This window comes from Schistocerca americana, chromosome 7, assembly GCF_021461395.2.
Source record: "Schistocerca americana isolate TAMUIC-IGC-003095 chromosome 7, iqSchAmer2.1, whole genome shotgun sequence".
Classification (NCBI taxonomy): domain Eukaryota; kingdom Metazoa; phylum Arthropoda; class Insecta; order Orthoptera; family Acrididae; genus Schistocerca; species Schistocerca americana.
This window is the reverse complement of record NC_060125.1, coordinates 45,578,263-45,703,877: the sequence shown is the minus strand read 5'-3', so window position 1 is coordinate 45,703,877 and position 125,615 is coordinate 45,578,263. Positions and strand designations below refer to the sequence as shown.

The following is a 125,615-nucleotide window of genomic DNA, read 5'->3' as shown; positions in this document are numbered from 1 at the left end:
CTAAGTATTGTAAAGTGAAGGACGACAGTTTGAGCCTCACGGGAAGTATTTCATTGGCTTCCCACGAGTGCGTAATGCACAGCGTGGCTGTTGCTAGGAAACGGCCTTCTTTGCCGTTGGCTAATATCTAGTTTTCTTTGCATCATTGTGAAAATGTTCCTATTACTAAATACAGTTTTGCTAGTTACAGTTCAAACTGGAAACGACGGAAGAATGCGGTCCAACGCGCCACATTGGTTCCCGAAAGGGAGGGTGCATTTCCTACGCCACGTCTGACATTGCGTCTTAAATTTTCTAAAACTGACATAATTCCATCCTACCGAAAAAAGAAACAGGTTTCGCAGCGAGGTTCTTTGAGATATTGTTAGAGATTGAAGTCTCTGGAGCTCTTTCCTCGCACGTCAGATTGGCCGAGCGGTCTAAGGCGCCAGATTTAAGCTCTGGTTCCCGTAAGGGAGCGTGGGTGCGAACCACACATCTGACAATGCATTTTAAACATTCTGAAACTAACATACTCCCTTGATCTTTCAGAACAAGTAAATTATGCAGAAACACGCCATGCAGATTTAACTAGAGACGACAGTGACAGCCCGAGCGGTCGAAAAGAAATAGCGGAACATACTTTTCCTGCGTCGAGGTGTAGCTCTTCTCACGGACGTCTCCGTTGTTGTTGTGCTGTGGCCCTGGGTTCCAAGCGACAGCGAGAAAACCTCAACAGCAACGCATACGTGTTTAAATGAATCGAAAGGCCTTAATAAAGATAGATGAAACGGTGGCTCAGGTGCTGGAGTTCTGAAGCGGCCGTATAGCTTGGGCAGTAAGCTCACTAAGTTAGTGTGTCATGCTAACAACGGGAAGGCTATGGGTTAGATCCCACCAAGGGCTATTCCATATTGCTTCCCTAAAAGGCAGCGCGAGAGACTGCCAGGCAAATCCCAAGTGATCTGTACAAGGACTAGGATGTCCGCACGTCTGGAAACGTTCTCGCCGACTTGTGTGCCACGCTGACGACACGGGTTCTCGTCCGATCACCGAAGTTAAGCAGCGTTTTTACGTGCTTAGTACACGGCTCGGTGGCTAACTAGGAAGTCTGCGTGCTGTTGGATTCTTTAATTTTGCCTTTTCCCTTAGTTTTCGGTGTTGCTGCGAGGTAATGATACGGTCCAGCACGCTGACCCCTCTCTTGCCTCTCGGGACGCAAATTCGCGAACCTGCGGCCACAGTCAAATGAAAGGGTCCGTTGTGCGTTTGTCGAGTTGGTCTCTCCCAGTCGTTTCTAGCGCCTGTCCTCTACATATACGCCCATTTGCAAGCGTCACCTTTCGCGTCAGCCGAGCAAAGTCGAGACAAGTCGACACATGGGGACACACGATGCTGTGAATTGCAATCCGTACTAGCCTACGCGGAGCGGGACGAGTGGCGAAGGAAAACCATTCGTAACACGACAATTCGGAAATTCGACGATCGCGAGCGTTGGAAACACTCTCCTGAGTAAAGAAGACAACTTCCGTGCGGTGTCCGGGTTTCGAACCCGGGTCAGCTACTTGGGAAGCAATCATGCTGACCGACACACCACCACCGCCTTCTGCTACGCGCTGCTTGCGCCGTGATGTGTCGCCTTCCCTCCTGGCGCCAGAGGCCGAAGGCAATCTCGCTGTAGGCGCTCAACGCCGAGTGGAAGGCGAGCACATCTGAACCCGTTTTCCTGGTGCTGCTAGGGCCATATACTGAAACTGAGCGCAGAACTAACTTTTACTGAAGAATCTGCCCTTTAATCCACATCAGGGCGAACACGAAATTTCTAATATGAAGTACTCACTGACGATCCAAAGACGTTTCAGTATGTACGCGTCGGTACCACCGGGGCAGTGCCTAAGTATTGTAAAGTGAAGGACGACAGTTTGAGCCTCACGGGAAGTATTTCATTGGCTTCCCACGAGTGCGTAATGCACAGCGTGGCTGTTGCTAGGAAACGGCCTTATTTGCCGTTGGCTAATATCTAGTTTTCTTTGCATCATTGTGAAAATGTTCCTATTACTAAATACAGTTTTGCTAGTTACAGTTCAAACTGGAAACGACGGAAGAATGCGGTCCAACGCGCCACATTGGTTCCCGAAAGGGAGGGTGCATTTCCTACGCCACGTCTGACATTGCGTCTTAAATTTTCTAAAACTGACATAATTCCATCCTACCGAAAAAAGAAACAGGTTTCGCAGCGAGGTTCTTTGAGATATTGCTAGAGATTGAAGTCTCTGGAGCTCTTTCCTCGCACGTCAGCTTGGCCGAGCGGTCTAAGGCGCCAGATTTAAGCTCTGGTTCCCGTAAGGGAGCGTGGGTGCGAACCACACATCTGACAATGCATTTTAAACATTCTGAAACTAACATACTCCCTTGATCTTTCAGAACAAGTAAATTATGCAGAAACACGCCATGCAGATTTAATTAGAGACGACAGTGACAGCCCGAGCGGTCGAAAAGAAATAGCGGAACATACTTTTCCTGCGTCGAGGTGTAGCTCTTCTCACGGACGTCTCCGTTGTTGTTGTGCTGTGGCCCTGGGTTCCAAGCGACAGCGAGAAAACCTCAACAGCAACGCATACGTGTTTAAATGAATCGAAAGGCCTTAATAAAGATAGATGAAACGGTGGCTCAGGTGCTGGAGTTCTGAAGCGGCCGTATAGCTTGGGCAGTAAGCTCACTAAGTTAGTGTGTCATGCTAACAACGGGAAGGCTATGGGTTAGATCCCACCAAGGGCTATTCCATATTGCTTCCCTAAAAGGCAGCGCGAGAGACTGCCAGGCAAATCCCAAGTGATCTGTACAAGGACTAGGATGTCCGCACGTCTGGAAACGTTCTCGCCGACTTGTGTGCCACGCTGACGACACGGGTTCTCGTCCGATCACCGAAGTTAAGCAGCGTTTTTACGTGCTTAGTACACGGCTCGGTGGCTAACTAGGAAGTCTGCGTGCTGTTGGATTCTTTAATTTTGCCTTTTCCCTTAGTTTTCGGTGTTGCTGCGAGGTAATGATACGGTCCAGCACGCTGACCCCTCTCTTGCCTCTCGGGACGCAAATTCGCGAACCTGCGGCCACAGTCAAATGAAAGGGTCCGTTGTGCGTTTGTCGAGTTGGTCTCTCCCAGTCGTTTCTAGCGCCTGTCCTCTACATATACGCCCATTTGCAAGCGTCACCTTTCGCGTCAGCCGAGCAAAGTCGAGACAAGTCGACACATGGGGACACACGATGCTGTGAATTGCAATCCGTACTAGCCTACGCGGAGCGGGACGAGTGGCGAAGGAAAACCATTCGTAACACGACAATTCGGAAATTCGACGATCGCGAGCGTTGGAAACACTCTCCTGAGTAAAGAAGACAACTTCCGTGCGGTGTCCGGGTTTCGAACCCGGGTCAGCTACTTGGGAAGCAATCATGCTGACCGACACACCACCACCGCCTTCTGCTACGCGCTGCTTGCGCCGTGATGTGTCGCCTTCCCTCCTGGCGCCAGAGGCCGAAGCCAATCTCGCTGTAGGCGCTCAACGCCGAGTGGAAGGCGAGCACATCTGAACCCGTTTTCCTGGTGCTGCTAGGGCCATATACTGAAACTGAGCGCAGAACTAACTTTTACTGAAGAATCTGCCCTTTAATGCACATCAGGGCGAACACGAAATTTCTAATATGAAGTACTCACTGACGATCCAAAGACGTTTCAGTATGTACGCGTCGGTACCACCGGGGCAGTGCCTAAGTATTGTAAAGTGAAGGACGACAGTTTGAGCCTCACGGGAAGTATTTCATTGGCTTCCCACGAGTGCGTAATGCACAGCGTGGCTGTTGCTAGGAAACGGCCTTATTTGCCGTTGGCTAATATCTAGTTTTCTTTGCATCATTGTGAAAATGTTCCTATTACTAAATACAGTTTTGCTAGTTACAGTTCAAACTGGAAACGACGGAAGAATGCGGTCCAACGCGCCACATTGGTTCCCGAAAGGGAGGGTGCATTTCCTACGCCACGTCTGACATTGCGTCTTAAATTTTCTAAAACTGACATAATTCCATCCTACCGAAAAAAGAAACAGGTTTCGCAGCGAGGTTCTTTGAGATATTGCTAGAGATTGAAGTCTCTGGAGCTCTTTCCTCGCACGTCAGATTGGGCGAGCGGTCTAAGGCGCCAGATTTAAGCTCTGGTTCCCGTAAGGGAGCGTGGGTGCGAACCACACATCTGACAATGCATTTTAAACATTCTGAAACTAACATACTCCCTTGATCTTTCAGAACAAGTAAATTATGCAGAAACACGCCATGCAGATTTAACTCGAGACGACAGTGACAGCCCGAGCGGTCGAAAAGAAATAGCGGAACATACTTTTCCTGCGTCGAGGTGTAGCTCTTCTCACGGACGTCTCCGTTGTTGTTGTGCTGTGGCCCTGGGTTCCAAGCGACAGCGAGAAAACCTCAACAGCAACGCATACGTGTTTAAATGAATCGAAAGGCCTTAATAAAGATAGATGAAACGGTGGCTCAGGTGCTGGAGTTCTGAAGCGGCCGTATAGCTTGGGCAGTAAGCTCACTAAGTTAGTGTGTCATGCTAACAACGGGAAGGCTATGGGTTAGATATCACCAAGGGCTATTCCATATTGCTTCCCTAAAAGGCAGCGCGAGAGACTGCCAGGCAAATCCCAAGTGATCTGTACAAGGACTAGGATGTCCGCACGTCTGGAAACGTTCTCGCCGACTTGTGTGCCACGCTGACGACACGGGTTCTCGTCCGATCACCGAAGTTAAGCAGCGTTTTTACGTGCTTAGTACACGGCTCGGTGGCTAACTAGGAAGTCTGCGTGCTGTTGGATTCTTTAATTTTGCCTTTTCCCTTAGTTTTCGGTGTTGCTGCGAGGTAATGATACGGTCCAGCACGCTGACCCCTCTCTTGCCTCTCGGGACGCAAATTCGCGAACCTGCGGCCACAGTCAAATGAAAGGGTCCGTTGTGCGTTTGTCGAGTTGGTCTCTCCCAGTCGTTTCTAGCGCCTGTCCTCTACATATACGCCCATTTGCAAGCGTCAGCTTTCGCGTCAGCCGAGCAAAGTCGAGACAAGTCGACACATGGGGACACACGATGCTGTGAATTGCAATCCGTACTAGCCTACGCGGAGCGGGACGAGTGGCGAAGGAAAACCATTCGTAACACGACAATTCGGAAATTCGACGATCGCGAGCGTTGGAAACACTCTCCTGAGTAAAGAAGACAACTTCCGTGCGGTGTCCGGGTTTCGAACCCGGGTCAGCTACTTGGGAAGCAATCATGCTGACCGACACACCACCACCGCCTTCTGCTACGCGCTGCTTGCGCCGTGATGTGTCGCCTTCCCTCCTGGCGCCAGAGGCCGAAGGCAATCTCGCTGTAGGCGCTCAACGCCGAGTGGAAGGCGAGCACATCTGAACCCGTTTTCCTGGTGCTGCTAGGGCCATATACTGAAACTGAGCGCAGAACTAACTTTTACTGAAGAATCTGCCCTTTAATGCACATCAGGGCGAACACGAAATTTCTAATATGAAGTACTCACTGACGATCCAAAGACGTTTCAGTATGTACGCGTCGGTACCACCGGGGCAGTGCCTAAGTATTGTAAAGTGAAGGACGACAGTTTGAGCCTCACGGGAAGTATTTCATTGGCTTCCCACGAGTGCGTAATGCACAGCGTGGCTGTTGCTAGGAAACGGCCTTCTTTGCCGTTGGCTAATATCTAGTTTTCTTTGCATCATTGTGAAAATGTTCCTATTACTAAATACAGTTTTGCTAGTTACAGTTCAAACTGGAAACGACGGAAGAATGCGGTCCAACGCGCCACATTGGTTCCCGAAAGGGAGGGTGCATTTCCTACGCCACGTCTGACATTGCGTCTTAAATTTTCTAAAACTGACATAATTCCATCCTACCGAAAAAAGAAACAGGTTTCGCAGCGAGGTTCTTTGAGATATTGTTAGAGATTGAAGTCTCTGGAGCTCTTTCCTCGCACGTCAGATTGGCCGAGCGGTCTAAGGCGCCAGATTTAAGCTCTGGTTCCCGTAAGGGAGCGTGGGTGCGAACCACACATCTGACAATGCATTTTAAACATTCTGAAACTAACATACTCCCTTGATCTTTCAGAACAAGTAAATTATGCAGAAACACGCCATGCAGATTTAACTAGAGACGACAGTGACAGCCCGAGCGGTCGAAAAGAAATAGCGGAACATACTTTTCCTGCGTCGAGGTGTAGCTCTTCTCACGGACGTCTCCGTTGTTGTTGTGCTGTGGCCCTGGGTTCCAAGCGACAGCGAGAAAACCTCAACAGCAACGCATACGTGTTTAAATGAATCGAAAGGCCTTAATAAAGATAGATGAAACGGTGGCTCAGGTGCTGGAGTTCTGAAGCGGCCGTATAGCTTGGGCAGTAAGCTCACTAAGTTAGTGTGTCATGCTAACAACGGGAAGGCTATGGGTTAGATCCCACCAAGGGCTATTCCATATTGCTTCCCTAAAAGGCAGCGCGAGAGACTGCCAGGCAAATCCCAAGTGATCTGTACAAGGACTAGGATGTCCGCACGTCTGGAAACGTTCTCGCCGACTTGTGTGCCACGCTGACGACACGGGTTCTCGTCCGATCACCGAAGTTAAGCAGCGTTTTTACGTGCTTAGTACACGGCTCGGTGGCTAACTAGGAAGTCTGCGTGCTGTTGGATTCTTTAATTTTGCCTTTTCCCTTAGTTTTCGGTGTTGCTGCGAGGTAATGATACGGTCCAGCACGCTGACCCCTCTCTTGCCTCTCGGGACGCAAATTCGCGAACCTGCGGCCACAGTCAAATGAAAGGGTCCGTTGTGCGTTTGTCGAGTTGGTCTCTCCCAGTCGTTTCTAGCGCCTGTCCTCTACATATACGCCCATTTGCAAGCGTCACCTTTCGCGTCAGCCGAGCAAAGTCGAGACAAGTCGACACATGGGGACACACGATGCTGTGAATTGCAATCCGTACTAGCCTACGCGGAGCGGGACGAGTGGCGAAGGAAAACCATTCGTAACACGACAATTCGGAAATTCGACGATCGCGAGCGTTGGAAACACTCTCCTGAGTAAAGAAGACAACTTCCGTGCGGTGTCCGGGTTTCGAACCCGGGTCAGCTACTTGGGAAGCAATCATGCTGACCGACACACCACCACCGCCTTCTGCTACGCGCTGCTTGCGCCGTGATGTGTCGCCTTCCCTCCTGGCGCCAGAGGCCGAAGGCAATCTCGCTGTAGGCGCTCAACGCCGAGTGGAAGGCGAGCACATCTGAACCCGTTTTCCTGGTGCTGCTAGGGCCATATACTGAAACTGAGCGCAGAACTAACTTTTACTGAAGAATCTGCCCTTTAATCCACATCAGGGCGAACACGAAATTTCTAATATGAAGTACTCACTGACGATCCAAAGACGTTTCAGTATGTACGCGTCGGTACCACCGGGGCAGTGCCTAAGTATTGTAAAGTGAAGGACGACAGTTTGAGCCTCACGGGAAGTATTTCATTGGCTTCCCACGAGTGCGTAATGCACAGCGTGGCTGTTGCTAGGAAACGGCCTTATTTGCCGTTGGCTAATATCTAGTTTTCTTTGCATCATTGTGAAAATGTTCCTATTACTAAATACAGTTTTGCTAGTTACAGTTCAAACTGGAAACGACGGAAGAATGCGGTCCAACGCGCCACATTGGTTCCCGAAAGGGAGGGTGCATTTCCTACGCCACGTCTGACATTGCGTCTTAAATTTTCTAAAACTGACATAATTCCATCCTACCGAAAAAAGAAACAGGTTTCGCAGCGAGGTTCTTTGAGATATTGCTAGAGATTGAAGTCTCTGGAGCTCTTTCCTCGCACGTCAGCTTGGCCGAGCGGTCTAAGGCGCCAGATTTAAGCTCTGGTTCCCGTAAGGGAGCGTGGGTGCGAACCACACATCTGACAATGCATTTTAAACATTCTGAAACTAACATACTCCCTTGATCTTTCAGAACAAGTAAATTATGCAGAAACACGCCATGCAGATTTAATTAGAGACGACAGTGACAGCCCGAGCGGTCGAAAAGAAATAGCGGAACATACTTTTCCTGCGTCGAGGTGTAGCTCTTCTCACGGACGTCTCCGTTGTTGTTGTGCTGTGGCCCTGGGTTCCAAGCGACAGCGAGAAAACCTCAACAGCAACGCATACGTGTTTAAATGAATCGAAAGGCCTTAATAAAGATAGATGAAACGGTGGCTCAGGTGCTGGAGTTCTGAAGCGGCCGTATAGCTTGGGCAGTAAGCTCACTAAGTTAGTGTGTCATGCTAACAACGGGAAGGCTATGGGTTAGATCCCACCAAGGGCTATTCCATATTGCTTCCCTAAAAGGCAGCGCGAGAGACTGCCAGGCAAATCCCAAGTGATCTGTACAAGGACTAGGATGTCCGCACGTCTGGAAACGTTCTCGCCGACTTGTGTGCCACGCTGACGACACGGGTTCTCGTCCGATCACCGAAGTTAAGCAGCGTTTTTACGTGCTTAGTACACGGCTCGGTGGCTAACTAGGAAGTCTGCGTGCTGTTGGATTCTTTAATTTTGCCTTTTCCCTTAGTTTTCGGTGTTGCTGCGAGGTAATGATACGGTCCAGCACGCTGACCCCTCTCTTGCCTCTCGGGACGCAAATTCGCGAACCTGCGGCCACAGTCAAATGAAAGGGTCCGTTGTGCGTTTGTCGAGTTGGTCTCTCCCAGTCGTTTCTAGCGCCTGTCCTCTACATATACGCCCATTTGCAAGCGTCACCTTTCGCGTCAGCCGAGCAAAGTCGAGACAAGTCGACACATGGGGACACACGATGCTGTGAATTGCAATCCGTACTAGCCTACGCGGAGCGGGACGAGTGGCGAAGGAAAACCATTCGTAACACGACAATTCGGAAATTCGACGATCGCGAGCGTTGGAAACACTCTCCTGAGTAAAGAAGACAACTTCCGTGCGGTGTCCGGGTTTCGAACCCGGGTCAGCTACTTGGGAAGCAATCATGCTGACCGACACACCACCACCGCCTTCTGCTACGCGCTGCTTGCGCCGTGATGTGTCGCCTTCCCTCCTGGCGCCAGAGGCCGAAGGCAATCTCGCTGTAGGCGCTCAACGCCGAGTGGAAGGCGAGCACATCTGAACCCGTTTTCCTGGTGCTGCTAGGGCCATATACTGAAACTGAGCGCAGAACTAACTTTTACTGAAGAATCTGCCCTTTAATCCACATCAGGGCGAACACGAAATTTCTAATATGAAGTACTCACTGACGATCCAAAGACGTTTCAGTATGTACGCGTCGGTACCACCGGGGCAGTGCCTAAGTATTGTAAAGTGAAGGACGACAGTTTGAGCCTCACGGGAAGTATATCATTGGCTTCCCACGAGTGCGTAATGCACAGCGTGGCTGTTGCTAGGAAACGGCCTTATTTGCCGTTGGCTAATATCTAGTTTTCTTTGCATCATTGTGAAAATGTTCCTATTACTAAATACAGTTTTGCTAGTTACAGTTCAAACTGGAAACGACGGAAGAATGCGGTCCAACGCGCCACATTGGTTCCCGAAAGGGAGGGTGCATTTCCTACGCCACGTCTGACATTGCGTCTTAAATTTTCTAAAACTGACATAATTCCATCCTACCGAAAAAAGAAACAGGTTTCGCAGCGAGGTTCTTTGAGATATTGCTAGAGATTGAAGTCTCTGGAGCTCTTTCCTCGCACGTCAGATTGGCCGAGCGGTCTAGGGCGCCAGATTTAAGCTCTGGTTCCCGTAAGGCAGCGTGGGTGCGAACCACACATCTGACAATGCATTTTAAACATTCTGAAACTAACATACTCCCTTGATCTTTCAGAACAAGTAAATTATGCAGAAACACGCCATGCAGATTTAACTAGAGACGACAGTGACAGCCCGAGCGGTCGAAAAGAAATAGCGGAACATACTTTTCCTGCGTCGAGGTGTAGCTCTTCTCACGGACGTCTCCGTTGTTGTTGTGCTGTGGCCCTGGGTTCCAAGCGACAGCGAGAAAACCTCAACAGCAACGCATACGTGTTTAAATGAATCGAAAGGCCTTAATAAAGATAGATGAAACGGTGGCTCAGGTGCTGGAGTTCTGAAGCGGCCGTATAGCTTGGGCAGTAAGCTCACTAAGTTAGTGTGTCATGCTAACAACGGGAAGGCTATGGGTTAGATCCCACCAAGGGCTATTCCATATTGCTTCCCTAAAAGGCAGCGCGAGAGACTGCCAGGCAAATCCCAAGTGATCTGTACAAGGACTAGGATGTCCGCACGTCTGGAAACGTTCTCGCCGACTTGTGTGCCACGCTGACGACACGGGTTCTCGTCCGATCACCGAAGTTAAGCAGCGTTTTTACGTGCTTAGTACACGGCTCGGTGGCTAACTAGGAAGTCTGCGTGCTGTTGGATTCTTTAATTTTCCTTTTCCCTTAGTTTTCAGTGTTGCTGCGAGGTAATGATACGGTCCAGCACGCTGACCCCTCTCTTGCCTCTCGGGACGCAAATTCGCGAACCTGCGGCCGCAGTCAAATGAAAGGGTCCGTTGTGCGTTTGTCGAGTTGGTCTCTCCCAGTCGTTTCTAGCGCCTGTCCTCTACATATACGCCCATTTGCAAGCGTCAGCTTTCGCGTCAGCCGAGCAAAGTCGAGACAAGTCGACACATGGGGACACACGATGCTGTGAATTGCAATCTGCACTAGCCTATGCGGAGCGGGACGAGTGGCGAAGGAAAACCATTCGTAACACGACAGTTGGGAAATTCGACGATCGCGAGCGTTGGAAACACTCTCCTGAGTAAAGAAGACAACTTCCGTGCGGTGTCCGGGTTTCGAACCCGGACCAGCCACTTGGGAAGCAACCATGCTGACCGACACACCACCACCGCCTTCTGCTACGCGCTGCTTGCGCCGTGATGTGTCGCCTTCCCTCCTGGCGCCAGAGGCCGAAGGCAATCTCGCTGTAGGCGCTCAACGCCGAGTGGAAGGCGAGCACATCTGAACCCGTTTTCCTGGTGCTGCTAGGGCCATATACTGAAACTGAGCGCAGAACTAACTTTTACTGAAGAATCTGCCCTTTAATGCACATCAGGGCGAACACGAAATTTCTAATATCAAGTACTCACTGACGATCCAAAGACGTTTCAGTATGTACGCGTCGGTACCACCGGGGCAGTGCCTAAGTATTGTAAATTGAAGGACGACAGTTTGAGCCTCACGGGAAGTATTTCATTGGCTTCCCACGAGTGCGTAATGAACAGCGTGGCTGTTGCTAGGAAACGGCCTTATTTGCCGTTGGCTAATATCTAGTTTTCTTTGCATCATTGTGAAAATGCTCCTATTACTAAATACAGTTTTGCTAGTTACAGTTCAAACTGGAAACGACGGAAGAATGCGGTCCAACGCGCCACAATGGTTCCCGAAAGGGAGGGTGCATTTCCTGCGCCACGTCTGACATTGCGTCTTAAATTTTCTAAAACTGACATAATTCCAACCTACCGAAAAAAGAAACAGGTTTCGCAGCGAGGTTCTTTGAGATATTGCTAGAGATTGAAGTCTCTGGAGCTCTTTCCTCGCACGTCAGATTGGCCGAGCGGTCTAAGGCGCCAGACGTAAGCTCTGGTTCCCGTAAGGGAGCGTGGGTTCGAACCACACATCTGACAATGCATTTTAAACATTCTGAAACTAACATACTCCCTTGATCTTTCAGAACATGTAAATTATGCAGAAACACGCCATGCAGATTTAACTAGAGACGACAGTGACAGCCCGAGCGGTCGAAAAGATTTAGCGGAACATACTTTTCCTGCGTCGAGGTGTAGCTCTTCTCACGGACGTCTCTGTTGTTGTTGTGCTGTGGCCCTGAGTTCCAAGCGACAGCGAGAAAACCTCAACAGCAACGCATACGTGTTTAAATGAATCGAAATTCCTTACTAAAGATAGATGAAACGGTGGCTCAGGTGCTGGAGTTCTGAAGCGGCCGTATTGCGTGGGCAGTAAGCTCACTAAGTTAGTGTGTCATGCTAACAACGGGAAGGCTATGGGTTAGATCCCACCAAGGGCTATTCCATATTGCTTCCCAAAAAGGCAGCGCGAGAGACTGCCAGGCAAATCCCAAGTGATCTGTACAAGGACTAAGATGTCCACACGTCTGGAAACGTTCTCGCCGACTTGTGTGCCACGCTGACGACACGGGTTCTCGTCCGATCACCGAAGTTAAGGAGCGATCTTACGTGCTTAGTACACGGCTCGGTGGCTAACTAGGAAGTCTGCGTGCTGTTGGATTCTTTAATTTTCCTTTTCCCTTAGTTTTCGGTGTTGCTGCGAGGTAATGATACGGTCCAGCACGCTGACCCCTCTCTTGCCTCTCGGGACGCAAATTCGCGAACCTGCGGCCACAGTCAAATGAAAGGGTCCGTTGTGCGTTTGTCGAGTTGGTCTCTCCCAGTCGTTTCTAGCGCCTGTCCTCTACATATACGCCCATTTGCAAGCGTCAGCTTTCGCGTCAGCCGAGCAAAGTCGAGACAAGTCGACACATGGGGACACACGATGCTGTGAATTGCAATCTGCACTAGCCTATGCGGAGCGGGACGAGTGGCGAAGGAAAACCATTCGTAACACGACAGTTGGGAAATTCGACGATCGCGAGCGTTGGAAACACTCTCCTGAGTAAAGAAGACAACTTCCGTGCGGTGTCCGGGTTTCGAACCCGGACCAGCCACTTGGGAAGCAACCATGCTGACCGACACACCACCACCGCCTTCTGCTACGCGCTGCTTGCGCCGTGATGTGTCGCCTTCCCTCCTGGCGCCAGAGGCCGAAGGCAATCTCGCTGTAGGCGCTCAACGCCGAGTGGAAGGCGAGCACATCTGAACCCGTTTTCCTGGTGCTGCTAGGGCCATATACTGAAACTGAGCGCAGAACTAACTTTTACTGAAGAATCTGCCCTTTAATGCACATCAGGGCGAACACGAAATTTCTAATATCAAGTACTCACTGACGATCCAAAGACGTTTCAGTATGTACGCGTCGGTACCACCGGGGCAGTGCCTAAGTATTGTAAATTGAAGGACGACAGTTTGAGCCTCACGGGAAGTATTTCATTGGCTTCCCACGAGTGCGTAATGAACAGCGTGGCTGTTGCTAGGAAACGGCCTTATTTGCCGTTGGCTAATATCTAGTTTTCTTTGCATCATTGTGAAAATGCTCCTATTACTAAATACAGTTTTGCTAGTTACAGTTCAAACTGGAAACGACGGAAGAATGCGGTCCAACGCGCCACAATGGTTCCCGAAAGGGAGGGTGCATTTCCTGCGCCACGTCTGACATTGCGTCTTAAATTTTCTAAAACTGACATAATTCCATCCTACCGAAAAAAGAAACAGGTTTCGCAGCGAGGTTCTTTGAGATATTGCTAGAGATTGAAGTCTCTGGAGCTCTTTCCTCGCACGTCAGATTGGCCGAGCGGTCTAAAGCGCCAGACGTAAGCTCTGGTTCCCGTAAGGGAGCGTGGGTTCGAACCACACATCTGACAATGCATTTTAAACATTCTGAAACTAACATACTCCCTTGATCTTTCAGAACATGTAAATTATGCAGAAACACGCCATGCAGATTTAACTAGAGACGACAGTGACAGCCCGAGCGGTCGAAAAGATTTAGCGGAACATACTTTTCCTGCGTCGAGGTGTAGCTCTTCTCACGGACGTCTCTGTTGTTGTTGTGCTGTGGCCCTGAGTTCCAAGCGACAGCGAGAAAACCTCAACAGCAACGCATACGTGTTTAAATGAATCGAAATTCCTTACTAAAGATAGATGAAACGGTGGCTCAGGTGCTGGAGTTCTGAAGCGGCCGTATTGCGTGGGCAGTAAGCTCACTAAGTTAGTGTGTCATGCTAACAACGGGAAGGCTATGGGTTAGATCCCACCAAGGGCTATTCCATATTGCTTCCCAAAAAGGCAGCGCGAGAGACTGCCAGGCAAATCCCAAGTGATCTGTACAAGGACTAAGATGTCCACACGCCTGGAAACGTTCTCGCCGACTTGTGTGCCACGCTGACGACACGGGTTCTCGTCCGATCACCGAAGTTAAGGAGCGATCTTACGTGCTTAGTACACGGCTCGGTGGCTAACTAGGAAGTCTGCGTGCTGTTGGATTCTTTAATTTTCCTTTTCCCTTAGTTTTCGGTGTTGCTGCGAGGTAATGATACGGTCCAGCACGCTGACCCCTCTCTTGCCTCTCGGGACGCAAATTCGCGAACCTGCGGCCACAGTCGAATGAAAGGGTCCGTTGTGCGGTGCGTTTGTCGAGTTGGTCTCTCCCAGTCGTTTCTAGCGCCTGTCCTCTACATATACGCCCATTTGCAAGCGTCAGCTTTCGCGTCAGCCGAGCAAAGTCGAGACAAGTCGACACATGGGGACACACGATGCTGTGAATTGCAATCTGCACTAGCCTATGCGGAGCGGGACGAGTGGCGAAGGAAAACCGTTCGTAACACGACAGTTGGGAAATTCGACGATCGCGAGCGTTGGAAACACTCTCCGGAGTAAAGAAGACAACTTCCGTGCGGTGTCCGGGTTTCGAACCCGGACCAGCTACTTGGGAAGCAACCATGCTGACCGACACACCACCACCGCCTTCTGCTACGCGCTGCTTGCGCCGTGATGTGTCGCCTTCCCTCCTGGCGCCAGAGGCCGAAGGCAATCTCGCTGTAGACGCTCAACGCCGAGTGGAAGGCGAGCACATCTGAACCCGTTTTCCTGGTGCTGCTAGGGCCATATACTGAAACTGAGCGCAGAACTAACTTTTACTGAAGAATCTGCCCTTTAATGCACATCAGGGCGAACACGAAATTTCTAATATCAAGTACTCACTGACGATCCAAAGACGTTTCAGTATGTACGCGTCGGTACCACCGGGGCAGTGCCTAAGTATTGTAAATTGAAGGACGACAGTTTGAGCCTCACGGGAAGTATTTCATTGGCTTCCCACGAGTGCGTAATGAACAGCGTGGCTGTTGCTAGGAAACGGCCTTATTTGCCGTTGGCTAATATCTAGTTTTCTTTGCATCATTGTGAAAATGCTCCTATTACTAAATACAGTTTTGCTAGTTACAGTTGAAACTGGAAACGACGGAAGAATGCGGTCCAACGCGCCACAATGGTTCCCGAAAGGGAGGGTGCATTTCCTGCGCCACGTCTGACATTGCGTCTTAAATTTTCTAAAACTGACATAATTCCATCCTACCGAAAAAAGAAACAGGTTTCGCAGCGAGGTTCTTTGAGATATTGCTAGAGATTGAAGTCTCTGGAGCTCTTTCCTCGCACGTCAGATTGGCCGAGCGGTCTAAGGCGCCAGACGTAAGCTCTGGTTCCCGTAAGGGAGCGTGGGTTCGAACCACACATCTGACAATGCATTTTAAACATTCTGAAACTAACATACTCCCTTGATCTTTCAGAACATGTAAATTATGCAGAAACACGCCATGCAGATTTAACTAGAGACGACAGTGACAGCCCGAGCGGTCGAAAAGATTTAGCGGAACATACTTTTCCTGCGTCGAGGTGTAGCTCTTCTCACGGACGTCTCTGTTGTTGTTGTGCTGTGGCCCTGAGTTCCAAGCGACAGCGAGAAAACCTCAACAGCAACGCATACGTGTTTAAATGAATCGAAATTCCTTACTAAAGATAGATGAAACGGTGGCTCAGGTGCTGGAGTTCTGAAGCGGCCGTATTGCGTGGGCAGTAAGCTCACTAAGTTAGTGTGTCATGCTAACAACGGGAAGGCTATGGGTTAGATCCCACCAAGGGCTATTCCATATTGCTTCCCAAAAAGGCAGCGCGAGAGACTGCCAGGCAAATCCCAAGTGATCTGTACAAGGACTAAGATGTCCACACGTCTGGAAACGTTCTCGCCGACTTGTGTGCCACGCTGACGACACGGGTTCTCGTCCGATCACCGAAGTTAAGGAGCGATCTTACGTGCTTAGTACACGGCTCGGTGGCTAACTAGGAAGTCTGCGTGCTGTTGGATTCTTTAATTTTCCTTTTCCCTTAGTTTTCGGTGTTGCTGCGAGGTAATGATACGGTCCAGCACGCTGACCCCTCTCTTGCCTCTCGGGACGCAAATTCGCGAACCTGCGGCCACAGTCAAATGAAAGGGTCCGTTGTGCGTTTGTCGAGTTGGTCTCTCCCAGTCGTTTCTAGCGCCTGTCCTCTACATATACGCCCATTTGCAAGCGTCAGCTTTCGCGTCAGCCGAGCAAGGTCGAGACAAGTCGACACATGGGGACACACGATGCTGTGAATTGCAATCTGCACTAGCCTATGCGGAGCGGGACGAGTGGCGAAGGAAAACCGTTCGTAACACGACAGTTGGGAAATTCGACGATCGCGAGCGTTGGAAACACTCTCCGGAGTAAAGAAGACAACTTCCGTGCGGTGTCCGGGTTTCGAACCCGGACCAGCTACTTGGGAAGCAACCATGCTGACCGACACACCACCACCGCCTTCTGCTACGCGCTGCTTGCGCCGTGATGTGTCGCCTTCCCTCCTGGCGCCAGAGGCCGAAGGCAATCTCGCTGTAGACGCTCAACGCCGAGTGGAAGGCGAGCACATCTGAACCCGTTTTCCTGGTGCTGCTAGGGCCATATACTGAAACTGAGCGCAGAACTAACTTTTACTGAAGAATCTGCCCTTTAATGCACATCAGGGCGAACACGAAATTTCTAATATCAAGTACTCACTGACGATCCAAAGACGTTTCAGTATGTACGCGTCGGTACCACCGGGGCAGTGCCTAAGTATTGTAAATTGAAGGACGACAGTTTGAGCCTCACGGGAAGTATTTCATTGGCTTCCCACGAGTGCGTAATGAACAGCGTGGCTGTTGCTAGGAAACGGCCTTATTTGCCGTTGGCTAATATCTAGTTTTCTTTGCATCATTGTGAAAATGCTCCTATTACTAAATACAGTTTTGCTAGTTACAGTTCAAACTGGAAACGACGGAAGAATGCGGTCCAACGCGCCACAATGGTTCCCGAAAGGGAGGGTGCATTTCCTGCGCCACGTCTGACATTGCGTCTTAAATTTTCTAAAACTGACATAATTCCAACCTACCGAAAAAAGAAACAGGTTTCGCAGCGAGGTTCTTTGAGATATTGCTAGAGATTGAAGTCTCTGGAGCTCTTTCCTCGCACGTCAGATTGGCCGAGCGGTCTAAGGCGCCAGACGTAAGCTCTGGTTCCCGTAAGGGAGCGTGGGTTCGAACCACACATCTGACAATGCATTTTAAACATTCTGAAACTAACATACTCCCTTGATCTTTCAGAACATGTAAATTATGCAGAAACACGCCATGCAGATTTAACTAGAGACGACAGTGACAGCCCGAGCGGTCGAAAAGATTTAGCGGAACATACTTTTCCTGCGTCGAGGTGTAGCTCTTCTCACGGACGTCTCTGTTGTTGTTGTGCTGTGGCCCTGAGTTCCAAGCGACAGCGAGAAAACCTCAACAGCAACGCATACGTGTTTAAATGAATCGAAATTCCTTACTAAAGATAGATGAAACGGTGGCTCAGGTGCTGGAGTTCTGAAGCGGCCGTATTGCGTGGGCAGTAAGCTCACTAAGTTAGTGTGTCATGCTAACAACGGGAAGGCTATGGGTTAGATCCCACCAAGGGCTATTCCATATTGCTTCCCAAAAAGGCAGCGCGAGAGACTGCCAGGCAAATCCCAAGTGATCTGTACAAGGACTAAGATGTCCACACGCCTGGAAACGTTCTCGCCGACTTGTGTGCCACGCTGACGACACGGGTTCTCGTCCGATCACCGAAGTTAAGGAGCGATCTTACGTGCTTAGTACACGGCTCGGTGGCTAACTAGGAAGTCTGCGTGCTGTTGGATTCTTTAATTTTCCTTTTCCCTTAGTTTTCGGTGTTGCTGCGAGGTAATGATACGGTCCAGCACGCTGACCCCTCTCTTGCCTCTCGGGACGCAAATTCGCGAACCTGCGGCCACAGTCGAATGAAAGGGTCCGTTGTGCGGTGCGTTTGTCGAGTTGGTCTCTCCCAGTCGTTTCTAGCGCCTGTCCTCTACATATACGCCCATTTGCAAGCGTCAGCTTTCGCGTCAGCCGAGCAAAGTCGAGACAAGTCGACACATGGGGACACACGATGCTGTGAATTGCAATCTGCACTAGCCTATGCGGAGCGGGACGAGTGGCGAAGGAAAACCGTTCGTAACACGACAGTTGGGAAATTCGACGATCGCGAGCGTTGGAAACACTCTCCGGAGTAAAGAAGACAACTTCCGTGCGGTGTCCGGGTTTCGAACCCGGACCAGCTACTTGGGAAGCAACCATGCTGACCGACACACCACCACCGCCTTCTGCTACGCGCTGCTTGCGCCGTGATGTGTCGCCTTCCCTCCTGGCGCCAGAGGCCGAAGGCAATCTCGCTGTAGACGCTCAACGCCGAGTGGAAGGCGAGCACATCTGAACCCGTTTTCCTGGTGCTGCTAGGGCCATATACTGAAACTGAGCGCAGAACTAACTTTTACTGAAGAATCTGCCCTTTAATGCACATCAGGGCGAACACGAAATTTCTAATATCAAGTACTCACTGACGATCCAAAGACGTTTCAGTATGTACGCGTCGGTACCACCGGGGCAGTGCCTAAGTATTGTAAATTGAAGGACGACAGTTTGAGCCTCACGGGAAGTATTTCATTGGCTTCCCACGAGTGCGTAATGAACAGCGTGGCTGTTGCTAGGAAACGGCCTTATTTGCCGTTGGCTAATATCTAGTTTTCTTTGCATCATTGTGAAAATGCTCCTATTACTAAATACAGTTTTGCTAGTTACAGTTGAAACTGGAAACGACGGAAGAATGCGGTCCAACGCGCCACAATGGTTCCCGAAAGGGAGGGTGCATTTCCTGCGCCACGTCTGACATTGCGTCTTAAATTTTCTAAAACTGACATAATTCCATCCTACCGAAAAAAGAAACAGGTTTCGCAGCGAGGTTCTTTGAGATATTGCTAGAGATTGAAGTCTCTGGAGCTCTTTCCTCGCACGTCAGATTGGCCGAGCGGTCTAAGGCGCCAGACGTAAGCTCTGGTTCCCGTAAGGGAGCGTGGGTTCGAACCACACATCTGACAATGCATTTTAAACATTCTGAAACTAACATACTCCCTTGATCTTTCAGAACATGTAAATTATGCAGAAACACGCCATGCAGATTTAACTAGAGACGACAGTGACAGCCCGAGCGGTCGAAAAGATTTAGCGGAACATACTTTTCCTGCGTCGAGGTGTAGCTCTTCTCACGGACGTCTCTGTTGTTGTTGTGCTGTGGCCCTGAGTTCCAAGCGACAGCGAGAAAACCTCAACAGCAACGCATACGTGTTTAAATGAATCGAAATTCCTTACTAAAGATAGATGAAACGGTGGCTCAGGTGCTGGAGTTCTGAAGCGGCCGTATTGCGTGGGCAGTAAGCTCACTAAGTTAGTGTGTCATGCTAACAACGGGAAGGCTATGGGTTAGATCCCACCAAGGGCTATTCCATATTGCTTCCCAAAAAGGCAGCGCGAGAGACTGCCAGGCAAATCCCAAGTGATCTGTACAAGGACTAAGATGTCCACACGTCTGGAAACGTTCTCGCCGACTTGTGTGCCACGCTGACGACACGGGTTCTCGTCCGATCACCGAAGTTAAGGAGCGATCTTACGTGCTTAGTACACGGCTCGGTGGCTAACTAGGAAGTCTGCGTGCTGTTGGATTCTTTAATTTTCCTTTTCCCTTAGTTTTCGGTGTTGCTGCGAGGTAATGATACGGTCCAGCACGCTGACCCCTCTCTTGCCTCTCGGGACGCAAATTCGCGAACCTGCGGCCACAGTCAAATGAAAGGGTCCGTTGTGCGTTTGTCGAGTTGGTCTCTCCCAGTCGTTTCTAGCGCCTGTCCTCTACATATACGCCCATTTGCAAGCGTCAGCTTTCGCGTCAGCCGAGCAAGGTCGAGACAAGTCGACACATGGGGACACACGATGCTGTGAATTGCAATCTGCACTAGCCTATGCGGAGCGGGACGAGTGGCGAAGGAAAACCGTTCGTAACACGACAGTTGGGAAATTCGACGATCGCGAGCGTTGGAAACACTCTCCGGAGTAAAGAAGACAACTTCCGTGCGGTGTCCGGGTTTCGAACCCGGACCAGCTACTTGGGAAGCAACCATGCTGACCGACACACCACCACCGCCTTCTGCTACGCGCTGCTTGCGCCGTGATGTGTCGCCTTCCCTCCTGGCGCCAGAGGCCGAAGGCAATCTCGCTGTAGACGCTCAACGCCGAGTGGAAGGCGAGCACATCTGAACCCGTTTTCCTGGTGCTGCTAGGGCCATATACTGAAACTGAGCGCAGAACTAACTTTTACTGAAGAATCTGCCCTTTAATGCACATCAGGGCGAACACGAAATTTCTAATATCAAGTACTCACTGACGATCCAAAGACGTTTCAGTATGTACGCGTCGGTACCACCGGGGCAGTGCCTAAGTATTGTAAATTGAAGGACGACAGTTTGAGCCTCACGGGAAGTATTTCATTGGCTTCCCACGAGTGCGTAATGAACAGCGTGGCTGTTGCTAGGAAACGGCCTTATTTGCCGTTGGCTAATATCTAGTTTTCTTTGCATCATTGTGAAAATGCTCCTATTACTAAATACAGTTTTGCTAGTTACAGTTCAAACTGGAAACGACGGAAGAATGCGGTCCAACGCGCCACAATGGTTCCCGAAAGGGAGGGTGCATTTCCTGCGCCACGTCTGACATTGCGTCTTAAATTTTCTAAAACTGACATAATTCCAACCTACCGAAAAAAGAAACAGGTTTCGCAGCGAGGTTCTTTGAGATATTGCTAGAGATTGAAGTCTCTGGAGCTCTTTCCTCGCACGTCAGATTGGCCGAGCGGTCTAAGGCGCCAGACGTAAGCTCTGGTTCCCGTAAGGGAGCGTGGGTTCGAACCACACATCTGACAATGCATTTTAAACATTCTGAAACTAACATACTCCCTTGATCTTTCAGAACATGTAAATTATGCAGAAACACGCCATGCAGATTTAACTAGAGACGACAGTGACAGCCCGAGCGGTCGAAAAGATTTAGCGGAACATACTTTTCCTGCGTCGAGGTGTAGCTCTTCTCACGGACGTCTCTGTTGTTGTTGTGCTGTGGCCCTGAGTTCCAAGCGACAGCGAGAAAACCTCAACAGCAACGCATACGTGTTTAAATGAATCGAAATTCCTTACTAAAGATAGATGAAACGGTGGCTCAGGTGCTGGAGTTCTGAAGCGGCCGTATTGCGTGGGCAGTAAGCTCACTAAGTTAGTGTGTCATGCTAACAACGGGAAGGCTATGGGTTAGATCCCACCAAGGGCTATTCCATATTGCTTCCCAAAAAGGCAGCGCGAGAGACTGCCAGGCAAATCCCAAGTGATCTGTACAAGGACTAAGATGTCCACACGTCTGGAAACGTTCTCGCCGACTTGTGTGCCACGCTGACGACACGGGTTCTCGTCCGATCACCGAAGTTAAGGAGCGATCTTACGTGCTTAGTACACGGCTCGGTGGCTAACTAGGAAGTCTGCGTGCTGTTGGATTCTTTAATTTTCCTTTTCCCTTAGTTTTCGGTGTTGCTGCGAGGTAATGATACGGTCCAGCACGCTGACCCCTCTCTTGCCTCTCGGGACGCAAATTCGCGAACCTGCGGCCACAGTCAAATGAAAGGGTCCGTTGTGCGTTTGTCGAGTTGGTCTCTCCCAGTCGTTTCTAGCGCCTGTCCTCTACATATACGCCCATTTGCAAGCGTCAGCTTTCGCGTCAGCCGAGCAAAGTCGAGACAAGTCGACACATGGGGACACACGATGCTGTGAATTGCAATCTGCACTAGCCTATGCGGAGCGGGACGAGTGGCGAAGGAAAACCATTCGTAACACGACAGTTGGGAAATTCGACGATCGCGAGCGTTGGAAACACTCTCCTGAGTAAAGAAGACAACTTCCGTGCGGTGTCCGGGTTTCGAACCCGGACCAGCCACTTGGGAAGCAACCATGCTGACCGACACACCACCACCGCCTTCTGCTACGCGCTGCTTGCGCCGTGATGTGTCGCCTTCCCTCCTGGCGCCAGAGGCCGAAGGCAATCTCGCTGTAGGCGCTCAACGCCGAGTGGAAGGCGAGCACATCTGAACCCGTTTTCCTGGTGCTGCTAGGGCCATATACTGAAACTGAGCGCAGAACTAACTTTTACTGAAGAATCTGCCCTTTAATGCACATCAGGGCGAACACGAAATTTCTAATATCAAGTACTCACTGACGATCCAAAGACGTTTCAGTATGTACGCGTCGGTACCACCGGGGCAGTGCCTAAGTATTGTAAATTGAAGGACGACAGTTTGAGCCTCACGGGAAGTATTTCATTGGCTTCCCACGAGTGCGTAATGAACAGCGTGGCTGTTGCTAGGAAACGGCCTTATTTGCCGTTGGCTAATATCTAGTTTTCTTTGCATCATTGTGAAAATGCTCCTATTACTAAATACAGTTTTGCTAGTTACAGTTCAAACTGGAAACGACGGAAGAATGCGGTCCAACGCGCCACAATGGTTCCCGAAAGGGAGGGTGCATTTCCTGCGCCACGTCTGACATTGCGTCTTAAATTTTCTAAAACTGACATAATTCCATCCTACCGAAAAAAGAAACAGGTTTCGCAGCGAGGTTCTTTGAGATATTGCTAGAGATTGAAGTCTCTGGAGCTCTTTCCTCGCACGTCAGATTGGCCGAGCGGTCTAAGGCGCCAGACGTAAGCTCTGGTTCCCGTAAGGGAGCGTGGGTTCGAACCACACATCTGACAATGCATTTTAAACATTCTGAAACTAACATACTCCCTTGATCTTTCAGAACATGTAAATTATGCAGAAACACGCCATGCAGATTTAACTAGAGACGACAGTGACAGCCCGAGCGGTCGAAAAGATTTAGCGGAACATACTTTTCCTGCGTCGAGGTGTAGCTCTTCTCACGGACGTCTCTGTTGTTGTTGTGCTGTGGCCCTGAGTTCCAAGCGACAGCGAGAAAACCTCAACAGCAACGCATACGTGTTTAAATGAATCGAAATTCCTTACTAAAGATAGATGAAACGGTGGCTCAGGTGCTGGAGTTCTGAAGCGGCCGTATTGCGTGGGCAGTAAGCTCACTAAGTTAGTGTGTCATGCTAACAACGGGAAGGCTATGGGTTAGATCCCACCAAGGGCTATTCCATATTGCTTCCCAAAAAGGCAGCGCGAGAGACTGCCAGGCAAATCCCAAGTGATCTGTACAAGGACTAAGATGTCCACACGCCTGGAAACGTTCTCGCCGACTTGTGTGCCACGCTGACGACACGGGTTCTCGTCCGATCACCGAAGTTAAGGAGCGATCTTACGTGCTTAGTACACGGCTCGGTGGCTAACTAGGAAGTCTGCGTGCTGTTGGATTCTTTAATTTTCCTTTTCCCTTAGTTTTCGGTGTTGCTGCGAGGTAATGATACGGTCCAGCACGCTGACCCCTCTCTTGCCTCTCGGGACGCAAATTCGCGAACCTGCGGCCACAGTCAAATGAAAGGGTCCGTTGTGCGTTTGTCGAGTTGGTCTCTCCCAGTCGTTTCTAGCGCCTGTCCTCTACATATACGCCCATTTGCAAGCGTCAGCTTTCGCGTCAGCCGAGCAAAGTCGAGACAAGTCGACACATGGGGACACACGATGCTGTGAATTGCAATCTGCACTAGCCTATGCGGAGCGGGACGAGTGGCGAAGGAAAACCGTTCGTAACACGACAGTTGGGAAATTCGACGATCGCGAGCGTTGGAAACACTCTCCGGAGTAAAGAAGACAACTTCCGTGCGGTGTCCGGGTTTCGAACCCGGACCAGCTACTTGGGAAGCAACCATGCTGACCGACACACCACCACCGCCTTCTGCTACGCGCTGCTTGCGCCGTGATGTGTCGCCTTCCCTCCTGGCGCCAGAGGCCGAAGGCAATCTCGCTGTAGACGCTCAACGCCGAGTGGAAGGCGAGCACATCTGAACCCGTTTTCCTGGTGCTGCTAGGGCCATATACTGAAACTGAGCGCAGAACTAACTTTTACTGAAGAATCTGCCCTTTAATGCACATCAGGGCGAACACGAAATTTCTAATACCAAGTACTCACTGACAATCCAAAGACGTTTCAGTATGTACGCGTCGGTACCACCGGGGCAGTGCCTAAGTATTGTAAATTGAAGGACGACAGTTTGAGCCTCACGGGAAGTATTTCATTGGCTTCCCACGAGTGCGTAATGAACAGCGTGGCTGTTGCTAGGAAACGGCCTTATTTGCCGTTGGCTAATATCTAGTTTTCTTTGCATCATTGTGAAAATGCTCCTATTACTAAATACAGTTTTGCTAGTTACAGTTGAAACTGGAAACGACGGAAGAATGCGGTCCAACGCGCCACAATGGTTCCCGAAAGGGAGGGTGCATTTCCTGCGCCACGTCTGACATTGCGTCTTAAATTTTCTAAAACTGACATAATTCCATCCTACCGAAAAAAGAAACAGGTTTCGCAGCGAGGTTCTTTGAGATATTGCTAGAGATTGAAGTCTCTGGAGCTCTTTCCTCGCACGTCAGATTGGCCGAGCGGTCTAAGGCGCCAGACGTAAGCTCTGGTTCCCGTAAGGGAGCGTGGGTTCGAACCACACATCTGACAATGCATTTTAAACATTCTGAAACTAACATACTCCCTTGATCTTTCAGAACATGTAAATTATGCAGAAACACGCCATGCAGATTTAACTAGAGACGACAGTGACAGCCCGAGCGGTCGAAAAGATTTAGCGGAACATACTTTTCCTGCGTCGAGGTGTAGCTCTTCTCACGGACGTCTCTGTTGTTGTTGTGCTGTGGCCCTGAGTTCCAAGCGACAGCGAGAAAACCTCAACAGCAACGCATACGTGTTTAAATGAATCGAAATTCCTTACTAAAGATAGATGAAACGGTGGCTCAGGTGCTGGAGTTCTGAAGCGGCCGTATTGCGTGGGCAGTAAGCTCACTAAGTTAGTGTGTCATGCTAACAACGGGAAGGCTATGGGTTAGATCCCACCAAGGGCTATTCCATATTGCTTCCCAAAAAGGCAGCGCGAGAGACTGCCAGGCAAATCCCAAGTGATCTGTACAAGGACTAAGATGTCCACATGTCTGGAAACGTTCTCGCCGACTTGTGTGCCACGCTGACGACACGGGTTCTCGTCCGATCACCGAAGTTAAGGAGCGATCTTACGTGCTTAGTACACGGCTCGGTGGCTAACTAGGAAGTCTGCGTGCTGTTGGATTCTTTAATTTTCCTTTTCCCTTAGTTTTCGGTGTTGCTGCGAGGTAATGATACGGTCCAGCACGCTGACCCCTCTCTTGCCTCTCGGGACGCAAATTCGCGAACCTGCGGCCACAGTCAAATGAAAGGGTCCGTTGTGCGTTTGTCGAGTTGGTCTCTCCCAGTCGTTTCTAGCGCCTGTCCTCTACATATACGCCCATTTGCAAGCGTCAGCTTTCGCGTCAGCCGAGCAAGGTCGAGACAAGTCGACACATGGGGACACACGATGCTGTGAATTGCAATCTGCACTAGCCTATGCGGAGCGGGACGAGTGGCGAAGGAAAACCGTTCGTAACACGACAGTTGGGAAATTCGACGATCGCGAGCGTTGGAAACACTCTCCGGAGTAAAGAAGACAACTTCCGTGCGGTGTCCGGGTTTCGAACCCGGACCAGCTACTTGGGAAGCAACCATGCTGACCGACACACCACCACCGCCTTCTGCTACGCGCTGCTTGCGCCGTGATGTGTCGCCTTCCCTCCTGGCGCCAGAGGCCGAAGGCAATCTCGCTGTAGACGCTCAACGCCGAGTGGAAGGCGAGCACATCTGAACCCGTTTTCCTGGTGCTGCTAGGGCCATATACTGAAACTGAGCGCAGAACTAACTTTTACTGAAGAATCTGCCCTTTAATGCACATCAGGGCGAACACGAAATTTCTAATACCAAGTACTCACTGACAATCCAAAGACGTTTCAGTATGTACGCGTCGGTACCACCGGGGCAGTGCCTAAGTATTGTAAATTGAAGGACGACAGTTTGAGCCTCACGGGAAGTATTTCATTGGCTTCCCACGAGTGCGTAATGAACAGCGTGGCTGTTGCTAGGAAACGGCCTTATTTGCCGTTGGCTAATATCTAGTTTTCTTTGCATCATTGTGAAAATGCTCCTATTACTAAATACAGTTTTGCTAGTTACAGTTGAAACTGGAAACGACGGAAGAATGCGGTCCAACGCGCCACAATGGTTCCCGAAAGGGAGGGTGCATTTCCTGCGCCACGTCTGACATTGCGTCTTAAATTTTCTAAAACTGACATAATTCCATCCTACCGAAAAAAGAAACAGGTTTCGCAGCGAGGTTCTTTGAGATATTGCTAGAGATTGAAGTCTCTGGAGCTCTTTCCTCGCACGTCAGATTGGCCGAGCGGTCTAAGGCGCCAGACGTAAGCTCTGGTTCCCGTAAGGGAGCGTGGGTTCGAACCACACATCTGACAATGCATTTTAAACATTCTGAAACTAACATACTCCCTTGATCTTTCAGAACATGTAAATTATGCAGAAACACGCCATGCAGATTTAACTAGAGACGACAGTGACAGCCCGAGCGGTCGAAAAGATTTAGCGGAACATACTTTTCCTGCGTCGAGGTGTAGCTCTTCTCACGGACGTCTCTGTTGTTGTTGTGCTGTGGCCCTGAGTTCCAAGCGACAGCGAGAAAACCTCAACAGCAACGCATACGTGTTTAAATGAATCGAAATTCCTTACTAAAGATAGATGAAACGGTGGCTCAGGTGCTGGAGTTCTGAAGCGGCCGTATTGCGTGGGCAGTAAGCTCACTAAGTTAGTGTGTCATGCTAACAACGGGAAGGCTATGGGTTAGATCCCACCAAGGGCTATTCCATATTGCTTCCCAAAAAGGCAGCGCGAGAGACTGCCAGGCAAATCCCAAGTGATCTGTACAAGGACTAAGATGTCCACACGTCTGGAAACGTTCTCGCCGACTTGTGTGCCACGCTGACGACACGGGTTCTCGTCCGATCACCGAAGTTAAGGAGCGATCTTACGTGCTTAGTACACGGCTCGGTGGCTAACTAGGAAGTCTGCGTGCTGTTGGATTCTTTAATTTTCCTTTTCCCTTAGTTTTCGGTGTTGCTGCGAGGTAATGATACGGTCCAGCACGCTGACCCCTCTCTTGCCTCTCGGGACGCAAATTCGCGAACCTGCGGCCACAGTCAAATGAAAGGGTCCGTTGTGCGTTTGTCGAGTTGGTCTCTCCCAGTCGTTTCTAGCGCCTGTCCTCTACATATACGCCCATTTGCAAGCGTCAGCTTTCGCGTCAGCCGAGCAAAGTCGAGACAAGTCGACACATGGGGACACACGATGCTGTGAATTGCAATCTGCACTAGCCTATGCGGAGCGGGACGAGTGGCGAAGGAAAACCATTCGTAACACGACAGTTGGGAAATTCGACGATCGCGAGCGTTGGAAACACTCTCCTGAGTAAAGAAGACAACTTCCGTGCGGTGTCCGGGTTTCGAACCCGGACCAGCCACTTGGGAAGCAACCATGCTGACCGACACACCACCACCGCCTTCTGCTACGCGCTGCTTGCGCCGTGATGTGTCGCCTTCCCTCCTGGCGCCAGAGGCCGAAGGCAATCTCGCTGTAGGCGCTCAACGCCGAGTGGAAGGCGAGCACATCTGAACCCGTTTTCCTGGTGCTGCTAGGGCCATATACTGAAACTGAGCGCAGAACTAACTTTTACTGAAGAATCTGCCCTTTAATGCACATCAGGGCGAACACGAAATTTCTAATATGAAGTACTCACTGACGATCCAAAGACGTTTCAGTATGTACGCGTCGGTACCACCGGGGCAGTGCCTAAGTATTGTAAATTGAAGGACGACAGTTTGAGCCTCACGGGAAGTATTTCATTGGCTTCCCACGAGTGCGTAATGAACAGCGTGGCTGTTGCTAGGAAACGGCCTTATTTGCCGTTGGCTAATATCTAGTTTTCTTTGCATCATTGTGAAAATGCTCCTATTACTAAATACAGTTTTGCTAGTTACAGTTCAAACTGGAAACGACGGAAGAATGCGGTCCAACGCGCCACAATGGTTCCCGAAAGGGAGGGTGCATTTCCTGCGCCACGTCTGACATTGCGTCTTAAATTTTCTAAAACTGACATAATTCCATCCTACCGAAAAAAGAAACAGGTTTCGCAGCGAGGTTCTTTGAGATATTGCTAGAGATTGAAGTCTCTGGAGCTCTTTCCTCACACGTCAGATTGGCCGAGCGGTCTAAGGCGCCAGACGTAAGCTCTGGTTCCCGTAAGGGAGCGTGGGTTCGAACCACACATCTGACAATGCATTTTAAACATTCTGAAACTAACATACTCCCTTGATCTTTCAGAACATGTAAATTATGCAGAAACACGCCATGCAGATTTAACTAGAGACGACAGTGACAGCCCGAGCGGTCGAAAAGATTTAGCGGAACATACTTTTCCTGCGTCGAGGTGTAGCTCTTCTCACGGACGTCTCTGTTGTTGTTGTGCTGTGGCCCTGAGTTCCAAGCGACAGCGAGAAAACCTCAACAGCAACGCATACGTGTTTAAATGAATCGAAATTCCTTACTAAAGATAGATGAAACGGTGGCTCAGGTGCTGGAGTTCTGAAGCGGCCGTATTGCGTGGGCAGTAAGCTCACTAAGTTAGTGTGTCATGCTAACAACGGGAAGGCTATGGGTTAGATCCCACCAAGGGCTATTCCATATTGCTTCCCAAAAAGGCAGCGCGAGAGACTGCCAGGCAAATCCCAAGTGATCTGTACAAGGACTAAGATGTCCACACGTCTGGAAACGTTCTCGCCGACTTGTGTGCCACGCTGACGACACGGGTTCTCGTCCGATCACCGAAGTTAAGGAGCGATCTTACGTGCTTAGTACACGGCTCGGTGGCTAACTAGGAAGTCTGCGTGCTGTTGGATTCTTTAATTTTCCTTTTCCCTTAGTTTTCGGTGTTGCTGCGAGGTAATGATACGGTCCAGCACGCTGACCCCTCTCTTGCCTCTCGGGACGCAAATTCGCGAACCTGCGGCCACAGTCAAATGAAAGGGTCCGTTGTGCGTTTGGCGAGTTGGTCTCTCCCAGTCGTTTCTAGCGCCTGTCCTCTACATATACGCCCATTTGCAAGCGTCAGCTTTCGCGTCAGCCGAGCAAAGTCGAGACAAGTCGACACATGGGGACACACGATGCTGTGAATTGCAATCTGCACTAGCCTATGCGGAGCGGGACGAGTGGCGAAGGAAAACCGTTCGTAACACGACAGTTGGGAAATTCGACGATCGCGAGCGTTGGAAACACTCTCCGGAGTAAAGAAGACAACTTCCGTGCGGTGTCCGGGTTTCGAACCCGGACCAGCTACTTGGGAAGCAACCATGCTGACCGACACACCACCACCGCCTTCTGCTACGCGCTGCTTGCGCCGTGATGTGTCGCCTTCCCTCCTGGCGCCAGAGGCCGAAGGCAATCTCGCTGTAGACGCTCAACGCCGAGTGGAAGGCGAGCACATCTGAACCCGTTTTCCTGGTGCTGCTAGGGCCATATACTGAAACTGAGCGCAGAACTAACTTTTACTGAAGAATCTGCCCTTTAATGCACATCAGGGCGAACACGAAATTTCTAATATCAAGTACTCACTGACGATCCAAAGACGTTTCAGTATGTACGCGTCGGTACCACCGGGGCAGTGCCTAAGTATTGTAAATTGAAGGACGACAGTTTGAGCCTCACGGGAAGTATTTCATTGGCTTCCCACGAGTGCGTAATGAACAGCGTGGCTGTTGCTAGGAAACGGCCTTATTTGCCGTTGGCTAATATCTAGTTTTCTTTGCATCATTGTGAAAATGCTCCTATTACTAAATACAGTTTTGCTAGTTACAGTTCAAACTGGAAACGACGGAAGAATGCGGTCCAACGCGCCACAATGGTTCCCGAAAGGGAGGGTGCATTTCCTGCGCCACGTCTGACATTGCGTCTTAAATTTTCTAAAACTGACATAATTCCATCCTACCGAAAAAAGAAACAGGTTTCGCAGCGAGGTTCTTTGAGATATTGCTAGAGATTGAAGTCTCTGGAGCTCTTTCCTCGCACGTCAGATTGGCCGAGCGGTCTAAGGCGCCAGACGTAAGCTCTGGTTCCCGTAAGGGAGCGTGGGTTCGAACCACACATCTGACAATGCATTTTAAACATTCTGAAACTAACATACTCCCTTGATCTTTCAGAACATGTAAATTATGCAGAAACACGCCATGCAGATTTAACTAGAGACGACAGTGACAGCCCGAGCGGTCGAAAAGATTTAGCGGAACATACTTTTCCTGCGTCGAGGTGTAGCTCTTCTCACGGACGTCTCTGTTGTTGTTGTGCTGTGGCCCTGAGTTCCAAGCGACAGCGAGAAAACCTCAACAGCAACGCATACGTGTTTAAATGAATCGAAATTCCTTACTAAAGATAGATGAAACGGTGGCTCAGGTGCTGGAGTTCTGAAGCGGCCGTATTGCGTGGGCAGTAAGCTCACTAAGTTAGTGTGTCATGCTAACAACGGGAAGGCTATGGGTTAGATCCCACCAAGGGCTATTCCATATTGCTTCCCAAAAAGGCAGCGCGAGAGACTGCCAGGCAAATCCCAAGTGATCTGTACAAGGACTAAGATGTCCACACGTCTGGAAACGTTCTCGCCGACTTGTGTGCCACGCTGACGACACGGGTTCTCGTCCGATCACCGAAGTTAAGGAGCGATCTTACGTGCTTAGTACACGGCTCGGTGGCTAACTAGGAAGTCTGCGTGCTGTTGGATTCTTTAATTGTGCCTTTTGCCTTAGTTTTCGGTGTTGCTGCGCGGTAATGGTACGGTCCAGCACGCTGACCCCTCTCTTGTCTCTCGGGACGCAAATTCGCGAGCCTGCGGCCAGAGTCAAATGAAAGGGTCCGTTGTGCGTTTGGCGAGTTGGTCTCTCCCAGTCGTTTCTAGCGCCTGTCTTCTACATATACGTCCATTTGCAAGCGTCAGCTTTCGCGTCAGCCGAGCAAAGTCGAGACAAGTCGACACATGGGGACACACGATGCTGTGAATCGCAAGCCGCACTAGCCTACGCGAAGCGGGACGAGGGGCGAAGGAAAACCATTCGTAACACGACAGTTCGCAAATTGGACGATCGCGAGCGTTGGAAACACTCTCCTGAGTAAAGAAGACAACTTCCGTGCGGCGTCCGGGTTTCGAACCCGGATCAGCTACTGGGGAAGCAACCATGCTGACCGACACACCACCACCGGCTTCTGCTACGCACTGCTTGCGCCGTGATGTGTCGCCTTCCCTCCTGGCGCCAGAGGCCGAAGGCAATCTCGCTGTAGGCGCTCTACGCAGAGAGGAAGGCGAGCACATCTGAACCCGTTTTCCTGGTGCTGCTAGGGCCAAATACTGAAACTGAGCGCAGAACTAACTTTTACTGAAGAATCTGCCCTTTAATGCACATCAGGGCGAACACGAAATTTCTAATATGAAGTACTCACTGACGATCCAAAGACGTTGCAGTATGTACGCGTCGGTACCACCTGGGCAGTGCCTAAGTATTGTAAAGTGAAGGTCGACAGTTTGAGCCTCACAGGAAGTATATCATTGGCCTCCCACGAGTGCGTAAGGCACAGCGTGGCTGTTGCTAGGAAACGGCCTTATTTGCCGTATGTTCATATCTAGTTTTCTTTGCATCAATGTGAAAATGTCCCTATTACTAAATACGGTTTTGCTAGTTACAGTTCAAACTGGAAACGACGGAAGAAAGCGGTCCAACGCGCCACATTGGATCCCGAAAGGGAGGGTGCATTTCCTACGCCACGTCTGACATTGCGTTATGAATATTCTAAAACTGACATAATTCCATCCTACCGAAAAAAGAAACAGATTTCGCAGTGAGGTTCTATGAGATATTGCTTGAGATGGAAGTCTCTGGCGCCCTTGCCTCGCACGTCAGATTGGCCGAGCGGTGTAAGGCGCCAGATTTAACCTCTGGTTCCCGTAAGGGAGCGTGGGTTCGACCCCACATCTGACAATGCATTTTAAACGTTCTGAAACTAACATACTCCCTTGATCTTACAGAACAAGTAAATTATGCAGAAACACGCCATGCAGATTTTACTAGAGACGACAGTGACAGCCCGAGCGGTCGAAAAGAAATAGCGGAACATACTTTTCCTGCGTCGAGGTTTAGCTCTTCTCACGAACGTTTCCGTTGTTGTTGTGCTGTGGCTCTGGGTTCCAACCGACAGCGAGGAAACCTCAACAGCAACGCATACATGTTTAAATGAATCGTAAGGCCTTAATAAAGATAGATGAAACGGTGGCTCACGTGCTGGAGTTCTGAAGCGGCCGTATTGCGTGGGCAGTAAGCTCACTAAGTTAGTGTGTCATGCTAACAACGGGAAGGCTATGGGTTAGATCCCACCAAGGGCTATTCCATATTGCTTCCCTAAAAAGCAGCGCGAGAGACTGCCAGGCAAATCCCAAGTCATCTGTACAAGGACTAAGATGTCCGCACGTCTGGAAACGTTCTCGCCGACTTGTGTGCCACCCTGACGACACGGGTTCTCGTCCGATCACCGAAGTTAAGCAGCGTTTTTACGTGCTTAGTACACGGCTCGGTGGCTAACTAGGAAGTCTGCGTGCTGTTGGATTCTTTAATTGTGCCTTTTGCCTTAGTTTTCGGTGTTGCTGCGCGGTAATGGTACGGTCCAGCACGCTGACCCCTCTCTTGCCTCTCGGGACGCAAATTCGCGAGCCTGCGGCCAGAGTCAAATGAAAGGGTCCGTTGTGCGTTTGGCGAGTTGGTCTCTCCCAGTCGTTTCTAGCGCCTGTCTTCTACATATACGCCCATTTGCAAGCGTCAGCTTTCGCGTCAGCCGAGCAAAGTCGAGACAAGTCGACACATGGGGACACACGATGCTGTGAATCGCAAGCCGCACTAGCCTACGCGAAGCGGGACGAGGGGCGAAGGAAAACCATTCGTAACACGACAGTTCGCAAATTGGACGATCGCGAGCGTTGGAAACACTCTCCTGAGTAAAGAAGACAACTTCCGTGCGGCGTCCGGGTTTCGAACCCGGATCAGCTACTGGGGAAGCAACCATGCTGACCGACACACCACCACCGGCTTCTGCTACGCACTGCTTGCGCCGTGATGTGTCGCCTTCCCTCCTGGCGCCAGAGGCCGAAGGCAATCTCGCTGTAGGCGCTCTACGCAGAGAGGAAGGCGAGCACATCTGAACCCGTTTTCCTGGTGCTGCTAGGGCCAAATACTGAAACTGAGCGCAGAACTAACTTTTACTGAAGAATCTGCCCTTTAATGCACATCAGGGCGAACACGAAATTTCTAATATGAAGTACTCACTGACGATCCAAAGACGTTGCAGTATGTACGCGTCGGTACCACCTGGGCAGTGCCTAAGTATTGTAAAGTGAAGGTCGACAGTTTGAGCCTCACAGGAAGTATATCATTGGCCTCCCACGAGTGCGTAAGGCACAGCGTGGCTGTTGCTAGGAAACGGCCTTATTTGCCGTATGTTCATATCTAGTTTTCTTTGCATCAATGTGAAAATGTCCCTATTACTAAATACGGTTTTGCTAGTTACAGTTCAAACTGGAAACGACGGAAGAAAGCGGTCCAACGCGCCACATTGGATCCCGAAAGGGAGGGTGCATTTCCTACGCCACGTCTGACATTGCGTTATGAATATTCTAAAACTGACATAATTCCATCCTACCGAAAAAAGAAACAGATTTCGCAGTGAGGTTCTATGAGATATTGCTTGAGATGGAAGTCTCTGGCGCCCTTGCCTCGCACGTCAGATTGGCCGAGCGGTGTAAGGCGCCAGATTTAACCTCTGGTTCCCGTAAGGGAGCGTGGGTTCGACCCCACATCTGACAATGCATTTTAAACGTTCTGAAACTAACATACTCCCTTGATCTTACAGAACAAGTAAATTATGCAGAAACACGCCATGCAGATTTTACTAGAGACGACAGTGACAGCCCGAGCGGTCGAAAAGAAATAGCGGAACATACTTTTCCTGCGTCGAGGTTTAGCTCTTCTCACGAACGTTTCCGTTGTTGTTGTGCTGTGGCTCTGGGTTCCAACCGACAGCGAGGAAACCTCAACAGCAACGCATACATGTTTAAATGAATCGTAAGGCCTTAATAAAGATAGATGAAACGGTGGCTCACGTGCTGGAGTTCTGAAGCGGCCGTATTGCGTGGGCAGTAAGCTCACTAAGTTAGTGTGTCATGCTAACAACGGGAAGGCTATGGGTTAGATCCCACCAAGGGCTATTCCATATTGCTTCCCTAAAAAGCAGCGCGAGAGACTGCCAGGCAAATCCCAAGTCATCTGTACAAGGACTAAGATGTCCGCACGTCTGGAAACGTTCTCGCCGACTTGTGTGCCACCCTGACGACACGGGTTCTCGTCCGATCACCGAAGTTAAGCAGCGTTTTTACGTGCTTAGTACACGGCTCGGTGGCTAACTAGGAAGTCTGCGTGCTGTTGGATTCTTTAATTGTGCCTTTTGCCTTAGTTTTCGGTGTTGCTGCGCGGTAATGGTACGGTCCAGCACGCTGACCCCTCTCTTGCCTCTCGGGACGCAAATTCGCGAGCCTGCGGCCAGAGTCAAATGAAAGGGTCCGTTGTGCGTTTGGCGAGTTGGTCTCTCCCAGTCGTTTCTAGCGCCTGTCTTCTACATATACGCCCATTTGCAAGCGTCAGCTTTCGCGTCAGCCGAGCAAAGTCGAGACAAGTCGACACATGGGGACACACGATGCTGTGAATCGCAAGCCGCACTAGCCTACGCGAAGCGGGACGAGGGGCGAAGGAAAACCATTCGTAACACGACAGTTCGCAAATTGGACGATCGCGAGCGTTGGAAACACTCTCCTGAGTAAAGAAGACAACTTCCGTGCGGCGTCCGGGTTTCGAACCCGGATCAGCTACTGGGGAAGCAACCATGCTGACCGACACACCACCACCGGCTTCTGCTACGCACTGCTTGCGCCGTGATGTGTCGCCTTCCCTCCTGGCGCCAGAGGCCGAAGGCAATCTCGCTGTAGGCGCTCTACGCAGAGAGGAAGGCGAGCACATCTGAACCCGTTTTCCTGGTGCTGCTAGGGCCAAATACTGAAACTGAGCGCAGAACTAACTTTTACTGAAGAATCTGCCCTTTAATGCACATCAGGGCGAACACGAAATTTCTAATATGAAGTACTCACTGACGATCCAAAGACGTTGCAGTATGTACGCGTCGGTACCACCTGGGCAGTGCCTAAGTATTGTAAAGTGAAGGTCGACAGTTTGAGCCTCACAGGAAGTATATCATTGGCCTCCCACGAGTGCGTAAGGCACAGCGTGGCTGTTGCTAGGAAACGGCCTTATTTGCCGTATGTTCATATCTAGTTTTCTTTGCATCAATGTGAAAATGTCCCTATTACTAAATACGGTTTTGCTAGTTACAGTTCAAACTGGAAACGACGGAAGAAAGCGGTCCAACGCGCCACATTGGATCCCGAAAGGGAGGGTGCATTTCCTACGCCACGTCTGACATTGCGTTATGAATATTCTAAAACTGACATAATTCCATCCTACCGAAAAAAGAAACAGATTTCGCAGTGAGGTTCTATGAGATATTGCTTGAGATGGAAGTCTCTGGCGCCCTTGCCTCGCACGTCAGATTGGCCGAGCGGTGTAAGGCGCCAGATTTAACCTCTGGTTCCCGTAAGGGAGCGTGGGTTCGACCCCACATCTGACAATGCATTTTAAACGTTCTGAAACTAACATACTCCCTTGATCTTACAGAACAAGTAAATTACGCAGAAACACGCCATGCAGATTTTACTAGAGACGACAGTGACAGCCCGAGCGGTCGAAAAGAAATAGCGGAACATACTTTTCCTGCGTCGAGGTTTAGCTCTTCTCACGAACGTTTCCGTTGTTGTTGTGCTGTGGCTCTGGGTTCCAACCGACAGCGAGGAAACCTCAACAGCAACGCATACGTGTTTAAATGAATCGTAAGGCCTTAATAAAGGTAGATGAAACGGTGGCTCACGTGCTGGAGTTCTGAAGCGGCCGTATTGCGTGGGCAGTAAGCTCACTAAGTTAGTGTGTCATGCTAACAACGGGAAGGCTATGGGTTAGATCCCACCAAGGGCTATTCCATATTGCTTCCCTAAAAAGCAGCGCGAGAGACTGCCAGGCAAATCCCAAGTCATCTGTACAAGGACTAAGATATCCGCACGTCTGGAAACGTTCTCGCCGACTTGTGTGCCACCCTGACGACACGGGTTCTCGTCCGATCACCGAAGTTAAGCAGCGTTTTTACGTGCTTAGTACACGGCTCGGTGGCTAACTAGGAAGTCTGCGTGCTGTTGGATTCTTTAATTGTGCCTTTTGCCTTAGTTTTCGGTGTTGCTGCGCGGTAATGGTACGGTCCAGCACGCTGACCCCTCTCTTGTCTCTCGGGACGCAAATTCGCGAGCCTGCGGCCAGAGTCAAATGAAAGGGTCCGTTGTGCGTTTGGCGAGTTGGTCTCTCCCAGTCGTTTCTAGCGCCTGTCTTCTACATATACGTCCATTTGCAAGCGTCAGCTTTCGCGTCAGCCGAGCAAAGTCGAGACAAGTCGACACATGGGGACACACGATGCTGTGAATCGCAAGCCGCACTAGCCTACGCGAAGCGGGACGAGGGGCGAAGGAAAACCATTCGTAACACGACAGTTCGCAAATTGGACGATCGCGAGCGTTGGAAACACTCTCCTGAGTAAAGAAGACAACTTCCGTGCGGCGTCCGGGTTTCGAACCCGGATCAGCTACTGGGGAAGCAACCATGCTGACCGACACACCACCACCGGCTTCTGCTACGCACTGCTTGCGCCGTGATGTGTCGCCTTCCCTCCTGGCGCCAGAGGCCGAAGGCAATCTCGCTGTAGGCGCTCTACGCAGAGAGGAAGGCGAGCACATCTGAACCCGTTTTCCTGGTGCTGCTAGGGCCAAATACTGAAACTGAGCGCAGAACTAACTTTTACTGAAGAATCTGCCCTTTAATGCACATCAGGGCGAACACGAAATTTCTAATATGAAGTACTCACTGACGATCCAAAGACGTTGCAGTATGTACGCGTCGGTACCACCTGGGCAGTGCCTAAGTATTGTAAAGTGAAGGTCGACAGTTTGAGCCTCACAGGAAGTATATCATTGGCCTCCCACGAGTGCGTAAGGCACAGCGTGGCTGTTGCTAGGAAACGGCCTTATTTGCCGTATGTTCATATCTAGTTTTCTTTGCATCAATGTGAAAATGTCCCTATTACTAAATACGGTTTTGCTAGTTACAGTTCAAACTGGAAACGACGGAAGAAAGCGGTCCAACGCGCCACATTGGATCCCGAAAGGGAGGGTGCATTTCCTACGCCACGTCTGACATTGCGTTATGAATATTCTAAAACTGACATAATTCCATCCTACCGAAAAAAGAAACAGATTTCGCAGTGAGGTTCTATGAGATATTGCTTGAGATGGAAGTCTCTGGCGCCCTTGCCTCGCACGTCAGATTGGCCGAGCGGTGTAAGGCGCCAGATTTAACCTCTGGTTCCCGTAAGGGAGCGTGGGTTCGACCCCACATCTGACAATGCATTTTAAACGTTCTGAAACTAACATACTCCCTTGATCTTACAGAACAAGTAAATTATGCAGAAACACGCCATGCAGATTTTACTAGAGACGACAGTGACAGCCCGAGCGGTCGAAAAGAAATAGCGGAACATACTTTTCCTGCGTCGAGGTTTAGCTCTTCTCACGAACGTTTCCGTTGTTGTTGTGCTGTGGCTCTGGGTTCCAACCGACAGCGAGGAAACCTCAACAGCAACGCATACGTGTTTAAATGAATCGTAAGGCCTTAATAAAGATAGATGAAACGGTGGCTCACGTGCTGGAGTTCTGAAGCGGCCGTATTGCGTGGGCAGTAAGCTCACTAAGTTAGTGTGTCATGCTAACAACGGGAAGGCTATGGGTTAGATCCCACCAAGGGCTATTCCATATTGCTTCCCTAAAAAGCAGCGCGAGAGACTGCCAGGCAAATCCCAAGTCATCTGTACAAGGACTAAGATGTCCGCACGTCTGGAAACGTTCTCGCCGACTTGTGTGCCACCCTGACGACACGGGTTCTCGTCCGATCACCGAAGTTAAGCAGCGTTTTTACGTGCTTAGTACACGGCTCGGTGGCTAACTAGGAAGTCTGCGTGCTGTTGGATTCTTTAATTGTGCCTTTTGCCTTAGTTTTCGGTGTTGCTGCGCGGTAATGGTACGGTCCAGCACGCTGACCCCTCTCTTGCCTCTCGGGACGCAAATTCGCGAGCCTGCGGCCAGAGTCAAATGAAAGGGTCCGTTGTGCGTTTGGCGAGTTGGTCTCTCCCAGTCGTTTCTAGCGCCTGTCTTCTACATATACGCCCATTTGCAAGCGTCAGCTTTCGCGTCAGCCGAGCAAAGTCGAGACAAGTCGACACATGGGGACACACGATGCTGTGAATCGCAAGCCGCACTAGCCTACGCGAAGCGGGACGAGGGGCGAAGGAAAACCATTCGTAACACGACAGTTCGCAAATTGGACGATCGCGAGCGTTGGAAACACTCTCCTGAGTAAAGAAGACAACTTCCGTGCGGCGTCCGGGTTTCGAACCCGGATCAGCTACTGGGGAAGCAACCATGCTGACCGACACACCACCACCGGCTTCTGCTACGCACTGCTTGCGCCGTGATGTGTCGCCTTCCCTCCTGGCGCCAGAGGCCGAAGGCAATCTCGCTGTAGGCGCTCTACGCAGAGAGGAAGGCGAGCACATCTGAACCCGTTTTCCTGGTGCTGCTAGGGCCAAATACTGAAACTGAGCGCAGAACTAACTTTTACTGAAGAATCTGCCCTTTAATGCACATCAGGGCGAACACGAAATTTCTAATATGAAGTACTCACTGACGATCCAAAGACGTTGCAGTATGTACGCGTCGGTACCACCTGGGCAGTGCCTAAGTATTGTAAAGTGAAGGTCGACAGTTTGAGCCTCACAGGAAGTATATCATTGGCCTCCCACGAGTGCGTAAGGCACAGCGTGGCTGTTGCTAGGAAACGGCCTTATTTGCCGTATGTTCATATCTAGTTTTCTTTGCATCAATGTGAAAATGTCCCTATTACTAAATACGGTTTTGCTAGTTACAGTTCAAACTGGAAACGACGGAAGAAAGCGGTCCAACGCGCCACATTGGATCCCGAAAGGGAGGGTGCATTTCCTACGCCACGTCTGACATTGCGTTATGAATATTCTAAAACTGACATAATTCCATCCTACCGAAAAAAGAAACAGATTTCGCAGTGAGGTTCTATGAGATATTGCTTGAGATGGAAGTCTCTGGCGCTCTTGCCTCGCACGTCAGATTGGCCGAGCGGTGTAAGGCGCCAGATTTAACCTCTGGTTCCCGTAAGGGAGCGTGGGTTCGAACCCCACATCTGACAATGCATTTTAAACGTTCTGAAACTAACATACTCCCTTGATCTTACAGAACAAGTAAATTATGCAGAAACACGCCATGCAGATTTTACTAGAGACGACAGTGACAGCCCGAGCGGTCGAAAAGAAATAGCGGAACATACTTTTCCTGCGTCGAGGTTTAGCTCTTCTCACGAACGTTTCCGTTGTTGTTGTGCTGTGGCTCTGGGTTCCAACCGACAGCGAGGAAACCTCAACAGCAACGCATACGTGTTTAAATGAATCGTAAGGCCTTAATAAAGATAGATGAAACGGTGGCTCAGGTGCTGGAGTTCTGAAGCGGCCGTATTGCGTGGGCAGTAAGCTCACTAAGTTAGTGTGTCATGCTAACAACGGGAAGGCTATGGGTTAGATCCCACCAAGGGCTATTCCATATTGCTTCCCTAAAAAGCAGCGCGAGAGACTGCCAGGCAAATCCCAAGTCATCTGTACAAGGACTAAGATATCCGCACGTCTGGAAACGTTCTCGCCGACTTGTGTGCCACCCTGACGACACGGGTTCTCGTCCGATCACCGAAGTTAAGCAGCGTTTTTACGTGCTTAGTACACGGCTCGGTGGCTAACTAGGAAGTCTGCGTGCTGTTGGATTCTTTAATTGTGCCTTTTGCCTTAGTTTTCGGTGTTGCTGCGCGGTAATGGTACGGTCCAGCACGCTGACCCCTCTCTTACCTCTCGGGACGCAAATTCGCGAGCCTGCGGCCAGAGTCAAATGAAAGGGTCCGTTGTGCGTTTGGCGAGTTGGTCTCTCCCAGTCGTTTCTAGCGCCTGTCTTCTACATATACGCCCATTTGCAAGCGTCAGCTTTCGCGTCAGCCGAGCAAAGTCGAGACAAGTCGACACATGGGGAGACACGATGCTGTGAATCGCAAGCCGCACTAGCCTACGCGAAGCGGGACGAGGGGCGAAGGAAAACCATTCGTAACACGACAGTTCGCAAATTGGACGATCGCGAGCGTTGGAAACACTCTCCTGAGTAAAGAAGACAACTTCCGTGCGGCGTCCGGGTTTCGAACCCGGATCAGCTACTGGGGAAGCAACCATGCTGACCGACACACCACCACCGGCTTCTGCTACGCACTGCTTGCTCCGTGATGTGTCGCCTTCCCTCCTGGCGCCAGAAGCCGAAGGCAATCTCGCTGTAGGCGCTCTACGCAGAGAGGAAGGCGAGCACATCTGAACCCGTTTTCCTGGTGCTGCTAGGGCCAAATACTGAAACTGAGCGCAGAACTAACTTTTACTGAAGAATCTGCCCTTTAATGCACATCAGGGCGAACACGAAATTTCTAATATGAAGTACTCACTGACGATCCAAAGACGTTGCAGTATGTACGCGTCGGTACCACCTGGGCAGTGCCTAAGTATTGTAAAGTGAAGGTCGACAGTTTGAGCCTCACAGGAAGTATATCATTGGCCTCCCACGAGTGCGTAAGGCACAGCGTGGCTGTTGCTAGGAAACGGCCTTATTTGCCGTATGTTCATATCTAGTTTTCTTTGCATCAATGTGAAAATGTCCCTATTACTAAATACGGTTTTGCTAGTTACAGTTCAAACTGGAAACGACGGAAGAAAGCGGTCCAACGCGCCACATTGGATCCCGAAAGGGAGGGTGCATTTCCTACGCCACGTCTGACATTGCGTTATGAATATTCTAAAACTGACATAATTCCATCCTACCGAAAAAAGAAACAGATTTCGCAGTGAGGTTCTATGAGATATTGCTTGAGATGGAAGTCTCTGGCGCCCTTGCCTCGCACGTCAGATTGGCCGAGCGGTGTAAGGCGCCAGATTTAACCTCTGGTTCCCGTAAGGGAGCGTGGGTTCGAACCCCACATCTGACAATGCATTTTAAACGTTCTGAAACTAACATACTCCCTTGACCTTACAGAACAAGTAAATTATGCAGAAACACGCCATGCAGATTTTACTAGAGACGACAGTGACAGCCCAAGCGGTCGAAAAGAAATAGCGGAACATACTTTTCCTGCGTCGAGGTGTAGCTCTTCTCACGGACGTCTCTGTTGTTGTTGTGCTGTGGCCCTGAGTTCCAAGCGACAGCGAGAAAACCTCAACAGCAACGCATACGTGTTTAAATGAATCGAAATTCCTTACTAAAGATAGATGAAACGGTGGCTCAGGTGCTGGAGTTCTGAAGCGGCCGTATTGCGTGGGCAGTAAGCTCACTAAGTTAGTGTGTCATGCTAACAACGGGAAGGCTATGGGTTAGATCCCACCAAGGGCTATTCCATATTGCTTCCCAAAAAGGCAGCGCGAGAGACTGCCAGGCAAATCCCAAGTGATCTGTACAAGGACTAAGATGTCCACACGTCTGGAAACGTTCTCGCCGACTTGTGTGCCACGCTGACGACACGGGTTCTCGTCCGATCACCGAAGTTAAGGAGCGATCTTACGTGCTTAGTACACGGCTCGGTGGCTAACTAGGAAGTCTGCGTGCTGTTGGATTCTTTAATTTTCCTTTTCCCTTAGTTTTCGGTGTTGCTGCGAGGTAATGATACGGTCCAGCACGCTGACCCCTCTCTTGCCTCTCGGGACGCAAATTCGCGAACCTGCGGCCACAGTCAAATGAAAGGGTCCGTTGTGCGTTTGTCGAGTTGGTCTCTCCCAGTCGTTTCTAGCGCCTGTCCTCTACATATACGCCCATTTGCAAGCGTCAGCTTTCGCGTCAGCCGAGCAAAGTCGAGACAAGTCGACACATGGGGACACACGATGCTGTGAATCGCAAGCCGCACTAGCCTACGCGAAGCGGGACGAGGGGCGAAGGAAAACCATTCGTAACACGACAGTTCGCTAATTGGACGATCGCGTGCGTTGGAAACACTCTCCTGAGTAAAGAAGACAACTTCCGTGCGGCGTCCGGGTTTCGAACCCGGATCAGCTACTGGGGAAGCAACCATGCTGACCGACACACCACCACCGGCTTCTGCTACGCACTGCTTGCGCCGTGATGTGTCGCCTTCCCTCCTGGCGCCAGAGGCCGAAGGCAATCTCGCTGTAGGCGCTCTACGCAGAGAGGAAGGCGAGCACATCTGAACCCGTTTTCCTGGTGCTGCTAGGGCCAAATACTGAAACTGAGCGCAGAACTAACTTTTACTGAAGAATCTGCCCTTTAATGCACATCAGGGCGAACACGAAATTTCTAATATGAAGTACTCACTGACGATCCAAAGACGTTTCAGTATGTACGCGTCGGTACCACCTGGGCAGTGCCTAAGTATTGTAAAGTGAAGGTCGACAGTTTGAGCCTCACAGGAAGTATATCATTGGCCTCCCACGAGTGCGTAAGGCACAGCGTGGCTGTTGCTAGGAAACGGCCTTATTTGCCGTATGTTCATATCTAGTTTTCTTTGCATCAATGTGAAAATGTCCCTATTACTAAATACGGTTTTGCTAGTTACAGTTCAAACTGGAAACGACGGAAGAAAGCGGTCCAACGCGCCACATTGGATCCCGAAAGGGAGGGTGCATTTCCTACGCCACGTCTGACATTGCGTTATGAATATTCTAAAACTGACATAATTCCATCCTACCGAAAAAAGAAACAGATTTCGCAGTGAGGTTCTATGAGATATTGCTTGAGATGGAAGTCTCTGGCGCCCTTGCCTCGCACGTCAGATTGGCCGAGCGGTGTAAGGCGCCAGATTTAACCTCTGGTTCCCGTAAGGGAGCGTGGGTTCGACCCCACATCTGACAATGCATTTTAAACGTTCTGAAACTAACATACTCCCTTGATCTTACAGAACAAGTAAATTACGCAGAAACACGCCATGCAGATTTTACTAGAGACGACAGTGACAGCCCGAGCGGTCGAAAAGAAATAGCGGAACATACTTTTCCTGCGTCGAGGTTTAGCTCTTCTCACGAACGTTTCCGTTGTTGTTGTGCTGTGGCTCTGGGTTCCAACCGACAGCGAGGAAACCTCAACAGCAACGCATACGTGTTTAAATGAATCGTAAGGCCTTAATAAAGGTAGATGAAACGGTGGCTCACGTGCTGGAGTTCTGAAGCGGCCGTATTGCGTGGGCAGTAAGCTCACTAAGTTAGTGTGTCATGCTAACAACGGGAAGGCTATGGGTTAGATCCCACCAAGGGCTATTCCATATTGCTTCCCTAAAAAGCAGCGCGAGAGACTGCCAGGCAAATCCCAAGTCATCTGTACAAGGACTAAGATATCCGCACGTCTGGAAACGTTCTCGCCGACTTGTGTGCCACCCTGACGACACGGGTTCTCGTCCGATCACCGAAGTTAAGCAGCGTTTTTACGTGCTTAGTACACGGCTCGGTGGCTAACTAGGAAGTCTGCGTGCTGTTGGATTCTTTAATTGTGCCTTTTGCCTTAGTTTTCGGTGTTGCTGCGCGGTAATGGTACGGTCCAGCACGCTGACCCCTCTCTTGTCTCTCGGGACGCAAATTCGCGAGCCTGCGGCCAGAGTCAAATGAAAGGGTCCGTTGTGCGTTTGGCGAGTTGGTCTCTCCCAGTCGTTTCTAGCGCCTGTCTTCTACATATACGTCCATTTGCAAGCGTCAGCTTTCGCGTCAGCCGAGCAAAGTCGAGACAAGTCGACACATGGGGACACACGATGCTGTGAATCGCAAGCCGCACTAGCCTACGCGAAGCGGGACGAGGGGCGAAGGAAAACCATTCGTAACACGACAGTTCGCAAATTGGACGATCGCGAGCGTTGGAAACACTCTCCTGAGTAAAGAAGACAACTTCCGTGCGGCGTCCGGGTTTCGAACCCGGATCAGCTACTGGGGAAGCAACCATGCTGACCGACACACCACCACCGGCTTCTGCTACGCACTGCTTGCGCCGTGATGTGTCGCCTTCCCTCCTGGCGCCAGAGGCCGAAGGCAATCTCGCTGTAGGCGCTCTACGCAGAGAGGAAGGCGAGCACATCTGAACCCGTTTTCCTGGTGCTGCTAGGGCCAAATACTGAAACTGAGCGCAGAACTAACTTTTACTGAAGAATCTGCCCTTTAATGCACATCAGGGCGAACACGAAATTTCTAATATGAAGTACTCACTGACGATCCAAAGACGTTGCAGTATGTACGCGTCGGTACCACCTGGGCAGTGCCTAAGTATTGTAAAGTGAAGGTCGACAGTTTGAGCCTCACAGGAAGTATATCATTGGCCTCCCACGAGTGCGTAAGGCACAGCGTGGCTGTTGCTAGGAAACGGCCTTATTTGCCGTATGTTCATATCTAGTTTTCTTTGCATCAATGTGAAAATGTCCCTATTACTAAATACGGTTTTGCTAGTTACAGTTCAAACTGGAAACGACGGAAGAAAGCGGTCCAACGCGCCACATTGGATCCCGAAAGGGAGGGTGCATTTCCTACGCCACGTCTGACATTGCGTTATGAATATTCTAAAACTGACATAATTCCATCCTACCGAAAAAAGAAACAGATTTCGCAGTGAGGTTCTATGAGATATTGCTTGAGATGGAAGTCTCTGGCGCCCTTGCCTCGCACGTCAGATTGGCCGAGCGGTGTAAGGCGCCAGATTTAACCTCTGGTTCCCGTAAGGGAGCGTGGGTTCGACCCCACATCTGACAATGCATTTTAAACGTTCTGAAACTAACATACTCCCTTGATCTTACAGAACAAGTAAATTATGCAGAAACACGCCATGCAGATTTTACTAGAGACGACAGTGACAGCCCGAGCGGTCGAAAAGAAATAGCGGAACATACTTTTCCTGCGTCGAGGTTTAGCTCTTCTCACGAACGTTTCCGTTCTTGTTGTGCTGTGGCTCTGGGTTCCAACCGACAGCGAGGAAACCTCAACAGCAACGCATACGTGTTTAAATGAATCGTAAGGCCTTAATAAAGATAGATGAAACGGTGGCTCACGTGCTGGAGTTCTGAAGCGGCCGTATTGCGTGGGCAGTAAGCTCACTAAGTTAGTGTGTCATGCTAACAACGGGAAGGCTATGGGTTAGATCCCACCAAGGGCTATTCCATATTGCTTCCCTAAAAAGCAGCGCGAGAGACTGCCAGGCAAATCCCAAGTCATCTGTACAAGGACTAAGATGTCCGCACGTCTGGAAACGTTCTCGCCGACTTGTGTGCCACCCTGACGACACGGGTTCTCGTCCGATCACCGAAGTTAAGCAGCGTTTTTACGTGCTTAGTACACGGCTCGGTGGCTAACTAGGAAGTCTGCGTGCTGTTGGATTCTTTAATTGTGCCTTTTGCCTTAGTTTTCGGTGTTGCTGCGCGGTAATGGTACGGTCCAGCACGCTGACCCCTCTCTTGTCTCTCGGGACGCAAATTCGCGAGCCTGCGGCCAGAGTCAAATGAAAGGGTCCGTTGTGCGTTTGGCGAGTTGGTCTCTCCCAGTCGTTTCTAGCGCCTGTCTTCTACATATACGTCCATTTGCAAGCGTCAGCTTTCGCGTCAGCCGAGCAAAGTCGAGACAAGTCGACACATGGGGACACACGATGCTGTGAATCGCAAGCCGCACTAGCCTACGCGAAGCGGGACGAGGGGCGAAGGAAAACCATTCGTAACACGACAGTTCGCAAATTGGACGATCGCGAGCGTTGGAAACACTCTCCTGAGTAAAGAAGACAACTTCCGTGCGGCGTCCGGGTTTCGAACCCGGATCAGCTACTGGGGAAGCAACCATGCTGACCGACACACCACCACCGGCTTCTGCTACGCACTGCTTGCGCCGTGATGTGTCGCCTTCCCTCCTGGCGCCAGAGGCCGAAGGCAATCTCGCTGTAGGCGCTCTACGCAGAGAGGAAGGCGAGCACATCTGAACCCGTTTTCCTGGTGCTGCTAGGGCCAAATACTGAAACTGAGCGCAGAACTAACTTTTACTGAAGAATCTGCCCTTTAATGCACATCAGGGCGAACACGAAATTTCTAATATGAAGTACTCACTGACGATCCAAAGACGTTGCAGTATGTACGCGTCGGTACCACCTGGGCAGTGCCTAAGTATTGTAAAGTGAAGGTCGACAGTTTGAGCCTCACAGGAAGTATATCATTGGCCTCCCACGAGTGCGTAAGGCACAGCGTGGCTGTTGCTAGGAAACGGCCTTATTTGCCGTATGTTCATATCTAGTTTTCTTTGCATCAATGTGAAAATGTCCCTATTACTAAATACGGTTTTGCTAGTTACAGTTCAAACTGGAAACGACGGAAGAAAGCGGTCCAACGCGCCACATTGGATCCCGAAAGGGAGGGTGCATTTCCTACGCCACGTCTGACATTGCGTTATGAATATTCTAAAACTGACATAATTCCATCCTACCGAAAAAAGAAACAGATTTCGCAGTGAGGTTCTATGAGATATTGCTTGAGATGGAAGTCTCTGGCGCCCTTGCCTCGCACGTCAGATTGGCCGAGCGGTGTAAGGCGCCAGATTTAACCTCTGGTTCCCGTAAGGGAGCGTGGGTTCGAACCCCACATCTGACAATGCATTTTAAACGTTCTGAAACTAACATACTCCCTTGATCTTACAGAACAAGTAAATTATGCAGAAACACGCCATGCAGATTTTACTAGAGACGACAGTGACAGCCCGAGCGGTCGAAAAGAAATAGCGGAACATACTTTTCCTGCGTCGAGGTTTAGCTCTTCTCACGAACGTTTCCGTTGTTGTTGTGCTGTGGCTCTGGGTTCCAACCGACAGCGAGGAAACCTCAACAGCAACGCATACGTGTTTAAATGAATCGTAAGGCCTTAATAAAGATAGATGAAACGGTGGCTCAGGTGCTGGAGTTCTGAAGCGGCCGTATTGCGTGGGCAGTAAGCTCACTAAGTTAGTGTGTCATGCTAACAACGGGAAGGCTATGGGTTAGATCCCACCAAGGGCTATTCCATATTGCTTCCCTAAAAAGCAGCGCGAGAGACTGCCAGGCAAATCCCAAGTCATCTGTACAAGGACTAAGATATCCGCACGTCTGGAAACGTTCTCGCCGACTTGTGTGCCACCCTGACGACACGGGTTCTCGTCCGATCACCGAAGTTAAGCAGCGTTTTTACGTGCTTAGTACACGGCTCGGTGGCTAACTAGGAAGTCTGCGTGCTGTTGGATTCTTTAATTGTGCCTTTTGCCTTAGTTTTCGGTGTTGCTGCGCGGTAATGGTACGGTCCAGCACGCTGACCCCTCTCTTACCTCTCGGGACGCAAATTCGCGAGCCTGCGGCCAGAGTCAAATGAAAGGGTCCGTTGTGCGTTTGGCGAGTTGGTCTCTCCCAGTCGTTTCTAGCGCCTGTCTTCTACATATACGCCCATTTGCAAGCGTCAGCTTTCGCGTCAGCCGAGCAAAGTCGAGACAAGTCGACACATGGGGAGACACGATGCTGTGAATCGCAAGCCGCACTAGCCTACGCGAAGCGGGACGAGGGGCGAAGGAAAACCATTCGTAACACGACAGTTCGCAAATTGGACCATCGCGAGCGTTGGAAACACTCTCCTGAGTAAAGAAGACAACTTCCGTGCGGCGTCCGGGTTTCGAACCCGGATCAGCTACTGGGGAAGCAACCATGCTGACCGACACACCACCACCGGCTTCTGCTACGCACTGCTTGCTCCGTGATGTGTCGCCTTCCCTCCTGGCGCCAGAGGCCGAAGGCAATCTCGCTGTAGGCGCTCTACGCAGAGAGGAAGGCGAGCACATCTGAACCCGTTTTCCTGGTGCTGCTAGGGCCAAATACTGAAACTGAGCGCAGAACTAACTTTTACTGAAGAATCTGCCCTTTAATGCACATCAGGGCGAACACGAAATTTCTAATATGAAGTACTCACTGACGATCCAAAGACGTTGCAGTATGTACGCGTCGGTACCACCTGGGCAGTGCCTAAGTATTGTAAAGTGAAGGTCGACAGTTTGAGCCTCACAGGAAGTATATCATTGGCCTCCCACGAGTGCGTAAGGCACAGCGTGGCTGTTGCTAGGAAACGGCCTTATTTGCCGTATGTTCATATCTAGTTTTCTTTGCATCAATGTGAAAATGTCCCTATTACTAAATACGGTTTTGCTAGTTACAGTTCAAACTGGAAACGACGGAAGAAAGCGGTCCAACGCGCCACATTGGATCCCGAAAGGGAGGGTGCATTTCCTACGCCACGTCTGACATTGCGTTATGAATATTCTAAAACTGACATAATTCCATCCTACCGAAAAAAGAAACAGATTTCGCAGTGAGGTTCTATGAGATATTGCTTGAGATGGAAGTCTCTGGCGCCCTTGCCTCGCACGTCAGATTGGCCGAGCGGTGTAAGGCGCCAGATTTAACCTCTGGTTCCCGTAAGGGAGCGTGGGTTCGAACCCCACATCTGACAATGCATTTTAAACGTTCTGAAACTAACATACTCCCTTGATCTTACAGAACAAGTAAATTATGCAGAAACACGCCATGCAGATTTTACTAGAGACGACAGTGACAGCCCGAGCGGTCGAAAAGAAATAGCGGAACATACTTTTCCTGCGTCGAGGTGTAGCTCTTCTCACGGACGTCTCTGTTGTTGTTGTGCTGTGGCCCTGAGTTCCAAGCGACAGCGAGAAAACCTCAACAGCAACGCATACGTGTTTAAATGAATCGAAATTCCTTACTAAAGATAGATGAAACGGTGGCTCAGGTGCTGGAGTTCTGAAGCGGCCGTATTGCGTGGGCAGTAAGCTCACTAAGTTAGTGTGTCATGCTAACAACGGGAAGGCTATGGGTTAGATCCCACCAAGGGCTATTCCATATTGCTTCCCAAAAAGGCAGCGCGAGAGACTGCCAGGCAAATCCCAAGTGATCTGTACAAGGACTAAGATGTCCACACGTCTGGAAACGTTCTCGCCGACTTGTGTGCCACGCTGACGACACGGGTTCTCGTCCGATCACCGAAGTTAAGGAGCGATCTTACGTGCTTAGTACACGGCTCGGTGGCTAACTAGGAAGTCTGCGTGCTGTTGGATTCTTTAATTTTCCTTTTCCCTTAGTTTTCGGTGTTGCTGCGAGGTAATGATACGGTCCAGCACGCTGACCCCTCTCTTGCCTCTCGGGACGCAAATTCGCGAACCTGCGGCCACAGTCAAATGAAAGGGTCCGTTGTGCGTTTGTCGAGTTGGTCTCTCCCAGTCGTTTCTAGCGCCTGTCCTCTACATATACGCCCATTTGCAAGCGTCAGCTTTCGCGTCAGCCGAGCAAAGTCGAGACAAGTCGACACATGGGGACACACGATGCTGTGAATCGCAAGCCGCACTAGCCTACGCGAAGCGGGACGAGGGGCGAAGGAAAACCATTCGTAACACGACAGTTCGCTAATTGGACGATCGCGTGCGTTGGAAACACTCTCCTGAGTAAAGAAGACAACTTCCGTGCGGCGTCCGGGTTTCGAACCCGGATCAGCTACTGGGGAAGCAACCATGCTGACCGACACACCACCACCGGCTTCTGCTACGCACTGCTTGCGCCGTGATGTGTCGCCTTCCCTCCTGGCGCCAGAGGCCGAAGGCAATCTCGCTGTAGGCGCTCTACGCAGAGAGGAAGGCGAGCACATCTGAACCCGTTTTCCTGGTGCTGCTAGGGCCAAATACTGAAACTGAGCGCAGAACTAACTTTTACTGAAGAATCTGCCCTTTAATGCACATCAGGGCGAACACGAAATTTCTAATATGAAGTACTCACTGACGATCCAAAGACGTTGCAGTATGTACGCGTCGGTACCACCTGGGCAGTGCCTAAGTATTGTAAAGTGAAGGTCGACAGTTTGAGCCTCACAGGAAGTATATCATTGGCCTCCCACGAGTGCGTAAGGCACAGCGTGGCTGTTGCTAGGAAACGGCCTTATTTGCCGTATGTTCATATCTAGTTTTCTTTGCATCAATGTGAAAATGTCCCTATTACTAAATACGGTTTTGCTAGTTACAGTTCAAACTGGAAACGACGGAAGAAAGCGGTCCAACGCGCCACATTGGATCCCGAAAGGGAGGGTGCATTTCCTACGCCACGTCTGACATTGCGTTATGAATATTCTAAAACTGACATAATTCCATCCTACCGAAAAAAGAAACAGATTTCGCAGTGAGGTTCTATGAGATATTGCTTGAGATGGAAGTCTCTGGCGCCCTTGCCTCGCACGTCAGATTGGCCGAGCGGTGTAAGGCGCCAGATTTAACCTCTGGTTCCCGTAAGGGAGCGTGGGTTCGAACCCCACATCTGACAATGCATTTTAAACGTTCTGAAACTAACATACTCCCTTGATCTTACAGAACAAGTAAATTATGCAGAAACACGCCATGCAGATTTTACTAGAGACGACAGTGACAGCCCGAGCGGTCGAAAAGAAATAGTGGAACATACTTTTCCTGCGTCGAGGTTTAGCTCTTCTCACGAACGTTTCCGTTGTTGTTGTGCTGTGGCTCTGGGTTCCAACCGACAGCGAGGAAACCTCAACAGCAACGCATACGTGTTTAAATGAATCGTAAGGCCTTAATAAAGATAGATGAAACGGTGGCTCAGGTGCTGGAGTTCTGAAGCGGCCGTATTGCGTGGGCAGTAAGCTCACTAAGTTAGTGTGTCATGCTAACAACGGGAAGGCTATGGGTTAGATCCCACCAAGGGCTATTCCATATTGCTTCCCTAAAAAGCAGCGCGAGAGACTGCCAGGCAAATCCCAAGTCATCTGTACAAGGACTAAGATATCCGCACGTCTGGAAACGTTCTCGCCGACTTGTGTGCCACCCTGACGACACGGGTTCTCGTCCGATCACCGAAGTTAAGCAGCGTTTTTACGTGCTTAGTACACGGCTCGGTGGCTAACTAGGAAGTCTGCGTGCTGTTGGATTCTTTAATTGTGCCTTTTGCCTTAGTTTTCGGTGTTGCTGCGCGGTAATGGTACGGTCCAGCACGCTGACCCCTCTCTTACCCCTCGGGACGCAAATTCGCGAGCCTGCGGCCAGAGTCAAATGAAAGGGTCCGTTGTGCGTTTGGCGAGTTGGTCTCTCCCAGTCGTTTCTAGCGCCTGTCTTCTACATATACGCCCATTTGCAAGCGTCAGCTTTCGCGTCAGCCGAGCAAAGTCGAGACAAGTCGACACATGGGGAGACACGATGCTGTGAATCGCAAGCCGCACTAGCCTACGCGAAGCGGGACGAGGGGCGAAGGAAAACCATTCGTAACACGACAGTTCGCAAATTGGACCATCGCGAGCGTTGGAAACACTCTCCTGAGTAAAGAAGACAACTTCCGTGCGGCGTCCGGGTTTCGAACCCGGATCAGCTACTGGGGAAGCAACCATGCTGACCGACACACCACCACCGGCTTCTGCTACGCACTGCTTGCTCCGTGATGTGTCGCCTTCCCTCCTGGCGCCAGAGGCCGAAGGCAATCTCGCTGTAGGCGCTCTACGCAGAGAGGAAGGCGAGCACATCTGAACCCGTTTTCCTGGTGCTGCTAGGGCCAAATACTGAAACTGAGCGCAGAACTAACTTTTACTGAAGAATCTGCCCTTTAATGCACATCAGGGCGAACACGAAATTTCTAATATGAAGTACTCACTGACGCTCCAAAGACGTTGCAGTATGTACGCGTCGGTACCACCTGGGCAGTGCCTAAGTATTGTAAAGTGAAGGTCGACAGTTTGAGCCTCACAGGAAGTATATCATTGGCCTCCCACGAGTGCGTAAGGCACAGCGTGGCTGTTGCTAGGAAACGGCCTTATTTGCCGTATGTTCATATCTAGTTTTCTTTGCATCAATGTGAAAATGTCCCTATTACTAAATACGGTTTTGCTAGTTACAGTTCAAACTGGAAACGACGGAAGAAAGCGGTCCAACGCGCCACATTGGATCCCGAAAGGGAGGGTGCATTTCCTACGCCACGTCTGACATTGCGTTATGAATATTCTAAAACTGACATAATTCCATCCTACCGAAAAAAGAAACAGATTTCGCAGTGAGGTTCTATGAGATATTGCTTGAGATGGAAGTCTCTGGCGCCCTTGCCTCGCACGTCAGATTGGCCGAGCGGTGTAAGGCGCCAGATTTAACCTCTGGTTCCCGTAAGGGAGCGTGGGTTCGAACCCCACATCTGACAATGCATTTTAAACGTTCTGAAACTAACATACTCCCTTGATCTTACAGAACAAGTAAATTATGCAGAAACACGCCATGCAGATTTTACTAGAGACGACAGTGACAGCCCGAGCGGTCGAAAAGAAATAGCGGAACATACTTTTCCTGCGTCGAGGTGTAGCTCTTCTCACGGACGTCTCTGTTGTTGTTGTGCTGTGGCCCTGAGTTCCAAGCGACAGCGAGAAAACCTCAACAGCAACGCATACGTGTTTAAATGAATCGAAATTCCTTACTAAAGATAGATGAAACGGTGGCTCAGGTGCTGGAGTTCTGAAGCGGCCGTATTGCGTGGGCAGTAAGCTCACTAAGTTAGTGTGTCATGCTAACAACGGGAAGGCTATGGGTTAGATCCCACCAAGGGCTATTCCATATTGCTTCCCAAAAAGGCAGCGCGAGAGACTGCCAGGCAAATCCCAAGTGATCTGTACAAGGACTAAGATGTCCACACGTCTGGAAACGTTCTCGCCGACTTGTGTGCCACGCTGACGACACGGGTTCTCGTCCGATCACCGAAGTTAAGGAGCGATCTTACGTGCTTAGTACACGGCTCGGTGGCTAACTAGGAAGTCTGCGTGCTGTTGGATTCTTTAATTTTCCTTTTCCCTTAGTTTTCGGTGTTGCTGCGAGGTAATGATACGGTCCAGCACGCTGACCCCTCTCTTGCCTCTCGGGACGCAAATTCGCGAACCTGCGGCCACAGTCAAATGAAAGGGTCCGTTGTGCGTTTGTCGAGTTGGTCTCTCCCAGTCGTTTCTAGCGCCTGTCCTCTACATATACGCCCATTTGCAAGCGTCAGCTTTCGCGTCAGCCGAGCAAAGTCGAGACAAGTCGACACATGGGGACACACGATGCTGTGAATCGCAAGCCGCACTAGCCTACGCGAAGCGGGACGAGGGGCGAAGGAAAACCATTCGTAACACGACAGTTCGCTAATTGGACGATCGCGTGCGTTGGAAACACTCTCCTGAGTAAAGAAGACAACTTCCGTGCGGCGTCCGGGTTTCGAACCCGGATCAGCTACTGGGGAAGCAACCATGCTGACCGACACACCACCACCGGCTTCTGCTACGCACTGCTTGCGCCGTGATGTGTCGCCTTCCCTCCTGGCGCCAGAGGCCGAAGGCAATCTCGCTGTAGGCGCTCTACGCAGAGAGGAAGGCGAGCACATCTGAACCCGTTTTCCTGGTGCTGCTAGGGCCAAATACTGAAACTGAGCGCAGAACTAACTTTTACTGAAGAATCTGCCCTTTAATGCACATCAGGGCGAACACGAAATTTCTAATACGAAGTACTCACTGACGATCCAAAGACGTTTCAGTATGTACGCGTCGGTACCACCTGGGCAGTGCCTAAGTATTGTAAAGTGAAGGTCGACAGTTTGAGCCTCACAGGAAGTATATCATTGGCCTCCCACGAGTGCGTAAGGCACAGCGTGGCTGTTGCTAGGAAACGGCCTTATTTGCCGTATGTTCATATCTAGTTTTCTTTGCATCAATGTGAAAATGTCCCTATTACTAAATACGGTTTTGCTAGTTACAGTTCAAACTGGAAACGACGGAAGAAAGCGGTCCAACGCGCCACATTGGATCCCGAAAGGGAGGGTGCATTTCCTACGCCACGTCTGACATTGCGTTATGAATATTCTAAAACTGACATAATTCCATCCTACCGAAAAAAGAAACAGATTTCGCAGTGAGGTTCTATGAGATATTGCTTGAGATGGAAGTCTCTGGCGCCCTTGCCTCGCACGTCAGATTGGCCGAGCGGTGTAAGGCGCCAGATTTAACCTCTGGTTCCCGTAAGGGAGCGTGGGTTCGACCCCACATCTGACAATGCATTTTAAACGTTCTGAAACTAACATACTCCCTTGATCTTACAGAACAAGTAAATTACGCAGAAACACGCCATGCAGATTTTACTAGAGACGACAGTGACAGCCCGAGCGGTCGAAAAGAAATAGCGGAACATACTTTTCCTGCGTCGAGGTTTAGCTCTTCTCACGAACGTTTCCGTTGTTGTTGTGCTGTGGCTCTGGGTTCCAACCGACAGCGAGGAAACCTCAACAGCAACGCATACGTGTTTAAATGAATCGTAAGGCCTTAATAAAGGTAGATGAAACGGTGGCTCACGTGCTGGAGTTCTGAAGCGGCCGTATTGCGTGGGCAGTAAGCTCACTAAGTTAGTGTGTCATGCTAACAACGGGAAGGCTATGGGTTAGATCCCACCAAGGGCTATTCCATATTGCTTCCCTAAAAAGCAGCGCGAGAGACTGCCAGGCAAATCCCAAGTCATCTGTACAAGGACTAAGATATCCGCACGTCTGGAAACGTTCTCGCCGACTTGTGTGCCACCCTGACGACACGGGTTCTCGTCCGATCACCGAAGTTAAGCAGCGTTTTTACGTGCTTAGTACACGGCTCGGTGGCTAACTAGGAAGTCTGCGTGCTGTTGGATTCTTTAATTGTGCCTTTTGCCTTAGTTTTCGGTGTTGCTGCGCGGTAATGGTACGGTCCAGCACGCTGACCCCTCTCTTGTCTCTCGGGACGCAAATTCGCGAGCCTGCGGCCAGAGTCAAATGAAAGGGTCCGTTGTGCGTTTGGCGAGTTGGTCTCTCCCAGTCGTTTCTAGCGCCTGTCTTCTACATATACGTCCATTTGCAAGCGTCAGCTTTCGCGTCAGCCGAGCAAAGTCGAGACAAGTCGACACATGGGGACACACGATGCTGTGAATCGCAAGCCGCACTAGCCTACGCGAAGCGGGACGAGGGGCGAAGGAAAACCATTCGTAACACGACAGTTCGCAAATTGGACGATCGCGAGCGTTGGAAACACTCTCCTGAGTAAAGAAGACAACTTCCGTGCGGCGTCCGGGTTTCGAACCCGGATCAGCTACTGGGGAAGCAACCATGCTGACCGACACACCACCACCGGCTTCTGCTACGCACTGCTTGCGCCGTGATGTGTCGCCTTCCCTCCTGGCGCCAGAGGCCGAAGGCAATCTCGCTGTAGGCGCTCTACGCAGAGAGGAAGGCGAGCACATCTGAACCCGTTTTCCTGGTGCTGCTAGGGCCAAATACTGAAACTGAGCGCAGAACTAACTTTTACTGAAGAATCTGCCCTTTAATGCACATCAGGGCGAACACGAAATTTCTAATACGAAGTACTCACTGACGATCCAAAGACGTTTCAGTATGTACGCGTCGGTACCACCTGGGCAGTGCCTAAGTATTGTAAAGTGAAGGTCGACAGTTTGAGCCTCACAGGAAGTATATCATTGGCCTCCCACGAGTGCGTAAGGCACAGCGTGGCTGTTGCTAGGAAACGGCCTTATTTGCCGTATGTTCATATCTAGTTTTCTTTGCATCAATGTGAAAATGTCCCTATTACTAAATACGGTTTTGCTAGTTACAGTTCAAACGGGAAACGACGGAAGAAAGCGGTCCAACGCGCCACATTGGATCCCGAAAGGGAGGGTGCATTTCCTACGCCACGTCTGACATTGCGTTATGAATATTCTAAAACTGACATAATTCCATCCTACCGAAAAAAGAAACAGATTTCGCAGTGAGGTTCTATGAGATATTGCTTGAGATGGAAGTCTCTGGCGCCCTTGCCTCGCACGTCAGATTGGCCGAGCGGTGTAAGGCGCCAGATTTAACCTCTGGTTCCCGTAAGGGAGCGTGGGTTCGACCCCACATCTGACAATGCATTTTAAACGTTCTGAAACTAACATACTCCCTTGATCTTACAGAACAAGTAAATTACGCAGAAACACGCCATGCAGATTTTACTAGAGACGACAGTGACAGCCCGAGCGGTCGAAAAGAAATAGCGGAACATACTTTTCCTGCGTCGAGGTTTAGCTCTTCTCACGAACGTTTCCGTTGTTGTTGTGCTGTGGCTCTGGGTTCCAACCGACAGCGAGGAAACCTCAACAGCAACGCATACGTGTTTAAATGAATCGTAAGGCCTTAATAAAGGTAGATGAAACGGTGGCTCACGTGCTGGAGTTCTGAAGCGGCCGTATTGCGTGGGCAGTAAGCTCACTAAGTTAGTGTGTCATGCTAACAACGGGAAGGCTATGGGTTAGATCCCACCAAGGGCTATTCCATATTGCTTCCCTAAAAAGCAGCGCGAGAGACTGCCAGGCAAATCCCAAGTCATCTGTACAAGGACTAAGATATCCGCACGTCTGGAAACGTTCTCGCCGACTTGTGTGCCACCCTGACGACACGGGTTCTCGTCCGATCACCGAAGTTAAGCAGCGTTTTTACGTGCTTAGTACACGGCTCGGTGGCTAACTAGGAAGTCTGCGTGCTGTTGGATTCTTTAATTGTGCCTTTTGCCTTAGTTTTCGGTGTTGCTGCGCGGTAATGGTACGGTCCAGCACGCTGACCCCTCTCTTGTCTCTCGGGACGCAAATTCGCGAGCCTGCGGCCAGAGTCAAATGAAAGGGTCCGTTGTGCGTTTGGCGAGTTGGTCTCTCCCAGTCGTTTCTAGCGCCTGTCTTCTACATATACGTCCATTTGCAAGCGTCAGCTTTCGCGTCAGCCGAGCAAAGTCGAGACAAGTCGACACATGGGGACACACGATGCTGTGAATCGCAAGCCGCACTAGCCTACGCGAAGCGGGACGAGGGGCGAAGGAAAACCATTCGTAACACGACAGTTCGCAAATTGGACGATCGCGAGCGTTGGAAACACTCTCCTGAGTAAAGAAGACAACTTCCGTGCGGCGTCCGGGTTTCGAACCCGGATCAGCTACTGGGGAAGCAACCATGCTGACCGACACACCACCACCGGCTTCTGCTACGCACTGCTTGCGCCGTGATGTGTCGCCTTCCCTCCTGGCGCCAGAGGCCGAAGGCAATCTCGCTGTAGGCGCTCTACGCAGAGAGGAAGGCGAGCACATCTGAACCCGTTTTCCTGGTGCTGCTAGGGCCAAATACTGAAACTGAGCGCAGAACTAACTTTTACTGAAGAATCTGCCCTTTAATGCACATCAGGGCGAACACGAAATTTCTAATACGAAGTACTCACTGACGATCCAAAGACGTTTCAGTATGTACGCGTCGGTACCACCTGGGCAGTGCCTAAGTATTGTAAAGTGAAGGTCGACAGTTTGAGCCTCACAGGAAGTATATCATTGGCCTCCCACGAGTGCGTAAGGCACAGCGTGGCTGTTGCTAGGAAACGGCCTTATTTGCCGTATGTTCATATCTAGTTTTCTTTGCATCAATGTGAAAATGTCCCTATTACTAAATACGGTTTTGCTAGTTACAGTTCAAACGGGAAACGACGGAAGAAAGCGGTCCAACGCGCCACATTGGATCCCGAAAGGGAGGGTGCATTTCCTACGCCACGTCTGACATTGCGTTATGAATATTCTAAAACTGACATAATTCCATCCTACCGAAAAAAGAAACAGATTTCGCAGTGAGGTTCTATGAGATATTGCTTGAGATGGAAGTCTCTGGCGCCCTTGCCTCGCACGTCAGATTGGCCGAGCGGTGTAAGGCGCCAGATTTAACCTCTGGTTCCCGTAAGGGAGCGTGGGTTCGACCCCACATCTGACAATGCATTTTAAACGTTCTGAAACTAACATACTCCCTTGATCTTACAGAACAAGTAAATTACGCAGAAACACGCCATGCAGATTTTACTAGAGACGACAGTGACAGCCCGAGCGGTCGAAAAGAAATAGCGGAACATACTTTTCCTGCGTCGAGGTTTAGCTCTTCTCACGAACGTTTCCGTTGTTGTTGTGCTGTGGCTCTGGGTTCCAACCGACAGCGAGGAAACCTCAACAGCAACGCATACGTGTTTAAATGAATCGTAAGGCCTTAATAAAGGTAGATGAAACGGTGGCTCACGTGCTGGAGTTCTGAAGCGGCCGTATTGCGTGGGCAGTAAGCTCACTAAGTTAGTGTGTCATGCTAACAACGGGAAGGCTATGGGTTAGATCCCACCAAGGGCTATTCCATATTGCTTCCCTAAAAAGCAGCGCGAGAGACTGCCAGGCAAATCCCAAGTCATCTGTACAAGGACTAAGATATCCGCACGTCTGGAAACGTTCTCGCCGACTTGTGTGCCACCCTGACGACACGGGTTCTCGTCCGATCACCGAAGTTAAGCAGCGTTTTTACGTGCTTAGTACACGGCTCGGTGGCTAACTAGGAAGTCTGCGTGCTGTTGGATTCTTTAATTGTGCCTTTTGCCTTAGTTTTCGGTGTTGCTGCGCGGTAATGGTACGGTCCAGCACGCTGACCCCTCTCTTGTCTCTCGGGACGCAAATTCGCGAGCCTGCGGCCAGAGTCAAATGAAAGGGTCCGTTGTGCGTTTGGCGAGTTGGTCTCTCCCAGTCGTTTCTAGCGCCTGTCTTCTACATATACGTCCATTTGCAAGCGTCAGCTTTCGCGTCAGCCGAGCAAAGTCGAGACAAGTCGACACATGGGGACACACGATGCTGTGAATCGCAAGCCGCACTAGCCTACGCGAAGCGGGACGAGGGGCGAAGGAAAACCATTCGTAACACGACAGTTCGCAAATTGGACGATCGCGAGCGTTGGAAACACTCTCCTGAGTAAAGAAGACAACTTCCGTGCGGCGTCCGGGTTTCGAACCCGGATCAGCTACTGGGGAAGCAACCATGCTGACCGACACACCACCACCGGCTTCTGCTACGCACTGCTTGCGCCGTGATGTGTCGCCTTCCCTCCTGGCGCCAGAGGCCGAAGGCAATCTCGCTGTAGGCGCTCTACGCAGAGAGGAAGGCGAGCACATCTGAACCCGTTTTCCTGGTGCTGCTAGGGCCAAATACTGAAACTGAGCGCAGAACTAACTTTTACTGAAGAATCTGCCCTTTAATGCACATCAGGGCGAACACGAAATTTCTAATACGAAGTACTCACTGACGATCCAAAGACGTTTCAGTATGTACGCGTCGGTACCACCTGGGCAGTGCCTAAGTATTGTAAAGTGAAGGTCGACAGTTTGAGCCTCACAGGAAGTATATCATTGGCCTCCCACGAGTGCGTAAGGCACAGCGTGGCTGTTGCTAGGAAACGGCCTTATTTGCCGTATGTTCATATCTAGTTTTCTTTGCATCAATGTGAAAATGTCCCTATTACTAAATACGGTTTTGCTAGTTACAGTTCAAACTGGAAACGACGGAAGAAAGCGGTCCAACGCGCCACATTGGATCCCGAAAGGGAGGGTGCATTTCCTACGCCACGTCTGACATTGCGTTATGAATATTCTAAAACTGACATAATTCCATCCTACCGAAAAAAGAAACAGATTTCGCAGTGAGGTTCTATGAGATATTGCTTGAGATGGAAGTCTCTGGCGCCCTTGCCTCGCACGTCAGATTGGCCGAGCGGTGTAAGGCGCCAGATTTAACCTCTGGTTCCCGTAAGGGAGCGTGGGTTCGACCCCACATCTGACAATGCATTTTAAACGTTCTGAAACTAACATACTCCCTTGATCTTACAGAACAAGTAAATTACGCAGAAACACGCCATGCAGATTTTACTAGAGACGACAGTGACAGCCCGAGCGGTCGAAAAGAAATAGCGGAACATACTTTTCCTGCGTCGAGGTTTAGCTCTTCTCACGAACGTTTCCGTTGTTGTTGTGCTGTGGCTCTGGGTTCCAACCGACAGCGAGGAAACCTCAACAGCAACGCATACGTGTTTAAATGAATCGTAAGGCCTTAATAAAGGTAGATGAAACGGTGGCTCACGTGCTGGAGTTCTGAAGCGGCCGTATTGCGTGGGCAGTAAGCTCACTAAGTTAGTGTGTCATGCTAACAACGGGAAGGCTATGGGTTAGATCCCACCAAGGGCTATTCCATATTGCTTCCCTAAAAAGCAGCGCGAGAGACTGCCAGGCAAATCCCAAGTCATCTGTACAAGGACTAAGATATCCGCACGTCTGGAAACGTTCTCGCCGACTTGTGTGCCACCCTGACGACACGGGTTCTCGTCCGATCACCGAAGTTAAGCAGCGTTTTTACGTGCTTAGTACACGGCTCGGTGGCTAACTAGGAAGTCTGCGTGCTGTTGGATTCTTTAATTGTGCCTTTTGCCTTAGTTTTCGGTGTTGCTGCGCGGTAATGGTACGGTCCAGCACGCTGACCCCTCTCTTGTCTCTCGGGACGCAAATTCGCGAGCCTGCGGCCAGAGTCAAATGAAAGGGTCCGTTGTGCGTTTGGCGAGTTGGTCTCTCCCAGTCGTTTCTAGCGCCTGTCTTCTACATATACGTCCATTTGCAAGCGTCAGCTTTCGCGTCAGCCGAGCAAAGTCGAGACAAGTCGACACATGGGGACACACGATGCTGTGAATCGCAAGCCGCACTAGCCTACGCGAAGCGGGACGAGGGGCGAAGGAAAACCATTCGTAACACGACAGTTCGCAAATTGGACGATCGCGAGCGTTGGAAACACTCTCCTGAGTAAAGAAGACAACTTCCGTGCGGCGTCCGGGTTTCGAACCCGGATCAGCTACTGGGGAAGCAACCATGCTGACCGACACACCACCACCGGCTTCTGCTACGCACTGCTTGCGCCGTGATGTGTCGCCTTCCCTCCTGGCGCCAGAGGCCGAAGGCAATCTCGCTGTAGGCGCTCTACGCAGAGAGGAAGGCGAGCACATCTGAACCCGTTTTCCTGGTGCTGCTAGGGCCAAATACTGAAACTGAGCGCAGAACTAACTTTTACTGAAGAATCTGCCCTTTAATGCACATCAGGGCGAACACGAAATTTCTAATATGAAGTACTCACTGACGATCCAAAGACGTTGCAGTATGTACGCGTCGGTACCACCTGGGCAGTGCCTAAGTATTGTAAAGTGAAGGTCGACAGTTTGAGCCTCACAGGAAGTATATCATTGGCCTCCCACGAGTGCGTAAGGCACAGCGTGGCTGTTGCTAGGAAACGGCCTTATTTGCCGTATGTTCATATCTAGTTTTCTTTGCATCAATGTGAAAATGTCCCTATTACTAAATACGGTTTTGCTAGTTACAGTTCAAACTGGAAACGACGGAAGAAAGCGGTCCAACGCGCCACATTGGATCCCGAAAGGGAGGGTGCATTTCCTACGCCACGTCTGACATTGCGTTATGAATATTCTAAAACTGACATAATTCCATCCTACCGAAAAAAGAAACAGATTTCGCAGTGAGGTTCTATGAGATATTGCTTGAGATGGAAGTCTCTGGCGCCCTTGCCTCGCACGTCAGATTGGCCGAGCGGTGTAAGGCGCCAGATTTAACCTCTGGTTCCCGTAAGGGAGCGTGGGTTCGACCCCACATCTGACAATGCATTTTAAACGTTCTGAAACTAACATACTCCCTTGATCTTACAGAACAAGTAAATTATGCAGAAACACGCCATGCAGATTTTACTAGAGACGACAGTGACAGCCCGAGCGGTCGAAAAGAAATAGCGGAACATACTTTTCCTGCGTCGAGGTTTAGCTCTTCTCACGAACGTTTCCGTTCTTGTTGTGCTGTGGCTCAGGGGTCCAACCGACAGCGAGGAAACCTCAACAGCAACGCATACGTGTTTAAATGAATCGTAAGGCCTTAATAAAGGTAGATGAAACGGTGGCTCACGTGCTGGAGTTCTGAAGCGGCCGTATTGCGTGGGCAGTAAGCTCACTAAGTTAGTGTGTCATGCTAACAACGGGAAGGCTATGGGTTAGATCCCACCAAGGGCTATTCCATATTGCTTCCCTAAAAAGCAGCGCGAGAGACTGCCAGGCAAATCCCAAGTCATCTGTACAAGGACTAAGATATCCGCACGTCTGGAAACGTTCTCGCCGACTTGTGTGCCACCCTGACGACACGGGTTCTCGTCCGATCACCGAAGTTAAGCAGCGTTTTTACGTGCTTAGTACACGGCTCGGTGGCTAACTAGGAAGTCTGCGTGCTGTTGGATTCTTTAATTGTGCCTTTTGCCTTAGTTTTCGGTGTTGCTGCGCGGTAATGGTACGGTCCAGCACGCTGACCCCTCTCTTGTCTCTCGGGACGCAAATTCGCGAGCCTGCGGCCAGAGTCAAATGAAAGGGTCCGTTGTGCGTTTGGCGAGTTGGTCTCTCCCAGTCGTTTCTAGCGCCTGTCTTCTACATATACGTCCATTTGCAAGCGTCAGCTTTCGCGTCAGCCGAGCAAAGTCGAGACAAGTCGACACATGGGGACACACGATGCTGTGAATCGCAAGCCGCACTAGCCTACGCGAAGCGGGACGAGGGGCGAAGGAAAACCATTCGTAACACGACAGTTCGCAAATTGGACGATCGCGAGCGTTGGAAACACTCTCCTGAGTAAAGAAGACAACTTCCGTGCGGCGTCCGGGTTTCGAACCCGGATCAGCTACTGGGGAAGCAACCATGCTGACCGACACACCACCACCGGCTTCTGCTACGCACTGCTTGCGCCGTGATGTGTCGCCTTCCCTCCTGGCGCCAGAGGCCGAAGGCAATCTCGCTGTAGGCGCTCTACGCAGAGAGGAAGGCGAGCACATCTGAACCCGTTTTCCTGGTGCTGCTAGGGCCAAATACTGAAACTGAGCGCAGAACTAACTTTTACTGAAGAATCTGCCCTTTAATGCACATCAGGGCGAACACGAAATTTCTAATATGAAGTACTCACTGACGATCCAAAGACGTTGCAGTATGTACGCGTCGGTACCACCTGGGCAGTGCCTAAGTATTGTAAAGTGAAGGTCGACAGTTTGAGCCTCACAGGAAGTATATCATTGGCCTCCCACGAGTGCGTAAGGCACAGCGTGGCTGTTGCTAGGAAACGGCCTTATTTGCCGTATGTTCATATCTAGTTTTCTTTGCATCAATGTGAAAATGTCCCTATTACTAAATACGGTTTTGCTAGTTACAGTTCAAACTGGAAACGACGGAAGAAAGCGGTCCAACGCGCCACATTGGATCCCGAAAGGGAGGGTGCATTTCCTACGCCACGTCTGACATTGCGTTATGAATATTCTAAAACTGACATAATTCCATCCTACCGAAAAAAGAAACAGATTTCGCAGTGAGGTTCTATGAGATATTGCTTGAGATGGAAGTCTCTGGCGCCCTTGCCTCGCACGTCAGATTGGCCGAGCGGTGTAAGGCGCCAGATTTAACCTCTGGTTCCCGTAAGGGAGCGTGGGTTCGACCCCACATCTGACAATGCATTTTAAACGTTCTGAAACTAACATACTCCCTTGATCTTACAGAACAAGTAAATTATGCAGAAACACGCCATGCAGATTTTACTAGAGACGACAGTGACAGCCCGAGCGGTCGAAAAGAAATAGCGGAACATACTTTTCCTGCGTCGAGGTTTAGCTCTTCTCACGAACGTTTCCGTTCTTGTTGTGCTGTGGCTCAGGGGTCCAACCGACAGCGAGGAAACCTCAACAGCAACGCATACGTGTTTAAATGAATCGTAAGGCCTTAATAAAGATAGATGAAACGGTGGCTCACGTGCTGGAGTTCTGAAGCGGCCGTATTGCGTGGGCAGTAAGCTCACTAAGTTAGTGTGTCATGCTAACAACGGGAAGGCTATGGGTTAGATCCCACCAAGGGCTATTCCATATTGCTTCCCTAAAAAGCAGCGCGAGAGACTGCCAGGCAAATCCCAAGTCATCTGTACAAGGACTAAGATGTCCGCACGTCTGGAAACGTTCTCGCCGACTTGTGTGCCACCCTGACGACACGGGTTCTCGTCCGATCACCGAAGTTAAGCAGCGTTTTTACGTGCTTAGTACACGGCTCGGTGGCTAACTAGGAAGTCTGCGTGCTGTTGGATTCTTTAATTGTGCCTTTTGCCTTAGTTTTCGGTGTTGCTGCGCGGTAATGGTACGGTCCAGCACGCTGACCCCTCTCTTGTCTCTCGGGACGCAAATTCGCGAGCCTGCGGCCAGAGTCAAATGAAAGGGTCCGTTGTGCGTTTGGCGAGTTGGTCTCTCCCAGTCGTTTCTAGCGCCTGTCTTCTACATATACGTCCATTTGCAAGCGTCAGCTTTCGCGTCAGCCGAGCAAAGTCGAGACAAGTCGACACATGGGGACACACGATGCTGTGAATCGCAAGCCGCACTAGCCTACGCGAAGCGGGACGAGGGGCGAAGGAAAACCATTCGTAACACGACAGTTCGCAAATTGGACGATCGCGAGCGTTGGAAACACTCTCCTGAGTAAAGAAGACAACTTCCGTGCGGCGTCCGGGTTTCGAACCCGGATCAGCTACTGGGGAAGCAACCATGCTGACCGACACACCACCACCGGCTTCTGCTACGCACTGCTTGCGCCGTGATGTGTCGCCTTCCCTCCTGGCGCCAGAGGCCGAAGGCAATCTCGCTGTAGGCGCTCTACGCAGAGAGGAAGGCGAGCACATCTGAACCCGTTTTCCTGGTGCTGCTAGGGCCAAATACTGAAACTGAGCGCAGAACTAACTTTTACTGAAGAATCTGCCCTTTAATGCACATCAGGGCGAACACGAAATTTCTAATATGAAGTACTCACTGACGATCCAAAGACGTTGCAGTATGTACGCGTCGGTACCACCTGGGCAGTGCCTAAGTATTGTAAAGTGAAGGTCGACAGTTTGAGCCTCACAGGAAGTATATCATTGGCCTCCCACGAGTGCGTAAGGCACAGCGTGGCTGTTGCTAGGAAACGGCCTTATTTGCCGTATGTTCATATCTAGTTTTCTTTGCATCAATGTGAAAATGTCCCTATTACTAAATACGGTTTTGCTAGTTACAGTTCAAACTGGAAACGACGGAAGAAAGCGGTCCAACGCGCCACATTGGATCCCGAAAGGGAGGGTGCATTTCCTACGCCACGTCTGACATTGCGTTATGAATATTCTAAAACTGACATAATTCCATCCTACCGAAAAAAGAAACAGATTTCGCAGTGAGGTTCTATGAGATATTGCTTGAGATGGAAGTCTCTGGCGCCCTTGCCTCGCACGTCAGATTGGCCGAGCGGTGTAAGGCGCCAGATTTAACCTCTGGTTCCCGTAAGGGAGCGTGGGTTCGACCCCACATCTGACAATGCATTTTAAACGTTCTGAAACTAACATACTCCCTTGATCTTACAGAACAAGTAAATTATGCAGAAACACGCCATGCAGATTTTACTAGAGACGACAGTGACAGCCCGAGCGGTCGAAAAGAAATAGCGGAACATACTTTTCCTGCGTCGAGGTTTAGCTCTTCTCACGAACGTTTCCGTTCTTGTTGTGCTGTGGCTCTGGGTTCCAACCGACAGCGAGGAAACCTCAACAGCAACGCATACGTGTTTAAATGAATCGTAAGGCCTTAATAAAGATAGATGAAACGGTGGCTCACGTGCTGGAGTTCTGAAGCGGCCGTATTGCGTGGGCAGTAAGCTCACTAAGTTAGTGTGTCATGCTAACAACGGGAAGGCTATGGGTTAGATCCCACCAAGGGCTATTCCATATTGCTTCCCTAAAAAGCAGCGCGAGAGACTGCCAGGCAAATCCCAAGTCATCTGTACAAGGACTAAGATGTCCGCACGTCTGGAAACGTTCTCGCCGACTTGTGTGCCACCCTGACGACACGGGTTCTCGTCCGATCACCGAAGTTAAGCAGCGTTTTTACGTGCTTAGTACACGGCTCGGTGGCTAACTAGGAAGTCTGCGTGCTGTTGGATTCTTTAATTGTGCCTTTTGCCTTAGTTTTCGGTGTTGCTGCGCGGTAATGGTACGGTCCAGCACGCTGACCCCTCTCTTGTCTCTCGGGACGCAAATTCGCGAGCCTGCGGCCAGAGTCAAATGAAAGGGTCCGTTGTGCGTTTGGCGAGTTGGTCTCTCCCAGTCGTTTCTAGCGCCTGTCTTCTACATATACGTCCATTTGCAAGCGTCAGCTTTCGCGTCAGCCGAGCAAAGTCGAGACAAGTCGACACATGGGGACACACGATGCTGTGAATCGCAAGCCGCACTAGCCTACGCGAAGCGGGACGAGGGGCGAAGGAAAACCATTCGTAACACGACAGTTCGCAAATTGGACGATCGCGAGCGTTGGAAACACTCTCCTGAGTAAAGAAGACAACTTCCGTGCGGCGTCCGGGTTTCGAACCCGGATCAGCTACTGGGGAAGCAACCATGCTGACCGACACACCACCACCGGCTTCTGCTACGCACTGCTTGCGCCGTGATGTGTCGCCTTCCCTCCTGGCGCCAGAGGCCGAAGGCAATCTCGCTGTAGGCGCTCTACGCAGAGAGGAAGGCGAGCACATCTGAACCCGTTTTCCTGGTGCTGCTAGGGCCAAATACTGAAACTGAGCGCAGAACTAACTTTTACTGAAGAATCTGCCCTTTAATGCACATCAGGGCGAACACGAAATTTCTAATATGAAGTACTCACTGACGATCCAAAGACGTTGCAGTATGTACGCGTCGGTACCACCTGGGCAGTGCCTAAGTATTGTAAAGTGAAGGTCGACAGTTTGAGCCTCACAGGAAGTATATCATTGGCCTCCCACGAGTGCGTAAGGCACAGCGTGGCTGTTGCTAGGAAACGGCCTTATTTGCCGTATGTTCATATCTAGTTTTCTTTGCATCAATGTGAAAATGTCCCTATTACTAAATACGGTTTTGCTAGTTACAGTTCAAACTGGAAACGACGGAAGAAAGCGGTCCAACGCGCCACATTGGATCCCGAAAGGGAGGGTGCATTTCCTACGCCACGTCTGACATTGCGTTATGAATATTCTAAAACTGACATAATTCCATCCTACCGAAAAAAGAAACAGATTTCGCAGTGAGGTTCTATGAGATATTGCTTGAGATGGAAGTCTCTGGCGCCCTTGCCTCGCACGTCAGATTGGCCGAGCGGTGTAAGGCGCCAGATTTAACCTCTGGTTCCCGTAAGGGAGCGTGGGTTCGAACCCCACATCTGACAATGCATTTTAAACGTTCTGAAACTAACATACTCCCTTGATCTTACAGAACAAGTAAATTATGCAGAAACACGCCATGCAGATTTTACTAGAGACGACAGTGACAGCCCGAGCGGTCGAAAAGAAATAGCGGAACATACTTTTCCTGCGTCGAGGTTTAGCTCTTCTCACGAACGTTTCCGTTGTTGTTGTGCTGTGGCTCTGGGTTCCAACCGACAGCGAGGAAACCTCAACAGCAACGCATACGTGTTTAAATGAATCGTAAGGCCTTAATAAAGATAGATGAAACGGTGGCTCACGAGCTGGAGTTCTGAAGCGGCCGTATTGCGTGGGCAGTAAGCTCACTAAGTTAGTGTGTCATGCTAACAACGGGAAGGCTATGGGTTAGATCCCACCAAGGGCTATTCCATATTGCTTCCCTAAAAAGCAGCGCGAGAGACTGCCAGGCAAATCCCAAGTCATCTGTACAAGGACTAAGATGTCCGCACGTCTGGAAACGTTCTAGCCGACTTGTGTGCCACCCTGACGACACGGGTTCTCGTCCGATCACCGAAGTTAAGCAGCGTTTTTACGTGCTTAGTACACGGCTCGGTGGCTAACTAGGAAGTCTGCGTGCTGTTGGATTCTTTAATTGTGCCTTTTGCCTTAGTTTTCGGTGTTGCTGCGCGGTAATGGTACGGTCCAGCACGCTGACCCCTCTCTTGCCTCTCGGGACGCAAATTCGCGAGCCTGCGGCCAGAGTCAAATGAAAGGGTCCGTTGTGCGTTTGGCGAGTTGGTCTCTCCCAGTCGTTTCTAGCGCCTGTCTTCTACATATACGCCCATTTGCAAGCGTCAGCTTTCGCGTCAGCCGAGCAAAGTCGAGACAAGTCGACACATGGGGAGACACGATGCTGTGAATCGCAAGCCGCACTAGCCTACGCGAAGCGGGACGAGGGGCGAAGGAAAACCATTCGTAACACGACAGTTCGCAAATTGGACGATCGCGAGCGTTGGAAACACTCTCCTGAGTAAAGAAGACAACTTCCGTGCGGCGTCCGGGTTTCGAACCCGGATCAGCTACTGGGGAAGCAACCATGCTGACCGACACACCACCACCGGCTTCTGCTACGCACTGCTTGCTCCGTGATGTGTCGCCTTCCCTCCTGGCGCCAGAGGCCGAAGGCAATCTCGCTGTAGGCGCTCTACGCAGAGAGGAAGGCGAGCACATCTGAACCCGTTTTCCTGGTGCTGCTAGGGCCAAATACTGAAACTGAGCGCAGAACTAACTTTTACTGAAGAATCTGCCCTTTAATGCACATCAGGGCGAACACGAAATTTCTAATATGAAGTACTCACTGACGATCCAAAGACGTTGCAGTATGTACGCGTCGGTACCACCTGGGCAGTGCCTAAGTATTGTAAAGTGAAGGTCGACAGTTTGAGCCTCACAGGAAGTATATCATTGGCCTCCCACGAGTGCGTAAGGCACAGCGTGGCTGTTGCTAGGAAACGGCCTTATTTGCCGTATGTTCATATCTAGTTTTCTTTGCATCAATGTGAAAATGTCCCTATTACTAAATACGGTTTTGCTAGTTACAGTTCAAACTGGAAACGACGGAAGAAAGCGGTCCAACGCGCCACATTGGATCCCGAAAGGGAGGGTGCATTTCCTACGCCACGTCTGACATTGCGTTATGAATATTCTAAAACTGACATAATTCCATCCTACCGAAAAAAGAAACAGATTTCGCAGTGAGGTTCTATGAGATATTGCTTGAGATGGAAGTCTCTGGCGCCCTTGCCTCGCACGTCAGATTGGCCGAGCGGTGTAAGGCGCCAGATTTAACCTCTGGTTCCCGTAAGGGAGCGTGGGTTCGAACCCCACATCTGACAATGCATTTTAAACGTTCTGAAACTAACATACTCCCTTGATCTTACAGAACAAGTAAATTATGCAGAAACACGCCATGCAGATTTTACTAGAGACGACAGTGACAGCCCGAGCGGTCGAAAAGAAATAGCGGAACATACTTTTCCTGCGTCGAGGTTTAGCTCTTCTCACGAACGTTTCCGTTGTTGTTGTGCTGTGGCTCTGGGTTCCAACCGACAGCGAGGAAACCTCAACAGCAACGCATACGTGTTTAAATGAATCGTAAGGCCTTAATAAAGATAGATGAAACGGTGGCTCACGTGCTGGAGTTCTGAAGCGGCCGTATTGCGTGGGCAGTAAGCTCACTAAGTTAGTGTGTCATGCTAACGACGGGAAGGCTATGGGTTAGATCCCACCAAGGGCTATTCCATATTGCTTCCCTAAAAAGCAGCGCGAGAGACTGCCAGGCAAATCCCAAGTCATCTGTACAAGGACTAAGATATCCGCACGTCTGGAAACGTTCTCGCCGACTTGTGTGCCACCCTGACGACACGGGTTCTCGTCCGATCACCGAAGTTAAGCAGCGTTTTTACGTGCTTAGTACACGGCTCGGTGGCTAACTAGGAAGTCTGCGTGCTGTTGGATTCTTTAATTGTGCCTTTTGCCTTAGTTTTCGGTGTTGCTGCGCGGTAATGGTACGGTCCAGCACGCTGACCCCTCTCTTGCCTCTCGGGACGCAAATTCGCGAGCCTGCGGCCAGAGTCAAATGAAAGGGTCCGTTGTGCGTTTGGCGAGTTGGTCTCTCCCAGTCGTTTCTAGCGCCTGTCTTCTACATATACGCCCATTTGCAAGCGTCAGCTTTCGCGTCAGCCGAGCAAAGTCGAGTCAAGTCGACACATGGGGACACACGATGCTGTGAATCGCAAGCCGCACTAGCCTACGCGAAGCGGGACGAGGGGCGAAGGAAAACCATTCGTAACACGACAGTTCGCAAATTGGACGATCGCGAGCTTTGGAAACACTCTCCTGAGTAAAGAAGACAACTTCCGTGCGGCGTCCGGGTTTCGAACCCGGATCAGCTACTGGGGAAGCAACCATGCTGACCGACACACCACCACCGGCTTCTGCTACGCACTGCTTGCGCCGTGATGTGTCGCCTTCCCTCCTGGCGCCAGAGGCCGAAGGCAATCTCGCTGTAGGCGCTCTACGCAGAGAGGAAGGCGAGCACATCTGAACCCGTTTTCCTGGTGCTGCTAGGGCCAAATACTGAAACTGAGCGCAGAACTAACTTTTACTGAAGAATCTGCCCTTTAATGAACTTCAGGGCGAACACGAAATTTCTAATATGAAGTACTCACTGACGATCCAAAGACGTTGCAGTATGTACGCGTCGGTACCACCTGGGCAGTGCCTAAGTATTGTAAAGTGAAGGTCGACAGTTTGAGCCTCACAGGAAGTATATCATTGGCCTCCCACGAGTGCGTAAGGCACAGCGTGGCTGTTGCTAGGAAACGGCCTTATTTGCCGTATGTTCATATCTAGTTTTCTTTGCATCAATGTGAAAATGTCCCTATTACTAAATACGGTTTTGCTAGTTACAGTTCAAACTGGAAACGACGGAAGAAAGCGGTCCAACGCGCCACATTGGATCCCGAAAGGGAGGGTGCATTTCCTACGCCACGTCTGACATTGCGTTATGAATATTCTAAAACTGACATAATTCCATCCTACCGAAAAAAGAAACAGATTTCGCAGTGAGGTTCTATGAGATATTGCTTGAGATGGAAGTCTCTGGCGCCCTTGCCTCGCACGTCAGATTGGCCGAGCGGTGTAAGGCGCCAGATTTAACCTCTGGTTCCCGTAAGGGAGCGTGGGTTCGAACCCCACATCTGACAATGCATTTTAAACGTTCTGAAACTAACATACTCCCTTGATCTTACAGAACAAGTAAATTATGCAGAAACACGCCATGCAGATTTTACTAGAGACGACAGTGACAGCCCGAGCGGTCGAAAAGAAATAGCGGAACATACTTTTCCTGCGTCGAGGTTTAGCTCTTCTCACGAACGTTTCCGTTGTTGTTGTGCTGTGGCTCTGGGTTCCAACCGACAGCGAGGAAACCTCAACAGCAACGCATACGTGTTTAAATGAATCGTAAGGCCTTAATAAAGATAGATGAAACGGTGGCTCACGAGCTGGAGTTCTGAAGCGGCCGTATTGCGTGGGCAGTAAGCTCACTAAGTTAGTGTGTCATGCTAACAACGGGAAGGCTATGGGTTAGATCCCACCAAGGGCTATTCCATATTGCTTCCCTAAAAAGCAGCGCGAGAGACTGCCAGGCAAATCCCAAGTCATCTGTACAAGGACTAAGATGTCCGCACGTCTGGAAACGTTCTAGCCGACTTGTGTGCCACCCTGACGACACGGGTTCTCGTCCGATCACCGAAGTTAAGCAGCGTTTTTACGTGCATAGTACACGGCTCGGTGGCTAACTAGGAAGTCTGCGTGCTGTTGGATTCTTTAATTGTGCCTTTTGCCTTAGTTTTCGGTGTTGCTGCGCGGTAATGGTACGGTCCAGCACGCTGACCCCTCTCTTGGCTCTCGGGACGCAAATTCGCGAGCCTGCGGCCAGAGTCAAATGAAAGGGTCCGTTGTGCGTTTGGCGAGTTGGTCTCTCCCAGTCGTTTCTAGCGCCTGTCTTCTACATATACGCCCATTTGCAAGCGTCAGCTTTCGCGTCAGCCGAGCAAAGTCGAGACAAGTCGACACATGGGGACACACGATGCTGTGAATCGCAAGCCGCACTAGCCTACGCGAAGCGGGACGAGGGGCGAAGGAAAACCATTCGTAACACGACAGTTCGCAAATTGGACGATCGCGAGCGTTGGAAACACTCTCCTGAGTAAAGAAGACAACTTCCGTGCGGCGTCCGGGTTTCGAACCCGGATCAGCTACTGGGGAAGCAACCATGCTGACCGACACACCACCACCGGCTTCTGCTACGCACTGCTTGCGCCGTGATGTGTCGCCTTCCCTCCTGGCGCCAGAGGCCGAAGGCAATCTCGCTGTAGGCGCTCTACGCAGAGAGGCAGGCGAGCACATCTGAACCCGTTTTCCTGGTGCTGCTAGGGCCAAATACTGAAACTGAGCGCAGAACTAACTTTTACTGAAGAATCTGCCCTTTAATGCACATCAGGGCGAACACGAAATTTCTAATATGAAGTACTCACTGACGATCCAAAGACGTTGCAGTATGTACGCGTCGGTACCACCTGGGCAGTGCCTAAGTATTGTAAAGTGAAGGTCGACAGTTTGAGCCTCACAGGAAGTATATCATTGGCCTCCCACGAGTGCGTAAGGCACAGCGTGGCTGTTGCTAGGAAACGGCCTTATTTGCCGTATGTTCATATCTAGTTTTCTTTGCATTAATGTGAAAATGTCCCTATTACTAAATACGGTTTTGCTAGTTACAGTTCAAACTGGAAACGACGGAAGAAAGCGGTCCAACGCGCCACATTGGATCCCGAAAGGGAGGGTGCATTTCCTACGCCACGTCTGACATTGCGTTATGAATATTCTAAAACTGACATAATTCCATCCTACCGAAAAAAGAAACAGATTTCGCAGTGAGGTTCTATGAGATATTGCTTGAGATGGAAGTCTCTGGCGCCCTTGCCTCGCACGTCAGATTGGCCGAGCGGTGTAAGGCGCCAGATTTAACCTCTGGTTCCCGTAAGGGAGCGTGGGTTCGAACCCCACATCTGACAATGCATTTTAAACGTTCTGAAACTAACATACTCCCTTGATCTTACAGAACAAGTAAATTATGCAGAAACACGCCATGCAGATTTTACTAGAGACGACAGTGACAGCCCGAGCGGTCGAAAAGAAATAGCGGAACATACTTTTCCTGCGTCGAGGTTTAGCTCTTCTCACGAACGTTTCCGTTGTTGTTGTGCTGTGGCTCTGGGTTCCAACCGACAGCGAGGAAACCTCAACAGCAACGCATACGTGTTTAAATGAATCGTAAGGCCTTAATAAAGATAGATGAAACGGTGGCTCACGTGCTGGAGTTCTGAAGCGGCCGTATTGCGTGGGCAGTAAGCTCACTAAGTTAGTGTGTCATGCTAACAACGGGAAGGCTATGGGTTAGATCCCACCAAGGGCTATTCCATATTGCTTCCCTAAAAAGCAGCGCGAGAGACTGCCAGGCAAATCCCAAGTCATCTGTACAAGGACTAAGATGTCCGCACGTCTGGAAACGTTCTAGCCGACTTGTGTGCCACCCTGACGACACGGGTTCTCGTCCGATCACCGAAGTTAAGCAGCGTTTTTACGTGCTTAGTACACGGCTCGGTGGCTAACTAGGAAGTCTGCGTGCTGTTGGATTCTTTAATTGTGCCTTTTGCCTTAGTTTTCGGTGTTGCTGCGCGGTAATGGTACGGTCCAGCACGCTGACCCCTCTCTTGCCTCTCGGGACGCAAATTCGCGAGCCTGCGGCCAGAGTCAAATGAAAGGGTCCGTTGTGCGTTTGGCGAGTTGGTCTCTCCCAGTCGTTTCTAGCGCCTGTCTTCTACATATACGCCCATTTGCAAGCGTCAGCTTTCGCGTCAGCCGAGCAAAGTCGAGTCAAGTCGACACATGGGGACACACGATGCTGTGAATCGCAAGCCGCACTAGCCTACGCGAAGCGGGACGAGGGGCGAAGGAAAACCATTCGTAACACGACAGTTCGCAAATTGGACGATCGCGAGCTTTGGAAACACTCTCCTGAGTAAAGAAGACAACTTCCGTGCGGCGTCCGGGTTTCGAACCCGGATCAGCTACTGGGGAAGCAACCATGCTGACCGACACACCACCACCGGCTTCTGCTACGCACTGCTTGCGCCGTGATGTGTCGCCTTCCCTCCTGGCGCCAGAGGCCGAAGGCAATCTCGCTGTAGGCGCTCTACGCAGAGAGGAAGGCGAGCACATCTGAACCCGTTTTCCTGGTGCTGCTAGGGCCAAATACTGAAACTGAGCGCAGAACTAACTTTTACTGAAGAATCTGCCCTTTAATGAACTTCAGGGCGAACACGAAATTTCTAATATGAAGTACTCACTGACGATCCAAAGACGTTGCAGTATGTACGCGTCGGTACCACCTGGGCAGTGCCTAAGTATTGTAAAGTGAAGGTCGACAGTTTGAGCCTCACAGGAAGTATATCATTGGCCTCCCACGAGTGCGTAAGGCACAGCGTGGCTGTTGCTAGGAAACGGCCTTATTTGCCGTATGTTCATATCTAGTTTTCTTTGCATCAATGTGAAAATGTCCCTATTACTAAATACGGTTTTGCTAGTTACAGTTCAAACTGGAAACGACGGAAGAAAGCGGTCCAACGCGCCACATTGGATCCCGAAAGGGAGGGTGCATTTCCTACGCCACGTCTGACATTGCGTTATGAATATTCTAAAACTGACATAATTCCATCCTACCGAAAAAAGAAACAGATTTCGCAGTGAGGTTCTATGAGATATTGCTTGAGATGGAAGTCTCTGGCGCCCTTGCCTCGCACGTCAGATTGGCCGAGCGGTGTAAGGCGCCAGATTTAACCTCTGGTTCCCGTAAGGGAGCGTGGGTTCGAACCCCACATCTGACAATGCATTTTAAACGTTCTGAAACTAACATACTCCCTTGATCTTACAGAACAAGTAAATTATGCAGAAACACGCCATGCAGATTTTACTAGAGACGACAGTGACAGCCCGAGCGGTCGAAAAGAAATAGCGGAACATACTTTTCCTGCGTCGAGGTTTAGCTCTTCTCACGAACGTTTCCGTTGTTGTTGTGCTGTGGCTCTGGGTTCCAACCGACAGCGAGGAAACCTCAACAGCAACGCATACGTGTTTAAATGAATCGTAAGGCCTTAATAAAGATAGATGAAACGGTGGCTCACGAGCTGGAGTTCTGAAGCGGCCGTATTGCGTGGGCAGTAAGCTCACTAAGTTAGTGTGTCATGCTAACAACGGGAAGGCTATGGGTTAGATCCCACCAAGGGCTATTCCATATTGCTTCCCTAAAAAGCAGCGCGAGAGACTGCCAGGCAAATCCCAAGTCATCTGTACAAGGACTAAGATGTCCGCACGTCTGGAAACGTTCTAGCCGACTTGTGTGCCACCCTGACGACACGGGTTCTCGTCCGATCACCGAAGTTAAGCAGCGTTTTTACGTGCTTAGTACACGGCTCGGTGGCTAACTAGGAAGTCTGCGTGCTGTTGGATTCTTTAATTGTGCCTTTTGCCTTAGTTTTCGGTGTTGCTGCGCGGTAATGGTACGGTCCAGCACGCTGACCCCTCTCTTGGCTCTCGGGACGCAAATTCGCGAGCCTGCGGCCAGAGTCAAATGAAAGGGTCCGTTGTGCGTTTGGCGAGTTGGTCTCTCCCAGTCGTTTCTAGCGCCTGTCTTCTACATATACGCCCATTTGCAAGCGTCAGCTTTCGCGTCAGCCGAGCAAAGTCGAGACAAGTCGACACATGGGGACACACGATGCTGTGAATCGCAAGCCGCACTAGCCTACGCGAAGCGGGACGAGGGGCGAAGGAAAACCATTCGTAACACGACAGTTCGCAAATTGGACGATCGCGAGCGTTGGAAACACTCTCCTGAGTAAAGAAGACAACTTCCGTGCGGCGTCCGGGTTTCGAACCCGGATCAGCTACTGGGGAAGCAACCATGCTGACCGACACACCACCACCGGCTTCTGCTACGCACTGCTTGCGCCGTGATGTGTCGCCTTCCCTCCTGGCGCCAGAGGCCGAAGGCAATCTCGCTGTAGGCGCTCTACGCAGAGAGGCAGGCGAGCACATCTGAACCCGTTTTCCTGGTGCTGCTAGGGCCAAATACTGAAACTGAGCGCAGAACTAACTTTTACTGAAGAATCTGCCCTTTAATGCACATCAGGGCGAACACGAAATTTCTAATATGAAGTACTCACTGACGATCCAAAGACGTTGCAGTATGTACGCGTCGGTACCACCTGGGCAGTGCCTAAGTATTGTAAAGTGAAGGTCGACAGTTTGAGCCTCACAGGAAGTATATCATTGGCCTCCCACGAGTGCGTAAGGCACAGCGTGGCTGTTGCTAGGAAACGGCCTTATTTGCCGTATGTTCATATCTAGTTTTCTTTGCATTAATGTGAAAATGTCCCTATTACTAAATACGGTTTTGCTAGTTACAGTTCAAACTGGAAACGACGGAAGAAAGCGGTCCAACGCGCCACATTGGATCCCGAAAGGGAGGGTGCATTTCCTACGCCACGTCTGACATTGCGTTATGAATATTCTAAAACTGACATAATTCCATCCTACCGAAAAAAGAAACAGATTTCGCAGTGAGGTTCTATGAGATATTGCTTGAGATGGAAGTCTCTGGCGCCCTTGCCTCGCACGTCAGATTGGCCGAGCGGTGTAAGGCGCCAGATTTAACCTCTGGTTCCCGTAAGGGAGCGTGGGTTCGAACCCCACATCTGACAATGCATTTTAAACGTTCTGAAACTAACATACTCCCTTGATCTTACAGAACAAGTAAATTATGCAGAAACACGCCATGCAGATTTTACTAGAGACGACAGTGACAGCCCGAGCGGTCGAAAAGAAATAGCGGAACATACTTTTCCTGCGTCGAGGTTTAGCTCTTCTCACGAACGTTTCCGTTGTTGTTGTGCTGTGGCTCTGGGTTCCAACCGACAGCGAGGAAACCTCAACAGCAACGCATACGTGTTTAAATGAATCGTAAGGCCTTAATAAAGATAGATGAAACGGTGGCTCACGTGCTGGAGTTCTGAAGCGGCCGTATTGCGTGGGCAGTAAGCTCACTAAGTTAGTGTGTCATGCTAACGACGGGAAGGCTATGGGTTAGATCCCACCAAGGGCTATTCCATATTGCTTCCCTAAAAAGCAGCGCGAGAGACTGCCAGGCAAATCCCAAGTCATCTGTACAAGGACTAAGATATCCGCACGTCTGGAAACGTTCTCGCCGACTTGTGTGCCACCCTGACGACACGGGTTCTCGTCCGATCACCGAAGTTAAGCAGCGTTTTTACGTGCTTAGTACACGGCTCGGTGGCTAACTAGGAAGTCTGCGTGCTGTTGGATTCTTTAATTGTGCCTTTTGCCTTAGTTTTCGGTGTTGCTGCGCGGTAATGGTACGGTCCAGCACGCTGACCCCTCTCTTGCCTCTCGGGACGCAAATTCGCGAGCCTGCGGCCAGAGTCAAATGAAAGGGTCCGTTGTGCGTTTGGCGAGTTGGTCTCTCCCAGTCGTTTCTAGCGCCTGTCTTCTACATATACGCCCATTTGCAAGCGTCAGCTTTCGCGTCAGCCGAGCAAAGTCGAGTCAAGTCGACACATGGGGACACACGATGCTGTGAATCGCAAGCCGCACTAGCCTACGCGAAGCGGGACGAGGGGCGAAGGAAAACCATTCGTAACACGACAGTTCGCAAATTGGACGATCGCGAGCTTTGGAAACACTCTCCTGAGTAAAGAAGACAACTTCCGTGCGGCGTCCGGGTTTCGAACCCGGATCAGCTACTGGGGAAGCAACCATGCTGACCGACACACCACCACCGGCTTCTGCTACGCACTGCTTGCGCCGTGATGTGTCGCCTTCCCTCCTGGCGCCAGAGGCCGAAGGCAATCTCGCTGTAGGCGCTCTACGCAGAGAGGAAGGCGAGCACATCTGAACCCGTTTTCCTGGTGCTGCTAGGGCCAAATACTGAAACTGAGCGCAGAACTAACTTTTACTGAAGAATCTGCCCTTTAATGAACTTCAGGGCGAACACGAAATTTCTAATATGAAGTACTCACTGACGATCCAAAGACGTTGCAGTATGTACGCGTCGGTACCACCTGGGCAGTGCCTAAGTATTGTAAAGTGAAGGTCGACAGTTTGAGCCTCACAGGAAGTATATCATTGGCCTCCCACGAGTGCGTAAGGCACAGCGTGGCTGTTGCTAGGAAACGGCCTTATTTGCCGTATGTTCATATCTAGTTTTCTTTGCATCAATGTGAAAATGTCCCTATTACTAAATACGGTTTTGCTAGTTACAGTTCAAACTGGAAACGACGGAAGAAAGCGGTCCAACGCGCCACATTGGATCCCGAAAGGGAGGGTGCATTTCCTACGCCACGTCTGACATTGCGTTATGAATATTCTAAAACTGACATAATTCCATCCTACCGAAAAAAGAAACAGATTTCGCAGTGAGGTTCTATGAGATATTGCTTGAGATGGAAGTCTCTGGCGCCCTTGCCTCGCACGTCAGATTGGCCGAGCGGTGTAAGGCGCCAGATTTAACCTCTGGTTCCCGTAAGGGAGCGTGGGTTCGAACCCCACATCTGACAATGCATTTTAAACGTTCTGAAACTAACATACTCCCTTGATCTTACAGAACAAGTAAATTATGCAGAAACACGCCATGCAGATTTTACTAGAGACGACAGTGACAGCCCGAGCGGTCGAAAAGAAATAGCGGAACATACTTTTCCTGCGTCGAGGTTTAGCTCTTCTCACGAACGTTTCCGTTGTTGTTGTGCTGTGGCTCTGGGTTCCAACCGACAGCGAGGAAACCTCAACAGCAACGCATACGTGTTTAAATGAATCGTAAGGCCTTAATAAAGATAGATGAAACGGTGGCTCACGTGCTGGAGTTCTGAAGCGGCCGTATTGCGTGGGCAGTAAGCTCACTAAGTTAGTGTGTCATGCTAACAACGGGAAGGCTATGGGTTAGATCCCACCAAGGGCTATTCCATATTGCTTCCCTAAAAAGCAGCGCGAGAGACTGCCAGGCAAATCCCAAGTCATCTGTACAAGGACTAAGATGTCCGCACGTCTGGAAACGTTCTAGCCGACTTGTGTGCCACCCTGACGACACGGGTTCTCGTCCGATCACCGAAGTTAAGCAGCGTTTTTACGTGCTTAGTACACGGCTCGGTGGCTAACTAGGAAGTCTGCGTGCTGTTGGATTCTTTAATTGTGCCTTTTGCCTTAGTTTTCGGTGTTGCTGCGCGGTAATGGTACGGTCCAGCACGCTGACCCCTCTCTTGGCTCTCGGGACGCAAATTCGCGAGCCTGCGGCCAGAGTCAAATGAAAGGGTCCGTTGTGCGTTTGGCGAGTTGGTCTCTCCCAGTCGTTTCTAGCGCCTGTCTTCTACATATACGCCCATTTGCAAGCGTCAGCTTTCGCGTCAGCCGAGCAAAGTCGAGACAAGTCGACACATGGGGACACACGATGCTGTGAATCGCAAGCCGCACTAGCCTACGCGAAGCGGGACGAGGGGCGAAGGAAAACCATTCGTAACACGACAGTTCGCAAATTGGACGATCGCGAGCGTTGGAAACACTCTCCTGAGTAAAGAAGACAACTTCCGTGCGGCGTCCGGGTTTCGAACCCGGATCAGCTACTGGGGAAGCAACCATGCTGACCGACACACCACCACCGGCTTCTGCTACGCACTGCTTGCGCCGTGATGTGTCGCCTTCCCTCCTGGCGCCAGAGGCCGAAGGCAATCTCGCTGTAGGCGCTCTACGCAGAGAGGAAGGCGAGCACATCTGAACCCGTTTTCCTGGTGCTGCTAGGGCCAAATACTGAAACTGAGCGCAGAACTAACTTTTACTGAAGAATCTGCCCTTTAATGAACTTCAGGGCGAACACGAAATTTCTAATATGAAGTACTCACTGACGATCCAAAGACGTTGCAGTATGTACGCGTCGGTACCACCTGGGCAGTGCCTAAGTATTGTAAAGTGAAGGTCGACAGTTTGAGCCTCACAGGAAGTATATCATTGGCCTCCCACGAGTGCGTAAGGCACAGCGTGGCTGTTGCTAGGAAACGGCCTTATTTGCCGTATGTTCATATCTAGTTTTCTTTGCATCAATGTGAAAATGTCCCTATTACTAAATACGGTTTTGCTAGTTACAGTTCAAACTGGAAACGACGGAAGAAAGCGGTCCAACGCGCCACATTGGATCCCGAAAGGGAGGGTGCATTTCCTACGCCACGTCTGACATTGCGTTATGAATATTCTAAAACTGACATAATTCCATCCTACCGAAAAAAGAAACAGATTTCGCAGTGAGGTTCTATGAGATATTGCTTGAGATGGAAGTCTCTGGCGCCCTTGCCTCGCACGTCAGATTGGCCGAGCGGTGTAAGGCGCCAGATTTAACCTCTGGTTCCCGTAAGGGAGCGTGGGTTCGACCCCACATCTGACAATGCATTTTAAACGTTCTGAAACTAACATACTCCCTTGATCTTACAGAACAAGTAAATTATGCAGAAACACGCCATGCAGATTTTACTAGAGACGACAGTGACAGCCCGAGCGGTCGAAAAGAAATAGCGGAACATACTTTTCCTGCGTCGAGGTTTAGCTCTTCTCACGAACGTTTCCGTTGTTGTTGTGCTGTGGCTCTGGGTTCCAACCGACAGCGAGGAAACCTCAACAGCAACGCATACGTGTTTAAATGAATCGTAAGGCCTTAATAAAGATAGATGAAACGGTGGCTCACGTGCTGGAGTTCTGAAGCGGCCGTATTGCGTGGGCAGTAAGCTCACTAAGTTAGTGTGTCATGCTAACAACGGGAAGGCTATGGGTTAGATCCCACCAAGGGCTATTCCATATTGCTTCCCTAAAAAGCAGCGCGAGAGACTGCCAGGCAAATCCCAAGTCATCTGTACAAGGACTAAGATGTCCGCACGTCTGGAAACGTTCTAGCCGACTTGTGTGCCACCCTGACGACACGGGTTCTCGTCCGATCACCGAAGTTAAGCAGCGGTTTTACGTGCTTAGTACGCGGCTCGGTGGCTAACTAGGAACTCTGCGTGCTGTTGGATTCTTTAATTGTGCCTTTTGCCTTAGTTTTCGGTGTTGCTGCGCGGTAATGGTACGGTCCAGCACGCTGACCCCTCTCTTGCCTCTCGGGACGCAAATTCGCGAGCCTGCGGCCAGAGTCAAATGAAAGGGTCCGTTGTGCGTTTGGCGAGTTGGTCTCTCCCAGTCGTTTCTAGCGCCTGTCCTCTACATATACGCCCATTTGCAAGCGTCAGCTTTCGCGTCAGCCGAGCAAAGTCGAGACAAGTCGACACATGGGGACACACGATGCTGTGAATCGCAAGCCGCACTAGCCTACGCGAAGCGGGACGAGGGGCGAAGGAAAACCATTCGTAACACGACAGTTCGCAAATTGGACGATCGCGAGCGTTGGAAACACTCTCCTGAGTAAAGAAGACAACTTCCGTGCGGCGTCCGGGTTTCGAACCCGGATCAGCTACTGGGGAAGCAACCATGCTGACCGACACACCACCACCGGCTTCTGCTACGCACTGCTTGCGCCGTGATGTGTCGCCTTCCCTCCTGGCGCCAGAGGCCGAAGGCAATCTCGCTGTAGGCGCTCTACGCAGAGAGGAAGGCGAGCACATCTGAACCCGTTTTCCTGGTGCTGCTAGGGCCAAATACTGAAACTGAGCGCAGAACTAACTTTTACTGAAGAATCTGCCCTTTAATGCACATCAGGGCGAACACGAAATTTCTAATATGAAGTACTCACTGACGATCCAAAGACGTTGCAGTATGTACGCGTCGGTACCACCTGGGCAGTGCCTAAGTATTGTAAAGTGAAGGTCAACAGTTTGAGCCTCACAGGAAGTATATCATTGGCCTCCCACGAGTGCGTAAGGCACAGCGTGGCTGTTGCTAGGAAACGGCCTTATTTGCCGTATGTTCATATCTAGTTTTCTTTGCATCAATGTGAAAATGTCCCTATTACTAAATACGGTTTTGCTAGTTACAGTTCAAACTGGAAACGACGGAAGAAAGCGGTCCAACGCGCCACATTGGATCCCGAAAGGGAGGGTGCATTTCCTACGCCACGTCTGACATTGCGTTATGAATATTCTAAAACTGACATAATTCCATCCTACCGAAAAAAGAAACAGATTTCGCAGTGAGGTTCTATGAGATATTGCTTGAGATGGAAGTCTCTGGCGCCCTTGCCTCGCACGTCAGATTGGCCGAGCGGTGTAAGGCGCCAGATTTAACCTCTGGTTCCCGTAAGGGAGCGTGGGTTCGAACCCCACATCTGACAATGCATTTTAAACGTTCTGAAACTAACATACTCCCTTGATCTTACAGAACAAGTAAATTATGCAGAAACACGCCATGCAGATTTTACTAGAGACGACAGTGACAGCCCGAGCGGTCGAAAAGAAATAGCGGAACATACTTTTCCTGCGTCGAGGTTTAGCTCTTCTCACGAACGTTTCCGTTGTTGTTGTGCTGTGGCTCTGGGTTCCAACCGACAGCGAGGAAACCTCAACAGCAACGCATACCTGTTTAAATGAATCGTAAGGCCTTAATAAAGATAGATGAAACGGTGGCTCACGTGCTGGAGTTCTGAAGCGGCCGTATTGCGTGGGCAGTAAGCTCACTATGTTAGTGTGTCATGCTAACAACGGGAAGGCTATGGGTTAGATCCCACCAAGGGCTATTCCATATTGCTTCCCTAAAAAGCAGCGCGAGAGACTGCCAGGCAAATCCCAAGTCATCTGTACAAGGACTAAGATGTCTGCACGTCTGGAAACGTTCTAGCCGACTTGTGTGCCACCCTGACGACACGGGTTCTCGTCCGATCACCGAAGTTAAGCAGCGTTTTTACGTGCTTAGTACACGGCTCGGTGGCTAACTAGGAAGTCTGCGTGCTGTTGGATTCTTTAATTGTGCCTTTTGCCTTAGTTTTCGGTGTTGCTGCGCGGTAATGGTACGGTCCAGCACGCTGACCCCTCTCTTGCCTCTCGGGACGCAAATTCGCGAGCCTGCGGCCAGAGTCAAATGAAAGGGTCCGTTGTGCGTTTGGCGAGTTGGTCTCTCCCAGTCGTTACTAGCGCCTGTCTTCTACATATACGCCCATTTGCAAGCGTCAGCTTTCGCGTCAGCCGAGCAAAGTCGAGACAAGTCGACACATGGGGACACACGATGCTGTGAATCGCAAGCCGCACTAGCCTACGCGAAGCGGGACGAGGGGCGAAGGAAAACCATTCGTAACACGACAGTTCGCAAATTGGACGATCGCGAGCGTTGGAAACACTCTCCTGAGTAAAGAAGACAACTTCCGGGCGGCGTCCGGGTTTCGAACCCGGATCAATTACTGGGGAAGCAACCATGCTGACCGACACACCACCACCGGCTTCTGCTACGCACTGCTTGCGCCGTGATGTGTCGCCTTCCCTCCTGGCGCCAGAGGCCGAAGGCAATCTCGCTGTAGGCGCTCTACGCAGAGAGGAAGGCGAGCACATCTGAACCCGTTTTCCTGGTGCTGCTAGGGCCAAATACTGAAACTGAGCGCAGAACTAACTTTTACTGAAGAATCTGCCCTTTAATGCACATCAGGGCGAACACGAAATTTCTAATATGAAGTACTCACTGACGATCCAAAGACGTTGCAGTATGTACGCGTCGGTACCACCTGGGCAGTGCCTAAGTATTGTAAAGTGAAGGTCGACAGTTTGAGCCTCACAGGAAGTATATCATTGGCCTCCCACGAGTGCGTAAGGCACAGCGTGGCTGTCGCTAGGAAACGGCTTTATTTGCCGTATGTTCATACCTAGTTTTCTTTGCATCAATGTGAAAATGTCCCTATTACTAAATACGGTTTTGCTAGTTACAGTTCAAACTGGAAACGACGGAAGAAAGCGGTCCAACGCGCCACATTGGATCCCGAAAGGGAGGGTGCATTTCCTACGCCACGTCTGACATTGCGTTATGAATATTCTAAAACTGACATAATTCCATCCTACCGAAAAAAGAAACAGATTTCGCAGTGAGGTTCCATGAGATATTGCTTGAGATGGAAGTCTCTGGCGCCCTTGCCTCGCACGTCAGATTGGCCGAGCGGTGTAAGGCGCCAGATTTAACCTCTGGTTCCCGTAAGGGAGCGTGGGTTCGAACCCCACATCTGACAATGCATTTTAAACGTTCTGAAACTAACATACTCCCTTGATCTTACAGAACAAGTAAATTATGCAGAAACACGCCATGCAGATTTTACTAGAGACGACAGTGACAGCCCGAGCGGTCGAAAAGAAATAGCGGAACATACTTTTCCTGCGTCGAGGTTTAGCTCTTCTCACGAACGTTTCCGTTGTTGTTGTGCTGTGGCTCTGGGTTCCAACCGACAGCGAGGAAACCTCAACAGCAACGCATACCTGTTTAAATGAATCGTAAGGCCTTAATAAAGATAGATGAAACGGTGGCTCACGTGCTGGAGTTCTGAAGCGGCCGTATTGCGTGGGCAGTAAGCTCACTAAGTTAGTGTGTCATGCTAACAACGGGAAGGCTATGGGTTAGATCCCACCAAGGGCTATTCCATATTGCTTCCCTAAAAAGCAGCGCGAGAGACTGCCAGGCAAATCCCAAGTCATCTGTACAAGGACTAAGATGTCCGCACGTCTGGAAACGTTCTAGCCGACTTGTGTGCCACCCTGACGACACGGGTTCTCGTCCGATCACCGAAGTTAAGCAGCGTTTTTACGTGCTTAGTACACGGCTCGGTGGCTAACTAGGAAGTCTGCGTGCTGTTGGATTCTTTAATTGTGCCTTTTGCCTTAGTTTTCGGTGTTGCTGCGCGGTAATGGTACGGTCCAGCACGCTGACCCCACTCTTGCCTCTCGGGACGCAAATTCGCGAGCCTGCGGCCAGAGTCAAATGAAAGGGTCCGTTGTGCGTTTGGCGAGTTGGTCTCTCCCAGTCGTTTCTAGCGCCTGTCTTCTACATATACGCCCATTTGCAAGCGTCAGCTTTCGCGTCAGCCGAGCAAGTCGAGACAAGTCGACACATGGGGACACACGATGCTGTGAATCGCAAGCCGCACTAGCCTACGCGAAGCGGGACGAGGGGCGAAGGAAAACCATTCGTAACACGACAGTTGGGAAATTCGACGATCGCGTGCGTTGGAAACACACTCCTGAGTAAAGAAGGCAACTTACGTGCGGTGTCCGGGTTTCGAACCCGGATCAGCTACTTGGGAAGCAACCATGCTGACCGACACACCACCACCGCCTTCTGCCACGCGCTGCTTGCGCCGTGATGTGTCGCCTTCCCTCCTGGCGCCAGAGGCCGAAGGCAATCTCGCTGTAGGCGCTCTACGCAGAGAGGAAGGCGAGCACATCTGAACCCGTTTTCCTGGTGCTGCTAGGGCCATATACTGAAACTGAGCGCAGAACTAACTTTTACTGAAGAATCTGCCCTTTAATGCACATCAGGGCGAACACGAATTTTCTAATATGAAGTACTCACTGACGATCCAAAGGCGTTTCAGTATGTACGCGGTGGTACCACCGGGGCAGTGCCATAGTATTGTAAAGTGAAGGACTACAGTTTGAGCCTCACAGAAGGTATATCGTTGGCTTCCCACGAGTGCGTAATGCACAGCGTGGCTGTTGCTAGGAAACGGCCTTATTTGCCGTTGGCTAATATCTAGTTTTCTTTGCATCAATGTGAAAATGTTCCTATTACTAAATACAGTTTTGCTAGTTACAGTTCAAACTGGAAACGACGGAAGAAAGAGGTCCCACGCACCACATTGGTTCACGAAAGGGAGGGTGCATTTATTATGCCACGTCCGACATTGCGTCTTAAATTTTCTAAAACTGACATAATTCCACATTACCGAAAAAATAAATAGATATCGCAGTGAGGTTCTTTAAGATATTGCTAGTGATGAAAGTCTCTGGAGCTCTTGACTCGCATGTCAGATTGGCCGAGCGGTCTAAGGCGCCAGATTTAAGTTCTGGTTCCCGTAAGGGAGCGTGGGTTCGAACCCCACATCCGACAATGCATTTTAAACATTCTGAAACTAACATACACCCTTGATCTTTCAGAACAAGTAAATTATGCAGAAACACGCCATGCAGATTTTACTAGAGACGACAGTGACAGCCCGAGCGGTCGAAAAGAAATAGCGGAACATACTTCTCCTGCGTCGAGGTGTAGCTCTTCTCACGGACGTTTCCGTGGTTGTGCTGTGGCTCTGGGTTCCAAGCGACAGCGAGAACACCTCAATAGCAACGCATACGTGTTTAAATGAATCGTAAGGCCTTAATAAAGATAGGTGAAACGGTGGCTCAGGTGCTGGAGTTCTGAAGCGGCCGTATTGCGTGGGCAGTAAGCTCACTAAGTTAGTGTGTCATGCTAACAACGGAAAGGCTATGGGTTAGATCCCACCAAGGCCTATTCTATATTGCGTCCCTAAAAGGCAGCGCGAGAGACTGCCAGGTAAATCCCAAGTGATCTGTACAAGGACTAAGATGTCCGCACGTCTGGAAACGTTCTCGCCGACTTGTGTGCCACGCTGACGACACGGGTTCTCGTCCGATCACCGAAGTTAAGCAGCGTTTTTACGTGCTTAGTACACGGCTCGGTGGCTAACTAGGAACTCTGCGAGCTGTTGGATTCTTTAATTTTGCCTTTTCCCTTAGTTTTCGGTGTTGCTGCGAGGTAATGATACGGTCCAGCACGCTGACCCCTCTCTTGCCTCTCGGGACGCAAATTCGCGAACCTGCGGCCACAGTCAAATGAAAGGGTCCGTTGTGCGTTTGGCGAGATGGTCTCTCCCAGTCGTTTCTAGCGCCTGTCCTCTACATATACGCCCACTTGCAAGCGTCAGCTTTCGCGTCAGCCGAGCAAAGTCGAGACAAGTCGACACATGGGGACACGCGATGCTATGAATTGCAATCCGCACTAGCCTACGCGGAGCGGGACGAGGGCCGAAGGAAAACCATTCGTAACACGACAGTTCAGAAATTCAACGATCGCGAGCGTTGGAAACACTCTCCTGAGTAAAGAAGACAACTTCCGTGCGGTGTCCGGGTTTCGAACCTGGATCAGCTACTTGGGAAGCAACCATGCTGACCGAAACACCACCACCGCCTTCTGCTACGCACTGCTTGCGCCGTGATGTGTCGCCTTCCCTCCTGGCGCCAGAGGCCGAAGGCAATCTCGCTGTAGGCGCTCTACGCAGAGAGGAAGGCGAGCACATCTGAACCCGTTTTCCTGGTGCTGCTAGGGCCATATACTGAAACTGAGCGCAGAACTAACTTTTACTGAAGAATCTGCCCTTTAATGCACATCAGGGCGAACACGAAATTTCTAATATGAAGTACTCACTGACGATCCAAAGACGTTTCAGTATGTACGCGTCGGTACCACCGGGGCAGTGCCTAAGAATTGTAAAGTGAAGGACGACAGTGTGAGCCTCACGGGAAGTATTTCATTGGCTTCCCACGAGTGCGTAATGCACAGCGTGGCTGTTGCTACGAAACGGCCTTATTTGCCGTTGGCTAATATCTAGTTTTCTTTGCATCAATGTGAAAATGTTCCTATTACTAAATACAGTTTTGCTAGTTACAGTTCAAACTGGAAACGACGGAAGAAAGCGGTCCAACGCGCCACATTGGTTCCCGAAAGGGAGGGTGCATTTCCTACGCCACGTCTGACATTGCGTCTTAAATTTTCTCAAACTGACATAATTCCATCCTACCGAAAAAAGAAACAGGTTTCGCAGTGAGGTTTTTTGAGATATTGCTAGAGATTGAAGTCTCTGGAGCTCTTGCCTCGCACGTCAGATTGGCCGAGCGGTCTAAGGCGCCAGGTTTAAGCTCTGGTTCCCGTAAGGGAGCGTGGGTTCGAACCCCACATCTGACAATGCATTCTAAACATTCTGAAACTAACATACTCCCTTGATCTTTCAGGACAAGTAAATTATGCAGAAACACGCCATGCAGATTTTACTAGAGACGACAGTGACAGCCCGAGCGGTCGAAAAGAAATAGCGGAACATACTTTTCCTGCGTCGAGGTGTAGCTCTTCTAACGGACGTCTCCGTTGTTGTTGTGCTGTGGCCCTGGGTTCCAAGCGACAGCGAGAAAACCTCAACAGCAACGCATACGTGTTTAAATGAATCGTAAGGCCTTAATGAAGATAGATGAAACGGTGGCTCTGGTGCTGGAGTTTTGAAGCGGCCGTATTGCGTAGGCAGTAAGCTCACTAAGTTAGTGTGTCATGCTAACAACGGGAAGGCTATGGGTTAGATCCCACCAAGGGCTATTCCATATTGCTGCCCTAAAAGGCAGCGCGAGAGACTGCCAGGTAAATCCCAAGTGATCTGTACAAGAACTAAGATGTCCGCACGTCTGGAAACGTTCTCGCCGACTTGTGTGCCACGCTGACGACACAGGTTCTCGTCCGATCACCGAAGTTAAGCAGCGTTTTTACGTGCTTAGTACACGGCTCGGTGGCTAACTAGGAAGTCTGCGTGCTCTTGGATTCTTTAATTTTGCCTTTTCCCTTAGTTTTCGGTGTTGCTGCGAGGTAATGATATGGTCTAGCACGCTGACCCCTCTCTTGCCTCTCGGGAAGCAAATTCGCGAACCTGCGGCCACAGCCAAATGAAAGGGTCCGTTGTGCGGTGCGTTTGTCGAGTTGGTCTCTCCCAGTCGTTTCTAGCGCCTGACCTCTACATATACGCCCATTTGCAAGCGTCAGCTTTCGCGTCAGCCGAGCAAGTCGAGACAAGTCGACACATGGGGACACACGATGCTGTGAATCGCAATCCGCACTAGCCTACGCGGAGCGGGACGAGGGGCGAAGGAAAACCATTCGTAACACGACAGTTGGGAAATTCGACGATCGCGTGCGTTGGAAACACACTCCTGAGTAAAGAAGTCAACTTACGTGCGGTGTCCGGGTTTCGAACCCGGATCAGCTACTTGGGAAGCAACCATGCTGACCGACACACCACCACCGCCTTCTGCCACGCGCTGCTTGCGCCGTGATGTGTCGCCTTCCCTCCTGGCGCCAGAGGCCGAAGGCAATCTCGCTGTAGGCGCTCTACGCAGAGAGGAAGGCGAGCACATCTGAACCCGTTTTCCTGGTGCTGCTAGGGCCAAATACTGAAACTGAGCGCAGAACTAACTTTTACTGAGGAATCTGCCCTTTAATGCACATCAGGGCGAACACGAAATTTCTAATATGAAGTACTCACTGACGATCCAAAGACGTTTCAGTATGTACGCGTCGGTACCACCGGGGCAGTGCCTAAGAATTGTAAAGTGAAGGACGACAGTGTGAGCCTCACGGGAAGTATTTCATTGGCTTCCCACGAGTGCGTAATGCACAGCGTGGCTGTTGCTACGAAACGGCCTTATTTGCCGTTGGCTAATATCTAGTTTTCTTTGCATCAATGTGAAAATGTTCCTATTACTAAATACAGTTTTGCTAGTTACAGTTCAAACTGGAAACGACGGAAGAAAGCGGTCCAACGCGCCACATTGGTTCCCGAAAGGGAGGGTGCATTTCCTACGCCACGTCTGACATTGCGTCTTAAATTTTCTCAAACTGACATAATTCCATCCTACCGAAAAAAGAAACAGGTTTCGCAGTGACGTTCTTTGAGATATTGCTAGAGATGGAAGTCTCTGGAGCTCTTGCCTCGCACGTCAGATTGGCCGAGCGGTGTAAGGCGCCAGGTTTAAGCTCTGGTTCCCGTAAGGGAGCGTGGGTTCGAACCCCACATCTGACAATGCATTCTAAACATTCTGAAACTAACATACTCCCTTGATCTTTCAGGACAAGTAAATTATGCAGAAACACGCCATGCAGATTTTACTAGAGACGACAGTGACAGCCCGAGCGGTCGAAAAGAAATAGCGGAACATACTTTTCCTGCGTCGAGGTGTAGCTCTTCTAACGGACGTCTCCGTTGTTGTTGTGCTGTGGCCCTGGGTTCCAAGCGACAGCGAGAAAACCTCAACAGCAACGCATACGTGTTTAAATGAATCGTAAGGCCTTAATGAAGATAGATGATACGGTGGCTCTGGTGCTGGAGTTCTGAAGCGGCCGTATTGCGTAGGCAGTAAGCTCACTAAGTTAGTGTGTCATGCTAACAACGGGAAGGCTATGGGTTAGATCCCACCAAGGGCTATTCCATATTGCTGCCCTAAAAGGCAGCGCGAGAGACTGCCAGGTAAATCCCAAGTGATCTGTACAAGGACTATGATGTCCGCACGTCTGGAAACGTTCTCGCCGACTTGTGTGCCACGCTGACGACACGGGTTCTCGTCCGATCACCGAAGTTAAGCAGCGTTTTTACGTGCTTAGTACACGGCTCGGTGGCTAACTAGGAAGTCTGCGTGCTCTTGGATTCTTTAATTTTGCCTTTTCCTTTAGTTTTCGGTGTTGCTGCGAGGTAATGATATGGTCCAGCACGCTGACCCCTCTCTTGCCTCTCGGGACGCAAATTCGCGAACCTGCGGCCACAGCCAAATGAAAGGGTCCGTTGTGCGGTGCGTTTGTCGAGTTGGTCTCTCCCAGTCGTTTCTAGCGCCTGTCCTCTACATATACGCCCATTTGCAAGCGTCAGCTTTCGCGTCAGCCGAGCAAGTCGAGACAAGTCGACACATGGGGACACACGATGCTGTGAATCGCAATCCGCACTAGCCTACGCGGAGCGGGACGAGGGGCGAAGGAAAACCATTCGTAACACGACAGTTGGGAAATTCGACGATCGCGTGCGTTGGAAACACACTCCTGAGTAAAGAAGGCAACTTACGTGCTGTGTCCGGGTTTCGAACCCGGATCAGCTACTTGGGAAGCAACCATGCTGACCGACACACCACCACCGCCTTCTGCCACGCGCTGCTTGCGCCGTGATGTGTCGCCTTCCCTCCTGGCACCAGAGGCCGAAGGCAATCTCGCTGTAGGCGCTCTACGCAGAGAGGAAGGCGAGCACATCTGAACCCGTTTTCCTGGTGCTGCTAGGGCCATATACTGAATCTGGGCGCAGAACTAACTGTTGCTGAACAATCTGCCCTTTAATGCACATCAGGGCGAACACGAATTTTCTAATACGAAGTACTCACTGATGATCCAAAGACGTTTCAGTATGTACGCGTCGGTACCACCGGGGCAGTGCCTAAGTATTGTAAAGTGAAGGACGACAGTTTGAGCCTCACGGGAAGTATTTCATTGGCTTCCCACGAGTGCGTAATGCACAGCGTGGCTGTTGCTAGGAAACGGCCTTATTTGCCGTTGGCTAATATCTAGTTTTCTTTGCATCAATGTGAAAATGTTCCTATTACTAAATACAGTTTTGCTAGTTACAGTTCAAACTGGAAACGACGGAAGAAAGCGGTCCAACGCCCACATTGGTTCCCGAAAGGGAGGGTGCATTTCCTACGCCACGTCTGACATTGCGTCTCAAATTTTCTAAAACTGACATAATTCCATGCTACCGAAAAGACAAACAGATTCCGCAGTGAGGTTCTTTGAGATATTGCTAGAGATGGAAGTCTCTGGAGCTCTTGCCTCGCATGTCAGATTGGCGGAGCGGTCTAATGGAGCCAGATTTAAGCTCTGGTTCCCGTAAGGGAGCGTGGGTTCGAACCCGACATCTGACAATGCATTCTAAACATTCTGAAACTAACATATTCCCTTGATCTTTCAGAACAAGTAAATTATTCAGAAACACGACATGCAGATTTTACTAGAGACGACAGTGACAGCCCGAGCGGTCGAAAATAAATAGCGGAACATACTTTTCCTGCGTCGAGGTTTAGCTCTTCTCACGGACGTTTCCGTTGTTGTTGTGGTGTGGTTCTGGGTTCCAAGCGACAGCGAGAAAACCTCAACAGCAACGCATACGTGTTTAAATGAATCCTAAGGCCTTAATGAAGATAGATTAAACGGTGGCTCAGGTGCTGGAGTTCTGAAGCGGCCTTATTGCGTGGGCAGTAAGCTCACTAAGTTAGTGTGTCATGCTAACAACGGGAAGGCTATGGGTTAGATCCCACCAAGGGCTATTCCATATTGCTTCCCTAAAAAGCAGCGCGAGAGACTGCCAGGCAAATCCCAAGTGATCTGTACAAGGACTAAGATGTCTGCACGTCTGGAAACGTTCTAGCCGACTTGTGTGCCACCCTGACGACACGGGTTCTCGTCCGATCACCGAAGTTAAGCAGCGTTTTTACGTGCTTAGTACACGGCTCGGTGGCTAACTAGGAAGTCTGCGTGCTGTTGGATTCTTTAATTGTGCCTTTTGCCTTAGTTTTCGGTGTTGCTGCGCGGTAATGGTACGGTCCAGCACGCTGACCCCTCTCTTGCCTCTCGGGACGCAAATTCGCGAGCCTGCGGCCAGAGTCAAATGAAAGGGTCCGTTGTGCGTTTGGCGAGTTGGTCTCTCCCAGTCGTTACTAGCGCCTGTCTTCTACATATACGCCCATTTGCAAGCGTCAGCTTTCGCGTCAGCCGAGCAAAGTCGAGACAAGTCGACACATGGGGACACACGATGCTGTGAATCGCAAGCCGCACTAGCCTACGCGAAGCGGGACGAGGGGCGAAGGAAAACCATTCGTAACACGACAGTTCGCAAATTGGACGATCGCGAGCGTTGGAAACACTCTCCTGAGTAAAGAAGACAACTTCCGTGCGGCGTCCGGGTTTCGAACCCGGATCAGCTACTGGGGAAGCAACCATGCTGACCGACACACCACCACCGGCTTCTGCTACGCACTGCTTGCGCCGTGATGTGTCGCCTTCCCTCCTGGCGCCAGAGGCCGAAGGCAATCTCGCTGTAGGCGCTCTACGCAGAGAGGAAGGCGAGCACATCTGAACCCGTTTTCCTGGTGCTGCTAGGGCCAAATACTGAAACTGAGCGCAGAACTAACTTTTACTGAAGAATCTGCCCTTTAATGCACATCAGGGGGAACACGAAATTTCTAATATGAAGTACTCACTGACGATCCAAAGACGTTGCAGTATGTACGCGTCGGTACCACCTGGGCAGTGCCTAAGTATTGTAAAGTGAAGGTCGACAGTTTGAGCCTCACAGGAAGTATATCATTGGCCTCCCACGAGTGCGTAAGGCACAGCGTGGCTGTCGCTAGGAAACGGCTTTATTTGCCGTATGTTCATATCTAGTTTTCTTTGCATCAATGTGAAAATGTCCCTATTACTAAATACGGTTTTGCTAGTTACAGTTCAAACTGGAAACGACGGAAGAAAGCGGTCCAACGCGCCACATTGGATCCCGAAAGGGAGGGTGCATTTCCTACGCCACGTCTGACATTGCGTTATGAATATTCTAAAACTGACATAATTCCATCCTACCGAAAAAAGAAACAGATTTCGCAGTGAGGTTCCATGAGATATTGCTTGAGATGGAAGTCTCTGGCGCCCTTGCCTCGCACGTCAGATTGGCCGAGCGGTGTAAGGCGCCAGATTTAACCTCTGGTTCCCGTAAGGGAGCGTGGGTTCGAACCCCACATCTGACAATGCATTTTAAACGTTCTGAAACTAACATACTCCCTTGATCTTACAGAACAAGTAAATTATGCAGAAACACGCCATGCAGATTTTACTAGAGACGACAGTGACAGCCCGAGCGGTCGAAAAGAAATAGCGGAACATACTTTTCCTGCGTCGAGGTTTAGCTCTTCTCACGAACGTTTCCGTTGTTGTTGTGCTGTGGCTCTGGGTTCCAACCGACAGCGAGGAAACCTCAACAGCAACGCATACCTGTTTAAATGAATCGTAAGGCCTTAATAAAGATAGATGAAACGGTGGCTCACGTGCTGGAGTTCTGAAGCGGCCGTATTGCGTGGGCAGTAAGCTCACTAAGTTAGTGTGTCATGCTAACAACGGGAAGGCTATGGGTTAGATCCCACCAAGGGCTATTCCATATTGCTTCCCTAAAAAGCAGCGCGAGAGACTGCCAGGCAAATCCCAAGTCATCTGTACAAGGACTAAGATGTCCGCACGTCTGGAAACGTTCTAGCCGACTTGTGTGCCACCCTGACGACACGGGTTCTCGTCCGATCACCGAAGTTAAGCAGCGTTTTTACGTGCTTAGTACACGGCTCGGTGGCTAACTAGGAAGTCTGCGTGCTGTTGGATTCTTTAATTGTGCCTTTTGCCTTAGTTTTCGGTGTTGCTGCGCGGTAATGGTACGGTCCAGCACGCTGACCCCTCTCTTGCCTCTCGGGACGCAAATTCGCGAGCCTGCGGCCAGAGTCAAATGAAAGGGTCCGTTGTGCGTTTGGCGAGTTGGTCTCTCCCAGTCGTTTCTAGCGCCTGTCTTCTACATATACGCCCATTTGCAAGCGTCAGCTTTCGCGTCAGCCGAGCAAAGTCGAGACAAGTCGACACATGGGGACACACGATGCTGTGAATCGCAAGCCGCACTAGCCTACGCGAAGCGGGACGAGGGGCGAAGGAAAACCATTCGTAACACGACAGTTGGGAAATTCGACGATCGCGTGCGTTGGAAACACACTCCTGAGTAAAGAAGGCAACTTACGTGCGGTGTCCGGGTTTCGAACCCGGATCAGCTACTTGGGAAGCAACCATGCTGACCGACACACCACCACCGCCTTCTGCCACGCGCTGCTTGCGCCGTGATGTGTCGCCTTCCCTCCTGGCGCCAGAGGCCGAAGGCAATCTCGCTGTAGGCGCTCTACGCAGAGAGGAAGGCGAGCACATCTGAACCCGTTTTCCTGGTGCTGCTAGGGCCATATACTGAAACTGAGCGCAGAACTAACTTTTACTGAAGAATCTGCCCTTTAATGCACATCAGGGCGAACACGAATTTTCTAATATGAAGTACTCACTGACGATCCAAAGGCGTTTCAGTATGTACGCGGTGGTACCACCGGGGCAGTGCCATAGTATTGTAAAGTGAAGGACTACAGTTTGAGCCTCACAGAAGGTATATCGTTGGCTTCCCACGAGTGCGTAATGCACAGCGTGGCTGTTGCTAGGAAACGGCCTTATTTGCCGTTGGCTAATATCTAGTTTTCTTTGCATCAATGTGAAAATGTTCCTATTACTAAATACAGTTTTGCTAGTTACAGTTCAAACTGGAAACGACGGAAGAAAGAGGTCCCACGCACCACATTGGTTCACGAAAGGGAGGGTGCATTTCCTATGCCACGTCCGACATTGCGTCTTAAATTTTCTAAAACTGACATAATTCCACATTACCGAAAAAATAAATAGATATCGCAGTGAGGTTCTTTAAAATATTGCTAGTGATGAAAGTCTCTGGAGCTCTTGACTCGCATGTCAGATTGGCCGAGCGGTCTAAGGCGCCAGATTTAAGTTCTGGTTCCCGTAAGGGAGCGTGGGTTCGAACCCCACATCCGACAATGCATTTTAAACATTCTGAAACTAACATACACCCTTGATCTTTCAGAACAAGTAAATTATGCAGAAACACGCCATGCAGATTTTACTAGAGACGACAGTGACAGCCCGAGCGGTCGAAAAGAAATAGCGGAACATACTTCTCCTGCGTCGAGGTGTAGCTCTTCTCACGGACGTTTCCGTGGTTGTGCTGTGGCTCTGGGTTCCAAGCGACAGCGAGAACACCTCAATAGCAACGCATACGTGTTTAAATGAATCGTAAGGCCTTAATAAAGATAGGTGAAACGGTGGCTCAGGTGCTGGAGTTCTGAAGCGGCCGTATTGCGTGGGCAGTAAGCTCACTAAGTTAGTGTGTCATGCTAACAACGGAAAGGCTATGGGTTAGATCCCACCAAGGCCTATTCTATATTGCGTCCCTAAAAGGCAGCGCGAGAGACTGCCAGGTAAATCCCAAGTGATCTGTACAAGGACTAAGATGTCCGCACGTCTGGAAACGTTCTCGCCGACTTGTGTGCCACGCTGACGACACGGGTTCTCGTCCGATCACCGAAGTTAAGCAGCGTTTTTACGTGCTTAGTACACGGCTCGGTGGCTAACTAGGAACTCTGCGAGCTGTTGGATTCTTTAATTTTGCCTTTTCCCTTAGTTTTCGGTGTTGCTGCGAGGTAATGATACGGTCCAGCACGCTGACCCCTCTCTTGCCTCTCGGGACGCAAATTCGCGAACCTGCGGCCACAGTCAAATGAAAGGGTCCGTTGTGCGTTTGGCGAGATGGTCTCTCCCAGTCGTTTCTAGCGCCTGTCCTCTACATATACGCCCACTTGCAAGCGTCAGCTTTCGCGTCAGCCGAGCAAAGTCGAGACAAGTCGACACATGGGGACACGCGATGCTGTGAATTGCAATCCGCACTAGCCTACGCGGAGCGGGACGAGGGCCGAAGGAAAACCATTCGTAACACGACAGTTCAGAAATTCAACGATCGCGAGCGTTGGAAACACTCTCCTGAGTAAAGAAGACAACTTCCGTGCGGTGTCCGGGTTTCGAACCTGGATCAGCTACTTGGGAAGCAACCATGCTGACCGAAACACCACCACCGCCTTCTGCTACGCACTGCTTGCGCCGTGATGTGTCGCCTTCCCTCCTGGCGCCAGAGGCCGAAGGCAATCTCGCTGTAGGCGCTCTACGCAGAGAGGAAGGCGAGCACATCTGAACCCGTTTTCCTGGTGCTGCTAGGGCCATATACTGAAACTGAGCGCAGAACTAACTTTTACTGAAGAATCTGCCCTTTAATGCACATCAGGGCGAACACGAAATTTCTAATATGAAGTACTCACTGACGATCCAAAGACGTTTCAGTATGTACGCGTCGGTACCACCGGGGCAGTGCCTAAGAATTGTAAAGTGAAGGACGACAGTGTGAGCCTCACGGGAAGTATTTCATTGGCTTCCCACGAGTGCGTAATGCACAGCGTGGCTGTTGCTACGAAACGGCCTTATTTGCCGTTGGCGAATATCTAGTTTTCTTTGCATCAATGTGAAAATGTTCCTATTACTAAATACAGTTTTGCTAGTTACAGTTCAAACTGGAAACGACGGAAGAAAGCGGTCCAACGCCCACATTGGTTCCCGAAAGGGAGGGTGCATTTCCTACGCCACGTCTGACATTGCGTCTCAAATTTTCTAAAACTGACATAATTCCATGCTACCGAAAAGACAAACAGATTTCGCAGTGAGGTTCTTTGAGATATTGCTAGAGATGGAAGTCTCTGGAGCTCTTGCCTCGCATGTCAGATTGGCGGAGCGGTCTAATGGAGCCAGATTTAAGCTCTGGTTCCCGTAAGGGAGCGTGGGTTCGAACCCGACATCTGACAATGCATTCTAAACATTCTGAAACTAACATATTCCCTTGATCTTTCAGAACAAGTAAATTATTCAGAAACACGACATGCAGATTTTACTAGAGACGACAGTGACAGCCCGAGCGGTCGAAAATAAATAGCGGAACATACTTTTCCTGCGTCGAGGTTTAGCTCTTCTCACGGACGTTTCCGTTGTTGTTGTGGTGTGGTTCTGGGTTCCAAGCGACAGCGAGAAAACCTCAACAGCAACGCATACGTGTTTAAATGAATCCTAAGGCCTTAATGAAGATAGATTAAACGGTGGCTCAGGTGCTGGAGTTCTGAAGCGGCCTTATTGCGTGGGCAGTAAGCTCACTAAGTTAGTGTGTCATGCTAACAACGGGAAGGCTATGGGTTAGATCCCACCAAGGGCTATTCCATATTGCTTCCCTAAATGGCAGCGCGAGAGACTGCCAGGCAAATCCCAAGTGATCTGTACAAGGACTAAGATGTCCGCACGTCTGGAAACGTTCTCGTCGACTTGTGCACCACGCTGACGACACGGGTTCTCGTCCGATCAGCGAAGTTAAGCAGCGTTTTTACGTGCTTAGTACACGGCTAGGTGGCTAACTAGGAAGTCTGTGTGCTGTTGGATTCCTTAATTTTGCCTTTTCCCTTAGTTTTCGGTGTTGCTGCGAGGTAATGATACGGTCCAGCACGCTGACCCCTCTCTTGCCTCTCGGGACGCAAATTCGCGAACCTGCGGCCACAGTCAAATGAAAGGGTCCGTTGTGCGTTTGGCGAGATGGTCTCTCCCAGTCGTTTCTAGCGCCTGTCCTCTACATATACGCCCACTTGCAAGCGTCAGCTTTCGCGTCAGCCGAGCAAAGTCGAGACAAGTCGACACATGGGGACACGCGATGCTGTGAATTGCAATCCGCACTAGCCTACGCGGAGCGGGACGAGGGGCGAAGGAAAACCATTCGTAACACGACAGTTCAGAAATTCAACGATCGCGAGCGTTGGAAACACTCTCCTGAGTAAAGAAGACAACTTCCGTGCGGTGTCCGGGTTTCGAACCCGGATCAGCTACTTGGGAAGCAACCATGCTGACCGAAACACCACCACCGCCTTCTGCTACGCACTGCTTGCGCCGTGATGTGTCACCTTCCCTCCTGGCGCCAGAGGCCGAAGGCAATCTCGCCGTAGGCGCTCAACGCCGAGTGGAAGGCGAGCACATCTGAACCCGTTTTCCTGGTGCTGCTAGGGCCATATACTGAAACTGAGCGCAGAACTTACTTTTACTGAAGAATCTGCCCTTTAATGCACATCAGGGCGAACACGAAATTTCTAATATGAAGTACTCACTGACGATCCAAAGACGTTTCAGTATGTACGCGTCGGTACCACCGGGGCAGTGCCTAAGAATTGTAAAGTGAAGGACGACAGTGTGAGCCTCACGGGAAGTATTTCATTGGCTTCCCACGAGTGCGTAATGCACAGCGTGGCTGTTGCTACGAAACGGCCTTATTTGCCGTTGGCTAATATCTAGTTTTCTTTGCATCAATGTGAAAATGTTCCTATTACTAAATACAGTTTTGCTAGTTACAGTTCAAACTGGAAACGACGGAAGAAAGCGGTCCAACGCGCCACATTGGTTCCCGAAAGGGAGGGTGCATTTCCTACGCCACGTCTGACATTGCGTCTTAAATTTTCTCAAACTGACATAATTCCATCCTACCGAAAAAAGAAACAGGTTTCGCAGTGAGGTTCTTTGAGATATTGCTAGAGATTGAAGTCTCTGGAGCTCTTGCCTCGCACGTCAAATTGGCCGAGCGGTCTAAGGCGCCAGGTTTAAGCTCTGGTTCCCGTAAGGGAGCGTGGGTTCGAACCCCACATCTGACAATGCATTCTAAACATTCTGAAACTAACATACTCCCTTGATCTTTCAGGACAAGTAAATTATGCAGAAACACGCCATGCAGATTTTACTAGAGACGACAGTGACAGCCCGAGCGGTCGAAAAGAAATAGCGGAACATACTTTTCCTGCGTCGAGGTGTAGCTCTTCTAACGGACGTCTCCGTTGTTGTTGTGCTGTGGCCCTGGGTTCCAAGCGACAGCGAGAAAACCTCAACAGCAACGCATACGTGTTTAAATGAATCGTAAGGCCTTAATGAAGATAGATGATACGGTGGCTCTGGTGCTGGAGTTCTGAAGCGGCCGTATTGCGTAGGCAGTAGGCGTTTGTCATGCTAACAACGGGAAGGCTATGGGTTAGATCCCACCAAGGGCTATTCCATATTGCTGCCCTAAAAGGCAGCGCGAGAGACTGCCAGGTAAATCCCAAGTGATCTGTACAAGGACTATGATGTCCGCACGTCTGGAAACGTTCTCGCCGACTTGTGTGCCACGCTGACGACACGGGTTCTCGTCCGATCACCGAAGTTAAGCAGCGTTTTTACGTGCTTAGTACACGGCTCGGTGGCTGACTAGGAAGTCTGCGTGCTCTTGGATTCTTTAATTTTGCCTTTTCCTTTAGTTTTCGGTGTTGCTGCGAGGTAATGATATGGTCCAGCACGCTGACCCCTCTCTTGCCTCTCGGGACGCAAATTCGCGAACCTGCGGCCACAGCCAAATGAAAGGGTCCGTTGTGCGGTGCGTTTGTCGAGTTGGTCTCTCCCAGTCGTTTCTAGCGCCTGTCCTCTACATATACGCCCATTTGCAAGCGTCAGCTTTCGCGTCAGCCGAGCAAGTCGAGACAAGTCGACACATGGGGACACACGATGCTGTGAATCGCGATCCGCACTAGCCTACGCGGAGCGGGACGAGGGGCGAAGGCAAACCATTCGTAACACGACAGTTGGGAAATTCGACGATCGCGTGCGTTGGAAACACACTCCTGAGTAAAGAAGGCAACTTACGTGCGGTGTCCGGGTTTCGAACCCGGATCAGCTACTTGGGAAGCAACCATGCTGACCGACACACCACCACCGCCTTCTGCCACGCGCTGCTTGCGCCGTGATGTGTCGCCTTCCCTCCTGGCACCAGAGGCCGAAGGCAATCTCGCTGTAGGCGCTCTACGCAGAGAGGAAGGCGAGCACATCTGAACCCGTTTTCCTGGTGCTGCTAGGGCCATATATTGAATCTGGGCGCAGAACTAACTGTTGCTGAACAATCTGCCCTTTAATGCACATCAGGGCGAACACGAATTTTCTAATACGAAGTACTCACTGATGATCCAAAGACGTTTCAGTATGTACGCGTCGGTACCACCGGGGCAGTGCCTAAGTATTGTAAAGTGAAGGACGACAGTTTGAGCCTCACAGGAAGTATTTCATTGGCTTCCCACGAGTGCGTAATGCACAGCGTGGCTGTTGCTAGGAAACGGCCTTATTTGCCGTTGGCTAATATCTAGTTTTCTTTGCATCAATGTGAAAATGTTCCTATTACTAAATACAGTATTGCTAGTTACAGTTCAAACTGGAAACGACGGAAGAAAGCGGTCCAACGCCCACATTGGTTCCCGAAAGGGAGGGTGCATTTCCTACGCCACGTCTGACATTGCGTCTCAAATTTTCTAAAACTGACATAATTCCATGCTACCGAAAAGACAAACAGATTTCGCAGTGAGGTTCTTTGAGATATTGCTAGAGATGGAAGTCTCTGGAGCTCTTGCCTCGCATGTCAGATTGGCCGAGCGGTCTAATGGAGCCAGATTTAAGCTCTGGTTCCCGTAAGGGAGCGTGGGTTCGAACCCGACATCTGACAATGCATTCTAAACATTCTGAAACTAACATATTCCCTTGATCTTTCAGAACAAGTAAATTATTCAGAAACACGACATGCAGATTTTACTAGAGACGACAGTGACAGCCCGAGCGGTCGAAAAGAAATAGCGGAACATACTTTTCCTGCGTCGAGGTTTAGCTCTTCTCACGGACGTTTCCGTTGTTGTTGTGGTGTGGTTCTGGGTTCCAAGCGACAGCGAGAAAACCTCAACAGCAACGCATACGTGTTTAAATGAATCCTAAGGCCTTAATGAAGATAGATTAAACGGTGGCTCAGGTGCTGGAGTTCTGAAGCGGCCTTATTGCGTGGGCAGTAAGCTCACTAAGTTAGTGTGTCATGCTAACAACGGGAAGGCTATGGGTTAGATCCCACCAAGGGCTATTCCATATTGCTTCCCTAAATGGCAGCGCGAGAGACTGCCAGGCAAATCCCAAGTGATCTGTACAAGGACTAAGATGTCCGCACGTCTGGAAACGTTCTCGTCGACTTGTGCACCACGCTGACGACACGGGTTCTCGTCCGATCACCGAAGTTAAGCAGCGTTTTTACGTGCTTAGTACACGGCTAGGTGGCTAACTATCCAGTCTGTGTGCTGTTGGATTCCTTAATTTTGCCTTTTCCCTTAGTTTTCGGTGTTGATGCGAGGTAATGATACGGTCCAGCACGCTGTCCCCTCTCTTGCCTCTCGGAACGCAAATTCGCGAACCTGCGGCCACAGTCAAATGAAAGGGTCCGTTGTGCGTTTGTCGAGTTTGTCTCTCCCGGTCGTTTCTAGCGCCTGTCCTCTACATATACGCCCATTTGCAAGCGTCAGCTGAGCAAAGTCGAGACAATTCGACACATGGGGACACACGATGCTCTGAATCGCAATCCGCACTAGCCTACGCGGAGCGGGACGAGGGCCACAGGAAAACCATTCGTAACACGACAGTTCGGAAATTCGACGATCGCGTGCGTTGGAAACACTCTCCTGAGTAAAGGAGACAACTTCCGTGCGATGTCCGGGTTTCGAACCCGGATCAGCTAGTTGGGAAGCAACCATGCCGCCGAGACACCACCACCGCCTTCTGCTACGCGCTGCTTGCGTTGTGATGTGTCGCCTTCCTTCCTGGCGCCAGAGGCCGAAGGCAATCTCGCTGTAGGCGCTCAACGCCGAGTGGAAGGCGAGCACATCTGAACCCGTCTTCCTGGTGCTGCTAGGGCCATATACTGAATCTGGGCGCAGAACTAACTGTTGCTGAACAATCTGCCCTTTAATGCACATCAGGGCGAACACGAATTTTCTAGTACGAAGTACTCACTGACGATCCAAAGACGTTTCAGTATGTACGCGTCGGTACCACCGGGGCAGTGCCTAAGTATTGTAAAGTGAAGGACGACAGTTTGAGCCTCACGGGAAGTATTTCATTGGCTTCCCACGAGTGCGTAATGCACAGCGTGGCTGTTGCTAGGAAACGGCCTTATTTGCCGTTGGCTAAAATCTAGTTTTCTTTGCATCAATGTGAAAATGTTCCTATTACTAAATACAGTTTTGCTAGTTACAGTTCAAACTGGAAATGACGGAAGAAAGCTGTCCAACGCCCACATTGGTTCCCGAAAGGGAGGGTGCATTTCCTACGCCACGTCTGACATTGCGTCTTAAATTTTCTAAAACTGACATAATTCCATCCTACCGAAAAAAGAAACAGATTTCGCAGTGAGAGTCTTTGAGATATTGCTAGAGATGGAAGTCTCTGGAGCTCTTACCTCGCACGTCAGATTGGCAGAGCGGTCTAATGGAGCCAGATTTAAGCTCTGGCTCCCGTAAGGGAGCGTGGGTTCGAACCACACATCTGACAATGCATTTTAAACATTCTGAAACTAGCATACTCCCTAGATCTTTCAGAACAAGTAAATTATGCAGAAACACGACATGCAGGTTTTACTAGAGACGACAGTGACAGCCCGAGCGGTCGAAAAGAAATAGTGTAACATACTTTTCCTGCGTCGAGGTTTAGCTCTTCTCACGGACGTTTCCGTTGTTGTTGTGCTGTGGCTCTGGGTTCCTAGCGATAGCGAGAAAACCTCAACAGCAACGCATACGTGTTTAAATGAATCGTAAGGCCTTAATGAAGGTAGATGAAACGGTGGCTCAGGTGCTGGAGTTCTGAAGCGGCCGTATTGCGTGGGCAGTAGGCTCACTAAGATAGTGTGTCATGCTAACAACGGGAAGGCTATGGGTTAGATCCCACCAAGGGCTATTCCATATTGCTTCCCTAAAAGGCAGCGCGAGAGACTGCCAGGTAAATCCCAAGTGATCTGTACAAGGACTAAGATGTCCGCACGTCTGGAAACGTTCTCGCCGACTTGGGTGTCACGCTGACGACACGGGTTCTCGTCCGATCACCGAAGTTAAGCAGCGTTTTTACGTGCTTAGTACACGGCTAGGTGGCTAACTAGGAAGTCTGCGTGCTGTTGGATTCTTTAATTTTGCCTTTTCCCTTAGTTTTCGGTGTTGCTGCGAGGTTATGATACGGTCCAGCACGCTGACCCCTCACTTGCCTCTCGGGACGCAAATTCGATAACCTGCGGCCACAGTCAAATGAAAGGGTCCGTTGTGCGTTTGTCGAGTTGGTCTCTCCCAGTCGTTTCTAGCGCCTGTCCTCTACATATACGCCGATTTGCAAGCGTCAGCTTTCGCGTCAACCGAGCAAAGTAGAGACATTTCGACACATGGGGACACACGATGCTGTGAATCGCAATCCGCACTAGCCTACGCGGATCGGGACGAGGGGCGATGGAAAACCATACGTAACACGACAGTTCGGAAATTCGACGATCGCGTGCGTTGGAAACACTCTCCTGAGTAAAGGAGACAACTGCCGTGCGATGTCCGGGTTTCGAACCCGGATCAGCTAGTTGGGAAGCAACCATGCCGCCGAGACACCACCACCGCCTTCTGCTACGCGCTGCTTGCGTTGTGATGTGTCGCCTTCCTTCCTGGTGCCAGAGGCCGAAGGCAATCTCGCTGTAGGCGCTCAACGCCGAGTGGAAGGCGAGCACATCTGAACCCGTCTTCCTGGTGCTGCTAGGGCCATATACTGAATCTGGGCGCAGAACTAACTGTTGCTGAACAATCTGCCCTTTAATGCACATCAGGGCGAACACGAATTTTCTAATACGAAGTACTCACTGACGATCCAAAGACGTTTCAGTATGTACGCGTCGGTACCACCGGGGCAGTGCCTAAGTATTGTAAAGTGAAGGACGACAGTTTGAACCTCACGGGAAGTATTTCATTGGCTTCCCACGAGTGCGTAATGCACAGCGTGGCTGTTGCTAGGAAACGGCCTTATTTGCCGTTGGCTAATATCTAGTTTTCTTTGCATCAATGTGAAAATGTTCCTATTACTAAATACAGTTTTGCTAGTTACAGTTCAAACTGGAAATGACGGAAGAAAGCGGTCCAACGCCCACATTGGTTCCCGAAAGGGAGGGTGCATTTCCTACGCCACGTCTGACATTGCGTCTTAAATTTTCTAAAACTGACATAATTCCATCCTACCGAAAAAAGAAACAGATTTCGCAGTGAGAGTCTTTGAGATATTGCTAGAGATGGAAGTCTCTGGAGCTCTTACCTCGCACGTCAGATTGGCCGAGCGGTCTAATGGAGCCAGATTTAAGCTCTGGTTCCCGTAAGGGAGCGTGGGTTCGAACCACACATCTGACAATGCATTTTAAACATTCTGAAACTAGCATACTCCCTAGATCTTTCAGAACAAGTAAATTATGCAGAAACACGACATGCAGATTTTACTAGAGACGACAGTGACACCCCGAGCGGTCGAAAAGAAATAGCGGAACATACTTTTCCTGCGTCGAGGTTTAGCTCTTCTCACGGACGTTTCCGTTGTTGTTGTGCTGTGGCTCTGGGTTCCTAGCGATAGCGAGAAAACCTCAACAGCAACGCATACGTGTTTAAATGAATCGTAAGGCCTTAATGAAGGTAGATGAAACGGTGGCTCAGGTGCTAGAGTTCTGAAGCGGCCGTATTGCGTGGGCAGTAAGCTCACTAAGATAGTGTGTCATGCTAACAACGGGAAGGCTATGGGTTAGATCCCACCAAGGGCTATTCCATATTGCTTCCCTAAAAGGCAGCGCGAGAGACTGCCAGGTAAATCCCAAGTGATCTGTACAAGGACTAAGATGTCCGCACGTCTGGAAACGTTCTTGCCGACTTGTGTGCCACGCTGACGACACGGGTTCTCGTCCGATCACCGAAGTTAAGCAGCGTTTTTACGTGCTTAGTACAAGGCTAGGTGGCTAACTAGGAAGTCTGCGTGCTGTTGGATTCTTTAATTTTGCCTTTTCCCTTAGTTTTCGGTGTTGCTGCGAGGTTATGATACGGTCCAGCACGCTGACCCCTCACTTGCCTCTCGGGACGCAAATTCGATAACCTGCGGCCACAGTCAAATGAAAGGGTCCGTTGTGCGTTTGTCGAGTTGGTCTCTCCCAGTCGTTTCTAGCGCCTGTCCTCTACATATACGCCGGTTTGCAAGCGTCAGCTTTCGCGTCAACCGAGCAAAGTAGAGACATTTCGACACATGGGGACACACGATGCTGTGAATCGCAAGCCGCACTAGCCTACGCGGAGCGGGACGAGGGCCGAACTAAAACCATTCGTAACACGACAGTTGGGAAATTCGACGATCGCGGGCGTTGGAAACACTCTCCTGAGTAAAGGAGACAAATTCCGTGCGGTGTCTGGGTTTCGAACCCGGATCAGCTAGTGGGGAAGCAACCATGCTGCCGAGTCACCACCACCGCCTTCTGCTACGCGCTGTTTGCGCCGTGATGTGTGGCCTTCCTTCCTGGCGCCAGAGGCCGAAGGCAATCTCGCTGTAGGCGCTCAACGCCGAGTAGAAGGCGAGCACATCTGAACCCGTTTTCCTGGTGCTGCTAGGGCCATACACTGAAACTGAGCGCAGAACTAACTTTTACTGAAGAATCTGCCCTTTAACGAACATCACGGCGAACACGAATCTTCTAATATGAAGTACTCACTGACGATCCAAAGACGTTTCAGTATGTACGCGTCGGTACCACCGGGGCAGTGCCTAAGTATTGTAAAGTCAATGACGACAGGTTGAGCCACACGGGAAGTATTACATTGGCTTCCCACGAAGGCGAAATGCACAGCGTGGCTGTTGCTAGGAAACGGCCTTATTTGCCGTTGGCTAATATCTAGTTTCCTTTGCATCAATGTGAAAATCTTCCTATTAGTAAATACAGTTTTGCTAGTTACAGTTCAAACTGGAAACGACGGAAGAAAGCGGTCCAACGATCACATTGGTTCCCGAAAGGGAGGGTGCATTTCCTACGCCACGTCTGACATTGCGTCTTAAATGTTCTAAAACTGACATAATTCCATCCTACCGAAAAAAGAAACAGATTTCGCAGTGGGGTTCTTTGAGATATTACTAGAGATGGAAGTCTCTGGGGCTCTTGCCTCGCACGTCACATTGGCCGAGCGGTCTAATGGAGCCAGATTTAAGCTCTGGTTCCCGTAAGGGAGCGTGGGTTCTAACCCCACATCTGTCAATGCATTTTAAACATTCTGAAACTAACATACTCCCTTGATCTTTCAGAACAAGTAAATTATGCAGAAACACGCCATGCAGATTTTACTAGAGACGACAGTGACAGCCCGAGCGGTCGAAAAGAAATAGCGGAACATACTTTTCCTGCGTTGAGGTGAAGCTCTTCTCACGGACGTTTCCGTTGTTGTTGTGTTGTGGCTCTGGGTTCCAAGCGACAGCGAGAAAACCTCAACAGCAACGCATACGTGTTTAAATGAGTCGTAAGGCCTTAATGAAGATAGATGAAACGGTGGCTCAGGTGCTTAACTTCTGAATCGGCCGTATTGCGTAGGCTGTAAGCTCACTAAGTTAGTGTGTCATGCTAACAACGGGAAGGCTATGGGTTAGATCTCACCAAGGGCTATTCCATATTGCTAACCTAAATGGCAGCGAGAGAGACTGCCAGGCAAATCCCAAGTGATCTGTACAAGGACTAGGATGTCCGCACGTCTGGAAACGTTCTCGCCGACTTGTGTGCCACGCTGACGACACGGGTTCTCGTCCGATCACCGAAGTTAAGCAGCGTTTTTACGTGCTTAGTACACGGCTAGGTGGCTAACTAGGAAGTCTGCGTGCTGTTGGATTCTTTAATTTCGCCTTTTCCCTTAGTTTTCGGTGTTGATGCGAGGTAATGATACGGTTCAGCTCGCTGACCCCTCTCTTGCCTCTCGGGACGCAAATTCGCGAACCTGCGGCCACAGTCAAATGAAAGGGTCCGTTGTGTGTTTGTCGAGTTGGTCTTTCCCAGTCGTTTCTAGCGCCTGTCCTCTACATATACGCCCATTTGCAAGCGTCAGCTTTCGCGTCAGCCGAGCAAAAGTCGCAATCCGCACTAGCCTACGGGGAGCGGGACGAGGGGCGAAGGAAAACCATCCGTAACACGACAGTTGGGAAATTCGACGATCGCGAGCGTTGGAAACACTCTCCTGAGTAAAGAAGACAACTTCCGTGCGGTGTCCGGGTTTCGAACCCGGATCAGCTACTTGGGAAGCAACCATGCTGACCGACACACCACCACCGCCTTCTGCTACGCGCTGCTTGCGCCGTGATGTGTCGCCTTCCCTCCTGGCGCCAGAGGCCGAAGGCAATCTCGCTGTAGGCGCTCAACGCCGAGTGGAAGGCGAGCACATCTGAACCCGTTTTCCTGGTGCTGCTAGGGCCATATACTGAAACTGAGCGCAGAACTAACTTTTACTGAAGAATCTGCCCTTTAATGCACATCAGGGCGAACACGAATCTTCTAATATGAAGTACTCACTGACGATCCAAAGACGTTTCAGTATGTACGCGTCGGTACCACCGGGGCAGTGCCTAAGTATTGTAAAGTGAAGGACGACAGTTTGAGCCTCACGGGAATTATTTCATTGGCTTCCCACGAGTGCGTAATGCACAGCGTGGCTGTTGCTAGGAAACGGCCTGATTTGCCGTTTGCTAATATCTAGTTTTCTTTGCATCAATGTGAAAATGTTCCTATTACTAAATACAGTTTTGCTAGTTACAGTTCAAACTGGAAACGACGGAAGAAAGCGGTCCAACGCGCCCCATTGGTTCCCGAAAGGGAGGGTGCATTTCCTACGCCACGTCTGACATTGCGTCTTAAATTTTCTAAAACTGACATAATTCCATCCTACCGAAGAAAGAAGCAGATTTCGCAGTGAGGTTCTTTGAGATATTGCTAGAGATGGAAGTCTCTGGACCTCTTGCCTCGCACGTCAGATTGGCTGAGTGGTCTAAGGCGCCAGATTTAAGCTCTGGTTCCCGTAAGGGAGCGTGGGTTCGAACCCCACATGTGACAATGCATTTTAAACATTCTGAAAGTAACATACTCCCTTGATCTTTCAGAACAAGTAAATTATGCAGAAACACGCTGTTGTGTCACCGCCAGACACCACACTTGCTAGGTGGTAGCTTAAATCGGCCGCTGTCCATTTAGTACATGTCGGACCCGCGTGTCGCCACTGTGTGATCGCAGACCGAGCGCCACCACAAGGCAGGCCTCGAGATACGGAATAGCACTCCACGCAGTTGTACGAAGACTTCGCTAGCGACTACACGGACAAAGCCTTTCTGTCATTTGCCGAGAAACAGTTAGAATAGCCTTCAGCTAAGTTCATGGCTACGACCTAGCAAGGCGCCATTAGCCTTACCTAGTTTGATAGTTAGCGTATGAAATGTCTCATCAAGAATGTTGTAAACCAATGACGGATTAAAAGTTCAAGATATTCTGCGTGAGCTTATAGCATGCTTATCGGCCCCCTGAAAATGACACTGTGTCGGCACTTCTGTCGTCACATCACATGGCGACGAGGATGGGATTAAAAGAGGATTTCGCGTTCGTAATGCTCTAATTTACTTGTGTCATGGCTTCGCCAGATGTACTGTCCGAATTTAATCGCTTGCAGAATCAGCAGACGCAGGCATTATTGGATGCCCTTGGACAGCTCGTCCAGGGTCAACGTGCCATTCAAACCGATGCGGCAGCCGCCGCTTCACCGCTATCGCAGCCACAACTCGCAGTTGCACCGCCTTTTAGGCCCTATGACCCGGACGTGGAATCCTGGACGGAGTGGTCATGCCAGTTTGGATTCCATCTCGCCGCCTATAGAATTCAAGGTAATGAGCGGCAGCCTCACTTATTATCCTGTGTCGGTGTGTCCACCTACCATGTGATGGTGAAATTGTTTCCCCGACGCGACGTAGCGACTCTGTCCTACGAAGAAATTTTGTCGGCATTGGACGCTTATTTCAAAGAAACAGCTAATGTAGTTGCAAAAAGGTATACTTTCTTTCGTACAAAACGTACGGCCGGTCAAACTAATAGGGAGTGGGTTGCAACTTTGCAAGGCCTTACAAGGGATTGTGCTTTTGAGTGTGAATGTGGACTCCCTTATTCCGATACTATGGTACGTGATGCAATAGCACAGAAAGTTTCTGATGTTCGCATACGAGAACAGATTTTGAAACTAGTCAATCCCTCCCTTCAACAAGTGATAGACATATTGGATAGACAAGACACGCTTGACTTTGCTCAGGAATCATTTGCAACTTCGCCAGACGTGTGTAAAATTAACTAGCCCGCCGGGCGCGCTGTGCGGCCCGGTACACTGCCCTTGCGCACGTCCACGCAGCTGCTGCCATGCTCTAAACCAGGTGTGCCACGCCAACACACAAATGCAGTGAAATCATGCCCGCGGTATGCAACTAGACATTCGCGTGAAAATTGCCCGTCACGCCAAGCTATTTGCTTTTTCTGTAATAAAAAAGGACATGTTCAAAGTGTTTGCCAGAAAAAGCTGAGATCAGACAATCACAACCATTCCAGGCCCTTTGCTTCGCACCGGAATCGAACCAAGGACACTCAGGCTCGTGGACCTTCACCCATGGACATTCATGTAGTTCATTCCACTTCGTCCAGAGCCACTCTTTCTAACAGTGACTGTGTTCGTCCCACATACAGTGTGCATCGACATCGCCGGAAATCACGTCAATTAGCAAGTGATGCTGTACCTGTATCAGTTCAAATTGCACGAGACAGTCGCTCTTGTCGTTGGCAGGACAATAAACTTTTTGTCGATTTGGACTTTAATGGCAAGGTCATACCATTCCAGCTCGATACTGGAGCTGCAGTTTCATTGCTCAATCACGACACGTACAAACAACTGGACAAACCTCCGTTGCGGGCCGCAACTGTTAAGCTCACTACATATTCAGGACAGCAAATCCCTGTGTTAGGACAGTGCACTCTTCTTGCAACATACAAGGGACAAACAAAACTTGTGTCATTTTACGTTCTTCGTTCGTCTGCTGAAGTGAACTTGTTTGGTTTAGATTTATTTCAATTGTTTAACATGTCTATAGTAAATCAGGTCCTATCAGTGAATCAGACTGTGCCTTCAGACAGTGTTTCTCGTCTGTGTGAAGAATTTGCAGACATTTTTGCACTGGGCCTGGGTTGCGCTAAAAACTATGTAGCACATTTGGAACTGAAAGTAAACGCGCAACCGAAATTTTTCCGAGCGCGCAATGTTCCCCACGCATTGCGTGATGAGGTCGAAAGAACATTACACGATTTAGAATCACTAGGTGTGAGTGAATGTGCGCAATGCCTCTTCCATTTCAGCTCCGCTTCATCGCTTACGCCGTACAGGTGTTCCGTTAGTCTGGCCGACGGAATGCGAACGCGCTTTTCGCCAGTTGAAATCGGCGTTGCTTTCAAATACTTGCCTTACGCCATTCGATCCCCAGAAACCCCTTTTGTTGATGGTAGTTGCATCGGATTTCGGGATCGGTGCTGTGCTTGCTCACAAAGTTGGCTCGCATGATCGCCCTATTGCCTTTGCGTCCAAATTGCTCTCATCTGCGCAAAGAAATTAGTCACAGATAGAGAAAGAAGCTTTGGCTCTCGTGTTTGGTGTTACTATGTTCCATGATTTCTTGTATGGTCGTCACTTTACCATCATCACAGACCACAACCCTTTGACGTCGCTTTTTCATCCGAACAAGCCTGTACCTCCGCGTACAGCGCAGAAATTCATTCGCTGGTCTATTTTCCTCTCACAGTACCGCTACGATATCTTGTATCGGTCCACTGCTAAGCACGGAAACGCCGATGCGTTGTCCCGTTTGCCTGTTGCTGAGGATAGAGCATTCGAGTCTTCTGAACTTGCTTGCATGTTCATTGATTCGGAAACCGATGACGTGGTCGAATCGTTTCCGATTGATTTTCGTCGTGTAGCTACAGCCACAGCTGCTGACCCTGTCCTTGCTACCGTTTTGCGTTTTGTTGCTACGCAATGGCCTTTGTCAAAGTCTCGGATCGAGGATCCGTTGGTTCGCCGATTTTTGCTCATAAGGAGAGACTTTTTGTTCGACGTGGTGTTTTCTTGTTGCGTTGTGTTAATGATCAGTCCAGAGTCGTGGTCCCACGTTCGTTACAGTCCTCTGTTTTACGGCTTCTTCACCAAGGACATTGGGGTATAGTGCGAACGAAACAACTTGCTCGTCAGCACAGTACTTGGTTCGGAATCGATGCTGCGATTACGAATATGTGTTCTTCTTGCATGGTGTGTGCCGAACAACAATCCGCACCGCCGCGGAAAGTCTTTGCATTGCCAAAAGCCACTTCCCCTTGGCAACGCTTGCACATCGATTTTGTTGGTCCATTCTGGAAGGCTCGATGGTTGGTTCTGGTAGATGCCTTCAGTAATTTTCCTTTTGTTGTCCGGATGTCTTCCGCGACGTCCTCTGCCACCATCCAAGCGCTTGTCTGCTATCTTTTGCATTGAAGGTCTTCCGCAGACGATTGTTTCCGACAATGGCCCACAATTCATGTCCGCAGAATTTGTCATTCTGCCAGGCCAATGATATTCAACATCTGACATCCGCGCCGTTTTCGCCTCAGTCAAACGGTGCCGCTGAACGATTGGTCCGGACTTTCAAGTCACATATGTTGAAGTTAAGAGAGTCACATTCTCGGGAGGACGCATTGTTGCTCTTTTTGTCCTCGTATCGCTCTCAGCCCCGAGATGGTTGCTCGCCGGCTCAGTTGCTCCATGGTCGTCCTCATCGAACCTTGATGTCTTTGCTGCATCCGCCGCATCAGGTTCCTGTGCAGCGGCAGACTTCTGCTTTTGCTCCAGGCGACGTTGTATTCTATCGCAACTATCGAGGTTCACGGCGTTGGCTCGCAGGGCGCATTCTTCGCTGCCTCGGCCGTGCGATGTATTTGGTTTTGGAGGCCTCTGGTGAGGTGCGTCGGCATCTCAATCAGCTGCGCCTCTGACGTCCCACGGGTTCTGCCGCTCCCCGTCTGCTTTCAGCGACGGTGCCGTCCGGTCAGCGCCCTGGGGACCCATCTACTGGCTCGCCTCATCCCCAGGTGTTACCGACGATGCCTTCCATTTTGCCCGATGGCGACGCGCCGCAGCAGCCGCCGCCACCGCCACCGCCGCCTGTTCTCCCGCCGGCGCCGCCCGCATTCGACGCTTCGCTGCAGCCGCCAGGCGCCTCCCTGGATCACGCGCCGCCGATCGCTTCCCGTGACCAGCTGTCCTCCGCTATGGAACTCTTGCCCGCTCCGGACCACTTGACGTCATCGCGCGTCGGATACCCCGACGCAATGGAGGTCGACCCTTCGGCCCCTCCTGTGTCATTACGGGCGCATACACCGCATGTTGACGTGCACCCTGGACTATGTTTTCAGGCGTTTCCTAGCTCCCCTCGGACCGAATGGCCGGGTGCGGGTGGCACAGCCTCGCCTGTTGTTAGGCTCCCCACCTCATCGCATACGTCAACATGGGGTCCTCCCCACGGCGGGCGGAAGCGTTATAGCACGACCGTTCGCCGATTTGCGGGGGAGGAATGTGGTGTCACCGCCAGACACCACACTTGCTAGGTGGTAGCTTAAATCGGCCGCGGTCCATTTAGTACATGTCGGACCCGCGTGTCGCCACTGTGTGATCGCAGACCGAGCGCCACCACAAGGCAGGTCTCGAGATACGGAATAACACTCGACCCAGTTGTACGACGACTTTGCTAGCGACTACACGGACGAAGCCTTTCTCTCATTTGCCGAGAGACAGTTAGAATAGCTTTCAGCTAAGTTCATGGCTACGACCTAGCAAGGAGCCATTAGCCTTACCTAGTTTGATAGTTAGCGTATGAAATGTCTCATCAAGAGCGTTGTAAACCAATGACGGATTAAAAGTTAAGTATTCCCAAAGCAACGTACTTTTCTTTATAGCAATTCATTGAGCGTCCTGTTTCAGACTTCAAGATATTCTGCGTGAGCTTATGGCGTGCCTATCGGCCCCCTCGAAACAACACGCCATGCAGATTTTACTAGAGACGACAGTGACAGCCCAAGCGGTCGAAAAGAAATAGCGGAACATACTTTTCCTGTGTCGAGGTTTAGCTCTTCTCACGGACGTTTCCGTTGTTGTTGTGCTGTGGCTCTGGGTTCCAAGCGACAGCGAGAAAACCTCAACAGCAACGCATACGTGTTTAAATGAATGGTAAGGCCTTAATAAAGATAGATGAAACGGTGGCTCAGGTGCTGGAGTTCTGAAGCGGCCGTATTGCGTGGGCAGTAAGCTCACTAAGATAATGTGTCATGCTAACAACGGGAAGGCTATGGGTTAGATCCCACCAAGGGCTATTCCATATTGCTTCCCTAAAAGGCAGCGCGAGAGACTGCCAGGCAAATCCCAAGTGATCTGTACAAGGACTAAGATGTCCGCACGTCTGGAAACGTTCTCGCCGACTTGTGTGCCACGCTGACGACACGGGTTCTCGTCCGATCACCGAAGTTAAGCAGCGTTTTTACGTGCTTAGTACACGGCTCGGTGGCTAACTAGGAAGTCTGCGTGCTGTTGGATTCTTTAATTTTGCCTTTTCCCTTAGTTTTCGGTGTTGCTGCGAGGTAATGATACGGTCCAGCACGCTGACCCCTCTCTTGCCTTTCGGGACGCAAATTCGCGAAACTGCGGCCGCAGTCAAATGAAAGGGTCCGTTGTGTGTTTGTCGAGTTGGTTTCTCCCAGTCGTTTCTAGCGCCTGTCCTCTACATATACGTCCATTTGCATGCGTCAGCCTTCGCGTGAGCCGAGCAAAGTCGAGACAAGTCGACACATGGGGACACACGATGCTGTGAATCGCAATCCGCACTAGCGTACGCGGAGCGGGACGAGGGGCGAAGGAAAACCATTCGTAACACGACAGTTGGGAAAATCGACGATCGCGAGCGTTGGAAACACTCTCCTGAGTAAAGTAGAGAACTTCCGTGCGGTGTCCGGGCTTCGAACCCGGATCAGCTACTTGGGAAGCAACCATGCTGACCGACACACCACCAGTGCCTTCAGCTGCGTGCTGCTTGCGCCGTGGTGTCACCTTCCCTACTGGCGCCAGAGGCCATAGTCCATCGCGCTGTAGGCGCCCAACGACGAGTGGAAGGCGTGCACACCTGAACGCGTTTGCGTGGTGCTGCTAGAGCGATATACTGTAACTAGGCGCAGAACTGACTTTAACTTTGGCGACGTTCTCGCCAACTTGTATGCCACGCCAAAGACACAGGTCCATGTCCGATCACCGAAATTAGGCATCGTTGGTCGTGGTTGGTACTCGCGTGGGTGACCAACCAGGAAGTCCGCGAGCTATTGGTTTCTTCAGTTTTGCCTTTTTCTTTAGTTTTTGGGTCTGCTGCGCGGAAATCATACGGTCTATTACACTGACCCCTCTCCTACTCCCAACAGGGAATCATATAGCGCTCTTAGAAAAAAGTGTTTCGAGACTGTTACCTGAAATGCACCTCCATGACATTGACAAGAGGGAGATTGATTTAATAATTAAATCACTAAAGACCAAGAACTCTCATGGATATGAAGGGTTATCTAGCAGATTACTGAAGTTTTGTTCTATGTATGTTAGCCCAGTACATAGCCATATCTGTAACTTTTCCTTTAGGAGTGGTCGGTTTCCTGACCGAATAAAGTACTCGGCAGTGAAGCCACTTTATAAAAATGGAGATAATGTTGACAATTATAGACCTATTTCTATGCCATCGGTGTTTGCTAAAGTTATCGAGAAGGTTGTATATACAAGGTTACTGGAGCATTTAAATTCACAAAATTTGCTGTCAGATGTTCAGTTTGGTTTTAGAAATGGTTTAACAACTGAAAATGCTATATTCTCTTTTCTCTGTGAGGTTTTGGACGGATTAAATAAAAGGTTGCGACGCTAGGTGTTTTCTATGATTTCACGAAAGCTTTTGACTGTGTTGACCACAAAATATTACTGCAGAAGTTCGACCATTATGGAGTAAGGGGAGTACCTTACAATTGGTTCGCCTCTTACTTTAATAACACAAAGCAGAAGGTCATTCTCCGCAATATTGAGAGTGGTAGTGAAGTTCAGTCCCAATGGGGCACTGTTAAGTGGGGCGTTCACCAAGGGTTGGTGCTGGGGCCACTGCTGTTTCTTATTTATATAAATGATATGCCTTCAAGTATTACAGGTGATTCAAAAATATTTCTGTTTGCTGATGACACCAGCTTGATAGTGAAGGATCTTGTGTGTAGTATTGAAACAGTATCAAATAACGTAGTTCATGAAATAAGTTCGTGGCTTGTGGAAAGCAATTTGATGCTAAATCACAGTAAGACGCAGCTTTTACTGTTTCTAACTCACAATTCAACAAGAACCGATATTTTGATGAGACAGAATGGGCGTATTATAAGCGAGACGGAACAGTTCAAGTTCTTAGGCGTTCGGATAGATAGTAAGTTGTTGTGGAAAGCCCATGTTCAGCATCTTGTTCAGAAACTAAATGCTGCTTTATTTACCATTAGAACAGTATCTGAAATATGTGACACTTCAACACGAAAAGTAGTCTCCTTCGCATATTTTCATACGCTTATGTCGTATGATATTATTTTTTGGGGTAATTCTTCTGATTCAAAAAGGGTATTTTTGGCTCGAAAACGGGCTGTTGAGCTATATGTGGTGTAAGTTCGAGAACCTCTTGTCGACCCCTATTCAATAGTCTGGGAATTTTGACATTGCCCTCACAGTATATATTTTCTTTAATGTCGTTTGTTGTTAGTAATATTAGCCTATTCCCAAGAGTTAGCAGCTTTCACTCAGTTAATACTAGGCAGAAATCCAATCTGCATGTGGAATACACTTCCTTGACTCTGCTGCATCCATTTTCAATAAGCTACCACAAGAACTCAAAAATATTACCAGTAGCCCAAAATCTTTTAAGTCTAAAATGAAGAGTTTCCTCATGCCTCACGCCTTCTATTCTGTCGAGGGGTTCCTGGAAGAGCTAAAAAATTAAGCAAATTCCAGTGTTACATCGTTGATTTAAGTTATTTAAATTTACGACTTGTCACCTGAATATGTTTTTTTTATATTTCATTTTATCTGTTTCTAATATCGTGTTATAATATCATGTATTGACTCGTTCCACGACCATGGAGACTTCTCCTTAATTTGGTCCCACGGAACAATAAATAAATAAATAAATAACTGAAGAAATCTGCCCTTTAATGCACATCAGGGCGAACACGAAATTTCTAATATGAAGTACTCACTGACGATCCAAAGACGTTTCAGTATGTATGCGTCGGTACCACCGGGGCAGTGCCTAAGTAATGTAAAGTGAAGGTCGACAGTTTGAGCCTCACAGGAAGCATTTCACTGGCTTCCCACGAGTGCGTAATGTACAGCACGGCTGTTGCTAGGAAACGGCCTTAGTTGCCGTTTGATAATATCTGCTTTCCTTTGCATCAATGTGAAAATGTTCCTATTACTAAATACAGTTTTGCTAGTTACAGTTCAAACTGGATACGACGGAAGAGAGCGGGATGCGTTTGCTACGCCACATCTGACATTGCGTCTTAAATTTTCTAAAACTGACATAATTCCGTCCTACCGAAAAAAGAAAGAGATTTCGCAGTGAGGTTCTTTGAGATATTGCTAGAGATGGAAGTCTCTGGAGCTCTTGCCTCGCACGTCAGATTGGCCGAGCGGTCTAAGGCGCCAGATTTAAGCTCTGGTTCTCGAAAGGGAGCCTGTGTTCGGACCCCACATCTGACAATGCATTTTAGTCATTCAGAAACTAACCTACTCCCTTGATGTTATAGAACAAGTAAATTACGCAGAAACACGCCATGGAGGTTTTACTAGGGAAGACAGTGACAACAGTGTTGGCGTCGCACGTCCGATAGGCTGAGCAGTCAAAAAGAAATAGCGGAACATACTTTTCCTGTGTCGAGTTTTAGCTCTTCTCACGGACGTTTCCGTGGTCGTTTTGTTGTGGCTCTGGGCTCCAAGCGACAGGCGAAAATGAGTCAACAATAACACATACGTGTTTCAATGAATGGCAGGGCCTTAATAAAGACAGACGAAACGGCGGTTGGGGCACTGGAGTTCTGAAGCGGCCGTATTACGCGGGCAATAAGCTCACCAAGTTAGTGTGTCATCCTAATAACGAGGAGGCTGTGGGTTCGATCCCACCAAGAGCTATTCCATTTTGCTTCCCTAAAAGACAAATCCCAAGTAATCTGTACAAGGACTAAGGCGTCGGCACGTCTGGCGACGTTCTCGCCAACTTCTATGCCGTGCCGAAGACACGGGTCCATGTCCGATCACCGAAATTAGACAGCGTTGGTCGTGGTTAGTACTCGGGTGAGTGGCCAACTAGGAAGTCCGCGAGCTATTGGTTTCTTGAGTTTCGCCTTTTACTTTAGTTTTTGGGTCCGCTGCGCGGAAATCATACTGTCCAGTACGCCAACCCCTCTCTTGTTTCTCGGTACGCAAAGGCGCGAACCTGCGGCTATAGTCAAATGAAAGAGTCCGTTGTGTGTTTGTCGATTAGGTCTCTCCTAGCGCCTGTCCTCCTAACATACGCCCATTTGCATGCGTCAGCTTTAGCGTCAGCCGAGAAATGTCGAGACACACGATGCTGTGAATCGTAATCGGCACTAGCCTACTCAGAGCGAGAAGAGGGGCGAAGTAAAGCTATTATAGTATATACGCCAATTGGTGTATTTATTAGAAACATATAATATCTTTGTGTTTGAATAGGAAAAGACTTTACTCCATATATCGAACTGTTATTTCTAATCAGTGCTTGTCTCCCTGTCTCCCTCTCTCTCAAACACATATAAATATATCCATAAAGTCTAAAATCTGACAGCTAATGCTTAGCTTCTAATGCCTTATACGTAATTGCTGATGGCTGACACCTAATGTGTAGCACTTTATTTGTGTACATTGATATACCTCTGGTGTTGTATTAAAAATTTATCCCAGGTCAAAGTTAAGCATTACTTAGGTATAAGCGCATCGGCACTAGCCTACTCGGAGCGAGAAGAGGGGCGAAGTAAAGCTATTATAGTATATACGCCAATTGGTGTATTTATTAGAAACATATAATATCTTTGTGTTTGAATAGGAAAAGACTTTACTCCATATATCGAACTGTTAATTCTAATCAGTGCTTGTCTCTCTGTCTCCCTCTCTCTCAAACACATATAAATATATCCATAAAGTCTAAAATCTGACAGCTAATGCTTAGCTTCTAATGCCTTACACCTAATTGCTGATGGCTGACACCTAATGTGTAGCACTTTATTTGTGTACATTGATATACCTCTGGTGTTGTATTAAAAATTTATCCCAGGTCAAAGTCAAGCATTACTTTGGTATAAGCGCATTCTGTCACGTCTGAATGAACAGACTTTGCTTGTCGCTCTGGATTTAGCGGATATCACCATATTTTTAGCAGAAAGCACACAAATTTTGCCACAAATTAAGATCAATGTGCATGAGAAATTAGCTTTGTGGGTCTGTCACAAAGGGGTTTTCACCTCTAGTTGCGATCTGCATTAATCATTCTTGAATCAAAACGGACCACCCATCTCGGTTTGTGATGCTAGATTCAATTCTTGCAAGAGAAACCACTGACTTCTGTGTTATTCTTTGCTAACGATGTAACTTAAAGTTGTCTCTTCGCATTCCGCACCATATAGTGAATGGGTAGGATTGTGTTCCACGTTAGCGAATTCTTGTCCTGTCTCATGGAAGTGATATCTACGATATATATTTGCTACATTCGCGGTTTGGGATCACTTTTTTCTAAGTATCTCGGATACGGTTTTTATGTTCTGTCTGGGAATCCCACCAGCACGTCACTGAAGAGTATCATGTATGAAAATCGCGATGTGTGGTGTAATTTTCTTTTGAAACTAATACTTGCTCTCAAGGGTATTACACCAGATGTACACTGATCAGCCAGAAAATTATAACCAGCGACCTACTATCGATATAAAGCCGTCATAGCAGCGCCACCTAGCGACGAACGCCTACCAGTCACACACACGCATGGTGTATGTAGTACCAGCGTTCATGCTGTCTGTGTGTAGAATGGGGAAAACGGGCGATCTATTTGAGTTTGACCGAGGGCAGATGGTGGTGGCCCACAGGCTCGCCACGAACATCTCGGAATTTGCAAAACTTGTCGGGTCTTCGAAGAGAGTTGTGGTGAGTGGCTTCTACACTGGTTAAACCAAGATGAAACCATATCCAGACGTCCTTTGTCTGGACGGACACAGATGTCAGATACCGTAATTTTGGCAGATTCGTCAAACTAGAGAGGCGGCGAACTGTGATGGAACTGACTTTAATTCTAGGCAGACTACAAACGCGTCAAAGCTCACAATGCTCCGAACCCTTCTACCAACGGGCGTCTGCAGCCGACGACCCATGCATGTGCCAATGTTGACACCACGTCATCGGCGACTACGACTGAAATGTGCATGTGACCATTGGCACTAGACTTTGGCGCAGTGGTAGAGTGTTGCATGGTCTGTTGAAGCCTGATACCTTCATCATCAAGCCGATGTAAGGCCTCTAATCTGTTCTCTTCCATGTGATTAGCTCCTTGACACCTGTACTGCGGGATGGAGACAGAGTGGCGGCGGCTACATTATGCTCTGGAGAACATTCTATTTTACACCAGCTGGAGACCACGTACACTCCTTTCCGACCACAATGGCATTTTTCAGAAAGATAATACGCCATATCACAAGACATGGATTGTGAGGGAGAGATTCATGGAACACAGTGGAGAGTTCTAGTTAATATGCTGGCCCCCAACTCCCCAGATCTCAATCCGATCGAACACACATTGGATGGGATTGGATGTGGTGTTAGAGCTCACCCCCCCCCCCCCCGCCCCCCTCCTGAGAATTTAAGGGAATGAGTTGACCTGTGTGTCTGCAGATGAGGTGCCGTCTCCCTCCAGCGAACTACCAAGACCTCACTGCTTACATGTGACGACGCGTCGCCGCCAAAGGCGCACATGGTCTTAATGTTCTCGCTGATTAGTGTCTAATATGGGAGAGCTTATTTGCCTCAATCCCCACAAGAGAGATGACATGGTGTATTATTCAGGATCATTATTCGTAGTGTGTTAGTGTCGCAAACTAGGAATGAGGTTAAACCTCTCTCCATACAACAAATTCGATAGGGCCTCCTATTGAAAACTTAGCTGCATTGAAGGCACAGCATTGCGAAACACATTCTGAACGTGACTCCAGAAATATTTCAATCGGTTGTGGAACATGCTGTTTCCCGGTTTCAAATTGTTGCGGGAAACTGAGGACAGCATATTGAACATATTGCCTCAGGACAATTGAAAACCGATTTTTGCCATCCTGTGTGATGTGACCTTGCCGTGGTGGATGGCTTTACGTAACTAACGGTATCACACCTGTACACCAATTCGCACATAGTAGCACAGTTTGTTTAAAATCAAACGTACCCCGTAAGCATTGTTGTATTATCCATTTGTCGTTTGTAGTTGACCACTATTAAATTATGTTGCTTACAGCGACATCTATTGCAACATTTTGTAGCTATTTATTTTTCTTCTGCCATACGATTTTCCCCTTATCCGATAATTTGACGTCATTCTCACCAGTGGTATTATTTCTACAGCGGTTTGAAAGTTTAACTTTAATTATAATCACCCTGTGCACTATAATCTCTTTCAGTCATTGACTAAATATTACAGTCTGTCATTCATGTAAGACATTTTTGCATCACTAAAGTGAGCACTGCGGTGGGAGAGAGTTTTATTCAGTCATATCGCGTTTCTGCATACACAATAAAATTGTCCTTCCCATAACATAACTGAGCCGTCACGGTAGCTCAGAGTGTTCTGTCAGATGGCGGGCTGCCCTGTATGATAAAAATAACAACAACAATAATAAATCGAGTGGCGTATTCAACGATGAACTTGAAGGAGTGTCACGTGACGTCCACCGAGACCAAATGACGAGAAAAATGAACAATAAAATGAAAAAAAATGGCTATCTTCACTGCCTTCAGTATCGAAAGACGTGGATACTAGATATTAGTGAGGTATGGGTGTCTGAAACCTGTAGACCAAGCGGAAGATAAAAAAATGCGTCTTGTAAATAACCAAACTTGTCATTCCAACTGCAGTTGATTTATCAACGTCTAAATTGAGTTTGGTCAGTTCAATGGAGGTTAGAATTTTATTAAAGATAACACTTCTTTGAAAATTCTGTTTGGCCGTCCGGAAGCAGACAATTGTACTTATTTTACATCATTCGAATGACTAGATTAGGGCTTTCTAGGAATGCTGTCGATAGAAATATTAACACCAGAGTATCTGATGGTGTGGCGAATGGATTTGCCGTAAAGGTGACGTGAGTAGGGTAAAAAGGCAGGCTGTTAATCTTAGACAGACTTTTGCCCATATTTCCTTGTCAGATGTAGGCACCTTTTGTGGAAAAAAAAGTTGTCACGTTTAGGAAGGCTAAAGTACAAGGAGGGTTTCGTACGAAAAGTAAACTGTGTTTACGCCACATAGTGGATGAAAGGTCAGACAATTACAGTCTCTCAGGTGCTTATAACATCAAATACGGCTTATTTGATAGTACAGGGCTATTACAAATGATTGAAGCGATTTCATAAATTCACTGTAGCTCCATTCATTGACATATGGTCACGACACACTACAGATACGTAGAAAAACTCATAAAGTTTTGTTCGGCTGAAGCCGCACTTCAGGTTTATGCCGCCAGAGCGCTCGAGAGCGCAGTGAGACAAAATGGTGACAGGAGCCGAGAAAGTGTATGTCGTGCTTGAAATGCACTCACTTCAGTCAGTCATAACAGTGCAACGACACTTCAGGACGAAGTTCAACAAAGATCCACCAACTGCTAACTCCATTCGGCGATGGTATGCGCAGTTTAAAGCTTCTGGATGCCTCTGTAAGGGGAAATCAACGGGTCGGCTTGCAGTGAGCGAAGAAACGGTTGAAAACGTGCGGGCAAGTTTCACGCGTAGCCCGCGGAAGTCGACGAATAAAGCAAGCAGGGAGCTAAACGTACCACAGCCGACGGTTTGGAAAATCTTACGGAAAAGGCTAACGCAGAAGCCTTACCGTTTACAATTGCTACAACCCCTGACACTCGATGACAAAGTCAAACGGTTTGAAATTTCGGCGCGGTAGCAACAGCTCATGGAAGGGAATGCGTTCAGTGCGAAACTTATTTTCAGTGATGAAGCAACATTTTTTCTTAATGGTGAAGTGAACAGACACAATGTGCAAATCTTGGCGGTAGAGAATCCTCACGCATTCGTGCAGCAAATTCGCAATTCACCAAAAGTTAACGTGTTTTGTGCAATCTCACGGTTTAAAGCTTACGGCCCCTTTTTCTTCTGCGAAAAAAACGATACAGGACACGTGTATCTGGCCATGCTGGAAAATTGGCTCATGCCACAACTGGAGACCGACAGCGCCGACTGCATCTTTCAACAGGATGGTGCTCCACCGCACTTCCATCATGATGTTCGGCAGGAGATTGGAAAACCGATGGATCGGTCGTGGTGGAGATCATGATCAGCAATTCATGTCATGGCCTTCACGCTCTCCCGACTTAACCCCATGCGATTTCTTTCTGTGTGGTTATGTGAAAGATTCGGTGTTTAAACCTCCTCTACCAAGAAACGTGCCAGAACTGCGAGCTCGCATCAACGATGCTTTCGAACTCATTGATGGGGACATGCTGCGCCGAGTGTGGGAGGGACTTGATTATCGGCTTGATGTCTGCCGAAGCACTAAAGGGGCAAATATCGAACATTTGTGAATGCCTAAAAAACCTTTTTGAGTTTTTGTATGTGTGTGCAAAGCATTGTGAAAATATCTCATATAATAAAGTTATTGTAGAGCTGTGAAATCGCTTCAATCATTTGTAATAATGTATATTGGCCAGACGGGAATGGAGTTTAAAGTGATATTTAAATAAGATAATTGCGCTAGTAACAATAGTGCTCTAGTCCATCATTTGAGGGAAAGTAATTACCATCTATTTTCGACTGACTGGAGCTTAAGCATGATGCATTTTGAGGGGAAAGGAAAACTGTTGGCCATTCTTGAAGAACTAGAGACATATGCTCTTGATCGTTTAATCCCGGATGGCTGAATCAACGAACAGTTTCATATATTTACGTCGCTTTGTTACATTAGAAAGATTAGAAAATACGCTCGTCTTACTTTTGTCGATGTATCACAGCTCTACAATGTAAAAATAATTTCATGTCATAAAGGAAAATAAAATCCTATGACTCTTTCAATTCTTGTGTTTTTAATAGTTTTAAATGATTCTTAATTATTATTACCTTCAATAATTTATAAATTCCTTTACCTATTTGTTGGTATGAAAGGTATGCTTTTCATTAATTTTATATAATTTTCTGGTTAGGAAAACTACATTGTATAATTTAATACAATTGGTCACATCTCTGCACTGTCATATGTTAGAACAGGTATGCTTACGCGATACTGCGTTAGCGAAATTACCTGTGCCGAACTGTAGATGCTACATTTAATCGTCTACAAGTAATATACAAATGAGTTTACAAGAATCTCTTTATGAATGTCAAGTGTCTTCACGCTGTGTTTATTTATAGTTGGTAATAGTTGTAAGGCTTTGTATTCACTTTCTTCTTAATGCTATGTACTCTTTAAGAAATTTCTCTATCATAACTTTAACTGTTTTATCCATATATCTCTTATGTGGTACACTTATGTATCTCCGATATTTTTAGCAAAAAAATCTCTGTTACTATTTTTTATCAGGTAATCTAAAGACGAGCAGCGCCCGAAACGCTTAAGGGAGAAACAAAAAGGTTACAGGAGCATCAGCTGACCATTATACCGCGACTTACCAGATGTTTTAAATTCTTTTAACACTAGGAGGACCGGCATTAACGAACTACCTAGAAAGACTGCTACCGCTCATTTTGACCAGTGACGTTTTCCTTCATTGTTTTCAGTTTTACTTCTTTAGTTACTTCACTACGGTGTCTTTATAGTGCAAGGAGTCTACTGGGGTACTCAAATGTGGCGGATTTTGTAATGAAAATAAAGTAAACAAAATGAAACTTTTATACTGTAAACGTTGTATGTCTCTGATGGGCTCCATAAAGCGGATCGCTGAATTTGCACAACAGAGCCAAAGATCCTGCTTCCAGTCTGAGATTGTTGTGTTGGATTAAGAGAGAACTTGGCGCACAGCATTGAGTGTGTACCAGTCTGTGAGCAAGAGAGAATGTAGAAAGCAGTTTTTTTGACGTGTGCTCTGTAAAGCCACGAAGTGTTATAATGTAGTAGTCTTCTTATACAAGTATAATCTGTTACACAGCACGTAAAATAGGCAGTTAAAAATGATGAGTGATTTTATAATTGAATGTAAAATGAAATGATCATATCTAAATTTAATTGCGACTAGAAAGGATTACCGAGTTGATATTAGAAAGAAGCCCTACGAGTACTTCTATTATTGGAAATATAAATGAGGGATCAGAAGTCTTCTCTCACTAAAGGCGAAG

The 125,615-nt window shown here is 49.6% G+C and overlaps 49 non-coding genes across 49 annotated transcripts; all 49 read left to right on the top strand.

Moving 5' to 3' along the window:
- Nucleotides 1–400: 400 nt before the first annotated feature.
- Trnal-uaa lies at nucleotides 401–484 on the top strand. Its single transcript has one exon. It is a non-coding gene; the product is annotated as a tRNA-Leu (tRNA).
- Nucleotides 485–6,016: 5,532 nt separating this feature from the next.
- Trnal-uaa lies at nucleotides 6,017–6,100 on the top strand. The gene has a single exon. It is a non-coding gene; the product is annotated as a tRNA-Leu (tRNA).
- Nucleotides 6,101–11,631: 5,531 nt separating this feature from the next.
- Nucleotides 11,632–11,715, top strand: Trnal-uaa. Its single transcript has one exon. It is a non-coding gene; the product is annotated as a tRNA-Leu (tRNA).
- Nucleotides 11,716–13,502: 1,787 nt separating this feature from the next.
- On the top strand, nucleotides 13,503–13,586 carry Trnal-uaa. Its single transcript has one exon. It is a non-coding gene; the product is annotated as a tRNA-Leu (tRNA).
- A 1,792-nt stretch (nucleotides 13,587–15,378) lies between these two features.
- Nucleotides 15,379–15,462, top strand: Trnal-uaa. The gene has a single exon. It is a non-coding gene; the product is annotated as a tRNA-Leu (tRNA).
- Nucleotides 15,463–17,249: 1,787 nt separating this feature from the next.
- Nucleotides 17,250–17,333, top strand: Trnal-uaa. Its single transcript has one exon. It is a non-coding gene; the product is annotated as a tRNA-Leu (tRNA).
- Nucleotides 17,334–19,125: 1,792 nt separating this feature from the next.
- Nucleotides 19,126–19,209, top strand: Trnal-uaa. The gene has a single exon. It is a non-coding gene; the product is annotated as a tRNA-Leu (tRNA).
- A 1,787-nt stretch (nucleotides 19,210–20,996) lies between these two features.
- Trnal-uaa lies at nucleotides 20,997–21,080 on the top strand. The gene has a single exon. It is a non-coding gene; the product is annotated as a tRNA-Leu (tRNA).
- A 1,787-nt stretch (nucleotides 21,081–22,867) lies between these two features.
- Nucleotides 22,868–22,951, top strand: Trnal-uaa. Its single transcript has one exon. It is a non-coding gene; the product is annotated as a tRNA-Leu (tRNA).
- A 1,787-nt stretch (nucleotides 22,952–24,738) lies between these two features.
- On the top strand, nucleotides 24,739–24,822 carry Trnal-uaa. Its single transcript has one exon. It is a non-coding gene; the product is annotated as a tRNA-Leu (tRNA).
- A 1,787-nt stretch (nucleotides 24,823–26,609) lies between these two features.
- On the top strand, nucleotides 26,610–26,693 carry Trnal-uaa. The gene has a single exon. It is a non-coding gene; the product is annotated as a tRNA-Leu (tRNA).
- A 1,787-nt stretch (nucleotides 26,694–28,480) lies between these two features.
- Trnal-uaa lies at nucleotides 28,481–28,564 on the top strand. The gene has a single exon. It is a non-coding gene; the product is annotated as a tRNA-Leu (tRNA).
- A 1,787-nt stretch (nucleotides 28,565–30,351) lies between these two features.
- On the top strand, nucleotides 30,352–30,435 carry Trnal-uaa. The gene has a single exon. It is a non-coding gene; the product is annotated as a tRNA-Leu (tRNA).
- Nucleotides 30,436–32,223: 1,788 nt separating this feature from the next.
- On the top strand, nucleotides 32,224–32,306 carry Trnal-uaa. Its single transcript has one exon. It is a non-coding gene; the product is annotated as a tRNA-Leu (tRNA).
- A 1,788-nt stretch (nucleotides 32,307–34,094) lies between these two features.
- Trnal-uaa lies at nucleotides 34,095–34,177 on the top strand. The gene has a single exon. It is a non-coding gene; the product is annotated as a tRNA-Leu (tRNA).
- A 1,788-nt stretch (nucleotides 34,178–35,965) lies between these two features.
- On the top strand, nucleotides 35,966–36,048 carry Trnal-uaa. Its single transcript has one exon. It is a non-coding gene; the product is annotated as a tRNA-Leu (tRNA).
- Nucleotides 36,049–37,836: 1,788 nt separating this feature from the next.
- Nucleotides 37,837–37,919, top strand: Trnal-uaa. The gene has a single exon. It is a non-coding gene; the product is annotated as a tRNA-Leu (tRNA).
- Nucleotides 37,920–39,707: 1,788 nt separating this feature from the next.
- On the top strand, nucleotides 39,708–39,791 carry Trnal-uaa. Its single transcript has one exon. It is a non-coding gene; the product is annotated as a tRNA-Leu (tRNA).
- A 1,788-nt stretch (nucleotides 39,792–41,579) lies between these two features.
- Trnal-uaa lies at nucleotides 41,580–41,663 on the top strand. The gene has a single exon. It is a non-coding gene; the product is annotated as a tRNA-Leu (tRNA).
- A 1,787-nt stretch (nucleotides 41,664–43,450) lies between these two features.
- Trnal-uaa lies at nucleotides 43,451–43,533 on the top strand. Its single transcript has one exon. It is a non-coding gene; the product is annotated as a tRNA-Leu (tRNA).
- Nucleotides 43,534–45,321: 1,788 nt separating this feature from the next.
- On the top strand, nucleotides 45,322–45,404 carry Trnal-uaa. Its single transcript has one exon. It is a non-coding gene; the product is annotated as a tRNA-Leu (tRNA).
- Nucleotides 45,405–47,192: 1,788 nt separating this feature from the next.
- On the top strand, nucleotides 47,193–47,276 carry Trnal-uaa. Its single transcript has one exon. It is a non-coding gene; the product is annotated as a tRNA-Leu (tRNA).
- A 1,788-nt stretch (nucleotides 47,277–49,064) lies between these two features.
- Nucleotides 49,065–49,148, top strand: Trnal-uaa. The gene has a single exon. It is a non-coding gene; the product is annotated as a tRNA-Leu (tRNA).
- Nucleotides 49,149–50,935: 1,787 nt separating this feature from the next.
- Trnal-uaa lies at nucleotides 50,936–51,019 on the top strand. Its single transcript has one exon. It is a non-coding gene; the product is annotated as a tRNA-Leu (tRNA).
- A 1,788-nt stretch (nucleotides 51,020–52,807) lies between these two features.
- Trnal-uaa lies at nucleotides 52,808–52,891 on the top strand. Its single transcript has one exon. It is a non-coding gene; the product is annotated as a tRNA-Leu (tRNA).
- Nucleotides 52,892–54,678: 1,787 nt separating this feature from the next.
- Trnal-uaa lies at nucleotides 54,679–54,761 on the top strand. Its single transcript has one exon. It is a non-coding gene; the product is annotated as a tRNA-Leu (tRNA).
- Nucleotides 54,762–56,549: 1,788 nt separating this feature from the next.
- Nucleotides 56,550–56,632, top strand: Trnal-uaa. Its single transcript has one exon. It is a non-coding gene; the product is annotated as a tRNA-Leu (tRNA).
- A 1,788-nt stretch (nucleotides 56,633–58,420) lies between these two features.
- Nucleotides 58,421–58,503, top strand: Trnal-uaa. The gene has a single exon. It is a non-coding gene; the product is annotated as a tRNA-Leu (tRNA).
- A 1,788-nt stretch (nucleotides 58,504–60,291) lies between these two features.
- Trnal-uaa lies at nucleotides 60,292–60,374 on the top strand. The gene has a single exon. It is a non-coding gene; the product is annotated as a tRNA-Leu (tRNA).
- Nucleotides 60,375–62,162: 1,788 nt separating this feature from the next.
- Trnal-uaa lies at nucleotides 62,163–62,245 on the top strand. Its single transcript has one exon. It is a non-coding gene; the product is annotated as a tRNA-Leu (tRNA).
- A 1,788-nt stretch (nucleotides 62,246–64,033) lies between these two features.
- On the top strand, nucleotides 64,034–64,116 carry Trnal-uaa. The gene has a single exon. It is a non-coding gene; the product is annotated as a tRNA-Leu (tRNA).
- Nucleotides 64,117–65,904: 1,788 nt separating this feature from the next.
- Trnal-uaa lies at nucleotides 65,905–65,987 on the top strand. The gene has a single exon. It is a non-coding gene; the product is annotated as a tRNA-Leu (tRNA).
- Nucleotides 65,988–67,775: 1,788 nt separating this feature from the next.
- Trnal-uaa lies at nucleotides 67,776–67,859 on the top strand. Its single transcript has one exon. It is a non-coding gene; the product is annotated as a tRNA-Leu (tRNA).
- A 1,788-nt stretch (nucleotides 67,860–69,647) lies between these two features.
- On the top strand, nucleotides 69,648–69,731 carry Trnal-uaa. Its single transcript has one exon. It is a non-coding gene; the product is annotated as a tRNA-Leu (tRNA).
- Nucleotides 69,732–71,519: 1,788 nt separating this feature from the next.
- Trnal-uaa lies at nucleotides 71,520–71,603 on the top strand. Its single transcript has one exon. It is a non-coding gene; the product is annotated as a tRNA-Leu (tRNA).
- A 1,788-nt stretch (nucleotides 71,604–73,391) lies between these two features.
- Trnal-uaa lies at nucleotides 73,392–73,475 on the top strand. Its single transcript has one exon. It is a non-coding gene; the product is annotated as a tRNA-Leu (tRNA).
- A 1,788-nt stretch (nucleotides 73,476–75,263) lies between these two features.
- Nucleotides 75,264–75,347, top strand: Trnal-uaa. The gene has a single exon. It is a non-coding gene; the product is annotated as a tRNA-Leu (tRNA).
- Nucleotides 75,348–77,135: 1,788 nt separating this feature from the next.
- On the top strand, nucleotides 77,136–77,219 carry Trnal-uaa. The gene has a single exon. It is a non-coding gene; the product is annotated as a tRNA-Leu (tRNA).
- Nucleotides 77,220–79,007: 1,788 nt separating this feature from the next.
- Nucleotides 79,008–79,091, top strand: Trnal-uaa. The gene has a single exon. It is a non-coding gene; the product is annotated as a tRNA-Leu (tRNA).
- Nucleotides 79,092–80,879: 1,788 nt separating this feature from the next.
- Nucleotides 80,880–80,962, top strand: Trnal-uaa. Its single transcript has one exon. It is a non-coding gene; the product is annotated as a tRNA-Leu (tRNA).
- A 1,788-nt stretch (nucleotides 80,963–82,750) lies between these two features.
- Nucleotides 82,751–82,834, top strand: Trnal-uaa. The gene has a single exon. It is a non-coding gene; the product is annotated as a tRNA-Leu (tRNA).
- A 1,788-nt stretch (nucleotides 82,835–84,622) lies between these two features.
- On the top strand, nucleotides 84,623–84,706 carry Trnal-uaa. Its single transcript has one exon. It is a non-coding gene; the product is annotated as a tRNA-Leu (tRNA).
- A 1,787-nt stretch (nucleotides 84,707–86,493) lies between these two features.
- Nucleotides 86,494–86,577, top strand: Trnal-uaa. Its single transcript has one exon. It is a non-coding gene; the product is annotated as a tRNA-Leu (tRNA).
- Nucleotides 86,578–88,362: 1,785 nt separating this feature from the next.
- Nucleotides 88,363–88,446, top strand: Trnal-uaa. The gene has a single exon. It is a non-coding gene; the product is annotated as a tRNA-Leu (tRNA).
- Nucleotides 88,447–90,238: 1,792 nt separating this feature from the next.
- On the top strand, nucleotides 90,239–90,322 carry Trnal-uaa. Its single transcript has one exon. It is a non-coding gene; the product is annotated as a tRNA-Leu (tRNA).
- A 3,664-nt stretch (nucleotides 90,323–93,986) lies between these two features.
- Trnal-uaa lies at nucleotides 93,987–94,070 on the top strand. The gene has a single exon. It is a non-coding gene; the product is annotated as a tRNA-Leu (tRNA).
- Nucleotides 94,071–95,858: 1,788 nt separating this feature from the next.
- Nucleotides 95,859–95,942, top strand: Trnal-uaa. The gene has a single exon. It is a non-coding gene; the product is annotated as a tRNA-Leu (tRNA).
- A 3,657-nt stretch (nucleotides 95,943–99,599) lies between these two features.
- Trnal-uaa lies at nucleotides 99,600–99,683 on the top strand. Its single transcript has one exon. It is a non-coding gene; the product is annotated as a tRNA-Leu (tRNA).
- Nucleotides 99,684–108,898: 9,215 nt separating this feature from the next.
- Nucleotides 108,899–108,982, top strand: Trnal-uaa. Its single transcript has one exon. It is a non-coding gene; the product is annotated as a tRNA-Leu (tRNA).
- The last annotated feature ends 16,633 nt before the right edge of the window (nucleotides 108,983–125,615 follow it).